Below are 133,118 nucleotides of genomic sequence, written 5' to 3' on the forward strand. Positions count from 1 at the left end.
TTTCCCCAACAATTTCTTTGAATACTCTTTCTAGATCTTTAGCCTTTTCTTCCCCTTCTGGGGCACCAATGAGTCTTAAATTTGGATGCTTTATTTTATCTATCATGTCCCTGAGATCCATTTCAATTTTTTCAATTTTTCTCCCCATTCTTTCTTTTGTTCTTTCATTCTCTGTTCTGTGGTCCTCGAGGGGGCTGAGTTGTTGTTCAACTTCCTCTAATCTTGTATTATGAGTATCCAGAGTCTTTTTAATTTGGCCTACAGTTTCTTTAATTTCCACAAGATCTTTTATTTTTTTATTTACTCTTGCAATTTCTTCTTTATGCTCTTCTAGGGTCTTCTTTATGTCTTTTATATCCTGTGCCATGCTCTTCTTCATGTCCTTTATATCCTGAGCCATGCTTTTGTTGCCTTTCTGTAATTCTTTGATTAATTGTGCCAAGTACTGTGTGTTTTCTGATCTTTTGATTTGGGTGTTTTGGTTTGGGTTCTCTGTATCATCTGGTTTTATCATATGCTTTAAGATTTTCTGTTGTTTTGGCCTCTTGGCATTTGCTTTACTTGATCCCTAATATGACAGAATTGCAGCTTTGTGGTGTACACTTTCTCTAACTAACCAGCAGATGGTGTCCATGAGTCACTTATTCCCCTCAAGTCAGTTCTTCCCCACTTTGTCTTTGTGGTGTGTGGGAGTCTGATTTTTGTGGGATCCAATTGGTGCACCAAGTTTGAGTGTGTTGCTGGTGCTGTCTGCCCTGAATGTGGGGCATGTGTCTGGGTGGTTAGGCAGGCCAGGCAGCTTTAATAATCCAACCTCCTAGGTGTTCCCAGAGATTTAAGGCTGTTGCAGGAGCCTAAGCCTTCATTTCAGTCTTTTCACCAATTGTCTCTGCCACCGACCCACAAGTCTTTGGTATTTGTGTAGGGTCCCTGGGATTTCCAAGCAGCTCCCCCTTCCCAGCTGTGCTCTTCCAGGACCTCTGCTGAGGGAGGGCCATTCCACATCACTAGTGCACACCAGCCCACCAGGGAAGCCCTGGGTCACTGGGCCATGCAGGGGTGCTCCCAGTCCACTTCAAAGATGGTTGAATGGGACACATTAACTTCCCCCTTTTCGCACAGCTCCACCCTACCAGCTCCAGGAGAATCAGCTGTGGGTGTATGAAAGGCACTGTCCATGGCTGATATTGTGGCTTGTGTGTAGTGCTGCAGGAAAGATTCCCCATCACACTGGATTTCTTGTCATGGCTCTGGGCTGTGGGTCTGGCCCCAGGCAGGAGTGTCCCCTACCCGCTGGGGAGATGGCTGCAAGGAATGTGGGTTTTTTTCTCCTTTTGGCTCCCCTCTGGTCCTCTGGTCTCAAGATGATCAGCAGCAGGTGTGGGAAGGGATATCCTCCATGCCAGACACCAAGGCATTAGCCCAGCCTGCTCCCGCTGTGCTTCACTGTGCAGCTCTCCCTGTCATATCTGAAGCCACTCCTTGGCTTTTTTTTTTAAAGAACTAGTCCATCTCCAAATGCCAGCCCACCATTTCCCCACACCACAGTGCAGCCACAGGGCTTTCAGCTGACTCACTCACTCATTTCAGAATTCAGACTCCTGGTTTCACCAAATGCATGTTCTCTGTGGATTTAGCAGACCTTGTCTGGCTGGTGCATCACTGGCAGTGGTGTTTTGGGTCACTTTCTGGTTTTTATCTAGTATTTTTCATGGAGGTATTTTTTTGCCCTAGCCACCATCTTAGGTTCTCTACCTAACTCATTTTATGAAGCAAATATCACTCTAATACCAGAACCAGATAAAGACACAACAAAAAAAAAAAAAAAAAAAAAAAGGAAAACTATAGGCCAACCTCACTGAATAATACAGACGCAAAAATCTTTAGCAAAATAATTGCAAACTGTATCCAAAGGCACATTAAAAGAATTATACACCACAACAAATGAGGTTCATTCCTTGCATGCAAGGGTATCTCAACATAAGAATATTGATCAGTGTAATACAACACATTAACAAATCAAAAGGGAAAAATCAAATGATCACCTCTATAAACCCTTAAAAAGCATATGAAAAGTTCAGCATCCCTTTTTGATAAAAACACTTCAAAAGGTGGGAATTGAAGGAATAATAAGCAATAAGATAAAGAGCATGAATGAAAAACCCACAGCCAGCATAGTTCTCAATGGTGAGAGACTGAAAGAAGTCCCTAAAAGATCAGGAAAGAGACAAGGATGCCCACTGTCACCACTCTTATTCAACATTGTGCTCAAAGTTCTACCCAGAGCAATTCACCAAGACAGAAATAAAGTGTATCCAAATTGGAAAGGAAGAAGTAAAACTGTCATTATTTGCAGGTGATATGATCTTACATTTGGAAAATCCTAAGAAATCAATGTCAAAACCATTTGAGCTAATAAACAAATTCAGCATGTGAGATACAAGATTAATGTGCATAAATTGGTAATGTTCCTATACACTAGTAATGACCTAACTGAAGATACAATAAAGAAAAAATTTCCATTCACAACAGCAACTAAAAATGTTGAGTACCTAGGAATAGATATAACCAAGGAAGTGAAAGACCTCTAACCAAACAATTACAAAACATTACTAAAAGAAATCAGTGGGGACTTAATTAGGTGGAAATACATGTTCATGTATAGGAAGGTTAAACATCATTATGATGTCAACTCTACCGAAATTCATCCACAGATTCAATGCAATTCCAATCAAAGTTGCAACAACCTACTTTGTAGACTTGAAAAAGCTAGTTATCAAATTTATTTGGAAGTGAAGGCAGCCTTGAATTGTCAAAAACATGCTAAAAAAGAAGTACAAAGTGGGGGGCCTTACACTTACTGATATGTCTACTATAAAGCCACAGTGGTCAAAACAGCATGGTATTGGTACAAAGATAAACATATTGATCAATGGAAAAGAATCAAGAGTTTTGAAATAGACCCCCAGAGCTATGGTCTGCTGATTTTTGATAAGGCCCCCAAATCCACTGAGCTGGGATAGACTGGGATAGAATAGTCTTTTCAACAAATGGGGTTGGGAGAACTGGATCACCATAACCAAAAGAATGCAAGATGACCCCTACCACACACCCTATACAAATATTAACTCAAAGTGGATCACAGACCCCAATATAAGAGAAAGTACAATAAATCTCTCAGAAGATGATATAGGGAAATATCTTCAAGACATATTAATAGGAGGTAGCTTCTTAGACCTTACACCCAAAGCATAAGCAACAAAAGAAAAAATAGATAAATGGGAACTCCTCAGAACAAAAGCTTCTATGCCTCAAAGACTGTCAAAAGTGAAGAGGCAAACAATTCAATGGGAAAAAATATGTGGAAACCATATCTTTGATAACAGACTGATATCCTGCATACATAAAGAAATCCTACAACTCAGTGTCAATAGTACAAACAGCCAAATTATAAAATGGGCAAAAGTTATGAAAAGACATTTTTCTGAAGAGGAAATTCAAATGGATTAAAAAAACACATGAAAAACTATTCATCTTCACTGGCTATTAAGGAGATGCACATCAAAACCACAATAGGATATCATATCACACCAATAAGAATGGCTGCCATTGAACACAGAGGAAACAATAAATGCTGGAGAAGATATGGAAAAATTTGAACTCTTATTCATTGCTATCGGGAATGTATAATGGTACAGCTGCTGTCAAATCAGTTTGGTGTTTCCTCAGAAAACTAGATATCAAGTTACCCAACAAACTGGCAGTTCCACTTCTCAATACACACCAGAAGATCTGACAGTGGTGACACAAACAGATATTTGCACACCAATATTCACAGTGACATAGCTCACAAGTGCCAAGAGACAGAAATAATCCATGTGTCCTTCAACAGACGAGTGGATAAACAAAATGTGGTATATACATATGATGGAATACTATGCAGCCATAAGAAGGAACAAGGTCCTGAAACATAGGGCAACATGGAAGAACCTTGAAGATATAATGCTGAGTGAAATAAGTCACACTCAAAACATATTGTATGTTACTGCTACTATGAACTTCCTGGACAACGTAAAATCAGTGTCTTGTAATGTAGAATATAGGTGACCTGGAGATACAAGCTAGTGAAGGGAGAATGTTAACCTAATACATTCATATATGTAAATGAGATAGAAGTTAAAGATATGGGAATGGATAAGGTTAATGATTGTATATTAATGGGACTAAGTATCAGAGCTGCATTTAAGATGAACATAATTGAAACGGGTTGTTTAAAGGCATGCATCACACAGATTAGCACTGTAAATATAAATAAGTGCTTGCATGATATACGTTGAAGGTATGACACTGGTATAAAGAAGTAACAACAGTGTGGTATATGGAGAAGACTACTTTATGCACACTAGGGTCAGTTTTTAACAGGAATACCTTAGCAGTACCATACAAATACTAGGGATAAATAATTAAGGGCTCATAAGAGCTTTGGGGTCTTTTGGGTCATGAGAATTGTCTAAAATGGTGAGTGATGATTGTACAGCTAAAAGAAGATAATGTGAGACACTGATTGTTTATATTGGACAGAACAAATGTTATGTGAAATTAGGAACACTGTACTTAATAAGTAAAATCCTTAATATTGAGGCTTGTTCTTCTGCAACTTATGACTGTAAAGGGGAGTCTGTGCCCACCTATAGTTATGCCTAGGAGTCATCTCCAGAGAACCTCTTTTGTTGCTCAGTTGTGCCCTTTCTCTCTGTAAGCCCAACCCAGCAAAAAAAATCCATCACCCACCCCATGATGTGGGACAGGACTCCCAGGGGAGTGAGTCTCTGTGGCGATGTGGGACATGGATATCAGGAATGAGCCTGGCCCTGGCATCAAAGGATTGAGAATGATTTTTTGACCAAAAAGGGGAAAAGAAAGGCATCGAAATGAGGTTTCAGTGGCTAAGAGATTGCAAATAGATTTGAGAGGCTCTCCTGGAGTTTACTTCTATACAACCTTCAGCTAGATATGCCAAATGGTCTGAGTATGAAAAGCCCAAATCAATGGTCATTATGAAAACCGTGAAGAATAAACTGCACCCTGTATTAGACTAAAAGTTTCACTCACTAATTTTATTTTTTAGAAACTTCAGCATTCCAGAGTGCTTCTATGCCAGGTAAGTCCCCAAACCCAGAGGCAATTGCTTCTTCAAGTATATCAACCAGATACATTCCCCTTTCCCATAATGTTGACAGCCCTCTCCAACATGAACATGTTAGGTTGGTCACTGCCTAGACATCTTTGAAGGTCTGGAAAGTGATTGAACTAGAGGAAGGGGCAGCAATAGACAGGATAGAATTTCACAAATGATTATAAATACTGAATCATCATATAATTTTTTTCTTAGTTGCTAGGTTATTAGAATAGCTAGAAGGAAAGAACTGAAATGGTGGAAATGTATCATGCAACATTCTCTGAAATTTTCTCTATAGCTACTTGTTAAAGGGTACTTTGAAAGTTGTCACCTTTCTTTATATATGTTATATTTTACAGCAATGAAATAACTGAAACTATGGTACTGTAACTCATATAACAGTTTTGGAAATTTCCTATTAACTACTTGTTAAGTCATACTTGGAAAGTTATCACCTTTCTGTATATATGTTATATTTCATAAAATGAAATAACTGAAACTGCAGAACTGTAACCCATAACATTCTTTAAAGTTGCTCTAATTGTTAAATGCCACTTTGAAATTCATCACTTTTATGTATAGATGTTCTATTTCACAATAAAAAAATGAAAAACAATTTGAGGTTGATGAAGATTGTACAAATATGTGAAGATAATGTGAGACATTGTTCATCTTGGACAGAATATATGCTGGGGGAAATTAAGAACCCCCTACTTAATAAGTCCAGCCCTTGATCTTGAGGCTTGCTCTTTCAAAACTTATGGCTGTAAAGCGGAAGCTAAGCCTACCTAACATTATGCCTAAGGTCACTTCCAGAGAATCTCTTTTGATGCTCACTTGTGGCCTTTCTCTCTCTAATCCCAAGTCTTCAAATAAATACATTGCCCTCCCTTGTATGAGGGACATGACACTCAGGGAAGTGAAACTCCCTGGCAATGTGGGACACAACTCCCAGTATTGAGCCTGGCCCAGGCATTGAGGGATTTAGAGTGCCTTCTTGACCAAAAGGGGGAAAAGAAAGGTAACAAAATAAATTTTCAGTGGCAAAGAGATTTCAAATAGAGTTGAGAGGCTATCCTGGATGTTACTCTTATGCAAACTTCAGCTAGATATTCCAAATGGCCACAGTAGGCCAAGCCCAAACCAACAGTAGTCCTGAAAATCTTATAGAATACTCAGGTCCTATATGAGGCTCAGTAAAATTTCACTCACTAAGTTTATTTTTCAGAAACTCAAATCTTCCATGTTTCGATGCCAGATAAGTCCCAAACCCCAAAGACAACAACCTCTTCAAGAACATCAAACCAGCTGCACCCCCTTCCCCATAATGTTGACACCCCTTTTTAATATGAACAAGTTAGGGTGGTCACTGCCCAGATATCCTTCAAGATTGAGATGGTGATCAAATGAGAGCGCGGAGTAGCAACTGACTAGAAAGGATTTAACAAAGGATTAAGAACACTGAATCTTTATATAAATATTTTTTTTACTCTCAAGGATATTAGATCAGCTAAAAGGAAATAAACAAAATGGTAGAACTGTAACCCATAATATTCCTCAAAATTTGTTCTTTAACTACTCGTTAAATCATACTTTGAAAGTTATCATTTTTCTATACATATGTTATATTTCACAATAAAAATGTTTTAAAAAAGCAGGATTAAGACCCACTTTCAATGTGGTGGGTCACATCTCAATTGAAATAACCTAACCAAAAAGTCCCACCCACAATAGATCTGCACCCTCAGGATGGAATAAAAGAACACAGCCTTTTCTGGGGTATGTAAAGCTTCAAAGCATCACAGTCCCCATGACCCTCAAGCAGTCCCTGCACTGTGGCTTGCCTGTCAGCCCTCTGTAGCCCTTCCTGTCCTCCCCCTGTTCATGAGCCCCTTGGAGCTGAGCACCCACCACTTTTCTTGCCTCCAGCCCAGCATGCAGCACAGCTGGCAAACACCCATTGTGGGTGTGACAGAACCCAAGCTGGGACCAAGACAGGGTGCAGGGAAGGCAACCTGTGCTTTCTATCAATGGAACTGGCAGGATAAGGGGGATGTGGGAATTTGGAGACTTGTTTCCCCAAGTCAAGGACTGTTTACAAAATTTGAAAGTCAATAACCAAAGGACACACACCCTAGGCTCTTGTCTCTTAGTGTTAGTTGTGTTGAGGCTCTCTAAAGGGAGAGCACCAGGGGAAACATCTGGCCCATTACTGTTGGGGAATGGTGGTGGTGGGAGCTGTTCCAGGCCCTGTCTTAGTTGGGGTAGAGCACCTCCAAACCTGCAAGCTGCTAATTACTCAAGCTCTTTCTGGAACAGACTGCAAGCTTTCCTCACTGTGCCAGTTTGAATGTATTATGTCCCCCAGAAAAAGCCATATTCTTTGATGCAGTCTTGAGGGGCAGACGTTTTGGTGCTGATTAGATTTGCATGGAAATGTTTCCCACCCAACTGCAGGTGATAACTCTGATGAGACATTTCCATGGAGGTGTGGCCACACCCATTCAGGGTGGGCCTTGGTCAGTAGAGCCATATAAATGAGCTGATGGGCAGAGGGAACACAGCGCAGCTGAAAGTGATGTTTTGAAGAGGAGCTACAGCCAAGAGGGACACTTTGAAGAAAGCACAGGAGCTGCAGATGAGAGACAGTTTGAAGATGGCTGTTGAAAGCAGACTCTTGCTCCAGAGAAGCTAAAAGAGGACAAATATCCCAAGTGCAACTAAGAGTGACCTTTTTGAGGAACTTCAGCCTAGAGAGGAACGTCCTGGGAGAAAGCCATTTTGAAACCAGAACTTTGGAGCAGATGCCAGCCACGTCACGTGCCTTTCCAGCTAACAGAGGATTTCATCCTCCAGTGAAGATACCCAATTGCTGATGTGTTACCTTGGGCACTTTATGGCCTTAAGACTGTAATTGTGTAACCAAATAAACCCCCTTTTTATAAAAGCCAATCTGTTCTGGTGTTTTGCATTCTAGCAGCATTAGCAAGCTAGAACACTCACACACCCTTAGGCTTGGCAACAGGGTCTGTGGTGAAGCAGCCTTGCCAGGCCCTCCCTGCCCACCTGCTCTGGAAAATGCCTCTGCCCTGCTTCTTTGCTCCCCCACTTTCCCCTTTCACTGGGTCATAGCCTCTGGGTTTTAACCAGCTTAACTGAACTTAAAACTCAGCCCAAATCCCAGCCTGCCTGCTGTGGAAGAAGGAGGCCACAGCAGGGAGGTGACACTCAGAGCAAAGGGCAGAGAGGCCAGGACAGGTGGGGTCTGGGACTCCCCAAGTGCCCAGGCACCCACGCTGAGCAATGAAGGTATGAGTGGTAGATGTGTGGTGGGTTATTCGGTGGGTCAGTGACTGTACATGTTGAGTGTGCACATGTGAGGTGGGGGTCAGCTGGAGAGCCTCATTCTCCTCTGTCTCCCTGAAGTCCAGGGCCTTGATGCCTATCATGACCTCCATAAGGCCTCTAGTGTAAGTGACACACCTTCACAGTGCAGATCACTCCAGGAGGAGCAGGTAAGAGGGGAGAAAGTGTGAGGGTCAGGTTGTAAACACATCAGGGGGTTGGCAGGGTCAAATCATCTGCTATGGGTTTTGTGCTGGTTTGGATGTATTATGTCCCCCAAAATGCCATGTTCTTTGATGCAATCTTGTGGGGTGGACATATTAGTGTCAATTAGGTTGGAACCTGTTGATTGTTTCCATGGAGATGTGACTCAATCAACTGTGGGCAAGACCTTTGATTGGATAATTTACATGGTGGTGTTACCCCACCCATTCACAGTGGGTCTGAATTAAATCACTGGAGATGTATAAAAAGAGCCACACAGGCCCAGATATTTGCTGGCTGATGCTGATGCTTAGACATGCTTGGAGTTGTGGACCCCTGCTGTGAGCTGCAGCTTAGAGACATATTTTGATGATGGCCATTGGAAGCTGATGCAGACATTTTGGAGAATGCCATTTGAAATGCAACCTAGGAGCAAGCAGATACAAGCCACATGCCTTCCCACCTAACAGAGGTTTTCATATGCCATTGGTCATCCTTCAGTGAAAGTACCCCATTGTTGATGCCTTACCTTGGACACTTTATGGCCTTAAGACTGTAACTTTATAACCAAATAAACCCCTTTATAAAAGCCAATCCATTTCTGGTGTTTTCCAAAAGTGCAGCATTAGCAAACCAGCACAGGATTGCATTAACCCTGAGAGCTCCAAGCAGCCTTCACAGAGCTGGGGGAGGGGGCTGCTTCTCCTCCAGGTCTTCTGCTCCTATGCCACCTGGGCAGGTACCTGGAGAAGAATAGAAGGGGCAACAATCTTGATCTGCCCCACACTGACATGGATGCCTCCTCCCTGCTTATACAATCTTTGCTCCAAGCAGGCTGGGTAAAGGCAAAGGGTGGAGGTCAGGCCCTGGCTCCTCACTAAACAGCAGGGCACAGTCTGTGGAAACCCTCTGTGTCCTGCAAGTTCATGCTCTGATCCCAGGTGCCTGGTGTGATTGGGGTCCCAGGTATGGATGGCTCTCTGCATGCCCAACTCCTCCCCTGTCCAAGATACTGGTGGGCAGTGAGGCAGCCATGGGGCTGCTGACTGGGGAGGCACTGGTGCCCCTGGCCATGGCCATAGCCATTTTTTTACTCCTGGTGGACCTGATCCACCAGCATATATGCTGGGCTCACACGCTATCCTCCAGGCTCCTTGCCATTGCCTGGACTGGGCAACCTCCTGCAGGTGTACCTCCAGAACATGCCACACAGCTTCAACAAGGTGAGGGAAGTGGTGGGCCAGGGGACAGCAGGGGTTCTGGGCAGCCCTCCTAGCACCAGTCATGAGGTGGTAGGTGGAGACACAGGATGGAAAAGAAGCTAGACCAGAAGAAGCAGTTGGTCAGAGGCTTCCTGGGGAGAGACCTTTGCTGGGAAAACAAAGTGTGGAGAGGACAAAGCCTGGTGGTGGCTGGGACTCGGCAGTGGGTTTGGGACCCAGTTGGATGGCACATAGTTTATGGAAGACCCATCTGAGTCAGTCCCCTAGGATGAAAACCAAAGAAAAGGCCTTGGGAAGAGGGGGAAGGAGGTGTGGGGTAGGGGTTGTCCTACTGGAGAGCACCATCTAATTCAGGGAGGCAGGAGGTGGGAGGGATCCTGGCCTCTTTGTCTGAGCACTTCCTGAGCTGCATGGGAATGAATGAGGGAGAGGGAATAGAACTGGCAGGTCAGAGATGGAAGTTTCTGACCTGATATTTTTCTCTTTCTTCAATTCAGCATTTGTAGGATCCTTCCCCAGCCTTTACGTTCCTCCAGAGTTCTGAACAATTGAGAATTGTCCATTTTTTTGGCTGAATATCTGGGGAGAGGTTTTCAGTAGCTGTCTTATGTTGTCATGTTGATGTTATTACCCTCTGCAGATGTGCTTTTAAATAACACATTTTTAGCTGCACACACTCCATGTACAAACATCAGCTTTCCTAACTCCCACCAGGGTCATAGTCTATAAAATATCTCACAGCAGAGAGACAGATCCTCATCTATATCCTGACACAGGGAACCAAACCCACAGGGAACCATGGCAGGACTCAGGCCACTGGGGACTATGGAATACAAAATGGCAGCAAGGAAACAGAAATGGAAGACCAGGGAGGGAACCACAAAATTTTCCCTAAAAAGCATCAGGTAGCCAGGCAGAAACTACCCAAATGCATGTTGATAGGATTTCTGTAAACAGAAAGAGGAGAGAGATGCCTTGGTTTTACTGAGGTTTTTTGCAGGGATGTGGGCCACAAAGAGGCTTGAGGAAGAAGCATAGTAAGACTGCCTCCCATTTCCCACCCCTACTCCGAGCTGCAGGCAAGAGGTGAGACTGCCACAGCTCCTGGCTTCAGTTTAATTTTTCCCAACAGGATTCTTTGGAGACTGTTGAACAGCTGTTCCTCCTCTGAGACATTTTCACATGTAATGACCCTTGAAGCCTTCCAAGGAGGCCCTTGGTACAACCACACCTATCCAAACAGGGTGCTCAGACTCACCTCCTTAGCATGAGCTAGATGGGGATAGAAGCCCAGAGGTCACATAAGCCTGTGGGTCCTGAGGGCCTGGGCTCCTTAGGAGCCAGGAGGATCATGTTCCAACTCTGTGAGAGCCTCTCTTCACAGTAGAGACAGGTCTGAGGGCTGCCTGCCCCCTCAGTGGAGCTGAGGCCCTCTTTGTTAAGTGTCAGTGACCATACCAGCTGGAGGCTCCTCCATGGATTGGCTCAGTGTTCATGGTTTTGGGCACAGCTCTCCTGCCCTGGTTGATATCCACACTCTGGGTGCTTCTCAGGGCTCCAGCTGAGTGGGGCCCCAAATATTCTCTCTTTATCCACTTTTGGAGGACTGTGTTCTGCTGTCAAAATACTGAACACTGTCACATTCTGGAAAAGCTCCAGAGCTGCCCCAGTCCAGAGCAGCCCCCAGCACTGGAGGGTAAGGGAATTCTCTCCTAATCCCTGTTCCCTTTACCTGTGCTTTGGGGGAGGACCCACCATGGAAGGGCAGTTGGAGTCAGGCCCTGCACAGCTGATTGTGAAGTGCTCAGATGCAAAGGCCACATTCCAGACCACAGCCACCCAGCAGTGGTCCCAACATTGGTGGAACCAATGTCTCCCACATCAACTGCACATTTAAAGAGATGTCTGGGACTGCCATGCTGAGTGGGGACCCTGTAAGTAAGCCCTGTTCCTGCCCCACCATGGAGGAGGGGCCATGGCTGCAAAGCCTGTGGAACATCTCTGCACTTGGCTCTGTTCTCTTGTCTTCCAGTTGAGGTTGTGGGGATGAGAAGGTGATGACCACTTGTGATGGCATGGAAATTGTCCTACTGTGCAGCCACTACACCCACCCCACCTGATCCTGGTGTGCCTACCCTTGCCAGCACATCCTTCCTAAACTCTTACATCACACTCATCCAGAAATATCACAGGAAAGAAAGACTCAAGAATTTGGGATGTCTGTCTCCATGGACACAATCTTCATAGTGACAATGCAGTAGAAGGGAGAGGATCGATGGGTAAATGATTGGGGAAATTAAAGGGAGAGATAAAAATATATATGTAGGGGATGATATCAACATGGAGATGCAAGGCAGTTACTGAAAACCTCTCCCCAGAGATGCAGCTAAAAAGGACAATTCTCACCTGTTTAAAGCTCTGGAGGAAAGTATAGACTGGAGAAAGATCACAAATGCTGAATTGAAGAAACAGAAAACTATCAGGTAGGAAACTTCCATCCTGGACCTGCCAGACCTCTCTCCTCCACATCCTTTGTTCCCACACAGATTGTGAAGTGCTCAGACACAAAGGTCAGGATCTTTCCCAGCTCCCACTGAGGAAAAGGAGTATAAAATCTCCGGACACAGAGCCCCAAGTCCACAGGGAGCCATGGCAGGACTCAATCTACTGTGGGAGGGTGGAATAAAAAGGGCAGCAAGGAAGAGCTTCCAAAATGGAGGATCAGGAAGGGAACCACAAAATCTTCCCCCAAAGCAGCAGGTAGCCAGTTAGAAACAACCCAAATCAACTGTTTGAGGATGTAGGGGTCAAGAGAGGACATCTCAAGGTCCAGGTCAGTGAGGGACAAAGAGTCTGAGGAAACATGGGCATCCCACCCTTGAGGAAAACCACAGCAGGAGACTAATCCTTGTTGGAGGGATGCCTTAGACTGGGGGAGTCCTCTGCAGCAAGTCCAATGGGGGCACTGCCCCATGTTGAGTCAGTTTTGGCTAGCAAAGTGAGGGCTCAGGAACCCCACATTTCAGTTCCTCCCAGTCAGACCTGACTGGGCTCCAGGAGGTAATTCAGCCCCACCAGCTCAGAAGCTACTAGGGCTCAGCTGTTTACCTCTGAGAATGATTAAGTCACCAAAGATCACCATCTGCTGTGTTGACTGGAAAGTGCAGGGGAACTGCAGGGCTTTTCAGAGCCTCTCCAGACGCTGTCCCAGACCCTTTGGAGCTGGTCTACACTTCCTGCATGGGAACCTGGCCCTGTTTTGTCTGAAAAATATGGATGGTCCAACCGTCAATTCAGTGCCTTAATACAAACCCAACCAACAGTTAATCCTAGTCAAGAGAGAGAGAAACTGTTCTAGTTTGCTAATGCTGCGGAATGCAAAACACCAGAGATGGATTGGCTTTTATAAAAAGGGGGTTTATTTGGCTACACAGTTACAGTCTTAAGGCCATAAAGTGTCCAAGGTAACACATCAGTAATTGGGTACCTTCACTGGAGGATGGCCAATGGTGTCTGGAAAACCTCTGTTAGCTGGGAAGGCACGTGGCTGGCGTCTGCTCCAAAGTTCTGGTTCCAAAATGGCTTTGTCCCAGGACGTTCCTCTCTAGCAAGCTTGCTTCTCTTCAAAATGTCACTCACAGCTGCACTCCATTTCTTCTCTTTGAGTCACTTCATTTATATGGCTCCACTGATCAAGTCCCACCCTGAATGGGTGGGGTCACACCTCCATGGGAGTATCCCACCAGAGTCACCACCCACAGCTGGGTGGGGCACATCTCCATGCAAACAACCTAATCCAAAGTTCCAACTTAATCCCCACTATTATGTCTGCCCCACAAGACTGCATCAAAGAATATGGCTTTTTCTGGGGGACAGAATACATTCAAACCAGCACATTCCACCCCCTGGACCCCAGAAAAACATATTCTTTCCAAATACAAAATACATTCATCCCACAATACCACAGAAACTTAAATCATTTCAGTAACAATGCTTAAGTACAAGATCCCATCAAAATCAAATATAGGCGTGGTCAGTCCTAAGACATACTTTTCCTTTAGCTTTGGATCTGTGGACTTAGAACAAGTTATATGCTTCCAATATACAAAGGAGGGACATTCATAGGATAAACATTTCTATTGCCATAAGGAGAAAGCATAACAGGACCAAAACAGTTCCTAAAACCTGCAGGACAAACTCCATTAGATTTCAAAGTCTGAGAGTCATTTACAGAATAATGTTGCATCCTTGGGGCTTGAGAGAGCGGGAGCCTATCCCTTCCCAAGGGCCTTTTTGGCAGCCCTTTTCTCTCCAAATGCTTGGGTGAGTGCTCCAACATTTCCACACAATGGGGAGACCACCTTCTCGGCCCCACCCTCCTCAAACATCGGGGCAGCTCCCGGATTCCCTTCCATCTCCGGGGCACACGCTCAACCCCTTCAGAACAGTGTGGTGGCAGCCAGGCTCTCCCCAATTCCCTGGAAATGTGCTCCACCCTCTTTAGGACCTGAGGTGGCAAAACTCTTCCAGAGCATCGAGGCGGAAAGCCCGCCCTCGACCTCCAGGGCAAACTCACCCTTTCCATGCATGTGGGCTGCTCTGCTCTCCCAGCCCAAGACCTCCTGACTCCAGACCTCAACCTCCACGGCTCCGTCTTTGAAGAGATTTTTCCTTTAATTTTTTCCTTGTCTGTCTCCTCCAGTCCAGACTAGCAATGGCTCTGTCTATAAAGATCTCACAAAAATTCTGTTGGCTTTGCATGAAGCATGCAGGGGTCAAAGCCATCAGACAATAGGACTTTCCACAAATCCTTTCTGGATAATTCCATCTCCAATCCTGGCTTGTACTGAAATGATGGCTGGGTTCCATGTTTGGTTACATCCTCACGTTGGGCTGTAGCTTCTGGGATTCCACCCACTGGAAGCTCGTAATTTTCCAAGCCATCAGCTTCTGGTTTCTTGGAACCCAAGAGTTCAGTTCTAAGTTTATCTCTCTCTGCTCGCATTTTACTATAGGCTGCAAGGAGAAGCCAGGGTATCTCCTCCACATGTAGTCTGGAGATCTCCTCAGCTAAGTATTCCAGGTTGTCACTTTTAAATTCTTCCTTCAATCTGACACCAGGACTCAATTTTGCCAAATTCTCTGCCACTTTAAAACAAGGATCGCCTTTCTTCCAGTTTACAACACGTTCATCATTTCTGTTCAAGTGCTCATCAGAAGTATCTTTAGAGTCCATATTTCCACAAACAGTCTCTTTAAAGCAGTTTTGGCCTTTTCTATCAAGCTCCTCACAATTCTTCCAGAGTCTTCCCCTTATCCATTTGAAAAGCCGTTCCAACATGTTTGGTATTTGCAAACTCAGCAGCAAAAGCACCCCACTTCTCTGGTACCAAAATCTGTTCTAGTTTGCTAATGCTGCAGAATGCAAAACACCAGAGATGGATTGGCTTTTTTAAAAAGGGGGTTTATTTGGCTACACAGTTACAGTCTTAAGGCCATAAAGTGTCCAAGGTAACACATCAGTAATTGGGTACCTTCACTGGAGGATGGCCAATGGCGTCCGGAAAACCTCTGTTAGCTGGGAAGGCACGTGGCTGGCGTCTGCTCCCAAGTTCTGGTTCCAAAATGGCTTTGTCCCAGGACGTTCCTCTCTAGCAAGCTTGCTTCTCTTCAAAATGTCACTCACAGCTGCACTCCATTTCTTCTCTTTGAGTCACTTCATTTATATGGCTCCACTGATCAAGTCCCACCCTGAATGGGTGGGGCCACACCTCCATGGGAGTATCCCACCAGAGTCACCACCCACAGCTGGGTGGGGCACATCTCCATGCAAACAACCTAATCCAAAGTTCCAACTTAATCCCCACTATTATGTCTGCCCCACAAGACTGCATCAAAGAATATGGCTTTTTCTGGGGGACATAATACATTCAAACCAGTACAGAAACCAACGTTCAAAATAGACCCATCAAGATAATCAGGCCCCTTGCCTCTCACCTTTCTTTGTTTCCAAAAGTGCCCACATATTCCATCTCTTCGTGTGAATTTAATAAATTTTCCGCCTGCTTACTCTGTGCTATGCCCTTGGATTCTTTCTCATGGCATGGCCAAGAACCTAGAAACCTGTATCCAGCAACATATTTTGGCAGGCCAGCCAGGAGGCACTTCTCTTCTCTGACAGTGTGGACTTGTAAGTCATGGCTATTGACCAGGATGTTTGGATGTGTGCTTTTGCCTTTTGTTTTTGCTTGGCTCATTGTTATCTGCCCTAATGTCCTCATGCAACTCTGTCTCTAGGAATCTTGGGACTCTGATCTAGTTCCCCCCAGGACATAATCTCAGTCTACTCTGAGTTCTCTGGCACCCTCCTCAGAGGTGGCAGGAGACCACCTCCATGCTGTGCAAATCCAAGGAGACTCAGAGTGGCAGGCAGTGCTGCCCTTGAAGCCTGACTGGGGACTTTTCCTCACATCATGCAGGAGTCCAGTGCAAACCAAATCAAGTCCCCCAATATCACTCTCTCTTTGGCTGTCCAAGACTTCCCTACACGCTATCCTTTCCTCCACTTTGGATGCCACCTAATGATCCTCATTCAAATAATAGCATTTCCTTACCCTTCAGATGCTTCTACCCCATGAAGAGGTCCTCTCCCCTGCCTCAATGAGTGTCTCCTTCATTCTCCTCTGTCTGCCCTTTGATGCCTTCTGAAACATTCCACCTTTTGTAACACAGGTTTCTGGGCTAAGGATTCTTGTACCAAACAAGGTGTTTTGTTTAACATTCTAGGTAGTCACCTCTGGTTTTGGCTTATAGGAATTGGATACTCTCCAACAGAGTGTCTTCCACCCCAGTCTTGATTATTTAGTCTCTATTGAGACCCATTTTGACCAAATATACAGCTCCCCTTCTTCAGGAACATCCTCACATTTTAGCCCTCAGGAAACAGGAAACTAGAGGACAAAGGTATTCCCAGGGGCATTGTCCTGGACTTCTCTCAGGTGGGGCAGTTCCCCACCTCAGGAGCATAGGTCTAGACATCTCCCATGGAGGAATATCCTGAGGACACCCAGCAACATGTCCCTGGGATGCTAAGTGACATTACTCCCTGTATTAGTTAGGGTTCTCTAGGGAAACAGAATCAATGAGAGGTATCTCTGATTATCAAATTGTAAAAGTGACGCATGCAACTGTGCATATGCACTAGTCCAAATTCTGTAGAGCCATCAACAAACTGTCAACTCCAAGGAAGATGTCTGATGAACTCCTCAGGAAATGAACCAGCAACTTCGATGAACTCCTCAGGAAATGAACTGGGACCTTCGACGAACGTGCTCGATGAACTCCTCAGGAAACGAACTGGCAACTTCGACAAACTCCTCAGGAAATGCTTCACTGGGCAGCCAAAGAAAAAGTGAAAGTCCTCTATCTGTCTTGCTTATAAGTCTTCAACTGATTAATTGGATTAAATTCAGCCAATTGCATTCTCTCATTGTGGAAGGCATGCCCCTTGGTGAGTTATCAGTCACAGCTGCAGTCAATTGACTGATGATTTAATAAACCAGCCTGTTGGTTTATTAACCAGCCTCAAACATCCTCACAGCAATTGTTAGGCCAGTGTTTGCTTTACCAGACAGCTGGATCACCTGGCCAAGTTGACACATGAACCTAACCACCACACTCCCCATGTTCCCAAGACATTGAGCTGGTGGAGAGGAAGGACTCCATGAGGACATTGTTCTGGAATTCTTCCAGGCAAGGCCAAGAAACCCCACAGAAACATAATCCAGACATCTCTCAGGAAGGATGTCCTGAGGTTGCCTGGTGAATTTTACTCCCCATGTTCCCAAGAGATTCAGCTGTCAGAGAGGGAAATACCCAGCTCTGATGCATGCTGGGATGCCAAGAAGTCACACTGTTAAATAACAGAGGCTCCTCTATTTCCTTTTCTATAGAAAATGGGAAATGCCAACAGTCATTATAAGCTAAAAGATGGGTAAACATAGCTCTCCAATGGGACTCTCAATTACAATTTGATCCTCCAGTCTGTAAAAGATAGGAAAGTGGTTAGAGATTCTCTACACCCATATTTTTATAGCTCTCTATCAAGACAAGAACCTAAGAAGGACTTGTCACTTGTGTAATACCCGTGTCTCAATTTCCATTAAAGGAAGAGATCTTCTTAATGATCCCCTTTTAAAACTTGTTGGCAAAAAGGCATGAGAAAGGTTCAGAAGAAAATGGAAGCATAAAGAGGAGTTGAAGCTAGTTAGTCCCCCTGGAACAACTAATAAACAATGAGGAACAACTAGTAAATAATCTGGAATAACTGCTGGGAAACAAATGTGACTGTCCATACATCATACACCAACCTGCAATTGGAGGAATGCCTGAGATCACAGCATGCCTGTAAGTAAAGACTGCAGACCTGAGCTGAGAGCCCATTCCCCAAAGCAGCCCAAACTGCAAAGCCTCACTGTTCTAGAGAGCAAAATTCTCTGAACAAGTGAATATACCTCAGCCCAGCTCTAACTGAGGTTTTAATTAACAAATGTTGACTGCTCAATACAAGCTGTGAATCCCCAAAAAGCAGACAGAGGCTTTTGGTGATGACTGACCTTGGAGAATCAAAGGACCTCTCTGGGAGGCCAGGGGATCCCAGAGAACCAGGTTATCCCTGCAGACTGGCCCTGAAAGTGGGCTTTCTGTCCCATTTTGGCTAAGTGGAGAAAGCCTCAGCCATTTTCAGTTTCCAGTATCTGACCCAGACAAGGGTGAAGATAGCCAAGTCACAGAAACTATTTGAATGCAAATGATATCCTCCCAGGGGGTGTATCTTCCCTAAAAGGAAAGAGGTGGTGCCAAGCTTTAATACCCACTTTCTGTTCAGAAACAAACCCTAGATCCTGGGGGGAAACAACCACAGGCCACACCTCCTTACACCAGTCTGGAGTGACAGGCTGACAGGTGCCACTTGCTGGTTAGAAAATCTCAGTGGACTGAGGCCTCAAAGGGTATATCAATATTCTAAGACACACCCTCAGGGAGATGTGATACTATTGCCCCCTTCTGAAATATGACCCTGTTCTGGTCTGGGAAAACTTGATTGGGTTAACCAAGGAAACCAGATGCCAAGACAACAGAAAACTACAACATACACTAAGATGAACAAAGTTATGGCCCAGTCAAAGGAACAAACTTACACTTCAACTGAGATACAGGAATTGAAACAACTAATGCTAAATCAATTTAAAAAGTTTAGGGAAGATATGGCAAAAGAGATGAAGCATATGATGAAAACACTGGGCAAACATGAGGTAGAAACTGAAATTTCAAAAAAATAACTGACAGAATCTATGGAAATGAAAGGCACAACCAAGAGATGGAAGACACAATGGAGACATACTACAGCAGATCTTAAGAGGCAGAATAAAACACCCAGGAAGTGGAGAACAAGACATCTGAAAGCCAACACACAAAAGAACAGATAGAGAAAAGAATGGAAAAATATGAGCAATGTCTCTGGGAGTTGAATGACAACATGAAATGCAGGAATGTACATGCCATGGGTGTCCCAGGAGGAGAACAGAAGGGAAAGGGGGCAGAAGCAATAACAGAGGAAATAATCAATGAAAATTTCCCATCTCTTATGAAAGACATAAAATTACAGATCCAAGAAGTGCAGCATACCCCAAACAGAATAAATCTGATTAGACTTATGCCAAGACACTTAATAATCAGATTATCAAATGTCAAAGATAAAGAGAGAATCCTGAAAGCAGCAAGAAAAAAGTGATCCATCACATACAGAGGAAGCTTGATAAGAATATGTGCTGATTTCTCAATAGAAACCATGGAGGAAAGAAGGAAGTTTTGTGATGTATTTAAGATACTGAAAGAGAAAAACCACCAACCAGGAATCCTGTATCCAGCAAAACTGTCCTTCAAATATGAGGGAGAGCTTAAAATATTCCCTGACAAACAGACAATGAGGGAGTTTGTGAACAAGATACCTGCTCTACAGGAAACACTAAAGGGAGCACTACAGACAGAAAGGAAAAGACAGGAGTCACAGGTTTGGAACACAATTTTGGGAGAGAGTAGCACAGCAATGTAAGTACACTGAACAAAGTTGACTGTGAGTATGGTTGAAAGAGGAAAGTTAGGAGCATGTGGGACAACAGAAGGAAAGAGGAAAGATAAAGACTGGGAATATACAACTCAGTGAAACCTAGGGTGCTCAGCAATTGTGACAAAAGGTACAAATATATGTTTACATGAGGGAGAACAAATGAATGTCAACACTGCAAGGTGTTAAAAATAGGGTGGGATTGGGGAAAAATACAATCAATGCAAACTAGAGACTATAATTAACAGAAACATTGTATTATGTTTCCTTTAATGTAACAAAGGCAATATACCAAAGCTAAATGCATATTGGGGAGACATAGAAGAGGGGTGTGGGATTCTTGGCATTGGTTATATTGTCTGACTCTTTATTCTACTTTGGCTTAATGCTATCTTCCCTTTTGTCACTTCCTGGCTCTCATGTTTTTTTCTCTTTCTTTTTTTTCTGTTGTCTCTCTACCTTCTTTGACTCTTCCTACTTCTTTGTGGAATAAATGGAGATGTCCTTATATAGATAGTGGTGATGGTGGTGAATACATAAATACATGACCAGACAGGAAACCATTGATTGTTTACTTAGGATGGAATGTATGGTGTGTGAACAAAGCCATCTTAAAAAATGGGCTGATGAAGAAATCTTGAGGGCACTATATTGAGTGAAATAAGACAGACACATAAGAGCAAATATTGTAGGATCTCACTGATATAAACTAGTTATAATATGTAAACCCACAGACATGAAATACAAGTTACCAGGATATAGAATGGGGCTAAAGAAGGGGAACAATTGCTTATTATGAGCAGAATGTTCAACTGGGGTGAACTTAAACATTTGGAATGGACAGAGGTGATGGTAGCACTTTGTGAGAATAACTAACAGTGCTGAATGGTGTGTGAATGTGGTAGAAAGGGTAAGCACAGAGTCACATGTCACCAGAAGGAAAGTTGGAGGTAAAAAGATGGGAATGTATAAAACAGTGAATCTTGTGGTGGACAACATCCAAGATTAACTATACAAATATTAGAAATCTCTCTCATGAACTGGAAAAAAATGTATGACACTATAACTAGATGTTACTAATAGAGTATCACATAGGAAAAAATATATACCTATTGCAAACTATATACTACAGTTAGTAGTAGTTTAACATTCTTTCATCAACAGTAACAAATGTACTATACTAATATTATGAATCAATAATGGAGGGGGTGGTTAGGGATAGGGGAGGATTTGAGTTTCCTTTTTTGTCTTTATTTCTTTTCTGGAGTAATGAAAATGTTCTAAAAATTGAAAAAAATTAATTGTGGTAATGGATGCACAGCTGTATGATGGTACCATGGGCAATTGATTGTACACTTAGGATCTTTGGATAATTGTATGGTTTGTGAACAATCTCAATAATAAAGAATGACCAGAAGGGAAAAAAAAATCATGTAATCATGCATTCAAATAATGAGCAACACATTTTTAAAAAAAGGCATGAGAAAATGTGCCACCAAGCCAGTTAATTGTATTGCTGGATGTCTTAGTTTGCTAATGCTGCGGAATGCAAAACACCAGAGATGGATAGGCTTTTATAAAAAGGGGGTTTATTTGGCTATACAGTTACAGTCTTAAGGCCATAAAGTGTCCAAGGTAAAACATCAGTAATCAAGTACCTTCACTGGAGGATGGCCGATGGCGTCCGGAAAACCTCTGTTAGCTGGGAAGGCACGTGGCTGGCGTCTGCTCCAAAGTTCTGGTTTCAAAATGGCTTTCTCCCAGGACATTCCTCTCTAGCAAGCTTGCTCTTCTTCAAAACATCACTCACAGCTGCACTCCGTTCAGTCTCTTTGAGTCAGCATGTTTTATATGGCTCCACTGATCAAGGCCCACCCTGAATGGGTGGGGTCACGCCTCCATGGGACTATCCCACCAAAGTCACCACCCACAGCTGGGTGGGGCACATTCCAAGCAAATCTAACCAGCACCAAAACGTCTGTCCCACAAGACCACAAAGATAATGGCATTTGGGGGACACAATACATTCAAACCGGCACACTGGATAATATCTCTACTGAGGAATCTGATAATGAGAAAGCTGATCCTTCTCTCTATGCTGCTGTCATATACCAACTGATGTTTTCTGTTCTGATAGTGAAGAACCAGTATTCTTTCTGATATAGAAGCATATTTAACAGAACTTTTGCCTAAAAGCACTCAAGTACAATTTCCAAATCATAAAAATTGGAAAGGCCTTATTATAATAACTGGGACAGATGATTCATATCCTACAAGTCCCATATTAAAAGATTATACTGAAGGAGGAGCTAAACAGTTAAAAAGAAAGCTGAGTATTTTCAAGACAGCAGAAAAGTCCTCTCAACCTTCTTAGATATAGATAACTTATAATCATCTATTCCTCTGTGAAAACCGAGTGGGGCTACAGGTGTTACTTTAATCATAAATAAGTCATACATAATGTAGCATGGTTGAATACAGTCTTAATCAAATGTATTTTTATCAATATGATGTAATGGCTAAACTAATCATATTAAAAATGAGTAGTCTATTAACAAGTTAAAGACAAGTAACAGTAATCTCTTTTCTAATTTTTATACTTTAAACAAATAAAAGCATGTTATATTGTTCCTACAGAAGTTATTACTTAATTAGTAAAAATATTTTTAGTAAAGTTTTAGAGGCATTCAAGGCTAAGTCTCTGATAACATGGATACCCTCCTTTGATCTTGAACCTGTCATGTATCAAGACGCTTTTCTCAGGAGTCATTCACGTTCATGATGCATCATTTAAAGTAAAAATAGAATATGACTTAATTAAAGGTACTTTAAATGAACATGCTATAAATTTTCTGTAACTCAAACAAGAGGGAGTTCTCCGATCTCATGTTCAGCTGCATCTGGAGGAGTGGGGGCTCCCAGGCTTGGTAATGTATCAATTAATTTTTACATTGTAAACTTGTTCCTTTTACCTGAAGTGCTTCTTTGGTAAAAATGTGTTAAAGGTGAATTCTTGACTTGAGTGCTCTTTACATTTAAACTATTGTCTGTCTCTGTAGTCTTAACAGAGTGGGAGTTAACTGATGAAGCCCAAACCCATTGAATCATGACCTGGTCAGGCTTAGGCCTTTTCTAATGGAAATCAAAGTTTCAAGCTGTAAAGAGATGAACCCATGACAATTGTAATATGCCAAGGGAGATCACCCAGGAGAAAAGGAAAACCTGGCCCTATTCAAGGGATGGTAAGAGGAAGCCCTAAAGAAATAGACTAATATGAACTGAGATTCCTGCAAAGGTCAGATTTTGCTGGGCACTCATTTCATCAGCCAATCTGCCCCTGACATTTGGAGAAAGCTGCAAAAGCTTACAATGGGCCCACAAACTCCCCCCTAATGGCCTGTTAAAAACTGTCCTTTCTGTCTTTAACAATCAAGGAGAAGGGAATGAGAGGTCAGCAGAAAACCACAGAATAGGCTCCCCTACTGCAGTCATTTTAAAAGTGCCCTGCCCCTCGAGGCCACCTGAATCATGGATCCAAGCCTCAAGGGCCTTGCTTCAACTGTGGGTCAGAGGGCCACTGGCAGAGAGAATGCTGGAAACCTTGAGACAATCCTTAAACTTGAGACCCACCAGGTCCTTGCCCCAAGTGCCACCAACATGGGCATTGGGTTAAGGATTTCACTGAAGAAGACTGAAGGTGCCTGAAGCCACTTATGGCTCCACTGACTTCACATCTTACCATCAACCAAAAGGAGCCTCGGGACAGTCACCATTACAGGTAAGATTAATTTCTTAATTAACACTGGAGCCCTTCTGTCCTGAACTGCCATTCTGGGACTAACTCCATTCAGACTTGCCTAGCTATGGGAGTTAATGGCAAAAGCCAAAACCAGGACCTTCACTACCCCTCTCCTTGTATGCTTGGAGGAATTCAGGTGTCCCATCAATTTCTCATTGTCTCTGAATGCCCCACCCAACTTCTATGGAGGGATCTCCTTTATTCCCTGGGAGGCCATGTTAAGACTAATAGACCCAGCTGGTGTTTACCCCCTTGTTTGTCCCAAGGTCCCTACTTGGATCAAAGCCTCAGCAACCCAAAGGAGATCCTTTAGCAAATAGACCTGTCTGTATGGGATGAAGGCATCCCAGAGAGAGCCCACTGAGTAGCTCCTGTCTACATTCAGGTTCTCAGCCCTGTATCTTAAGAATGAATAGTTTTTTTTTGTTGTTGTTGTTTTTTTTTTTTTTTTTTAATCATCATTTTATTGAGATATATTCACATACCACGCAGTCATACAAAACAAATTGTACTTTCGATTGTTTACAGTACCATTACATAGTTGTACATTCATCACCTAAATCAATCCCTGACACCTTCCTTAGCACACCCACAAAAATAACAAGAATAATAATTAGAGTGAAAAAGAGCAATTGAAGTAAAAAAGAACACTGGGTACCTTTGTCTGTTTGTTTGCTTCCCCTACTTTTCTACACATCCATCCATAAACTAGACAAAGTGGAGTTTGGTCCTTATGGCATTCCCAATCCCACTGTCACCCCTCATAAGCTACATTTTTATACAACTGTCTTCGAGATTCATGGGTTCTGGGTTGTAGTTTGATAGTTTCAGGTATCCACCACCAGCTACCCCAATTCTTTAGAACCTAAAAAAGGTTGTCTAAAGTGTGCGTAAGAGTGCCCACCAGAGTGATCTCTCGGCTCGTTTGGAATCTCTCTGCCACTGAAGCTTATTTCATTTCCTTTCACATCCCCCTTTTGGTCAAGAAGATGTTCTCCATCCCACGATGCCGGGTCTACATTCCTCCCCGGGAGTCATATTCCACGTTGCCAGGGAGATTCACTTCCCTGGGTGTCTGATCCCACGTAGGGGGGAGGGCAGTGATTTCACCTTTCAAGTTGGCTTAGCCAGAGAGAGAGGGCCACATCTGAGCAACAAAGAGGCATTCAGGAGGAGACTCTTAGGCACAAATACAGGGAGGCCTAGCCTCTCCTTTGCAGCAACCGTCTTCCCAAGGGTAAAACTTATGGTAGAGGGCTCAACCCATCAAACCACCAGTCCCCTATGTCTGTGGTCATGTTAGCAACCATGAAGGTGGGGTAGGCAAATACCCCTGCATTCTCCACAGGCTCCTCAAGGGGGCACTACATCTTTTTTTTTTTTTTTTTTCCTTGTTTGTCTTTTTTCTTTTTTTTTTTTTTTTTAACTTTCCCTTCTTTTTTAAATCAACTGTATGAAAAAAAAAGTTAAAAAGAAAACAAACATACAATAAAAGAACATTTCAAAGAGACCATAACAAGGGAGTAAGAAAAAGACAACTAACCTAAGATAACTGCTTAACTTCCAACATGTTCCTACTTTACCCCAAGAAAGTTACATAATATAGCAACATTTCAGTGAACTTGTTCCTACTACATCCATCAGAAATTAACAGACCATAGTCATTTCTGGGCATCCCCAGAACGTTAAATAGCTTATCTGTTCTTCTTGGATTATTGTTCCCCCTTCCTTAATTGCTCTCTACTGCTAGTTCCCCTACATTCTACATTATAAACCATTTGTTTTACATTTTTCAAAGTTCACATTAGTGGTAGCATATAATATTTCTCTTTTTGTGCCTGGCTTATTTCGCTCAGCATTATGTCTTCAAGGTTCATCCATGTTGTCATATGTTTCACCAGATCGTTCCTTCTTACTGCCGCGTAGTATTCCATCGTGTGTATATACCACATTTTATTTATCCACTCATCTGTTGAAGGACATTTGGGTTGTTTCCATCTCTTGGCAATTGTGAATAATGCTGCTATGAACATTGGCGTGCAGATATCCGTTCGTGTCACTGCTTTCCGATCTTCCGGGTATATACCGAGAAGTGCAATCGCTGGATCGAATGGTAGCTCTATATCTAGTTTTCTAAGGAACTGCCAGACTGACTTCCAGAGTGGCTGAACCATTCTACAGTCCCACCAACAATGAATAAGAGTTCCAATTTCTCCACATCCCCTCCAGCATTTGTAGTTTCCTGTTTGTTTAATGGCAGCCATTCTAACCGGTGTTAGATGGTATCTCATTGTGGTCTTAATTTGCATCTCTCTAATAGCTAGTGAAGCTGAACATTTTTTCATGTGTTTCTTGGCCATTTGTATTTCCTCTTCAGAGAACTGTCTTTTCATATCTTTTGCCCATTTTATAATTGGGCTGTCTGTACTATTGTCATTGAGTTGTAGGATTTCTTTGTATATGCAAGATATCAGTCTTTTGTCAGATACATGGTTTCCAAAAATTTTTTCCCATTGAGTTGGCTGCCTCTTTACCTTTTTGAGAAATTCCTTTGAGGTGCAGAAACTTCTAAGCTTGAGGAGTTCCCATTTATCTATTTTCTCTTTTGTTGCTTGTGCTTTGGGTGTAAAGTCTAGGAAGTGGCCTCCTAATACAAGGTCTTGAAGATGTTTTCCTACATTATCTTCTAGGAGTTTTATGGTACTTTCTTTTATATTGAGATCTTTGGTCCATTTTGAGTTAATTTTTGTGTAGGGGGTGAGGTAGGGGTCCTCTTTCATTCTTTTGGATATGGATATCCAACTCTCCCAGCCCCATTTGTTGAAAAGACCATTATGGCTCAGTTCGGTGACTTTGGGGGCCTTATCAAAAATCAGTCGGCCATAGATCTGAGGGTCTATCTCTGAATTCTCAATTCGATTCCATTGATCTATATGTCTATCTTTGTGCCAGTACCATGCTGTTTTGGCAACTGTGGCTTTATAATAAGCTTCAAAGTCAGGGAGTGTAAGTCCTCCCACTTCGTTTTTCTTTTTTAGAGTGTCTTTAGCAATTTGAGGCATCTTCCCTTTCCAAATAAATTTGATAACTAGCTTTTCCAAGTCTGCAAAGTAGGTTGTTGGAATTTTGATTGGGATTGCATTGAATCTGTAGATGATTTTGGGTAGAATTGACATCTTAATGACATTTAGCCTTCCTATCCATGAACATGGAATATTTTTCCATCTTTTAAGGTCCCCTTCTATTTCTTTTAGTAGAGTTATGTAGTTTTCTTTGTATAAGTCTTTTACATCTTTGGTTAAGTTTATTCCTAGGTACTTGATTTTTTTAGTTGCTATTGAAAATGGTATCTTTTTCTTGAGTGTCTCTTCAGTTTGTTCATTTCTAGCATATAGAAACATTACTGACTTATGTGCATTAATCTTGTATCCTGCTACTTTGCTAAATTTGTTTATTAGCTCTAGTAGCTGTATCGTCAATTTCTCAGGGTTTTCTAGATATAAGATCATATCATCTGCAAACAATGACAGTTTTACTTCTTCTTTTCCAATTTGGATGCCTTTTATTTCTTTGTCTTGCCGGATTGCCCTGGCTAGCACTTCCAGCACAATGTTGAATAACAGTGGTGACAGCGGGCATCCTTGTCTTGTTCCTGATCTTAGAGGGAAGGCTTTCAGTCTCTCACCATTGAGTACTATGCTGGCTGTGGGTTTTTCATATATGCTCTTTATCATGTTGAGGAAGTTTCCTTCAATTCCTACCTTTTGAAGTGTTTTTATCAAAAACGGATGTTGGATTTTGTCAAATGCTTTTTCAGCATCTATTGAGATGATCAATTGATTTTTCCCTTTCGAGTTTTTAATGTGTTGTAATACATTGATTGTTTTTCTTATGTTGAACCATCCTTGCATGCCAGGAATGAACCCCACTTGGTCATGGTGTATGATTTTTTTAATGTGTCTTTGGATTCGATTTGCAAGTATTTTGTTGAGGATTTTTGCATCTATATTCATTAGGGAGATTGGCCGGTAGTTTTCCTTTTTTGTAGCATCTTTGCCTGGTTTTGGTATTAGATTGATGTTAGCTTCATAAAATGAGTTAGGTAGTGTTCCATTTTTTTCAATGTTTTGAAAGAGTTTGAGTAAGATTGGTGTCAGTTCTTTCTGGAAAGTTTGGTAGAATTCCCCTGTGAAGCCATCTGGCCCTGGGCATTTATTTGTGGGAAGATTTTTGATGACTGATTGGATCTCTTTGCTTGTGATGGGTTGGTTGAGGTCTTCTATTTCTTCTCTGGTCAGTCTAGGTTGTTCATATGTTTCCAGGAAATTGTCCATTTCTTCTACATTATCCAGTTTGTTGCCATACAGTTGTTCATAATATCCTCTTATAATTTTTTTAATTTCTTCAGGATCTGCAGTTATGTTACCTTTTTCATTCATTATTTTGTTTATATGGGTCTTCTCTCTTTTTGATTTTGTCAGTCTAGCTAGGGGCTTGTCAATCTTGTTGATCTTCTCAAAGAACCAACTTTTGGTGATATTTATCCTTTCTATTGTTTTTTTGTTCTCTATGTCATTTATTTCTGCTTTAATCCTTGTTATTTCTTTTCTTGTACTTGGTTTAGGATTGGTTTGCTGTTCATTTTCTAGCTTCTTCAGTTGATCCATTAGTTCTTTGATTTTGGCTCTTTCTTCCTTTTTAATATATGCGTTTAGTGCTATAAATTTCCCCCTTAGCACTGCTTTTGCTGCATCCCATCGGTTTTGGTATGTTGTGTTCTCATTTTCATTCGTCTCTATATATTTAGCAATTTCTCTTGCTATTTCTTCTTTAACCCACTGATTGTTTAGGAGTGTGTTGTTTAACCTCCAGGTATTTGTGAATTTTCTAAGTCTCTGATGGTTATTGACTTCTAATTGTATTCCATTGTGGTCAGAGAATGTGCTTTGAATAATTTCAATCTTTTTAAATTTATTGAGGCTTGTTTTATGTCCCAGCATATGATCTATTCTGGAGAAAGTTCCGTGAGCACTAGAAAAGTATGTGTATCCTGGTGATTTGGGATGTAATGTCCTGTAGATGTCTGTTAAATCTAATTCATTTATCAGATTGTTTAGGTTTTCAATTTCCTTATTGGTCTTCTGTCTGGTTGATCTATCTATAGGAGAGAGTGATGTGTTGAAGTCTCCCACAATTATTGTGGAAACATCAATTGCTTCCTTTAGTTTTGCCAATGTTTCTCTCATGTATTTTGTGGCACCTTGATTGGGTGCATAGACATTTACGATTGTTATTTCTTCTTGCTGAATTGCCCCTTTTATTAGTATGTAGTGGCCTTCTTTGTCTCTCAAAACATCCCTGCATTTGAAGTCTATTTTATCTGAGATTAATATTGCTACACCTGCTTTCTTTTGGCTGTAGCTTGCATGAAATATTTTTTTCCATCCTTTCACTTTCAGTTTCTTTGTGTCCCTGTGTCTAAGATGAGTCTCTTGTATGCAACATATTGATGGTTCATTTTTTTTGATCCATTCTGCGAATCTATATCTTTTAATTGGGGAGTTTAATCCATTTACATTCAACGTTAAAACCGTGAAGGCATTTCTTGAATCGGCCATCTTATCCTTTGGATTATGTTTGCCATATTTTTCCCTCTCTCTATTAATATCCTTTATTGTACCCATACCGAATCTCTTTAGTACTGAACCTTTCTCCAGGTCTCTCTGTCCTGTCTTTGTTTCTCTGTCTGTAGGGCTCCCTTTAGTATCTCCAGTAGGGCAGGTCTCTTGTTAGCAAATTCTCTCAGCATTTCTTTGTCTGTGAAAAATTTAAGCTCTCCCTCAAATTTGAAGGAGAGCTTTGCTGGATAAAGTATTCTTGGCTGGAAATTCCTCTCACTCAGTATTTTAAATATATCGTGCCACTGCCTTCTTGCCTCCATGGTGGCTGCTGAGTAGTCACTACTTAGTCTTATGCTGTTTCCTTTGTATGTGGTGAATTGCTTTTCTCTTGCTGCTTTCAGAACTTGCTCCTTCTCTTCTATGTTTGACAGTGTGATCAGTATATGTCTCGGAGTGGGTTTTTTTGGATTTATTCTATTTGGAGTTCGCTGAGCATTTATGATTTGTGTATTTATGTTGTTTAGAAGATTTGGGAAGTTTTCCCCAACAATTTCTTTGAATACTCTTCCTAGACCTTTACCCTTTTCTTCCCCTTCTGGGACACCAATGAGTCTTATATTCGGACGTTTCATATTATCTATCATATCCCTGAGGTCCATTTCGAGTTTTTCAATTTTTTTCCCCATTCTTTCTTTTATGCTTTCATTTTCCATTCTGTCATCTTCCAGGTCACTGATTCGTTGTTCAACTTCCTCTAGTCTTGTACTATGAGTGTCCAGAATCTTTTTAATTTGGTCAACAGTTTCTTTAATTTCCATAAGATCATCCATTTTTTTATTTAGTCTTGCAATGTCTTCTTTATGCTCTTCTAGGGTCTTCTTGATTTCCTTCATATCCCGTACTAGGGTCTCATTGTTCATCTTTAGTTCTTTGAGTAGCTGCTCTAGGTGGTGTGTCTCTTCTGGTCTTTTGATTTGGGTGTTTGGGCTTGGGTTATCCATATCGTCTGGTTTTTTCATATGCTTTATAATTTTCTGTTGTTTTTGGCCTCGTGGCATTTGCTGAACTTGATAGGGTTCTTTTAAGGTTTGTAGACCAGTTGAAGTCCTTATCTCTAATTTATCAGATCTACAGCTTCGTGGAGTACACTTTCTCTAACTAACCAGCAGGTGGCGTCCATGAGCCACCTGTTCTCCACAAGCCAGATCTCCCCTGCTTAGCCTTTTTGGTGAGTGGGGGAGTGAGTCTTGTGGGGCCCAATTGGTGTACCAAGCTTGCGTGTGTAGTTGGTGTTGCCTGCCCTGTATGTGGGGCGTGTTTCTGGGCAGTCGGGGAGGGGGGGTGGCCCTAACAATCAAATCTCCCTGATGATCCTAGAGTTTTAAAGCTGCTGCAATAGTCTAATCCTTCAGTTCAGTCCTGCCACAGTTTGTCTCTGCCACTGACCCACAAGTCTTTGGTATTGGCGTATGGCTCCTGAGACTTGCAAGTGGGCCCCTCTTCCAGGCTGTGCACCCCGGGTCCTCTGTTGAGGGATGACTGTGCTATGTCACAGGTGAGTGCCGTCCCCCCAGGGCAGTTCTGGGCTGCTGGGCTGTGTTGGGAGGCTCCCAGTCTGCTCAAATGATGGCTGAATGGGGCTCTGTTAATTCACACTGCTCCCCCTTCCCAGCTCTGGGACATTCAGCTGAGGTTGCAGGGAAGGCTAATGTCCACGCCCAGTTTTGTGGTGTGTGCCTGTTATTTGAAGCACTTCCGTCACACTGGGTTGTCTGGGGCAGCTCTGGGCTATGGGGCTGGCGATGGGCAGGAGTGTTTCCTGTCCACCAGGATGGTGGCTGTGAGCGGGCACCCCCCTTTTCTTGGGAAGTTGTGTTGTTTAGTGAATTTTCTCAGCCACTGGAATATTGCCTTTTGTCTCAGAGCTCTCTTAGTTCTGCTCTTGACTTGACGTGCCCAAATTTCAATTCTTTGAAGCTTTCTGTATTGAGCTTCTTAGAGTAATTGTTTTAGAAAAAGCAAAAGGATTTAAAAAAAAAAAAAAAAAAAAAAAACGGCCCTCCTCAGAGATCTAATGGGTTATTGAAATGCTAATAGACAAAGCAACCAGGGCCCTTAAGGAAAGGTGCACAGGGCAGAGAGATCAGCTTTGCTTCGGGATTTGCATATGCGCCTCAAGGCCTGATCTCCGCCCTTCCCCTTTCTGTGTTCACCAGAACTCGAAAAATCCTCTGCTTTTATTTTGGAGTTTTTCGTGTTGTTTTTTTTCTATGTCTGTCTCCTCTCTGCTGGGCTGGCTGCTCTCAGAGTCTCTGGTGTATGGTCTCAGTCTATCTATGGTTGGAGTTTGAATCAGTAGAATGAGTTTCCGATAAGAGCAGCCACTGCAATTCTCCCTTCTCCTTCCCGGAGCTGACAGCCCCTCCTCCCCCGGGACTGAGCCTGGCAGGGAGGGGCGCGGGTCCCCTGGCCGCAAAAACTTACAGATTTCGCTGATCTCAGCAGTTCCACGTTTTCATAAGTGTTGTATGAAGTATGCCCAAAGACAGATTGCTCTGTGGTGTCCAGTCCACGCAGTTCCTGGCTTTTTACCTACTTTCCTGGAGGAGTAACTAAAACATACAGCTCACCAGTCTGCCATCTTGCCCCGCCCTCCTCATGCTTTTTTAATCAAGAATGAATAGTTTTATCCCACTTTACTGTGACTCTCAATACATATTTGCTTTTAAATGATGGAGACTTGAAGATAGGATTCTCACTAAGCTCACTTAGACTGTGCTGCCCCTAAGGTTTCAAGATCCTCCCCATATCTTTGAGACTGCCTTAGCAGCAGACCTAACTGACCTCCAACCGTCTCAGAGCACAGTCTTGCAATATGTTAATTTTGTGAACTAACATTCCTGGTATGCAAGTAAGTTTTGTTTCTTGTAGGCATTGCTGACCACCTGCCTTAAATGGATACAGAAAGTTATAGATGGTTTGTAAAAGAGAATTTTGTTCATTGTAATCAATGCTGACTAAAATTTGATAAGCTTATATACAAAGGATTTTTTCCTTTACCTTGCACAAGTGAAGTGCTAAAATAGTTTAATATATTAAATAATTTAAAAAGATTTTCTATCCTTCTGTTAATCTAAATTTTTTAAGTGAAATGTTTTTCATGTATTTGAGATTACGTAAAATTCCTAAAAACTTGGCAATGTTTCAACTGCCCATGTTATATCCTCATACTGATCTGTATATTAAACAACAGTATGATATTGTTAGTCATGGTGCTTGTTGTTCTTAAAAAATTACAGATCATTAAAACAACCAAATTTATTTGTCAGTTATACTACCATGCTCTAAGACTCAAACATTTAAATTTTCTGTGGCAGTTTATTTAAACAACATAATTCAGCTTTATTTGACATGGAACCTAGAATAAAGAATAAAATCTTAATCAGCAAATCAAAAGTTTTTTTAAAAGTCCCTTAAAATAGTAGAGAAAAATATGAAACTATTAAACTTTCCCCCCCTGGAGAATTCTTGCTATTCTCTTAAGTAATAGGGGCTCTAAATTTAATAAGCCAAGCCCTTGGGCTTGAGGCATTCCCTTATCAAACTTATCTTTCTAATGACAAAGTTAAGCCCACTTATAATTACTGCCTAAGAGTCACCACCAGAGAACCTCTTTTGTTGCTCAGAAGGGGTGTCCTAGTTTGTTAATGCTGCAGAATGCAAAACACCAGAGATGGATAGGCTTTTATAAAACGGGGGTTTATTTCGCTACACAGTTACAGTCTTAAGGCCACAAAACATCCAAGGTAACACCTCCGCAATCGGGTACCTTCACCGGAGGATGGCCAATGGTGTCTGGAAAACCTCTGCTAGCTAGGAAGGCAGCTGCCATCTGCTCCAAAACTCTGGCCTCAAAATGGCTTTCTCCTAGGACGTTCCTCTCTAACAAGCTTGCTCCTCTTCAAAACATCACTCCCAGCTGCACTCCATTCCCTCTCTTTAAGTCAGCTCATTTATATAGCTCCACTGATCAAGGCCCACCCCAAATGGGTGGGGCCACACCTCCATGGGAACATCTCATCAGAATCATCTCCCACAGCTGGGTGGGGCACATTCCAAGCAAATCTAACCAGCACCAAACGTCTGCCCCGACAAGCCTACAAAGATAATGGCATTCTGGGGACACAACACATTCAAACCAGCACAAGGGGTCTCTCTCTAAGCCAAACTCTACAAATACACTCACTGCCCTCCTCCTTATGTGGAACATGACTTCCAGGGGTGTATATATATATTCCTAGCAATGTGAAATATGAGTCCCAAAGATGAACCTTGCCCTTGCAGCATAGGATCAGTTGATCAAAAAGGGAAATAAAATTTCAGTGGCTCAAATAGAGCTGAGAAGTTCATTCTAGAAGTTATTCTTATGCAAATTTCAGCTACATATTGCAGACTGTCACAGTATGCCAAGCCCCAACCGTGTTCCTAAAACTCAAAAGAATACGTTTAGCTCCATCTTCTTCATTCTTCTGTTCAGACCATGTATACTAAAATTCTCACCCAGTTTGTTTCTTTCAAATTAGAAGCCTTTCACAAAATCCTCCTTGCCAGATACTACATTCATGTTCCCTACCCTCAACCAGCCACCCTCAATACCATAGCCAAAAGTGGGAACTGCTACCCACTGATGGCTTGAATCCACTACAGAGGATGGAATATTGGCCCAAATTCCCTTAAGATGAAGGGAGCTACAGATGTGGCCTCTCTCTTTCTAAGCCCACTTCACAGGTAAACTAAACACCCTCCCCCTACATGGGATATGACTCCCAGAGGTGTAATTCTCCCTGGCAACCTGAGACATGACTCCTGAGCATGAGCCTGGACCCAGCATCATGGGATTGAGAAAATCTTCTTAACCAAAAGGGAGAAGCCTAATGAAACAAAATAACATTTCAGTGGCTGAGATTTCAAAGGGAGTCGAGAGGTCACTCTGGAATATATTCTTATGTGCTCTACAGATATCCCATTTTAGTTTTTAGCGTATTGGAGTAGCTAGAAGGAAATACCTGAAACTTTTTGAACTGCAACCCAGTATCCTTGATTCTTGAAGACAATTATATAATTATGTAGCTTACATGGTGTGAACGTGTGGTTGTGAAAACTTTGTGGCTCACACTCCCTTTATACAGTGTGTGGAGAGAAGAGTAGAAAAATGGGAACAAAAATTAAATAATAAATAAGCTAGAGTGGGGGATGGAATGCTTTTGGGGTTCTTTTTCACTTTTATTTTTATTTTTATTTTTATGCCTGAGTCACTTCTGATCCACCTTTGCCAATCATGCTGGTGAGTGCAGGGCCCAGGGTGTGGGGGCATATGGGGCAACCCTCCCTGACCTGCACCCTCCCTGTCCAGGATGCCCTTTAGACCCAACTGTCTCCTGAACCAAGTGATGTGCAACATGATCACCCCCCCTCACTGATGGGCACCACTTTGAGTACAGCAACCCATCCTTTCTCAAGCTCCTGGGGCTGGTAGAGACCACAGGGATAGATTTGGCCTTCCTCTGAGGGGTGTACAGAGGGCAGGCATCAAGGTCTGGGATGGCCCTGCACCTGGCACTCTGAGGAGGGGAATTTGTGTCTGGGGGTGAGGGGAGGAAGGGCATGAATGGGAGCCCCAGGGCAAGAGTAGAGACCCAGAGCTCAGGGCTGGAGACAGCACCCCTTGTGCCTGGAACAGAGCCTGGCCAAGGAGTGGGCAGTGTACAGGGAGGACCCAATGCCCTGCTCTGTGGCCCACACAGTTGGTGATCACAATCCTGGTGCTCTTGCACATCCCACAGCTGGCTGGCAAGGCCTTCCCATTGCAGATGGCCTTCATGGACTTGGTGGATGAGTTGGTCATGGAGCACAGGGAGCTTGGGACCTGCCCAAACCCCCACCCCATGACCTGACCCATTCCTTCCCAGGTGAAGTGGAGGTGAGACAGGTTGCCTGGGAACATGAGAGATGGGTGTGAGGGCCAAGAGGGGCCAGGATGGGGGACTGGGGCATTCAGTCAGTGACCAGGCACACAGGCTAAGTGGCACAGGTTCAGGGCTTGTCTGAGAGAGCCCTCCCTCCGTCCCTGAGCCAGCCCTCTCTGCCCTGCCCATGTCAAGGGGAACCCTGAGAGCAGCTTCAATGATGCCAACCTGTGCCTGGTGGTGGCCGACCTGTTCATGGCGGGGATGGTAAACACCTTAATAACACTGGCCTGGGCCCTCCTGTTCATGATCCTGCACCTGGATGTGCAGTGTGAGCCCCTTCTGGGACATGGGGGGGTGGGGGCAGGGAGTGCACAGGTGGACAGTGTCAAGCTGGGGTGCCTGAACTTTGTCTGTCTGGACACCAGAGACACTGTGCAGAGCTGGGCCCTGGCTCCTGTAGCAGTGGTGCCTCCTCCACACAGACACTGCCCCCAACAGAGTTGTGACATGCAATGGTCAGGGCAGGGTCGGCTCCCAGCCTCCTGGGTTCTGACTCACCTTGGCCACTTGTCTGCCCAGGCCACATCCACAGGGAGATTGATGAGGTGATATGGCAGGGGAGGAGGCCCAAGTTTACAGACCAGGGGTGCATGCCCTTCACCACAGACATGATCCATGAGGTGCAGTGCTTCAGGGACATCATGCCTCTGGGCATGTCTCACATGACCTACCGTGACACCGAGATCCAGGGTTTCCATATCCCCAAGGCAGAGCCTGGCCACCCTCCCCCTGCCCAGCCAGTGTACAGAGTTCAGGGAAACTGACCGGGTGGAGCATGTCTTGAATGAGTCCAGTGTGTCCCAGACGGATGGTGCATGTGCCCATGCAACTGCAGTGGCAGTGGGCAAAATATCTCCCAAACCTGTAGTCTTTCCCTGGCCTGGCATCTCCTGCACAGGGGACACAGGATGAGTTGATCCTCAACCTGTCATTGGTGCTGAAGGATGAGATGGCCTGGGAGAAGCCCTTGCACTTCCACTCAAACATGGCCTTGATTACAATGGCCATTTTTTGAAGCCAGAAGACTTGATGCCTTTCTCAGCAGATGCCTGTGGGATTCCAGGTCCTGTGCCTGAGGGGTCTCAGATAGGAAAGTCCTTGGCCACCCCTCCTCACCAAGATCCCATGCCCACACACAGGCTGCTGCAATTGCTTTGGGAAGTCCCTGGCCTTCATGGGGCTCTTCCTTGTTTTCACCTGCCTCCTGCAGCACTTCAGCTTCTTGGTTCCTGCCAGGCAGCCCCAGCCCAGCAACCATGGCCTCTCTTCCACCTTGGTGTCCCTGTCCCCCTACTAACTCTGTGCCTTGCCCCATTAGAGATAATCACCAGGACCAAAACCTCCAGCCCCACCCAGAGACCCTGTGCTACAGTAAACCAGTCTGGTGGTTCCCACCTCACTCTTAAATCCAGGTCCTGCTGATCTAGGGTCTCAGCTGCCTGCCTAGGATCAGCCCCTGATCCCTGCCCAACAATTTGTTCCAATTCCCTTTCAAAATGTTTCCATTTTCCAGATGGGTATACTGAGGCTCAGAGGGTGCCTGGCTTTCCATCCCTTCCTCACAACATCACCCATTGAGTCCCAATATTAGTGACCTGGTTTGGTGACAATGTCAATACGGAAGTCTCAGCTCTTGGAATGTAAGTTTGGATAGGGACAAGAATGGGCAGCTGAGAAGACAGACATAATCACTGGCTGGGGCAGGGGAGGGGCTGCACTACTGGTTCCCAAGAACACATGAGACTCAACAATATGCTAGAAGGATGTACAGAACTAGGAAAGCTGCTATAACTCATGTCTTATAGCCAACATAGTTCCATGGCACACTGGGAACATTTTGTCCTCAGGGCCTGAGCAAGTTAGCACACATGTTTTGCATCTGAGATCCTTTGTTTTCCTTTACTGGAGTAGATATATCCTAGTCAAACTTGGATGTGATTTTGTTGGTGTGGGGGGCAGGGCCTCCCATGGCCTCAAGTCTCAGTGTGGGCCTGGCTTCAGGGGAGTTCATACCACCTTCCTGCTCTCATCACATCAGATAGCCAGTCCTGTTCAGTAGCTATCCATCCATCAAGTGGGTGCTCTGTATTTGTGCACAGGGCACTGCAACATGCTGGGCATGCTGCTGCTATAGCCTGTTCTGATTAACCAGGGCTATTTGCAAGCAATCAGTCACCAGGGTCACCAGAGTTTATAGTTACACAGTAATCAGCTGCTGTGACCAAAGGTTCTCACAGACTCCTGTGAAATAACAACTTCGTAAAGTCTGTAACCCTAATGATAACAGTCAATAAATGGGCACATTAGTGGAGTTCCAAACAGCCTTCACAGTTAGTCTAGCACAGAGTCATATTGTGTGCCCAGAATGATGACACACAGGTCATCAGGCTTTCATCTGACCTTGTCAGGGTCAAAAAGAAGGAGCTAGCTTGGTAAACATGATTCATCCTTTCGTGCATCCTGTGTAATTGTGCTGAGAGCCAGCATTTTTCTCCTCCTCTGCACCTCTCTAGAGACACTGATATAACACTGGATTTCCTTCTTGCCTGACCCATTTATTCATTCTTTCCCCCTTGGCTACTATTTCTCCTTCTCTCCATTGGTCAGTGAGATTTATCCATACATTTCCACTTTTGGAAGGAATGTTGGGTTGCCCACTCTGCTGGTCCAGGTTGGTGGCAGCAGGCCCTGAGCCTCCCCACATTCCCCTCCCTTCATATAGAATAGGATCACTCAGGTGATCAAGTGAGCCCTCTACTGTAAGGCAGGACAGCAGCTCTCCCTGTAAGCTCTGAATTTGCTAGATGGGGCCAAGGAACAGTCCACACTGACAGTCCATTATGGATTCCTCTGTGCAGGTGCAATGTTACAGTTCACAGTTTTTGGCTCAGGGCCTGCTACATCTGGTAGGAAAAAGGATGTTGAGGTGATATCGGAAGAACTGGATAGTCAGTCATTCTGGCACCCCAACCCAGATCCTCCAGAAAGGCAGAGGAATCTATCAAGGAACTTCCTGTGACTCCCTCATGTTGAATGTGAGCACACACTCATGATTTTGTGTAAGCCAGCCCTTCCTGCATTTATGGCCCCCAGTTTTAGGCAACAAAGATATCTGTTGTCTGTTTCATTCCTCTTTCAAACCACTTCCACCCAGAGGATGAAACAGAACCTGCTGTGTCCATCTGAAGAGGTAGCTCATGTAGGCTTGTGAATGCTAAGGGCTGAAAAATGGTTTCCTTGGTATGAAGAAATACAACTGTGTGATCAAATTGGGAGAGTAATATATTACTGTCTTGAGACTGCTGTAGCAAAATACCACACACTGAGTGGCTTCAAACAAAACATGTCTCTTCTCATAACTCTGGAAACCAGTGGTTCAGGCCTGTCTGATCCAGGAAGGCCTCGTCTGAACTTGATCACATCTGCATAGTCCCTGTTTCCTAGAGGTTACCTCCACAGGTCCTGGGTTAGGACTTGGACATGTCATTATGGGACACCCTCCAATTTAGGCCAAATATCTTCTCTCCCAGCCATTTTATAGTATTTTGAGCATTTGCATCTACCACCAGGTATGCAACATCCAGTTCAGAGCAAGTGGTTATTCCTGCCAGTTGCATGTGATGTCATCCACCTGCCAGCTATGTGCAGGGCCTTTCCTCCAGGGAATTTGCCCATGGCCATCTGCACTCTCTTTCTCTCTTGCTGTCAGACAGGACAGTTCTTGTTGGCATCTTGTGCCTCAAAGGGTTCAAGAGGGATGAGTCAACCATCAGTTCATCCCTGCATTGTTGCAGCTCCCCCTTGTCCACTTGTCCCCCAGGCCAAGTTGGCCACCTCATGTGGACACACCAGGATGGCCACTTGCAGGTTCCAGTCCCCTTCCAGTCCTGGAAAGTGGTTCTGATGAGCATCAACTTTTCCTATTTTAATATACATTTAAATTCCTGTAGTAATTTCCATTGATCTGTTCTCCATCCAGGCCTCCCTTGTATAGGCCAGTTGTCCTTTTCCTAGCTGACCATAAGGCCAGGCCAGTGGTTCTGCCCATGAGTCAGTAAGAACCCAAACATACAGACTCATGTTACATTCTTACATCACAACAAGGAAAACAGCATGCAGCTCAGCCCATTTGGCTGATTTTTTCTCACTTGTTGAATCAGAGTTTTCTATCAGTCAGTCCCAGGGCAGTGGCCTTCCAAACAGGATGCTGTCTGTTCATCTCAGAACTGCCACCCCTAGGCCAAGCAGCTGTTTGTTGGTCAGTAGAGATCTGTTCATAGAGCATGACTCAGGTGGCAACAGGATGCAGCAGGTCCCCTGGAGTTCCAAACACAGGCCTTGGTGAAATTCCAGACTATACTACTTGAGAATATCATGAGTGCATCTTTTCTTTTCCCCAGTAGCATTTTCTTCTATAAACCATTTTCATTTTATTATGCAACCCTTCAGGAAACTTCCTTCCTTATTGGAGTGTTTCTTTTGTCATCATCCAAGACATTATGGGTATTACAGTGGTCCAGGCCCCACTGCCAGGTGTCTTTGTTCCACAATGCCAGGATCCACTTCGAAAAATCCTTTCAGGAAATTCTGCTCCTCCCTAGGGCAAAGAACCTGCTTTGGTTTAGGAAAGCTGCTGGAATGCAAAATAGCAGAAAGCTGTTGACTTTGACAAAGGGTGTCTATGAATTTACAATTTATAGTTATTAGGCCATGAAAATGTCCAAATCAAGGCATCAACAGGACTGACATCTTCTCTGAAGGGAAGCTGCTGGCATTCAGGGCTCCTCTGTCATCTAGGAAGACACATGGCTGGTGTCTCCTGGCCCTTATTTATTGGGTTTCATTGTTTCCAGCTTCTGGTTCTGCTGGCTTCCTCTCTGAGCTTTTGTGGGTCTTCTCTTAGTTTCTGAGGTTTCTCTCTGTAAGCTTCTCTTAACTTCATCTCTCCTAAAGGACTCTAGTAAAAGGATTAAGACCAAGCAGGATTACCTAATAGGTACACTCTTGTTAATGAGGTTGAACTTAAAGTTATGGGAATGGAGAGATCTGATGGAAGTTCATTAATGGGATTGTAAGTATCAGTGCAATGTTGAAGGTGAACATGATTGAAATGGGTTGGTTAAAGTCATGTAGACTAGCACTACAAATATAAATAAGTGCTTGCATGATCTACTTCTAAGTTATGGCCCTGGTACAAAGAGTTCAGAGAGTGATATATGGGAAAACTACTTATTACATACTATGGCCTATATTTAATTGTGAAGCCTTACTAGTACCACATTAATACTAGATATAAATAATTAGGGGTTATAAGAGCTTTGGGGTGATTTGGGTTATGATAATTGCTTAAAATTGAGAGTTGACTAGTCCCCCAAAGTTCCTAAAAATCATGTTCTGTGTGCAAGATGGCCAAGTTTGAGGATCAGTTGTTGGATGTGGAGAACACATCCCTTACTGATAATGATAAATCAAAGTAAAGCAAACTGATATTGACATGAAAGTCTCAGCAACTTCAGCAAGAACCACACCTGGAACTAGAGTGGTGGCAATGGCACCACCTAGTCACCCAGCAATAGTAGCAGCTTCCCTTCCTCACCCAAATATCAGGGACCTCTAGTCCCAGGTGCTTCAAAATATTCCCAGAGGACCTGTGCAGCAGCCTCTTGAGGATTGAATCTTCACTCTTAGTGTCTCAGCTGTATACAACATGGGATTAGAGAGGGGGCAGAATGCACTTAGGATAGGGGTTCCAGGTGCAACAATCTTGAGAGGTGTTCTAGTTTGCTAATGCTGCAGAATGCAAAACACCAGAGATGGATAGGCTTTTATAAAATGGGGGTTTATTTTGCTACACAGTTACAGTCTTAAGGCCACAAAGCATCCAAGAAAACACATCAGCAACCGGGCACCTTCACTGGAGGATGGCCAATGGCGTCTGGAAAACCTCTGCTAGCTGGGAAGGCAGCCGGCATCTGCTTCAAAGCTCCGGCCTCAAAACGTCTTTCTGCCAGGACGCTCCTCTCTAGCAAGCTTGCTCCTCTTCAAACCATCACTCCCAGCTGCACTCAGTTTCCTCTCTTTGAGTCAGCTCATTTATATAGCTCCACCAATCAAGGCCCACCCTGAATGGGCGGGGCCATACCTCCATGGGAACATCTCATCAGAATCATCTCCCACAGCTAGGTGGGGCACATTCCAAGCAAATCCAACCAACACCAAAAGGTCTGTCCCACAAGACCAGAAAGATAATGGCATTTGGGGGACACAATATACTCAAACCAGCACAAGAGGGAAATCTACAGTGTATAGTGGGGACTTGCAAAGAGAGGCAGAGTGACTGCATATGAAAGGATGGGGTGAGTGTGTTCAAACAGGATAGGTGTTGGGATATGCTGGCTGAAGCCAGCAGACAAATGTGGGAGGCAATACTTTTCCACACTGCATGCATGCACTTCAACAGTTGGCTGGGGAGATAACCCTTCACATACCTGTGGACAGGTGTTCCCATGAGGGAACTCAGGATTCAGCAGACTTGTGGAGGCTGCCTTCACTCTTCTTCCATGGAAGCCCATGGTTTGCAAGGGCATGACATGTGTATAGGCAATGGTGACACACAGAATTACCAGGAGCCCATTCCCAACAACAGTCTCCCAGGGGTGTGGCAGACAGGGTCCAGCATGAATTTGAGCTGGGAATGAGACTTGCAGGCCAGCAACTCGAGACTGGTCCACTTGGAGGCCTGAAAATTAACAGACTCCCTGTGCCCTTAAGCAGACTCCATGCTGAGCTGCACAGGGCCCATCCTCAAACCCAGGCTGGCAGTTCCCAGTTCACATGGAGAGCTGGTGCACTGATTGGATTTCCACCTCATTTGGACCACACCCAGCACACAGGCAAAGTAGGGGAAAGCAGACTTGACAGTAAGCAGTGGCTCAAAAGAACCATTTGCTGAGAGGACAGGAAAGTGCACTCCAGCAAGCTGTGACTCTGTCAAATTATACATAAATGCTCAAGTAATCCTCTATGTCTGAAAATAACTTTATCAAGATAAGCAAGTGCCCCAAAGTTAACAGAAAATCACAAAGCATATGAATATTCAAGGGGTTATGGACAGGCCAAATAAGAAAATTAAGAACTGGAGGAGACACAGAATCTGAAACAATTAATCAAACAAGTACATAGAAATCTCCAAAACAACTTCAATGCATTGTCAAAATCATAAAGGACATCAAGAAGACTCTAGTAGTACATAAAGAAGAATTTGAAAAAGTAATGAAAAAATAGCAGATCTTATGGAGATAAAGGTACTGTAGATCAAATTAAAAATATACTAGAAAAGCAGAACAGCAGATTTGAAGAGGCAGAAGAAAGAATAAGTGAACTAGAGGACAGAAAATCGAATGCAAACCCACAAAACAGCCAAGGGTGAAAAAAATTGAAAAATTTGAAATGGATCTCAATGAAATGAAGGACAACATGAAGTGTTCAAATATCAGAATAATTGAGGACTCTCAGGAAGATGACAGAGTAGGTGATGTGGAACAGGCTTCTTTTTCTTAAGAGTAAATAGAAAGGGATGAGAGCACACCAGGGACAGCAGTTCTGGGGTGTGACCAGCCATAGAGCATCCCCCAGAGTATGTGGAGGGAACATCCAACAAAAATGGAGAAGAGAGCAGCTGGAGGGATGCAGTGAGTGTGTTCCTCATTCAGACAGCCTACCCACAGTACAGCAGCAGCAAAACTATCACCAGGCAAGTGAGTCAGTAGCAGCCCCCAACTCCCATTCACCTACATTGAGAGTTTGCTGGGGGGATGAACCTCCACAGCCAGACAGCAGGGAGCTCCCATGAGGGAACTTTGCAGGCCGTGATTGCTCTACTCCCATGGTAGTCTGGGGGTGGGGATGCAACAATGAGAAGCAGGAAAGGAAGGGGCACCATATTGGCAATTTGCAGCCCCTGTCACATCCCAGAGACTTGTTGGCAAAGTGTGGGCAGAGAGAAAGCAGGCAGGGCCCATGTCCTATCTCCAGGGTGCCCTTGATCAGGCTCTTTGCCTACCTGCTCATGGCCCATGTTGCAGCCCCAGGATGATGATTCCCCTTCCCCACCCAGTTTGAGCTCCACCCACTGCACAGACATTTGGGGAAGATGGATTGAAAGTGCCACTTCCTGGTAGGTTAGGTAAAATGCTCTCCAGCAAACTGTACCTCACAAATGCCAGCTGCTGATATGTTAGGTAAACTGCACGCCAGCAAGCTGTGCCTCAAGTGCACCACCAGCTGTTAGGATATTGAACCTGCACTCAAGCAAACTGAATTATATATAAATGTTCAATTAATTCTGCACTACCCAAACTAATCCAACAAGACAACCAAATGCCCCAAAGCCAGGAGAAAATAACAAACCACTTGAAGGATAGAGAAGATATGGACAAGAGAACTTGAAGATTGGGTAATGGAAATGGAAAGCACAAAAGAATGAATGGTGCTTTATACTAGGCTTCAAAGACTGGAAGTGTAAGTCCTCCCAATTTGTTCTTCTTTCTTAAGGATGTTTTTGGGAATTTGAGGCCCCTTTAACTTCCAAATACATTTGATAATGAGCTTATCCAAGTTGCAAAGTTCATTGTTGGAATTTGTATTGGGATTGCATAGAATCTGTTGATGGGTTTTTGTAGAATTGATATATTAACAATATATAGTCTACCTATCCATGAGCATGGAATAGTTTTCTACCTATTTAGGTCACTTTTTATTTCTCATGGTAAAATTTTGTAATTTTCTGTGTAGAGGTCTTTTACATCCTTGGTTAAGTTTATTCCTAAGTACTTAATTTTTTTTAATTTCTATTGTGAATGGAATTTTTTATTGCCTCTTTGTTTAGGTCATTACTAGTGTATAAGAACATTACTAACTTATTTGCATTAATCTTATTTCCTACCACTTTTCTAAATTTGTTTATTTGGCCAAGTCAATTTATGGTTGAATTCTCTGGATTTTTCAAATATAAGATAATATCATCTGCAAATAATGACAGTTTTACTTCTTCTTTCCAATTTGGTTACTTTTTATGTCTTTATCTAGGTGAATTGTTCTGGCTAGAACTTCTAGCATAATGTTGAATAATAGAGGTTACAGTAGGCATCCTTGGATCATTCCTGGTCCTAGGGGAAGGCTTTCATCCTCTCAACATTGAGTACTATGTTGGCTGTGGGTTTTTCATATATGCCCTTTATCATATTAAGGAAGTTTCCTTTAATTCCTACTTTTGAAGTGTTTTTATCAAAAGGGGATGTTGAATTTTGTAGAATGCTTCTTCAGCATCTATTGAGCTGAACATTTGAGTTTCCCATTTTGATTTGTTAATGTTTTGAGTTACATTAATTGATTTTCTTATGTTGAACCACCCTTGCATGCCAGGAATGAACCCCACTGTTTGTGGTGTTTAATTATTTTAAAGTGCCTTGGACTCAATTTGCAAGTATTTTGTTTAGGATTTTTGCATCTATATCCATTAGGGAGCTTGGCCTGTAGTTTTCCTTTCTTGTAGTGTCTTTATCTGGTTTTGGTATCAGACTCATGTTAGCATCATAAAATGAGTTAGGTAGTGTTCCTTTCTCTTCAATTGTTTGAAAGATTTGAGCAAGAATGGGGTCAATTCTTTTTTGCAAATTTGGTAAAATGCCCCTGTGAAGCCATCTGGCCCTGGGCTTTAATTTGTAGTAGATTTTTGATAACTGATTGGATTTCTTTGTGATTGGTTTATTGAGGTCTTCTATTTCTTCTTGAGTCAGTCTATGTTGTTCATGTGTTTCCAGGAAATTGTCCCACATCCTCTTAGGATTTTTTTTCAGATCTGTAGTAATAATCACCTTCTCATTTCTTATTCTGTTTCTTTGGGTCTTCTCTCTTTTGACTTTGTCAGTCTAGCTAAGGGTCTGTCAGTCTTGTCAATCTTCTCAAAAAACCAAATTTGATTTTATTTTTTCTATTTTTTTTTTTGTTCTCCAGCTCATTATTTCTGCTTTAATGTTTGTTATTTCTTTTTGTTTACTTGCTTTTGGGTTAATTTGTTGTTCATTGTGTAGCCTCTTCAGTTTTTCACTTAGGCCTTTAGTTTTAGCTCTTTCTTGATTTTTGATATATGCATTTAGAGCTACAGATCTCCCTCTCAGCACTGCTGTCACTGCATCCCACAGGTTTTGATATGCTGTGTTCTTATTTTCATTCACCTGTAGATATTTACCAATTTCCCTTGCAATTTCTTGACTCACTGGTTGTTTAAGAGTGTGTTGTTTAACTTCCAAATATTTGTGAAAAATCTGGTTCTTTGTTGGTTATTGATTTCTAGTTGCATTCTTTGTAGTCAGAGAATGTGCTTGGAGTAATCTTAATCTTTTTAAATTTATTAAGACTTGTTTTTTTACCCCAGATTGTGATTTATCCTGGAAAATGTTCCTTGGGCACTAGAGAAGAATGAATAAGCTGGTACTTTGGGATGTAATGATCTATATATGTCTATTAAGCATAATTCATTTATTATATTGTTTACATTCTGAATTTCCATATTCATCCTCTGTCTAGATGTTCTATCTATAGAAGAAAGTGGTGTATTGATGGCTCCCACTATTTTTGTAGACATTTCTGTTGCTCCTTTCAGTTTAGCCAATGTTTGTCTCATGTATTTTGGACTTCCATGTTTAGGTGCATAAACATCTATAATTGTTATTTCTTCTTGGTGAATTATCACTTTTATTAATTTATAGTGTCTTTCTTTATCTCTTATGACATCTTTGTATTTAAAATCTTTTGTCCAATATTAGTATAGTTACCTCTGTTTTCTTTTGATTGCAGTTTTTGTGGAATTTTTTCCATCCTTATACATTCAGGCTCTTTGTGTCACAGGGTCTAAGATGAGCCTCTTCTAAACAGCATATTGCTAGGTCATATTTTTTTAATCCATTTTACCAGTCTGTGTCCTACAATGGTCAAAACATCATGGTGTTAGCATAAAGATAGACATATTGGTCAATGGACTCGAATTGAGAGTTCAGAAATAGACCCTGAGATATATGATCGACTGATTTTGATAAAACCCTCAAATCCACTGAACTGGGAAAGAACAGTCTCTTCAAAGAATGGGGCTGGGAGAACTGGATAGCCACAACAAAAAGAATGAAAGAGGACCCCTACCTCACACCCTATACAAAAATTAACTCCTAGATGATTATGTAGGGAAACATCTTCAGATCTAGTATTTGGAGGTTGCTTCTTAGACCTTATATCCAAAGCACAAAGATGGAAGAAAAAATCAATAAATGAGAACCCTGCAAAATCAAATTTTCTGTAACTCATAGAAATTTGTCAAAAAGTGAAGAGGCTGCCAATGTAATGGGAGAAAACATTTGGAAAGCATGTATCTGATAAGAGATTAATATCTTGCATTTATAAAGAAATCCTACATTTCAACAATAGTACAAATAGCCCAATTATAAAATGGGCAAAACTAAGAAAATATTTATCTCTGAAGAGGAAATACAAAAGGCTAAAAATCATATGAAAAAAAATGTTCATCTTTGCTAGCTATTCTGGAAATCCAAATCAAGACCACAGTGAAGTATCATCTCACACCAATAAGAATGGCTGCCATCAAACAAAGGAAACAACAAATGCTGGAGAGGATGCAGAGAAATTGGAACTCTTATTCATTGTTGGTGGGACTGTATAACAGTAAAGCCATTCTGGAAGATGGTTTGGCATTTTCTCAGAAAACTAGATATTGAATTACCCCATGATCTAGCAATTCCACTTCTCAGTATATACCCAGAAAATTTGAAAGCAGTGACACGAACAGACATGTGTACACTGATGTTCATAGCAGCATTGTTCACAATTGTCAAGAGATGGAAATAACCCATCAAGAGATGAGTGGATAAACAAAATGTGGTATATACATATGATGCAATGCTATGCAGCAGTAAGAAGGAATGAGGTCATGAAACATATGACAACATGGATAAACCTTGAAGACATAATGCTCAGTGCAATAAGCCAGACACAAAAGGATGGATATTGTATGCTACCACTAATGTGAACTCCATGAACAAATGTAAGATATGTGTCTTATAATGTAGAATATAGGGGCCAAGAGATAGAAGAAAGTGAAGGAGGTATGATAAGAATGGTCAGATGTGACTGTGCCTCATTAATGGGATTATAATTATCAGGGATGCATTGAAGGTGAACATGTTTGTAAATGACTAAATTCTTGTAACACACAGAGTAGCACTACAATGCTAAATAAGTGTTTGTGTGAGATATATATAGATATATAGATATATATATATATGGCATGACATGGGTCAGAAAGTTAACAACAGAGTGGTATATTGGAAAGCTACCCATTACATAATAAAAACTGTGTTTAACAGGAATATCTTACCAAGACTACACTAATACTAGGGGAGAATAATTAGCAGCTGATATGAGCTCTTGGATGTATTATGTTATGATAATGTTTAAAGTTGAGGGTGATGATGATTGTACAACTAAGTGAAGATAATGTAAGAAACTGACCATTTATCTTGGGAAAGAATATATATTAAATGAAATTAGGAACTCCCTGCTTCATAAATCAAGCCTTTGACTTGAGCTGTGCTCTTGTGAAACTTAGGGTTGTAAATGGGAGGGTGAGGTCTCCTATAATTATGGCTGAGAGGAACCACTGAGGAGGCTCTTTTGTTGCTTATATGTGTCCTTTCTCCCTAGACCCAGCTCAGGGGATGGATTCATTGCTCTCCCCCACATAAGGAATATGATTCCAGGGGAATGAGTCTTCTTTGCCACATGGGACCTGGGTCCCAGGAGTGAGAATGGGCCTATAAGTGAGGGATTGGGGGTGCCTTCCTGACCCAAAGGAGGATGAAATGAAGGCAACAAACTGAGAACTCAGTGGCTGAGAGATCCTGGGTGGAGTTGAGGGGCTATCCTGAAGGTTTCTCTTATGCAAGCTCCAACTAGACATCCCAAATGGCCACAGTATGCCATGCCCTTACCAAACATTGGCCCCAAATACCAAGGTCCCTACCTGATATTCTATAAAAGATTCACTCCCTAAGTTTCATCTCTTAGAACTTAAATCTGCCATAGATTTCCTATACCAGTCAAGTCCTAACACCCAGAGGCAACAGCCTCTTTAACAACAACCAGATGCAGCCCCCTTCCCCATACTGTCATCAACCCATTTCAATATGAACAACTTAGGGTGCTCACTGCCTAGATACCCTGAAGGTGGAGAAAGAGATTAAGTGAGTGGAAGGGGAAGCAACAAACAAGATTTAACAAAGTCCTAGGAATAATGAACCTCTATATATGTATGTATAAGTTTTTTTAATTCTGGGATTTTGGAATATCTGGAAGGAGGTAAATGACATGGTGGAATGCTAACTATAACATCCTTTAAAATTTGCTCTATAGCTACTTGTTGAATTATGATTTGAATATCTTCACCTTTCTATATTTACCATATATTGAATAATAAGGAAAGAACTGAAACTGTGGAACTGTAACCCACAAAAACTTTTGAAATTACCCATATAACTACTTGTTGAGCTGAACATCAAAAGTTAACACCTCTCTGTATGTACATTATATTTTACAACTGTCAAAATAGCTGAAATTGTGGAACTGTGATCTATGACATTCTTTGAAATTTACTAACTACTTGTTAAATCATATATGGAAAGTTATTACTGCTATGTTTATATGTTAAAGTTCACATTAAGAATGCATTAAAAATGAGAGGGGTGAAATAGATCTGACAATTAAAAACCAAAGATAAGTGTATTGGTTTGCATACATTTTGTCCCCCAGAAAAATCCATGTTCTTTGATGTAGTCCTGTGTGGGCAGATGTATCAGTGTTAATTAGATTGTAATTCTTTGAGTGTTTCCATGGAGATTCACCACACCCTTCTGTGGGTGATGACTCTGATTGGAAAATTTCCATAGAGGTGTTAGCCCTCCCATTCAGGGTGGGTCTAAATTAAATCACTGGAGCCATATAAATGAGCTGAAAAACAGAAGGAACTCAGTGGAGCTGAGAGTGACATTTTGAAGAGGAGCTACAGCCAAGAGGGACACTTTAAAGAATGCACAGAAGCTGAGAGAGTAGCTGCAGATGAGAGACAGTTTCAAGATGGCCATTGAAAGCAGACTTTTGCTCTGGAGAAGCTAAGAGAAGACAAATGCCCCAAAAGTAGCTAAGAGTGATGCTTTTGAGGAGCTACAGCCTAGAGAGGAACATCCTGGGAGAAAGCCATTTTGAAACCAAAACTTTGGAGCAGATTGCAGCCATGTGCCTTCCCAGCTAACAGAGGTTTCCTGGACACTATTGGCCATCCTCCAGTGAAGGTACCTGATAGCTGTTGTGTTACCTTGGACACTTTATGGCCTTAAGACTGTAACTGTGTAACCAGATAAACCCCCCCTTATAAAAGCAAATCCATCTCTGGTGTTTTGCATTCCAGCGGCATTAGCAAACTAGAACAATAAGATACCTGGTTTGAGAACTCCCTTCACAGTAATCAGTTTGAATATCAATGGGTTAAACTTCTCAATTAAAAGATAGAAACTAGAGAATGGATAAACGAATATAATCCATAGATATTCTGTTTACAAGAGATTCATCTTAGACCCTGCAACACAAAGAGATTGAAAGTGAAAATATGGGAAAAGTATTCTACAGAAATTGTCACCAAAAAAAGAAATGGAAGCTATATAATATAAGTGAAAATACACCTTAAATGAAAAGATGTCATAAAATACAAAGAAGGACAGTATACAGTAATAAAAGTGACAGTTCACTAAGAAGAAATAAAAATCACAAATATTTTGCACCGAATCAAGGAGCTCTGAAGTACATGAGACACAAATTGGCTAAACTGAAGGGAGCAATAGACATTTCTACAATAATTTTGGGAGACTTCAATACACCACTGTCTTCTATAGAAAGAACTAGAAAGAGGACCAATAAAGAAATTGAGAACCTAAAGACGTGATGAATGGATTAGAATTTACAGACATATATAGATCCTTACAACACAAGTACCAGGATATACATTCTTCTCTAGCACCCATAGAATGTTCTCCAGGATAGATCATATGCTCAGGCACAAAGCAAGTTTTAATAAGCTTAAAAATACTGAAATTATTCAAAGCATATTCTCTGACAATAATGGAATGCAACTAGAAATCAATAACCACCAAAGAACAAGAACTTTCACAAATACATGGAGGTTAAACAGTACACTTCCAAACAACCAGTGAGTCAAAGAATAAATTGCCAGAGAAACCAGTGAATATCAAGAGACAAATGAATATTAGAAAACAACATATCAAAATCTATGGGATGCAGTGAAGGCAGTGTTTAGAGGGAAATTTATAGCTCTAAATGCATGCATCGAAAAGGAAGAAAGACCTAAAACCAATGAACTAATGGAAGAAGAGAAGACGCTAGAGAATGATCAGCAAACTAACTCTAAAGCAAATTGAAGAAAAGAAGTAACAAAGATTAAAGAAGAAATAAATGACCCAGAGAACAAAAAAACAATAGAATAAATTTTTTTAAAAGTTCATACTTTAAGAAGATCAAAGATTGACAAATCCTTACCTAGACTGATGAAGTCAACAAGAGAGAAGACCCAAATAAACAAAATCAGAAATGAGAGTAGGGACATTACTATGGATGCAAAAGAAATTTTAAAAATCATAAGAGGATACTATGACAAGTGTAAGCCAACAAACTAGACAACCTAGAAGAAATGGACAATTTCCTGGAAACACATGAACAACCTAGGCTGACCCAAGAAGAAATAGAAGACCTCAACAAACCAATCACAAGCATAAGAGAGCCAATGAGTCATCAAAAACTTCCTACAAATAAAAGCCCATGACCAGATGGCATCACAGGGGAATTTTATCAAACTTTCCAAAAAGAAATGACACCATTCCTGCTCAAGTTTTCAAAAAATTGAAGGAAAAAGAACACAACCTAACTCATTTTGTGAAGCTAATATCAGTCTAATAATAAAACAGGTAAAGATACTACAAAAAAGGAAAACTATAGGCCAATCTCCCTAATGAATATAGATGCAAAAATTCTCAAGAAGATACTTGCAAATTGACTCCAAAGGCACATTGAAAGAATTATGCACCATGACCAAGTGGGGTTCATTCCTTGCACACAAGTGTGACTCAACATAAGAAAATCAATCAATATAATACGACACCATAACAGATCAAAAGGGAAAAATCAAATCATCACTTCAATGGACCCTGAAAAACCAACTGACAAAGTTCCATATCCCTTTTTGATAAAAACACTTCAAAAGGTAGGAATTGAAGGAACTTGTTCGGTATGATAAAGGGCATATATATGAAAACCCCTCAGCCACCATGGTACACAATTCTGAGAGACTGAAAGCCTTCCCTCAAAGATTGGGAAAGAGACAAGGATGCTCACTGTCACCACTCTTATTCAACATTGTTCTAGAAGTCCTAGCCAGAGCAATTCACCAAGACAAAGAAATAAAATGTATCCAAATTGGAAAGGAAGACATAAAACTGTAATTATTTGCAGGTGATATGATCTTATATTTGGGAAATCCTGAGAAATCAATGACAAAACTATTTAAGCAAATAAACAAATTCAGCAGATATGATACATGATTAATGCACATAAGTCAGTAATGTCCCTATACATAAGTAATAACCTAACTGAAGTTGCAATGAAGAAAAAAATTCAATTCACAATATCAACTAAAGAAACAAGTACGTAGGAAAAAACTTAACTAAGTATGTAAAAGACCTCTACCCCCAAAATTACAAAATGTTACTAAAAGAAATCAGTGGGGACCTAACTGGTTGGAAATACATGTTCATAGTTAGGAAGGCTAAACATCATTAAGATGTCAATTATATCCAAACTCCTCTACAGATTCATGAAACTCCAATCAAAATTCCAATGACCTACTTTGTAGACATGGAAAAGCTAGTTAAATTAATTTGGAAGTGAAAGGGGCTTCAAATTGCCACCAACATTCTAAATAAAAAATACAAAGTGGTGGGGCTTACACTTCCTGATATAAAAGCTACTATAAAGCCACAGTGGTCAAAACAGCATAACATCGGCACAAAGATAGACATATTGATCAATGGAAAAGAAAAAAGAATTCAGAAATTGACCCCCAGATCCATGGTCTGCTGATTTTTTATAAGGCCTGCAAATCCACTGAATTTGCATAGAAAAGTCTCTTCAACAAATGAGGCTTGGAGAATGGAATAGTCATACCCAAAAGAATAAAAGAGTACCCCTACCTCACATCCTATACAAAATTAACTCAAAGTGGATCAAAGACCACAATATAACAGAAAACGCAATAAAACTCTTAGAAGTTAATAGAGGGAAACATCTTCAAGATGTATTAATAGAAGGTATCTTCTTAGACCTTATACTTAAAGCACAAGAAACAAAAGAAAAAATAGATAAATGGGAACTCCTCACAACAATATGTTCTGTGCCTCAAAGATTTTCTCAGGAATGTGAAGAGGCAGCCAATTCAATGTAAGAAAATATGTGGAAGGCATATGTTTGGTAAGAGACTATATCCTGCATATGTAAAGAAATCCTACAACTCAATGACAGTAGTACAAGCAGCCAATTATAAAATGGACAAAAGTTATGGAAAGACATTTTTCTGAAAAGGAAATACAAATGGTTAAAAAACACATGAAAGACTATTCTTTGTCACCAGCTATTAGGGAGATGCAGATTGAAACCACAGTGGGATATGATACCACACCAATAAGAATTGTTGCCACTGAACAAACTGGAAACAACAAATACTAGAGAAGATATGAAGAAATCTGAACTCTTATTCATTGCTATTGGGAATGTTTAATAGTACAGCCACTATGGAAGTCAGTTTGGTGTTTCTTTGGAAAACTAGATATCAAGTTACTCTACAAACCAGCAATTCCACTTCTCCATATATACAGAAGATCCAAAAGTGGTGACACAGATATTTGCACACCAATAATCATAGTGAAGTTCACATTTCCAAGAGATGGAAACAATCTATGTGTCCTTCAACAGATGAGTGGATAAACAAAATGTGGTATATACCCTTGATGCAATACTATGCAGCAGTAAGGAATGAGGTCCTGAAACATAGGGGCAACATGGAATAACCTTGAAGATATAATGCTGAGTGAAATAAGTCAGACACAACAGGAGGGATATTGTGTATTACTGATACTATGAAACTCCTGAAAAATGTAAAATCAGTGTCTTATAATGTAGAATATAGGTGACCTAGAGATAGACAGAAGCTAGTGAAGGGGTATGATAACCTAACATGCTCAGATATGTTAATGAGGGTGAAATTAAATATATGGGAATGGATATGGGTGATAATTGTACATTAATGGGTTTATGAGTATCAGAGCTGCATTTAAGGTGAACATATTTGAAAGGGGTTGTTTAAAGGCATGTATCACACAGATTAGCACTACAAATATACATAAGTTCTTGCATGATATACTTTGAAGGTATTAAACTGATATAAAGAGTTAACAACAGAGTGCTATATGAGGAAAACTACTTTGTGCACACTACAGACTCTTTTTAATAGGAATACCTTAGAAGTACCACACAAATACTACAGATAAATAATTAAGGGCTGATAAGTGCTTCTGGGGTGTTTTGGGTCATGAGAATTGTTTAAAATGACTGATGATGATTGTACAGCTAAGTGAAGATAATGTGAGACACTGATTGTTTATATTGGATAGAACAAATTTTATGTGAAGTTAGGAACACCCTACTTAATAAGTAAAGTCCTTGATATTGAGACTTGTTCTTGTGCAACCTATGACTGTAAGTGTGAGGCTAAGCCCACTTTTAATTATGCCAAGGAGTCACCTCCAGAGAACCTCTTTTGTTGCTCAGTTGTGGGCTTTCTTACTCTAAGCCCAACTCTGCAAATAAATTCATCACCCTCCCCCTGATCTGAGACAGGACTCCCAGGGGAGTGAATCTCTGTGGCAATGTGGGACACGGATCTCAGGAATGAGCCTGGCTCTGGCATCAAGGGACTGAGAATGATTTTTTGACAATAAGGGGGAAAGAAAGGCAACAAAATAAGGTTTCAGTGGATAAGAGATTTCAAATAGAGTTGAGAGGCTTTCCTGGAATTTACTCCTATACAAGCTTCAGCCAGATATGCCAAACAGCCAGATTATGACAAGCCCAAATCAACAGTAGTCATGAAAACCCTAAAGAATAACCTGGACCCTCTCTTAGACTCCATAAAAGTTTCACTCCCTATGTTTATTTTTCAGAAACTTAAATCCTCCAGAGTGGTCCTATGCCAGATAAGTCCCAAAACCCAGATTAATGGCCTCTTCAAGTATATCAACCAGATACATTCCCATTTCCCATAATGTTGATAGTCCTTTCCAACATGAACATACTAGGGTGGACAATGCCTATACACATCTGAAGTTTGGGAGAGTGATTGAACTTGAGGAAGATGAAGCAACAGATATGGTAGAATTTCACAAAGGATTGCATATACTGAATCTTTATATATTTTTTTTCTTAGTTGCTAGGTTGTTAGAATCGCTAGAAGGATGGAACTGAAGTAGAAATGTAACCCATAACATTCTTTGAAATTCTCGCTATAGCTACTTGTTAAATTGTACTTTGAACATTATCACCTTTCTATATGTATGTTATATTTCACAATAAGGAATAACTGAAACTGTGGAACTCTAACCCATAACTTTTTTTTTTCATTTTTATTGAGATTGTTCAGATACCATACAATTATCCAAAGATCCAAAGTGTACAATCACTTGCCCCTGGGTACCCTCATACAGCTGTGCATCCATCATACTTAATTTTTGTTCAATTTTTGGAAACTTTTCATTACTCCAGACAAGAAATAAAGTGAAAGGTGAAAAAAGAAAAAAAGAAAAGGAATCTCTAATCCTCCCCTATCCCTAACCAACCCCCCTCAATTGTTGACTCATAGTATTGATATAGTACATTTGTTACTGTTTATGAAAAAATGTTGAAATACTACTAACTGTAGTATATAGTTTGTAATAGGTATATAGTTCTTCCCTATATGCCCCTCTATTATTAACTTCTAATTGTATTGTCATACATTTGTTCTGGTCCATGGAAGCGATTTCTAGTATTTGTACAGTTGATCATGGACATTGCCCACCATAGGATTCAGTTTTATACATTCCCATATTTTGATCTCCAACTTTCCTTCTGGAGACATATATGACTCTGAGCTTCCCCTTTCCACCTCATTCACACACCATTCGGCACTGTTAGTTATTCTCACATCTTGCTACCAACATCCCTGTTCATTTCCAAACATTTAAGTTCATCCTAATTGAACATTCTGCTCATACTAAGCAACCACTCCCCATTCTTAAGCCTTGTCCTATATCTTGGTACCTTATATTTCATGTCTATGAGTTTACATATTATAATTAATTCCTATCAGTGAGACTCTGCAATAATTGTCCTTATGTGTCTGGCTTATTTCACTCAGTATATTGCCCTCAAGGTTTTGTCATCAGCCCATTTTTTTTTTAATATGGTTTTGTTCACTCACCATACATTCCATCCCAAGTAAATAATCGATGGTTCTCTGCATGGTCATACATTTATGTGTTCACCACCTTCACCACTATCTATATAAGGGCATCTACATTTCTTCCACAAGGCAGGAGGGAGAGTCAAAGAAGGTAAAGAGGCAAAAGAAAGAGGAAAAAAAATGACAGCTAGGAAGCAGCAAAAGGAAAAATAACCTTAAATCAAAGTAGAATAAAGAATCAGACAATACCACCAATGTCAAGTGTCTAACATGCCTCCCCTATCCCCCTCTCTTATCTGCATTCACCTTAGTATATCACCTTTGTTACATTAAAGGAAGCATAATACAATGATTCTATTAGTTACAGTCTCTAGTTTATGCTGATTGCATCCCTCCCCCAATGCCTCCCCATTTTTAACACCTTGCAAGGTTGACATTTGCTTGTTCTCCCTCGTAAAAGAACATATTTGTACATTTTATCACAATTGTTGAATACTCTAGATTTCACCAAGTTACACAGTCCCAGTCTTTATCTTTCCTCCTTTCTTGTGGTGTCTCACATGCTCCCCACCTTCCTCTCTCAACAGTATTCATAGTTACCTTTGTTCAGTGTACTTATATTGTTGTGCTACCATCTCCCAAAATTGTGTTCCAAACCACGCACTCCTGTCTTCTATCACCCTGTAGTGCTCCCTTTAGTATTTCCTGTAGGGCAGGTGTCTTGTTCACAAAGTCTCTCATTGTTTGCCAGAAAATATTTTGAGCTCTCCCTCATATTTGAAGGACAGCTTTGCTGGATACAGGATTCCTGGTTGGCGGTTTTTCTCTTTCAGTATCTTAAATATATCACACCACTTCCTTCTTGCCTCCATGGTTTCTGCTGAGAGATCCGCACATAATCTTATTAAGCTTCCTTTGTAAGTAATAGATCGCTTTTCTCTTGCTGCTTTCAGGATTCTCTTTGTCTTTGACATTTGATAATCTGATTATTAAGTGTCTTGGCGTAGGCCTATTCATATCTCTTCTGTTTGGAGTATGCTGCGCTTCTTGGATCTGTAATTTTATGTCTTTCATAAGAGATGGGAAATTTTCATTAATTATTTCCTCTATTATTGCTTCTACACCCTTTCCCTTCTCTTCTCCTTCTGGGACACCAATGATACATACATTATTGTACTTTGTTTCATCCTGGAGTTCCTGGAGACGTTGCTCATATTTTTTCATTCTTTTCTCCACCTGCTCCTTTGTGTGTAGGCTTTCAGGTGTTTTGTTCTCCAGTTCCTGAGTGTTTTCTCCTGCCTCTTGAGATCTGCTGTTGTATGTTTCCATTGTGTCTTTCATCTCTTGTGTTGTACCTTTCATTTCCATAGATTCTACTAGTTGCTTTTTGAACTTTTGATTTCTGCCGTATAAATGCCCAGTGTTTCCTTTACAGCCTCTATCTCTTTTGCAATATCTTCTCTAAACTTTTTGATTTGATTTAGAATTAGTTGTTTAAATTCCTGTATCTCAGTTGAAGTGTACATTTGTTCCTTTGACTGGGCCATAACTTTGTTTTTCTTAGTGTAGGTTGTAATTTTCTGTTGTCTAGGCATGGTTTCCTTGGTTATCCAAATCAGGTTTTCCCAGACCAGAACAGGCTCAGGTCCCAGAGGGAAGAAATATTCAGTATCTGGTTTCCCTGTGGGTGTGTCTTAGAAAATTGCTCCACCCTTTGATGCTCAGGTCACTGTGCTGTTCTGCCCAGCAGGTGATGCCTGTTAGCCTATAATTCTTGACTAGTGTGAAGAGGTATGGCCATGTTCCCCCAGGCTCTGGGGTCTGGTTCTGAAAGGAAAGGGCCCCACCCCTTCCTTCCTAGAGAAGACAGACCCCCCAGGTGGAGGTCATTAGCATTTCAATGGTCTCACTCTCTGCTTGTGCTGTCTCTGCCCTTCCCCAAGTCACAGCCCTGGAAACTGAAACTGACTGGGGCTTTCTCCACTGAGCCAAAAAAGAAACAGATAGTCCCCTTCAGACCCAGTCCAAGGTGACCCTCCGGCTCTCCAAGGTCAGTCATCACCCAAAGCCTCTGTCTGTTTTTTGGGGATGTGTACCTGTAGTGAGCAGTTCACACTTGCTACTTAAAACCCCAGTTGGAGCTCAGCTGAGCTATTTTTGCTTGCTGGGAGAGAGCTTCTCTCTGGCAACATGAGGCTTTGCGGCTCGGGCTATGGGGGAGGGGGTCTCATGACTTGGATCCACAGGTTTTACTTACAGATTTTATGCTGTGTTCTTGGGCATTCCTCCCAGTTCAGGTTGGTGTATGATGAGTGGATGGTCTCGTTTGTCCCCCCGCAGTTATTCTGGATTATTTACTAGTTGTTTCTGGTTTTTTTGTAGTTGTTCCAGGGGGACTACTTAGCTTCCACCCTTCTCTATGCCACCATCTTGCCCCACCTCCTTTAACCCATAACATTTTGAAATTGCTCTGTAGTTAAATAGCACTTGGAAAGATATCACTTTCATGGATAGATATTATATTCCACAACAAAAAAATGAAAAAAAATTGAGAGTGATGAAGGTTGTGCAAATAAGTGAAGACAATGTGAGACACTGATTGTTTATCTTGGACAGATATATTCTGTGTGAAATTAAGAACCCCATACTTAATAAGTCAAACCCTTGATCTTGAGGCTTGCCCTTGTGAAACTTGTGGCTGTAAAGGGGAAACTAAGCTTACCTATAATTATATGTTAGATTCACTTCTGCCCCACCTTCACTGACCATGCCAGTGAGTGCAGGGCCCAGGGCACCAGGGAATTTGGGGTGAGCCTCCCTGCCCCACTCCCTCCCTCTCCAGGATGCTGCTTTAGTCCCAGCTGCCTCCTGAACAAAGTGGTGTGCAATGTGATCACCTCCCTCACCCATGGGCACCACTTGGAGTATAGCCACCTGTCCATCCTCAAGGTCCTGAGGCTGGTGGAGGCCACAGGGATGGATTTGAGCTTCCTCAGATACAGGCACAGAGGGCAGGCATAGGGGTCTGGCATGGTCCTTGAGAAGGCCATCATCCTTCACCTGGCATTCTGATGAGGGGGATTTGTGTATGGGGGTGAGGAGAGGGAGGGCGTTCCCGGGAGCAGCACTGCAAGAGTAGAGACCCAGAGCACAGGGCCAGAGACAGGGCCCCTCAAGTCTGGGACAGGGCCTGGCCAAAGAGTGGGCTGAGCACAGGGAGGATCCAAGGCCTCACTTTGTGGCCTGCACAGTTGGCAAACTCATTCCTGGTGCTCCTGCACAGCACTGGGCTGGCTGACAAGGCCTTCTGGAGGCAGATGGCTCTCATGGACCTACAGGATCTTTTGGTCACTGAGCACAGGCAGGGCTAGGGCCCAGCCCAACCACTCCCTGCCATCTCTTCCCAGACCCCACCCCTGTGACCTGACTGATGCCTTCCTTTGTGAAGTGGAGAAGGGGAGATGTGGGCTGCTTGGGAGCACTTGGGGTGGGTGTGAGGGCCCAGAAGTGTGAGGATGTGAGACTGGGGCATTCACCCAGTGGCCAGGCACCCAGGCCAAGTGGCACAGGGTGTCAGCCTGTCTGGGAGAGCCCTCACTCTGGCCCTGAGCTGGACCTCACTGCCCCACCCAGGCCAAGGGGAACCCTAAGGCAGCTTCAATGATGCCAACCTGTGCATGGTAGTGGCTGACCTGTTCATGGCAGGGATGGTGACACCCTCAATCATGCTGGCCTGGGTCATCTTCTCTGTGCACACTGGGCAGTCCCAGCCCAGTGACCATGGCCTCTCTTCCTTCTTATTGACCCCATCCTTCTACAAGCTCTGTGCCTTGCCCTGCTAGAGTGGGTCACCAGGACCAAACCCTGAACCCCATCCAGAGACCTAGAGCTACAATAAATCAGTTTGGTGGCTCACACCTCACTTTGTCCAGGTGTTTCTGGGCTGGGGCCTCAGCTGCCTGCCCAAGTATTTGTTCCATTTCCCTTTATAAATTACTCCATTTGACAGATAGGTATACTGAGGCTCAGAGGTTGCCTGGCTTTCCTTCCCTTCCTCCCCAAATCAACCATTCAGTACCGATAATGGATGCATGGGTTTGTGAAAATAGGGATACAGAAGTCTCAGCTCCTGGAATGTCAGACTGGATAGGGACAGGAATGGGCTGCTGAGAAGACAGGCATAATTGCTGGCAGGGGCTGGGGAGGGGCTGCACAGTGATCACCAAGAACACATGAGACTCAATAACATGCTAGAAGGATGTACAGAACTAGGAAAGCTGCTATAACTCATGTCTTATAGCCACCATGGTTCCATGGCACATGGGCCATTTTGTCCTCAGGGCCAGAGCAAGTTAGCACATATGCTTTGCACATGGGATCATTTGGTCACCTATACTGGAGTAGATATATGCTAGTAACAATTGGAAGTGATTTCATTAGAGTGGGCTGCAGGGTCTCCCATGGCCATCAAGACTCAGGGTGAGCCTGGCCACAGGGGAGTTCAGACCACCTTCCTGCTCTCATCACATCAGATAGCTAGTCCTGCTCAGTTGCTTTCCATTCACCCAGCAGGACATCTGTATTTGTGCACAGGGCACTGTGGCATGCTGGGTGTGCTGCTGCTATGGCCTGTCCTGAGTAACCAGGGCCCTTTGCAAGCAATCAGTCACCAGGGTCACCAGAGTTTATAGTTACACAGTGACTGGCCTGCTCTGACCAAAGGTCCTCATGGATTCCTGTCAAATGATACCTTTGCAATATCTGGAACCTGAACAATAACAGTCAATAAATGGGCACATTAGTGGAGTTCCAAATAGCCTTCACAATTGGTCCAGCTCAGTGTCATATTGTGTGTCCAGAATGATGCCACGCATGTTAGAAGTCTTCCATCTGACCTTGTCAGGGTTCAAAGGAGGGAGCAAGCTTGGAAAACATGACTTCATCCTTCTGTGTATCTTGTGTAACTGTGCCAAGAGTCAGCATTATTCTCCTTCCCTGCACACATTTAGAGACAGAGATATAACACTAGATTTCCAACATTGCTTGACCCATTTATTTGTTCTTTCCCCCTTGGCAGTATTACTCCTTCTCTACATTGGTCACTGACTTTTTATCTACATGTGTCCACCTTTAGAAGGAATGTTCAGTTTTCCACTGTGCTGGTCCAATTTGGCAGCAGCAAGGGACTGAACCTCCCCTAAGTCCCCTTCCTTCCTATTGAACAGGGTCACTCAGGTACACAACCAGTGAGCCCTTTGCCACAAGGCAGGACAGCAACCCTCCCTGTTAACCCCAACATTGCTAGATGGGCCAAGGCACAGTCCACCTCAACAGGCCATTAGGTATTGCTCCATGAAGATGCAGTTTTACAATTCACAGTTTCTGGCTCAGGGTCTGCTACATCTGGTAGGAAAAAGGGCATTGTGGTGACATAGGAAGAATTTGATAGTCAGTCATTCTGGCACCCCACCCCAGATCCTCCAGAAAAGCAGAGGAATCTATCAAGGAACCTTCCCATGGACCCCTCATGGTGATTGTGAGTACACATTCATGAATCTGTATGCCAGCCCTTGCTGCCCTTATTGCCCCTGGTTTTAGGCAATAAAGATCTCAGTTGCCTGTTTCACTCCACTTTCAAACCACTTCCACCCTGAGGATGAAAAGGAACCTGCTGTGTCCATCTGAGGAAGTAGACCTTTATGGCTGGTGAACCCTAGAGACTGAAAACTGTTTTCCTTGGTCTGAAGAAATGCAGCCAGGTAGTTGAGTTGGTAGAGTAATATATTAGTGTCCTGAGACTGCTGTAACAAAATACCACACACTGCATGGCTTTGTACAACACATCTCTCTTCTCATATCCCTGGAGACTAGAGGTTCTGGACTCTCTGATCCAGGAAAGCCTCATCTTAACTTGATCACATCTTCATAGTCCTTGTTTCCTGGAGGTCACCTCCACAAGTCCTGGGTTAAGACTTGGACATGTCATTTGGGGGATGCCCTCCAATTTAGGACAAGTGTCTTCTGTTCCAGGCATTTTATAGTATTTTGAGCATTTGCATCTACCACCAGGTATGCAACACCCAGGTCAGAGTAGGTAATTTTTCCTGTCAGATCCATCTGATGTCATCCACCTGCCAGCTATGCACAGGGATTTTCCTCCAGGGAATTTGCCCATGGCCATCTGCACTCTCTTTCTCTCCTGCTGGCAGACAGGACAGTTTTTGTTGACATCTTGTGCCTCAGATGGTGCAAGAGGGATGAGTCAACCATCAGCTCATCTCTGCATTGCTGCAGCTCCCCCTTGTCCACTTGTCCCCCAGGCCCAGTTGGTCACCTCATGTGAACACACCAGGATCACCACTTTCAGGTTCCAGTCTCCTTCCAGTCCTGGAAAGTGGTTCTGATGGGCATCAACTTTTCCTATTTTAATGTACCTTTAAATTCCTGTAGTAATTTCCATTGATCTGTTCTCCATCCAGGCCTCCCTTGTATAGGCCAGTTGTCCTTTTCCTGCCTGACCATATGGCCAGGAGAGTGGCTTCTGCTCATGAGTCAGTAAGAACCCAAACATACAGACTCATGTTCAGTTCTTCCATCACTGCAGGTAAAAAAGCATGCAGCTCCACCCATTTGGCTGATTTGGTCTTACCTTCTTTAGTCAGAGTTTTCTATCAGTCAGTCCCAGGGCAGCAGCCTCCCAAACAGCATGCTGTCTGTCCATCTTGGAAATACAATCCTTAAGCCAAGCACACATGGCTGTTATCTCCTGGCCCTTCTCCCCTGGATTTTGTTATTTCCAGCTTCTGATTTTGGTGGCTTCCTCTCTGAGATTTTGTGGGTCTTCTCTGAAGATCTGGGGATTTTCTCTTTGAGTTTTTATTAATTTCATCTCTCCTAAAGGACTCCAGTAAAAGGATTATGACCAGGCATGATTACCTAATAGGTAGACTCCTGTTAACAATGTTGAACTTAAAGATATGGGAATGGATAGAAGTGATGGAAGTTCATTCATGGGATTATGAGTATCAGTGCAATATTGAAGGTGAACATGATTGAAATGGCTTGGTTAAAGACATGTAGATTAGCACTACAAATATAAATAAGTGCTTGCATGATCTGCTTCTAAGTTATGACCCAGGTACAAAGAGTTCACAGAGTGGTAAATGGGAAAAACTACCTATTGCATACTATGGACTATAATTAATTGGGATACTTTACTAGTACCACACTAACACTAGGGATAAATAATTAGGAGGTATAAGAGCTTTGGGTGTTTTGGGTCATGATATTGAGCAAGATGGCCAACTTTGAGGATCAGTTGTCAGGTGAGAACCCTTATCCCTTACTGATAATGATGAATCAAAGTAAAGTAGACTGATACTGCTGTCAAAGTCTCACCAGCTGCAGCAAGAACCAGACCTGGAACTAGAGTGGTGGAAATGGCTCAACCTAGTCACCTAGCAGAAGCAGCAGCCCCCTTCCTCACCCATACATCAGGGACCTCAAGACACCAGCACTAAAACAAATTCCTAGAGGTCCAGTGCAGCAGCCTCTCAAGGATTGAATATTCACTCCTAGTGTCTCAGCAGAATATAGCATGGGACTAGAGAAGGGGCAGGGTGCAACTGGCTGGAGAGGGAACTCTATAGTGCATAGTGGGGACTTGGATAGAGAGGTAGAGAGACTACACATGAAAGGATGGGGTGAGTGTGTTTGAACAGGACAGCTGCTGGGAAATGCTGGCTGGAACAGGAAGACAAGTGTGGGAAGGGGCACCCTGCGTCACCCTATGCCCCCATTTCAGCAGATGGCTGGGAATATAACTGTTCACAGCCCCATGACTGGGAGATCCCATGAGGAAACTCAGAATTCACTGGACTTGTGGAGGCCACATTCAGTCTTCCTCCATGGAAGGCCACGGTATGCATGGGTGAGAGGTGTAGAGAGGCAATGGTGACACATGCAATTGGCAGGAGCCCATCCCAAACACCCAAAGCTCCCAGAGAGGTGGCAGAGAGTGTCCAGTACACATTTGAGCTGGGGAATAAATGCACAGGACAGCAACTTGACACTGGTTGATATGGAGGCCCAGAATTTAACAGACTCACTGCACCCTTAAGAAGACTCTCTGCTGAGTTGCACAGGGCTCACCCACCAACACCAGGCTGGCAGTTCCCAGTTCACATGGAGAGCTGGTGCACTGATTGTATTCCCACCTCATTTGGACCCCATCCAGCATACAGGCAAAGTTGTGGAGAGCAGACTTGAGAGTAAGAGCTGGCTCAAAAGCACCATCTGCTGGGATGACAGGGAAAGTGCACTCCAGCAAGATGTGGCTCTGCCAAATGATATATAAATGCTCAAATAATCTTTCATGTCTGAAAATAAATTTATCAAAATAAGGAAATGCCCCCAAATCAACAGAAAATCACAAGCATATGAAGATTCAAGTGGATGTGGACAGGCCAAATGACCAAACAAAAAATTGGATGTGACACAGCATCTGGAACAATTAATCAAACAAGTATATACAGATCTCCAAAGTAACTTCAATGCATTGCCAAAAGTCATAAAGAACATCAGGAAGACTCTTGAAGAGCATAAAGAAGAATTTGGAAAAGTAATGAAAAAACAGCAGATCTTATGGAGATAAAGGTACTGCAGATCAAATGAAAAATATACTAGAAAAAGAGAACAGCAGACTTGAAGAGGCAAAAGAGAGAATAAGTGAACTTGAGGACAAGAAATTGAATGCAAACATGCAAAAGAACTAACGGTGAACAAATTAAAAAAATTTGTAATGAATCTCAAGGAAATGAAGAACAAAATTAAATGTGCAAATATAATAATCACTGGGGACTCTCAGGAAGATGATGGAGTAGGTGAGGTGGGACAGGCTTCTCTTCCTTCAGAGTAATTAGAAAGGAACAAGAGGACACCAGGGACCATGGATCCAGGGCATGATGACCATAGCAACTCCCTCAGAATATGTGGAGGGAACACCTGACAAAAATGGAAGAAAGACAGTAGCTGGAGGGATGCAGCGTGTTCCCCATCTGAATCACACCCACCCCAGGCCAGCAGCAGAAAAACTGCTGCCTGGCAAGGGAGTGAGCAGCAGCTCTCCACTCCTGCCCACCTACCTTGACAGTATGTTAGGGGTGAACCTCCACAGCCACACAGCAGGGACCTCCCATGAGGGAACCTGTCAGGCAGTGATTGCTCTTTCCCCACACTAGTATGGGGGTGCAACAGTGAGAAGCAGGGAAGGAAGAGGTGCCATAGCTGCAAATAGGAGTCCCTCCCACACCCCAGAGACATGCTGTTGCAGGATGGGCAGAGAGCAAGCAGACAGAGCCCATGTCCCACCTGTGGGGTGCCCTTAATCAGGCTCCCTGACTACCTGCTCAAGTCCCACGTTGCAGCCCCATGACCAGGATTCCCCAGAGCACCTGGAGATCCAGTGCACTGATTGCTTCCCCACCCACTTTGGACTCCATCCACTGCACATGAGAAGTTTGGGGAATACAGACTTGAGAAAGCCACTTGCAGGTAGGTTAGGGGAAATGCACTCCAGTAAGCTGTACCTCAAGAATGCCACCTGCTGGTAGGTTAGGGAAACTGCACTCAAGCAAACCAAATTATATATAAATGCTTAATTAATTCTGCATTTCCCAAAATAACCCAATCAAGACAAGTTAATACCCAAAGCCAGCAGAAATTTATAAAGCACTTGAAGGATATAGAAGGTAAGGAAAAGTAACTTTGAAGTTTGGGTGATGGAAAGTGAAAGCACATAAGAATAAAAGAAGAAAAAAATTGAAAAATTTGAAATGGATATCAATGAAATGATGGAGAACATGAAGTGAACAAATATAAGAATCATTGGTGTTCTGGAAGTGGAAGAGAAGAGGAAAGGGATAGGAAAAGTAATTGAAGAAATTGTTGGGATAAACTTCCCAACTCTTCTAAACAACATAAGCATGCAAATTAAAGATGCAAAACAAACTACAAAAAGAATAAATGAGAATAAACCTCCTCTGAGATATATAATGATTAGATTGGCAAATGCTGAAGAGAAAGAGAAACTTCTAAAACAACAAGAAACAATACACCATTTACAAAGGAAAGAATATAAGACTAAGTACTGACTCCTGAGAAGGTACCATGGAATCAAGAAGGCAGTGGTATGGCACATTTCAAATCTGAAAGAGAAAAGTTGCCAGCCAGGAATTCTTTTTCCATGAAGTTCTCCTTCAACATTGAGGGAGAGTTTAAATTTTTTACAGACAAACAAATGCTGAGAGAATTTGTTAACAAGACACCTGCCCTGCAAGAAATACTAAAGGGAGCTATATCAGCTGAGAAAAAGGAAGAGAGAGAGAGAGCTCTGAAGAAGCACACAGAACTGAAGTGTTATTAGTGAGGGTAACATAAAAGAAAAAAATAGAAATGGGAAAAATAGATCTAACAATTAAAAACCAAAGCATAAGATGATTGGTTCAAGATCTCCCTTCACAGTAATAAATTTGAATGTGAGAGGATTAAACTGTCCAATTAAAAGATACAGACTGGTAGAATGGATTAAAAAATATGACCCAGCAAAATGCTGTTTAGAAGAGAGTCATCTTAGACCCTGTGACACAAAGAGACTGAAAGTAAAAGGAGGGAAAAATTTCCATGCAAACTGCAATCAAAAGAAAGCTGGAGTAGCTATACTAATGTTGGACAAAATAGACTTTGAATACAAAGATGTCATAAGAGATAAAGAAGGACACATATATTAATGAAAGGGATAATTCACCAAGAGTAAATAACAATTATAAATGTTCATCCACCCAATCGAGGAGTTCCAAAATACATGAGACAAACATTAACTAAACTGAAGGGAGCAATAGATAGATCTACAATAATAGTGGGAGCCTTCAATGCACCACTATCTTCTATGGATAGCACAACAAGACAGGACAAATAAGGAAATTGAGAACTTAAACTATGTAATAAATGAATTAGGCTTAATAGACATATATAGATCATTACATTCCCAAGTACCAGGTTACACATTCTTCTCTAGTACCTATGGAATGTATTCCAGAACAGATCATATGCTGGGGCAGAAAAAAAGTCTTAAATTTAGAAAGATTGAAATTACCCCAAAACCACATACAAGAAACCAAGATGGCAGCTAGGTGAGACAGGACTAAGGAACACCTCTGTGAAAAACACTAGATAAGGACCAGAGAGTGACCCAGAATACCAGTTACAATGATGTGCCAGCTGGATAAGATCTGCTAGTTCCCAGGGACTGTAAACTTGGTGAAACTGGGAGTCTGCATTCTGAAATGAGTGAGTAAGCTGGCTGGAAGTTCCGCAGCTGCGCGGCGATCTGGGGAAGCCAGGGTTTGGCATCTGGAGACCAACAGGCTCTTTAAATTAAAAAAAAAAAAAAAGGAGAAAAACCCAGGAGCGGATGCAGGTGCGAGCATAGGAACCATGCAGTAAAACACTGCAAGAGGGGGCTGGGCCAGCCTCTTGGTGACTGGCCTGGACGATAGCCCACTGCAGATATCCCTGGGGCTGAGGGAATGGAGGGAAGAGCCAGAAGCCGAATGAAACCCCGTGGCTAGCAGCTTGCTCCCAGGAGGGCTGGATAAACTCCTGCCCAGGGCCATGCCCACAGCCCAGAGCCCCACCAGTTGTCCTGGAGCTGGAAAGGAGGAACTGTGTGAGGAGGAGGGTGTGGAGATGCCCCATTTCGCCATTTTTGCATCAGGCTGAAAGCAAGCCAGCTCAGCCTGGGGCTTCCCTTGAGGGACGGTGCATACTGGTGATGTAGCACAGCATTCCCTCTGCAGAGGTCCTGGAGGATCGTGGCTGGGTGGGGGGACCCACTCAGAGAACCCAGGGACACTATGCCAAGTCAGGTGGTTTGTGGGACAGTGAGAGAGAGGGGCTGGGGCTGAAATGAAATGAAGGCTTGGACTCTTGCGGTGGCCTTGAATCTCCGGGAACCGGAGGAATTTGAATATTGAAGCTGTCCTTCCTCCCTGGCCACCCGTACAAGCACCCCACATTCAGGGTGGATGGCTCCAGCAACACAACCAGGCTGAGTTCTCTGGCTGAACCCCACAAAAATCATTTCCCCACACACTGCAGGGACAAGGTGGAGAACTGACCTGAGAGGTATAGGTGAGTCACAGACGCCATCTGCTGGTTAGTTAGAGAAAGTGTACATCACCAAACAGTGTTTCTGAAAAATTAGGTCGTTTTTTTTTTACAGATTGAAAGAACCCTGTCAAGCAGAGCAAATGCCAAGAGGCCAAAAACAACAGAAAATCTTAATGCATATGATAAAACCAGAAGATATGGAGAATCCAACTCCAAACACACAAATCAAGTTATCAGAAGAAACAAAGTTCCTTGCAGAATTAATAAAAAAAAATACAATCAAGGAACAAAAACATGGCAAAGGATTTAAAGGACATCAAGAAGACCATGGACCAGAATATAAGCAACATAAAGAAGATCCTAGAAGAGCATAAAGAAGACATTGCAAGAGTAAATAAAAAAATAGGAGATCTTATGGAAATAAAAGAAACTGTTGGCCAAATTAAAAAGACTGGATATTCACAATACAAGACTAGAGGAAGCTGAACAACGTCTCAGTGTCCGAGAAGTCCACAGAACAGAAAATGAAAGAACAAAAGAAAGAATGGAGAAAAAAATCGAAAAAATCAAAATGGATCTCAGGGAAATGATAGATAAAATAAAACATCCAAACTTAAGACTCATTGGTGTCCCAGAAGGGGAAGAGAAGGGTAAAGGTCTAGGAAGGGTATTCAAAGAAATTGTTGGGGAAAACTTCCCCAACCGTCTACACAATATAAATACACAAAGCATAAATGCCCAGTGAACTCCAAATAGAATAAATCCAAATAAACCCACTGCAAGACATATTCTGATCAGACTGTCAAATACTGAAGAGAAGTAGCAAGTTCTGAAAGCAGCAAGAGAAAAGTAATTCACCACATACAAAGGAAACAACATAAGCCTAAGTTGTGACTACCCAGCAGCCACCGTGGAGGCAAGAAGGCAGTGGCATGACATATTTAAAATTCTGAGAGAGAAAAATTTCCAACCAAGAATATTTATCCAGCAAAACTCTCCTTCAAATTTGAGGGAGAGCTTAAATTTGTCACTGACAAACAAATCCTGAGAGATTTTGCCAATAAAAGACCTGCCCTACTTCAGATTCTAAAGGGAGCCCTACCAACAGAGAAAAAACAGAAAGGAGAAAGAGATACAGAGAATTTTAACAGAAATATATAGTACTTTACATCCCAAAGCACCAGGACACTCATTTTTCTCTAGTTATCACAGATCTTTCTCCAGAAGGGACCATAAGCTGGGACATAAAACAAGCCTCAAGAAATTTAAAAAAAAAAAATTGAATACACTCAAAGCACATTCTCCAACCACAATGAAATACAAATAGAAGTCAATAATTTTTGAACTGCAACTCCACTATTTACTTCCTACATGATATAAATTACACAAACTCTAATGACAAATCAGTGGTTTTGAACAAAATGTAAAATATGTAATTTTAGACAACTGTATAAAGGTGGGGGAATGAAGGAGTATAGGAACATAGTTTATGTGTCCTATTGAAGTGAAGGAGGTATCAAAGAAAAACAAGATTGATATGTATTTAAGAGGTTAATTTTAACCCCCACAGCAAACACAAAGAAATTATCAGAGAATATAACCATAGAGATGAAATGTAAAGTTTGGGTTAAGAGAAATAGGGAAAGGGGAAATGGGGAGTTAAGAAATGAGGGTGGAAAACTTCCCAAATCTTCTAAACAACATAAATACACAAATCATAAATGCTCAGCGAACTCCAAATAGAATAAATCCAAATAAACCCACTCCAAGACATATTCTGATCACACTGTCAAACACGGAAGAGAAGGAGCAAGTTCTGAAAGCAGCAAGAGAAAAGCAATTCACCACATACAAAAGAAACAGCATAAGACTAAGTAGTGACTACTCAGCAGCCACCATGGAGGCGAGAAGGCAATGGCACGATATATTTAAAATTCTGAGTGAGAAAAATTTCCAACCAAGAATACTTTATCCAGCAAAGCTCTCCTTCAAATTTGAGGGAGAGCTTAAATTTTTCACAGACAAACAAATGCTGAGAGAATTTGCTAACAAGAGATCTGCCCTACTGGAGATACTAAAAGGAGCCCTACAGACAGAGAAACAAAGAAAGGACAGAGAGGCTTGGAGAAAGGTTCGGTACTAAAGAGATTCGGTATGGGTACAATAAAGGATATTAATAGAGAGAGGGGAAAAATATATATGACAAACATAAACCAAAGGATAAGATGGCTGATTCAAGAAATGCCTTCACGGTTATAACATTGAATGTAAATGAATTAAACTCCCCAATTAAAAGATATAGATTCGCAGAATGGATCAAAAAAAAATGAACCATCAATATGTTGCATACAAGAGACTCATCTTAGACACAGGGACACAAAGAAACTGAAAGTGAAAGGATGGAAAAAAATATTTCATGCAAGCTACAGCCAAAAGAAAGCAGGTGTAGCAATATTAATCTCAGATAAAATAGACTTTAAATGCAGGGATGTTTTGAGAGACAAAGAAGGCCACTACATACTAATAAAAGGGGCAATTCAACAAGAAGAAATAACAATCATAAATGTCTATGCACCCAATCAAGGTGCCACAAAATACATGAGAGAAACACTGGCAAAACTAAAGGAAGCAATTGATGTTTCCACAGTAATTGTGGGAGACTTCAACACATCACTCTCTCCTATAGATAGATCAACCAGACAGAGGACCAATAAGGAAATTGAAAACCTAAACAATCTGATAAATGAATTAGATTTAACAGACATATACAGAACATTACATCCCAAATCACCAGGATACACATACTTTTCTAGTGCTCACGGAACTTTCTCCAGAATAGATCATATGCTGGGACATAAAACAAGCCTCAATAAATTTAAAAAGATTGAAAGTATTCAAAGCACATTCTCTGACCACAATGGAATACAATTAGAAGTCAATAACCCTAAGAGACTTAGAAAATTCACAAATACCTGGAGGTTAAACAACACACTCCTAAACAATCAATGGGTTAAAGAAGAAATAGCAAGAGAAATAGCTAAATATATAGAGACGAATGAAAATGAGAACACAACATACCAAAACCCATGGGATGCAGCAAAAGCAGTGCTGAGGGGGAAATTTATAGCACTAAACGCATATATTAAAAAGGAAGAAAGAGCCAAAATCAAAGAACTAATGGATCAACTGAAGAAGCTAGAAAATGAACAGTAAACCAATCCTAAACCAAGTAGAAGAAAAGAAATAACAAGGATTAAAGCAGAAATAAATGACAGAGAGAACAAAAAAACAATAGAGAGGATAAATATCACCAAAAGTTGGTTCTTTGAGAAGATCAACAAGATTGACAAGCCCCTAGCTAGACTGACAAAATCAAAAAGAGAGAAGACCCATAGAAACAGAATAATGAATGAAAAAGGTGACATAACTGCAGATCCTGAAGAAATTAAAAAAATTATAAGAGGATATTATGAACAACTGTATGGCAACAAACTGGAGAATGTAGAGGAAATGGACAATTTCCTGGAAACATATGAACAACCTAGACTGACCAGAGAAGAAATAGAAGACCTCAACCAACCCATCACAAGCAAGAGATCCAATCAGTCATCAAAAATCTTCCCACAAATAAATGCCCAGGGCCAGATGGCTTCACAGGGGAATTCTACCAAACTTTCCAGAAAGAACTGACACCAATCTTACTCAAACTCTTTCAAAACATTGAAGAAAATGGAACACTACCTAACTCATTTTATGAAGCTAACATCAATCTAATACCAAAACCAGGCAAAGATGCTACAAAAAAGGAAAACTACCGGCCAATCTCCCTAATGAATATAGATGCAAAAATCCTCAACAAAATACTTGCAAATCGAATCCAAAGACACATTAAAAAAATCATACACCATGACCAAGTGGGGTTCATTCCAGGCATGCAAGGATGGTTCAACATCAGAAAATCAATCAATGTATTACAACACATTAACAAGTCAAAAGGGAAAAATCAATTGATCATCTCAATAGATGCTGAAAAAGCATTTGACAAAATCCAACATCCGTTTTTGATAAACACACTTCAAAAGGTAGGAATTGAAGGAAACTTCCTCAACATGATAAAGAGCATATATGAAAAACCCACAGCCAGCATAGTACTCAATGGTGAGAGACTGAAAGCCTTCCCTCTAAGATCAGGAACAAGACAAGGATGCCCGCTGTCACCACTGTTATTCAACATTGTGCTGGAAGTGCTAGCCAGGGCAATCCGGCAAGACAAAGAAATAAAAGGCATCCAAATTGGAAAAGAACAAGTAAAACTGTCATTGTTTGCAGATGATGTGATCTTTTATCTGGAAAGCCCTGAGAAATCGACGATACAGCTACTAGAGCTAATAAACAAATTTAGCAAAGTAGCAGGATACAAGGTTAATGCACATAAGTCAGTAATGTTTCTATATGCTAGAAATGAACAAACTGAAGAGACACTCAAGAAAAAGATACCATTTTCAATAGCAACTAAAAAAATCAAGTACCTAGGAATAAACTTAACGAAAGATGTAAAAGACCTATACAAAGAAAACTACATAACTCTACTAAAAGAAATAGAAGTGGACCTTAAAAGATGGAAAAATATTCCATGTTCATGGATAGGAAGACTAAATGTCATTAAGATGTCAATTCTACCCAAACTCATCTACAGATTCAATGCAATCCCAATCAAAATTCCAACAACCTACTTTGCAGACTTGGAAAAGCTAGTTATCAAATTTATTTGGAAAGGGAAGATGCCTCGAATTGCTAAAGACACTCTAAAAAAGAAAAACGAAGTGGGAGGACTTACACTCCCTGACTTTGAAGCTTATTATAAAGCCACAGTTGACAAAACAGCATGGTACTGGCACAAAGATAGACATATAGATCAATGGAATCGAATTGAGAATTCAGAGATAGACCCTCAGATCTATGGCCGACTGATCTTTGATAAGGCCCCCAAAGTCACTGAACTAAGTCATAATGGTCTTTTCAACAAATGGGGCTGGGAGAGTTCGATATCCATATCCAAAAGAATGAAAGAGGACCCCTACCTCACCCCCTACACAAAAATTAACTCAAAATGGACCAAAGATCTCAATATAAAAGAAAGTACCATAAAACTCCTAGAAGATAATGTAGGAAAACATCTTCAAGACCTTGTATTAGGCGGCCACTTCCTGGACTTTACACCCAAAGTACAAGCAACAAAAGAGAAAATAGATAAATGGGAACTCCTCAAGCTTAGAAGTTTCTGCACCTCAAAGGAATTTCTCAAAAAGGTAAAGAGGCAGCCAACTCAATGGGAAAAAATTTTTGGAAACCATGTATCTGACAAAAGACTGATATCTTGCATATATAAAGAAATCCTACAACTCAATGACAATAGTACAGACAGCCCAATTATAAAATGGGCAAAAGATATGAAAAGACAGTTCTCTGAAGAGGAAATACAAATGGCCAAGAAACACATGAAAAAATGTTCAGCTTCACTAGCTATTAGAGAGATGCAAATTAAGACCACAACGAGATACCATCTCACACCAATTAGAATGGCCGCCATTAAACAAACAGGAAACTACAAATGCTGGAGGGGATGTGGAGAAATTGGAACTCTTATTCATTGTTGGTGGGACTGTATAATGGTTCAGCCACTCTGGAAGTCAGTCTGGCAGTTCCTTAGAAAACTAGATACAGAGTTACCATTCGATCCAGCGATTGCACTTCTCGTTATATACCCGGAAGATCGGAAAGCAGTGACACGAACAGATATCTGCACGCCAATGTTCATAGCAGCATTATTCACAATTGCCAAGAGATGGAAACAACCCAAATGTCCTTCAACAGATGAGTGGATAAATAAAATGTGGTACATACACACGATGGAATACTACACGGCAGTAAGAAGGAACGACCTCACGAAACATATGACAACATGGATGAACCTTGAAGACATAATGCTGAGTGAAGTAAGCCAGGCACAAAAAGAGAAATATTATATGCTACCACTAATGTGAACTTTGAAAAATGTAAAACGAATGGTTTATAATGTAGAATGTAGGGGAACTAGTAATAGAGAGCAATTAAGGAAGGGGGAATGGTAATCCAAGAACAGATATGCTATTTAATGTTCTTGGGATGCCCAGGAATGACTATGGTCTTGTTAATTTCTGATGGATATAGTAGGAGCAAGTTCACAGAAATGTTGCTATATCATGTAACTTTCTTGGGGTAAAGTTGGAACAGGTTGGAAGTAAAGCAGTTATCTTAGGTTAGTTGTCTTTTTCTTACTCCCTTGTTATGGTCTCTTTGAAATGTTCTTTTATTGTCTGTTTTTCTTTTTTGTTTTTTTTGTTTTTATTTTTTTTCCATACAGTTGGTTTAAAAAGGAAAAAAAGGTTAAAAAAAAAAATAAACAGGAAAAAAATATGTAGTGCCCCCTTGAGGAGCCTGTGGAGAATGCAGGGGTATTGGCCTACCCCACTTCAATGGTTGCTAACATGACCACAGACATAGAGAACTGGTGGTTTGATGGGTTGAGCCCTCTACCATAGGTTTTACCCTTGGGAAGATGGTTGCTGCAAAGGAGAGGCTAGGCCTCCCTATAATTGTGCCTAAGAGCCTCCTCCCGAATGCCTCTTTGTTGCTCAGATGTGGCCCTCTCTTTCTAGCTAAGCCAACTTGAAAGGTGAAATCACTGCCCTCCCCACTATGTGGGATCAGACACCCAGGGGAGTGAATCTCCCTGGCAACGTGGAATATGACTCCCGGGGAGGAATGTAGACCTGGCATCATGGGACAGAGAACATCTTCTTGACCAAAAGGGGGATGTGAAAGGAAATGAAATAAGCTTCAGTAGCAGAGAGATTCCAAAAGGAGCCGAGAGGTCACTCTGGTGGGCACTCTTACACACAATTTAGACAACCCTTTTTAGGTTCTAAAGAATTGGGGTAGCTGATGGTGGATACCTGAAACTATCAAACTACAACCCAGAACCCATGAATCTCGAAGACAATTGTATAAAAATGTAGCTTATGAGGGGTGACAATGGGATTGGGAAAGCCATAAGGACCACACTCCACTTTGTCTAGTTTATGGATGAATGAGTAGAAACATAGGGGAAGGAAACAAACAAACAAACAGACAAAGGTACCCAGTGTTCTTTTTTACTTCAATTGCTCTTTTTCACTTTAATTATTATTCTTATTATTTTTGTGTGTGTGCTAATGAAGGTGTCAGGGATTGATTTAGGTGATGAATGTACAACTATGTAATGGTACTGTGAACAATCGAATGTACGATTTGTTTTGTATGACTGCGTGGTATGTGAATATATCTCAATAAAATGAAGATAAAAAAAAAAAGAATGACTGCCATTGAACAAACAGGAAATAACAAATGCTGGAGAGCATATGGAGAAATTTGAATTCTTATTCATTGCTATTGGGAATGTATAATGGTACAATCACTGTGGATGTCAGTTTGGTGTTTCCTTATTAAACTAGATATTGATATACCCTAGAAACCAGGAGTTCCACTTCTCAGTATACACTGGAAGATCTGAAAGTGGTGACACAAACAGATATTTGCACACCGGTATTCATAGCATCATTGTTCACAATTGCCAAGAGATGGAAACAATCCACACGTCCTTCAACAAATGAGTGGAGAAACAAAATGTGGCATATACACTCAATGCAATACAATGCAGCAGTAAGAAGGAATCAGGTCCTGAAACATAGGGCAACATGGAAGACTTGAAGATATAATGCTGAGTGAAATAAGTCAGACACAAAAGTAGGGATATTGTATGTTACTGCTACTATGACTTTCCTGAACAATGTAAACTCAGTGTCTTATAATGTAGAATATTGGTGACCTAGAGTTAGACAGAAGCTAGTGAAGGGGGAATGATAACATAATATGTTCAGATATGTAAATAGGGTGAAGTTGAAGATATGGGAATGGATAGGGGTAAAATAGTTGTACATTAATGGGATTATGAGTATCAGAGCTGCATTTAAGATGAACATAATTGAAAGGGACTGTTTAAAGGTATGTATCACACAGATTACCACTACAAATATAAATAAGTGCTTGCTTGATATAGTTGGAAGGTTACACTGGTATAACGAGTTAACAACAGAGTGGTATATGAGGAAAACTACTTTGTGCACACTACGGACTCTTTTTAATAGGAATACCTTAGCAGTATCACACAAATGCTAGGGATAAGTAATTAAGGGCTGATATGACCTTTGGGGTGTTTTGGGTCATGAGAATTGTTTAAAATGGTGAGTGAGGATGATTGTACAGCTAAATGAAGATAATGTGAGACACTATTTTTACTGAACAGAATGAATGTTATGTGAAATTAGGAACACTGTATTTAATAAGTAAAGTTCTTGGTATTGAGGTTTGTTCTTGTGCAACTTATGACTGTAAATGGGAGGCTAAGCTCACCTATAATTATGCCTAGGAGTCACCTCCAGAGAACATCTTTTGTTGCTCAACTGTGACCTTTCTCTCTCTAAGCCCAACTCTGAAAATAAATTCATCACCCTCCCCCTGATGTGGGACAGGACTCCCAGGTGAGTTGGTGTCTGTGGTGATATTGGACACAGATCTCAGGAATGAACCTGGCCCTGGCATCAAGAGATTGAGAATGATTTTTTGATCAAAAGGGGGGAAATAAGTCAACAAAATAAGGTTTCTGTGTGGCTAAGAGATTTAAAATAGAGTAGAGAGACTCTCCTGAGTTTACTCCTATACAAGCTTCAGCTAGATTTACCAAATGGCCAGAGTATGACAAGCCCAAATCAATAGTAATCCTAAAGAATAACATGGACCTCTCTTAGATTCTATGGAAGTTTCACTCCCTATGTTTATTTTTCAGAAACTTAAATCCTCCAGAGTGCTCCTATTCCAGAGGCAATAGCCTCTTCTAGTATATCAACCAGATATGTTCCCCTTTCCCATAATGTCAATGGCCATTTCCAACATGAACATATTAGGGTGGTCACTGCCTATACACCTCTGAAGTTTAGGAAAGTAATTGAGCTAGAGGAAGGGACAGCAACAGACAGGGTAGAATTTCACAAATAATTATGAATATGGATGTTTTTATAAATTTTTCTAAGTTGTTAGGTTATTAGAAGAATAGCTAGAAGGAAAGAACTGAAATGGTGGCAATATAACCCATAACATTCTTTGAAATTTGTTCCAGAGTTACTTGTTAAATTGTACTTCGAATGTTATCATCTTTCTGCAAATAGGTCATATTTCACAATAAGGAAATAACTGAAACTATGGTACTGTAATTCATAACAGTTTTGGAAATTTCCTTTATAACTACTTGTTAAATTGTACTTTGAAAGTTATCACCTTTCTGTATAGATGTTATATTTCTCAATAAAGAATAATTGAAACTGTGGAACTCTAACCCATAATATTTTTGAAATTGCTCTCTAGTTAAATAGCACTTTGAAAGATATCACTTTTATGTATAGATGTTATATTTCACAACAAAAAAAATGAAAAAAAATTGAGAGTGATGAAGATTGTACAAATAAGTGAAGATAATGTGAGGCATTGATTGTTTATCTTGGACAGAATATATGCTGTTTGAAATTAAGAACCCTATATTTAATAAGTCAAACCCTTGATCTTGAGGCTTGTTCTTGTGAAACTTATGGCTGTAAAGGGGAAGCTAATCCTACCTATAATTATGCCTAAGAGTCACTTCTGCACCACCTGCACTGACCATGCCAATGAGTGTGGGGCAGAGGGTGCAGGGGCATGTGGGTGACCCTGCCTGACCCACACCCTTCCTCTCCAGGATGCCACTTTTGTCCCAACCAACTCCTGAACCAAGCAGTGTGCAACTTGATTGCCTCCCTCACCCATGGTTGCCACTTTGAATACAAAGACCCATCGTTCTTCAATCTCCTGGGGCTAGTGGAGACCACAGTGAAAGAGGATTCCAGCATCCTCCCAGAGTTGCAAAGAGGGTAGACATTGGGTTCTGGCACAGTCTTGGAGGAGGCTTCTGCACTGCCCCTGACACTCCAAGGAGGGGGATTTGTGTCTGGGGGTGAGGAGAAGGGCATGTCTGGGAGCAGTAGGATGAGAAGAGACCCAGAGCTCAGGGCAGGAGACAGTGCTCTTCATGCCTGGGACAGGGCCTGGCAAAGGGATGAGCTGAGCACAAGGAGGACCCACAGTCCTGCTCTGTGGCCTGCACAATTGGTGAATGCATTTCCAGTGGTCCTGCACATCCTTCTCAATGCAGATGGCCCTCATGGACCTGCTGGATGAGCTGGTTACAAGCACAGGCAGGGCTAGGACCTGGCCCAACACCCCCATGACCTGACTGATGCCTTCCCCAGTGAAGTGGAGGTGAGAAGCGGGATGCCTGAGAGCAGGTGGGGTTGGGTGTGAGGGCTGGGAGGGGCCAGGATGGGGTACTGGAGCATCACCCAGTAGCCAGGCACTGAGACTGAGCCACACAGGGTTAGGGCCTGTCTGGGATAGGCCTCCCTCTGCACCTGAGCTGGTCCTTTCTGCCCTGTCCAGGCCAAGGGGAATCCCAAGAGTAGCTTCAATGATACCAACCTGTGCCTCATGTTGGCCAACCTGTTCACAGCAGGGCCAGTGACCACATTGATCACACTGGCCTGGGCCTTCCTCCTCATGATTCTGTACCTGGATGTGCAGCATGAGCCCTGCCTCCATGTGGGGTGTGGGGGCTTGGAGTACACAGGTGGACAGAGTCAAGCTGGGATACCTGAGTTTAGTTGGGACACCAGACACTGCCCAGAGCTGGGCCCAGGCTCCTGTAGCAGGGATGCCTCCTCCATGTGGACACTACCCACAACAGAGGTGGGACATGTGATGGGCAGGGCAGGATAAGCTCCCAGCCTCTTGGGTTTTGACTCACTTTGCACACTAGTCTGCCCAGGCCACATCCACAGGGAGATTAATGAGGTGATAGGATGGAGGTGAAGGCCTGAGATGGTGGACCAGGGATGTATGCCCATCACCACAGCCATGATCCATGAGGTGCAGTGCTTTGGGGACATCATCACCATGGTTGTGCCACATATGACCTCCCACAAAACCAAGATCCAGGGCTTCTTCATCCATAAGGTAGAGCCTGGCCACTCTCTCCCTGCCCAGCCAGGGTAGAGTTCAGGGAAACTTCCTGGGTGGAGCATTTCTTAAATGAGTCCAGATGTGTGCCAGCCAGTTGGTGAATGTACCCATGCACCTGCAGTGACAGAGGGTGCAAGATCCCCCAGACATGGATTCTCCTGCCCAGCCTGGCATATCTTCCCCAGGGAATGCAACTCATCCTCAACCTGTCATCAGTGCTGAAGGAGGGGACTGTCTGGGAGAAGCATTTCTGCTTCTACTTGGAACATTTCCTAGATATCTGTGGCTGCTTCATGAATCCAAAAGCCTTCATGACTTTCTCAGCAGGTGCCTGTGGGTTGCTGGGTCCTCTCCTGTTCCAATGGGTCTCAGATGGGAAAGTCCCTGGCCATCCCTCCTCATTGAGCCCCCGTGCCCACCCACAGGCAACCATGCATGCCTTAGAAGGCCCCTGTCCCACATGGAGCATTTCCTTGTCTTTATCTGCCTTTTGCAGCACTTCAGCTTCTTGGTGCCCATGGGGCAGCCCTGGCCAGTGACCACAGCCTCTCTGGTTTCTTGGTGTCCCCAATCCCCTATCAGATCTGTGCCTTGACCAACTAGAGAAGGTCACTAGGACCCCAACCCCAGCCCTACCCAGAAACCCTGAGCTGTAATAAACCAGTTTTGCAATACCCAACTCACACTTTATCCATGTCCTGCTGTGCTGGGTCCCCAGATTCCTGCCTAGGGCCAGACCTGGCACCCTGCTCAGCAATTTGTTCCATTTCCCTTTTGAAAGAACTCCATTTTCCTGATGGTATACTGAGTTTAAGAGGGTGCCTGGCTTTCCTTCCCTTCCTTCCCACATCACCCATTGAGTCTCAATATTGGATGCCTAGGTAGGTGACAATGTAGATACAAAAGTGTCAGCTCCTGGAATGTCAGTCTGGATAGGGACAGGAATGGGATGCTGAGAAGACAGGCATAGTCACTTGCAGGGGCTGAGGAGGGGCTGCATCAGGGATTGACAAGAACACCCAAGACTTAATAATATGCTAGAAGGATGTACAGAACTAGGAAAGCTGCTATAACTCATGTCTCATAGCTGATGTGGTTCCATGGCACACTGGGGCCATTTTGTCCACAGGGCCTGGGCAGGTTAGCACACATGCTTTGCACTTGGGATTGGTTGGTCACCTGTACTGGAGTAGATATGTGCTAGGCACATTGTGAACTGATTTAATTGGTGTGGACTGCAGGGCCTCCCACAGCCATCAAGACTCAGGATGAGCCTGGCCACATGGGAGTTCAGACCACCTTCCTGCTCTCATTACATCAGGTAGCTAGTCCTGTTCAGTTGTTTTCCATCCACCCAGCGGGTACTCTGTATTTGTGCACAGGACACTGTGGCATTCTGGGCATGCTGCTGATGTGGTCTGCCCTGAGTAACCCTGGCTCTTTGTAAGCAATCAGTCATCAGGGTCACCAGGGTTTATAGTTACACAGTGATAGGCCTGCAGTGACCAAAGTTCCTCATGGACTCCTGCCAAATGACTCCTATGTAGTGTCCATAACCTGAACAATAACAGTCAATAAATGGGCACATTAGTGCACTACTAAACAGCCTTCACAGCTGGTCAAGCTCAGTGTCATATTGTGTGCCCAGAATGATGCCACGCATGTATGAAGTCTTCCATCTGAGCTTATCAGGGTCCAAAGGAAGGAGGTAAGCTTGGCATGTGGAACCATCCTTTTGTGCATCCTGCATAATTGTGCTGAGAGTCAGTGTTATTCTCCTTCTCTGCATTCCTTTAGAGACACATACATAATACTGGATTTCCCTCATTGCCTGACCCATTTATTCAGTCTACTATTTCTCCTTCTCTCCATGATCACTGAGTTTTATCTACATGTGTCCACCTTTGGAAGGATCATGTGATTGCCCACTGCTGGTCCAGTTTGGCTGGTCCAGTCCCCTCCCTTCATATAGAATAGGGTCACTCAGGCACAGAACCAATGGGCCCTCTACCATGAGTTAGGACAGCAGCTCTCCCTGTCAGCCCAAACTTTGCCAGATGGAGCCAAGGCACAGTCTAACCTGAGAGTCCATTAGGGGCTCCTCTGTGAAAGTGTTATATTACAGTTCACAATTTCTGGCTCAGGGCCTGCTACATCTGGTAGGCCAAAGGGCACTTTGGTGACATGAGAAGAAATGAATAGTCAGTCATTCTGGCATCCACCCTGGGTCATCCAGAAAAGCAGAGGAATCTATCAAGGAAGCTTCCCATGGCCCCAACATAGTGGGTGTGAGCACACACTAATGCTTTGTGTAAGTCAGCCCTTCCTGCATTTATGGTCCCCAGTTTTAGGCAACAAAGATCTCAGTTGTCTGTTTCACTCCTCCTTCAAATCACTTCCATCCTGAGGATGAAAAGGAACTTGCTGTGTCCATCTGAGGAGGTAGCTCCTCAGGGCTACCTAGGGACTGAAAACTGTTTTCCTTGGTCTGAAGAAACGCAACTGGGTGGTTGAATTTGCAGAGTAATATATTAGTGTCCTGAGACTGCTGTAACAAAATACCACACACTGCATGGCTTCAAACAACACATCGCTCTTTTCATATCTTGGGAATCTAGAGGTTCAGGACTCTCTGATCCAGGAAGGCCTCATCTTAACTTGGCCACCAAGACTTGTCACCTCCACAAGTCTTGGGGTAGACTTGGACATGTCATTTGTGGGATGCCCTCCAATTTAGGATAAACATCTTCTCTTCCAGGCATTTTATAGTATTTTGAGCATTTGCTTCTACCACCAGGTAGGCAACACTATGTCATAGTAAGTGATTATTCCTGTCAGATCCATGTGATGTATTCCACCTGCCAGCTATGTGCAGGGACTTTCCTCCAGGGAATTTGCTCATGGCCATCTATACCCTCTGTCTCTCCTGCTGGCAAACAGGACAGTTCTTGTGGGCATTTTTTGCCTCAGAGGGTGCAAGAGGGATTAGTTGACCATCACTTCATCTCTGCATTGCTGCAGCTCCCCCTTGTCTGCTCATCCCCTGGGCCCAGGTGGCCACCTCATGTAAGCACACTAGGACAGCCACTTGCAGGTTCCAATACCCTTCCAGTCTTGGAAGATTGTTCTGATGGACTTTGACCTTTCCTATTTTAATGCACCTTTACATTCCTGTAGTAATTTGCATAGAGCTCTGCTCCATTGAGGCATCACTTGGATTTGCCATTTGTCCTCTTCCTGCCTGGCTATATGCTCAGGCCAGTGGCCTCTGCCCATAAGTGAGTAAGAACCCAAACATACAGACTCATGTTCTGTTCTTCCATCACTGCAAGAAAAACAGCATGCAGCTCAGCATATTTGGCTGATTTGATCTTACCTTCTTCAATCAGAATTTTCCATCAGCCAGTCTCAGGGCAGTGGCCTCCAAAACAGGATGCTGTCTGTTGATCTTGGAACTGTAATCCTTATGCCAAGCACACATGGCTGTCATCTCCTGGTCCTTCTCTCCTTGGTTTTGTTGTTTCCAGCTTCTGATTCTAGTGGCTTCCTCTCTGAGCTTTTGTGGATCTTCTCTGATGTTCTGGGGATTTTCTCTGTGAACTTCTCTTAATCTCATCTCTCCTAAAGATCTCTGGCAAAAGGATAAAGATCAGGAATGATTACCTAATAGATACAGTCCTGTTAATGAAGTTGAACTTAAAGGTATGTGAATGGATAGAGGTGATGGAAGTTCATTCATGGGATTATAAGTATCAGTGCAATATTGAAGGTGAACATGATTGATAGGTGTTGTAGATTAGCACTACAAATTGAATAAGTGCTTGCATGATCTACTTCTAAATTATGACCCTAGTACAAAGAGTGCACAGAGTAGTATATGGGAAAAACTACCTATTGCCTACAATGGACTATATTTAATTGGAATGCACACTAATACTAGGGATAAATAATTAGGGGTATAAAACTTTGGGGTGTTTTGGGTTATGATAATTGATCAAGATGGCCAACTTTGAGGGTCAGTTGGATGAAGAGAACCCTTATCCCTTACTGATAATGATAAATCAAAGTAAAGTAAACTGATATTGCCATGAAAGCCTCAGCAGCTACAGCAAGAACTGGACCTGGAACTAGAGTGGTGGCAATGGCTCAGTCTAGTCACCCAGCAGGAGCAGCTGCCCCTTCCTCACCCAAACATCAGGGACCTCAAGACCCAGGCACTACAACAAATTCCTAGAGGCCCAGTGCAGCAGCCTCTCAAGGATTGAATCTTCACTCCTAGTGTCTCAGTGGTATACACCATGGGACTAGAGAAGGGGAAGAATGCTCCCAGGACAGTGGTTTCAGGGTGCAACTGCCTAGAGAGGGAATTCTACAATGCATAGTTGGGACTTGGATAAAGAGGTGGAGAGACTGCACATGAAAGGATGGGGTGAGTGTGTTCAAACAGGGCAGCTGCTGGGAAATGCTGGCAGGTGCTAAGAGACAAGCATGGGAAGGGGCACCTTTCCTCACCCCATGCCCCCACTTCAGCAGATGGCTGGGAATATAACTGTTTACAGCCCCATGACTGGGAGCTCCCATGAGGGAACTTGGAATTCATAGGACTTGTGCAGGCCACATCCAGTCTTCCTCCATGGAAGCCCATGATGTGCATGGGTGAGAGGAGTGGAGAAACAACAGCAACACATGGAATTGGCATGAGCCCATTCCCAACCCCAGAGGCTCCCAGGGGTGCAGCAGACAGTGTCCAGTGCACATCTGAGCTAGGGATGAGATGCACAGGCCTGCAACTTGAGACTGGCTGACATGGAGGCCCAGAATTTGACAGACTCAATGCATCCTTATGCAGACTCTCTGCTGAGCTGCACAGGGCTTGCCCACAAACTTAAGGCTGGCAGTTCCCAGTTCACATGGAGAGCTGGTGCACTGTTGTATTCCCACCTCATTTAGACCCTACCCAGCACACAGGCAAAGTTGGGGAAAGCAGACTTGAGAGTAAGAGGTGGCTGAAAAGTGCCATCTGCTGGGAGGACAGGGAAAGTGCAGTCCAGCAAGCTGTGGCCCTGCCAAATGACATATAAATGCTCAATTAACCCTTCCTGTCCCAAAATAACTTTATCAAGATAAACAAATGCCCCAAAATGAACAGAAAATCACAAGCATATGAAGACTCAAGTGGATATGGACAGGCCAAATGACCAAATTAAAAAATTGGATGTGCCACAGCATCTGGAACAATCAAACAAGTACATACAAATCTCCAAAACAATTTCAATGCATTGTCAAAAGTCATAAAGGACATCATAAGGCTCTTGAAGAGCATAAAGAAGAATTTGAAAAAGCAATGAAAAAATAGCAGATCTTATGAAGATAAAGGTATTGTAGTTCAAATTAAAAATATACTAGTGAAAGAGAACAGCAGATTTGAAGAGGAAGAAGAAAGAAAAACTGAACTAGAGGACAGGAAATTGAATGCAAACATGCAAAAGAACTAATGGTGAAAAAGTTAAAAAAATTTGAAATGAATCTCAAGGAAATGAAGAACAAGATGAAATGTGCAGATACAAGAACCACTGGGGACTCTAGGGAAAACTATGGAGTAGGTGAGGTGGAATGGACTTCTCTTCCATCAGAGAAATTAGAAAGGGGTGGGAGGACACCAAGGGCCATGGTTCTGGGATGTGTCCAGTCATAGGGTGTCCCCCAGAGTATGTGGAAGGAACACCTGACAAAAATGGAAGAGAGAAGGCAGCAGGAGGAAGGCAGTGATTGTGTTCCCATCTGGGCCACCAAACCACCATGCACCCCCCACAGGCCAGCAGTGGGAAAACCACCACTGAGCAAGGGAGTGAGCACCAGCTCACCACTCCTGTCCACCTACCTTGACAGTTTGCTGGGGGTTGAATCTCCACAGCCAGACAGCAGAGAGCTCCCATGAGGGAACCTGGCAGGCAGCGATTGCTCTCCCCCCACACTAGGCTGGGAGGTGCAACAGTGAGAAGCAGGGAAGGAAGAGGCACCATAGCAGCAATTGGGAATCCTTCCCACACCCCAGTGACTTGCTGTCCCAGGGCAGGCAGAGAGCAAGCAGGCAGAGCCCAAGTCCCACCTGTGGGGTGCTCTTGATCAGGCTCCCCACCTACTTGCTCAGGGCCCACATTGCAGCCCCAGGACAAGAACTCCTCAGAGCACAAGGAGATCCAGTGCACTGATTGCTGCCCAACCCAGTTTGGAGTCCACTCAGCACACAGGAGAAGTTTGGAGTATATGGACTTGAGAGAGCCACTTGCTGGTAGGTTAGGGGAAATGCACTCCAGTAGGCTGTACCTCAAGAGTGCCACCTGCTGGTAGGATTAGGAAACTGTACTCAAGCTAACAAAATTATATATAAATGCTCAATTAATTCTGCATTTTCCAAAGTAACTCAATCAAGACAAGCTAATGTCCCAAAGCCAGCAGTAAATTACAAAGCAGTTGAAGGATATAGAAGATATTGACAAGAGACTTTGAAGCTTGGGTGATGGAAAGTGAAAGCACAAAAGAATGAAAGGAGAAAAGAATTGAAAAATATGAAATGGATCTCAGGGAAATGATGGACAACATGAAGTGAACAAATATAAGAATCATTGGTGTTCTGGAAGCAGAAGAGAAGAGGAAAGGGCTAGGAAGAATATTTGATAAAATTGTTGGGGTAAACTTCCCAACTCTTCTAAACAACACTAATATGCAAATTAAAGAGGCAAAATAAACTCCAAAAAGAACAAATCTGAAAAACCTATTCTGAATCATATACTGATTAGTTTGTTAAATGCTGAAAGAACAGATTTCTAATAGCAGCAGGAGTGAAACAATTCACCATATACAAAGGAAAGAATATAAGACTACTGACTACTGAGCAGGCACCATGGAGTCAAAAAGCAGTGGCTATGACACATTTCAGACCTAAAAGAGAAAAATTGTCAGCCACAAATTCTTTATCCAAAAAGCTCTCCTTCAACATGGAGGGGGAGTTTAAAATGTTCACAGAAAAACAAATGCTGAGAGAATTTTTTAACAGGACACCTGCCCTGCAAGAAATACCAAAGGGAACTCTGTCAGCTGAGAAAAAAAGGAGAGAAAGTGAGCTCTAAAGAAGCACACAGAACTGAAGAGTTCTTAGTAAGAGTAATATATAGGAAAAAAAGAGGGGGGAAAATAGGTCTAATAACGAAAAACCAAAAGATAAGAAGATTGTTTCAAGAACTCCCTTCACAGTAACAAATTTGAATGTGAGAGGATTAAACTGTCCAATTAAAAGATACAGACTGGTAGAATGGATTAAAAAATATGACCCAGCAATATGCTGTTTAGACCCTGTGACACAAAGAGACTGAAAGTAAAATGATGGGAAAAAATCCATGCAAGCTGCAAGCAAAAGAAAGCTGGGGTAGCTATACCAAAATTGGACAAAATAGACTTTAAACACAAAGATGTTATAAGAGATAAAGAAAGATACTACATATTAATAAAAGGGATAATTCACCGAGAAGAAATAACAATTATAAATGTTCATCCACCCAATCAAGGAGTTCCAAAATACATGAGACAAACATTGGCTAAACTGAAAGGAGCAATAGACACATCTACAATAATAGTGGGAGCCTTCAAAGCACCACTTTCTTTTATGGATAGAACAACTAGATGGATGAATAAGGAAATTGGGAACCTAAACAATATAATAAATGAATTAGACTTAATAGATATAGATAGATCATTACATTCCAAAGTACCAGCTTACACATTCTTCTCTGCCTATAGAATGTATTCCGGGATAAATCATATGCTGGGGTACAAAACAAGTCTTAACAAATTTAAAAAGTTTGAAATTACTCCAAGCACATTCTCTGACCACAAGGGAATGCAACTAGAAATTAGTAACCACCAAAGAACCATATCTTTCACAAATATCTGGAGTTTAGACAACACACTCCTGAACAACCAGTGGGTTAAAGAAGAAATTGCAAGAAAATTGGTAATTAACTACAGATGAATGAAAATGAGAACACAACATATCAAAACCTTTGGGGTTCAGTGAAGGAAGTGCTGAGAGGGAAATCTATAGCTTTAAATGCATATATCAAAAATCAAGAAAGAGCTAAAACTAAAGGCCCAACTGAACAACTGAAGAGGCTAGACAATGATCAACAAAGTAACCTTAAGCAATGAGACAAAAAGAAATAGCAATGATTAAAGCAGAAATAAATGAACTGGAGTACAAAAAACAAAACAAACAAACAAACAAACAAAAAAAAACAGAGAGAGAGAGAATAAAGAAAACCAAAAGTTCCTTCTTTGAGAACAATAAGATTGACAGACCCTTAGCTAGACTGACAAAGTCAAAAGAGAGAAGACCCAAAAAACAGAATTAGAAATGAGAAGGTGATTCTTACTACAGATCTGAAGAATAAAAAAATTCATAAGTGGATACTATGAACAAATGTATGCCAACAGTTAGACAATTTAGAGAAAATGGACAATTTCCTAGAAACACATGAACACCTAGACTGACCCAAGAAGAAACAAGATCTCAACAAATAATCCAATCAACCAGCAAAAATCTATGTACAAATTAAAGCCCATGGCCAGGTGGCTTCACAGGGAAATTTTACCAAACTTTCCAAAAACAATTGATACCATTTCTGCTCAACCTCTCAAAAATTGAAGAAAAAGGAACACTACCTAACTCACTTTATGAAGCTAATAATAGTCTGATACCAAAAGCAGATAAAGACACTACAAGAAAGGAAACCTATAGGCCAATCTCTGTAAAGAATATAGATGGGAAAATCCTAAACAAAATACTTGCAAATTGAATCCAAATGCACAGTAAAAACTTTATACACAACTGCCAAGTGGGGTGCATTCCTGGCATGCAAGTGTGGTTCAACACAAGAAAATCAATTAAAGTAATTCAAAACATTAATAAGTCAAAAGGGAAAAAATAAAATGATCATCTGGATAGGTGCTGAAAAAGTATTCTGCAAAATTCAACATCCCTTTTTGATAAAAAAAAGAAAAACACTTCAAAAGGTAAGAATTGAAGGAAACTTCCTCAATATGGTAAAGGGAATATATGAAAACCCACAACCAGCATAGTACTCAATGTTAAGTGGCTGAAAGCCTTCTTCCTAAGATTGGGACTGATACAAGGATGCTCACTGTCACCTCTATTGTTCAACATTATGTGAGAATTTCTAACCAGAGCAATTGGCCAAGATGAAGATATACAAGGTATTCAAATTGGAAAGGAAGAAGTAAAAGTATAATTATTTGCAGATGATATGATCTTATATTTGGAAAATCCTGAGACTTCAACCATAAAACTACTTGAACCAATAAACAGATTCAGAAAAGTGGTGGGAAATAAGATTAATGCACATAAGCTGGTAATATTCCTGTACATTAGTAACGACCTAACTGAAGAGGCAATAAAAAATTTCCATTCAGAATAGCAACTAAACATCAAGTACCTAGGAATAAATTTAACCAAAGATGTAAAAGATCTCTACACAAAAAATTACAAAATTTTACTACAAGAAATAAAAAAGGACTAAAATATTTGGAAAAATATTCCATGCTCATGGGTAGGAAGACTAAATATTGTTGTGATTTCATTTCTACACAAACTCATCTACAGACTCAATGCAATCCCAATCCAAATTCCAACAACCACATTTACAGACTTGGATAAGCTTGTTATCAAATTTATTTGGAAGGGAAAGGGGTCTAAGTTGCAAAAAAAAATCCTAAAATAGAAGAAAAAAGTGGGAGGGCTTACACTTCCAGACTTTGAAGACTACTGTAAAGCCACAGTGGTCAAAACAACATGATTTTGACACAAAGATAGACATATTGATCAATGGATCAAATGGAGAATTTGGAAATACACCTCCAGATCTACAGTTGACTGATTTTTGATAAGGTCCCCAAATCCACTGAACTGAGAAAGAACAGTCTCTTCAAAAAATGGGGCTCACAGAACTGGATAGCCATATCCAAAACAATGAAAGAGGACCCCTACCTCACACCCTATACAAAAATTAACTCAAAGTGGATCAAAGACCTCAATATAAGAAACAGTGCCATAAAACTCCTGGAAAGTTATGTAGAGAAACATCCTCAGCACCAAGTATTAGGAGGTTGCTTCCTAGACTTTACACCCAAAGGAAAGGAATGAAAGAAAAAAATAGATAAATGGGAATTCTTCAAAATCAAAAGCTTCTCTAACTCAACATAATTTGTCAGAAACATGAAGAGGCTGCCAATGCAAAGGGAGAAAATATTTGGAAAGCATGTATCTGATAAGAGATTGAAATTTTGCATTTATAAAGAAATCCTACAACTCAACAACAATAGTACAAACAGCCCAATTATAAAGTGGGCAAAACATACAAAAAGATTTTTCTCTGAAGAGGAGATGCAAATGGCTAAAAATCACATGAAAAAATGTTCATCTTCACTAGCTATTATGGGATGCAGATCAAGACCAAAATGAAATATCATCTCACACCAATAAGAATGGCTGCCATGAAACAAACAGGAAACTACAGAGGCTGGGGAGGATGCAGAGAAATTGGAACTCTTAATTCATTCTTGGTGGAACTGTGTAATGGTAGGGCCCCTCTGGAACATGATTTGGCAATTTCTCAGAAAACTGGATATTGAATTACCCTTTGATCCAGCAATTCCAGAAGATTTGAAAGCCATAACACGAACAGACATTTGCACACTAATGTTCATAGCAGCATTGTTCACAATTGTCAAGATATGGAAACAATACAAGTGTCTTTCAACAGATGAGTGGATAAACAAAATGTGGCATATAGATATGATGAAATACTATGCAGCAGTAAGAAGGAATGAGGTTGTGAAACATATGACAATATGGATAAACCTTGAAGATATAATGCTCAGTGAAATAAGCCAGACACAAAAAGAGGAATATTGTATGCTACCACTAATGTGAACTCCATGAAATAAAATGTGTCTTTTAATGTAGAATAGATGGGGCCAAGACATAGACAGAAGCTAGTGAAAGGGGAATGATAAGAATTGTCAGGTGTGACTATGGCTCATTAATGGGATTATACTTATCAGTGATGCACTGAAGGCAAACATGTTGGTAAATGGCCATTTCAAGGGCTGTAACCCACAGAGTAGCACCACAACCCTAAATAAGTGTTAGCATGATATACTTATAAGGTATGACATGGGTGCAGAAGGTTAACAACAAAGTGGTATATTGAAAAACTTCCCATTACATAAAAAAGACAGTATTAAACAGGAATTTCTTACCAACACTACATTAATACTAGGGATGAATAATTAGCAGCTGATACGAGCTCTGGGATGTATTATGGTATGATAATATTTAAAGTTGAGGGTGATGATGATTGTACAACTAAATGAAAATAATGTAAGAAACTGACCATTTACCTTGGGATAGAATATACATTATGTGAAATTAGGAACCCTTACTTAATAAATCAAGCCCTTGACTAGAGGTGTGCTCCTTGAAACTTAGGGAAGGTGAGGTCTCATATAATTGTGCCTGAGAGGCACCTCTGTTAGCCTCTTGTGTTGCTTGTATGTGGCCTTTCTTTCTAGACCCAGCTCAGAAGATGGATTCATTGACCTCCCCCCACATGAGGGACATGACTCCCAGGGAATGAATTTCCCTGGTGATGTGGAACCTGGTTCCCAGAAGTGAGCCTGGGCCTGTAAGCAAGGGATTGGGGGTGCCTGCTTGACCAAAATGGGGGGAAAAGGAAGGCAACAAACTGAGGTCTCAGTGGCTGTGAGATCCTGGCTGGACTTGAGTGGCTATCCTGGAAGTTTCTCTTATACAAGCTCAAGCTAGATATCCCAAATGGCCACAGTATGCCATACCCTTACAAAACAATAGCCCCAAATACAAAGGTCCCTACCTGAGATTCTATAAAAGATTCACTCCCTAAGTTTTATCTCACAGAAATTTAATCCACCCAAGTGTTCCTATACAAGTCCTAAAACGCAGAGGCAACAGCATCTTTTAAAATGATCAGATGCAGCCCCCTTCCCAACACTGTCAACACCCCCACTTCAATATGAACAAGTTGGGGTGCTCACTGACTAGATACTGTGAAGGTGGAGAAAGGGATTAAGTGGGTGGAAGGGGTAGCAACAAAGAACATTTAACAAAGGTCTAAGAATACTGAACCTTTATATACATATATATAATTATTTTAATGCTGGGGTGTTGGAATAGCTGGAAGGAGGTAAATGACCTAGTGGAAATGTAACCTATAAGATCCTTTAAAATTTGCTCTTTATCTTCTCATTGAATTGTGATTTGAATATCTTCACCTTTCTATATTTACCATATATTGCATAATAAGGAAAGAACTGGAACTGTGGAACTATAACCCATAACAATTTTTGAAATTACCTATATAACTGCTTGTTGAGCTGTGCATTGAAAGTTAACACCTCTCTATCAGTATGTTATATTTTACAATTGTGGAAATAGCTGAAGTTGTGAAACTCTGATCCATGACATTCTTTGAAATTTGCTCTCTAACTACTTGTTAAATCATATATGGAAAGTTATTACTATTATGTATATATGTTAAAGTTCACAATAAAAAATGCATTAAAAATGACAGGGGGAAAATAGATGTGACAATTAAAAACCAAAGATATGATGGCTGGTTGAAGAACTGCCTCACAGTAACAAGTATGAATGCAAATGGATTCATCTTCCCAATTAAAAGATACAGACATGAGAATGGATGAAAGAGTATGATCCATAGATGTGCTGTTTACAGCAGATTCATCTTAGACCCTGCAACACAAAAAGACTGAAAGTGAAAAGATGGAAAAGAATATTCCATGCAAGCTGCCACCAAAAAAGAAGGAATAGCAATACTATTATCAGGGAAAACAGACCTTAAATGCAAAGAAATCATTAAGAGACAAAGAAGGACACTATATATTAATAAAAGGGATAATCCACCAAGAAGAAATAAAAATCATAAATGTTTGTGCACCCAATCAAGCAGCTTTGAAGAACGAGACATACATTGGCAAAACTGAGGGGAGCAATAGACATTTCTACAATAATGGTGAAAGATTTCAATACAGCACTCTCTTCTATAGAAAGAACAACTAGAATGATGACCAATAAGGAAATTGAGAACTTAAATGATGTGAGAAACGCATTAGAATTTACAGACATATATAGATCCTTACTTACCAAAGTACCAGGATATACATTCTTCTCTAGCACTCATGGAATGTTCTCCAGGATAGCTCATATGCTGGGGCATAACACAAGCCTTAATAAGTTTAAAAATATTGAAATTATACAAAGCACATTCTCTGACCACAATGGAATGCAACTAGAAATCAATAACCACCAAAGAACCAGACCTTTCACAAATATATGGAGGTTAAATAACACACTCCAAAACAACCAGTGGGTCAAAGAAGAAATTGCAGGAGAAATTGGTAAATATCTAGAGATGAATGAATGTTAGAACACAACATATCAAAATCTATGAGATGCAATGAAGGCAGTGTTTAGATGGAAATTTATAGCTCTAAATGCATGCATAATAAAGGAAGAAAGAGTGAAAAACAAAGAACTAATGGAAAACAGAAGAGGCTAGAGAATGATCAGCAAAGTAACTCTAAAGCAAATTGAAGAAAAGAAGTAACAAGGATTAAAGTAGAAATAAATGAGCTGGAAAAAAATAGAATAAATTTTTAAAAAGTTGATTCCTTGAGAATATCAAAAAGATTCACAAATCCTTAGCTAGACTGACAAAGTCAACAAGAGAGAAGACGCAAATAATCAAAACCAGAAATGAGAGTAGGGACATTACTGTGGATCCTGAAAAAAACTTAAGAATCATAAGAGGATACTATGAGAAAAGTGTATGCCAACAAACTAGACAACCTACAAGAAATGGAAAATTTCCTGGAAACACATGAACAACCTAGGCTGACCCAAGAAGAAATAGAAGACTTCAGCAAACCAATCCCAAGCAAAAGAGATCCAAACAGTCATCAAAAACCTTCCTACAAATAAAAGACCAGGGACAGATGGCTTCACAGGGGAATTTTACCAAACTTTCCAAATGAGTTGACATCATTCCTGTTCAAATTTTTTCAAAAAATTGAAGAAAAAAGAACACTACCTAACTCATGTTATGAAGCTAATATCACTCTGATAAAAAAAAAAAAAAAAACAAGGCAAAGATACTACAGAAAAGGAAAACTATAGGTCAACCTCCCTAATGAATAAAGATGCAAAAATTCTCAGTAAGATACTTGCAAATCAAATCAAAAGTCATATTAAAAGAATTATACACCACAACCAAGTGGGGTTCATTTCTTGCACACAAGGGTGGCTCAACGTAAGAAAATCAATCATTGTAGTACAACTCATTAACAAATTGAAAGGGAAAAATCAAATGATCACCTCTATAGACCCAGCATTTGACAAAATTCAGTATCCCTTTTTTATATAAAAAAAAAACACTTCAAAAAGTAGAAATTAAAGGAAACTTACTCAATATGACATAAGGCATAAATGAAAAAACCATGGCCAGCATAGTATTCAATGGTGAAAGACTGAAAGCCTTCTCCCTAAGACCAGGAAAGAGACAAGAAAGTCCACTGTCACCACTCTTATTCAACATTGTGCTAGACGTTCTAGCCAAAGCAATTCACCAAGACAAAGAAATAAAAGGTATCCAAATTGGATGGGAAAAGGATAAACTGTCATTATTTGCAGGTGATCGATTTTATATTCATAAAATCTTGAGAAATCAATGGCAAAACTATTTGAGCATATAAACAATTTCATCAGGTGGGATACAGGATTAATACACATAAGTAATGTTTCTATACACTAGTAATGACCTAACAGAAGAGGCAATGAAAAAAAAAATTCCATTCACAATATCAACTAAAAAAATTAATTACCTAGGAAAAAACTTAACCAATGATGTAAAAGACCTCTACCCAAAAAATTGCAAAATGTTACTAAATAAATCAGTGGGGACCTAATTAGGTGGAAATACATGTTCATTGGCAGGAAGGCTAAACGTCATTAAGATGTCAATTCTACCCAAACTCCTCTACAGGTTCATGAAATTCCAATCAAATTTCCAAGAACCTACTTTGTAGACATGGAAGAGCTAGTTAACAAATTTATTTGGAAGTGAAAGGGACCTCAAATTGCCAAAACCTTCTAAAAATTTTAAAAAGTGGGGGGACTTACACTTCCTCATATAAAGCCTACTATAAAGTCACAGTGGTCAAAACTGCATGGTATTGGCACAAAGATAAATATAGTAATCAATGAAAATTATCAAGAGTTCAGAAATGCACCACCAGATCTATAGTCTGATGATTTTTAATAAGGCCCCCAAATCCACTGAACTGGCATAGAAATCTCTTCAACAAATGGGGCTGGGAGAACTGGATAGCCATATCCAAAGAATAAAAGAGGACCTCTACCTCATATGCTGTACAAAAATTAACTCAAAGTGGATTAAAGACCTCAATATAAGAGAAAACATTAAAAAAAACTCTTAGAAAATAATGTAGGGAAACATCTTTAAGACCTATTAATAAGAGGTAGCTCCTTAGACCTTATACCCAAAGCAAAAGCAATGAAAGAAATAATTGATAAATGGGAACTCCTCAAAACAAAAGCTTCTGTATCCTGTATATGTAAAGAAATCCTACAACTCAATGACAATAGTACAAACGGCCCAATTATAAAATGGGCAAAAGTTATGAAAATACATTTTTCTGAAGAGGAAATACAAATGGCTAAAAAACACATGAAAAACTGTTCATGTTCACCAGCTATTAGGAAGATGCACATCAGAACCACAATGGGATATCATGTCACACCAACAAGAATGGCTGCCATTGAACAAACAGGAAACAACAAATGCTGGAGAAGATATGAAGAAATCTGAACTCTTATTTATTGCTATTGGGAATGTATAATAGTACAGCCACTGTGGAAGTCAGTTTGGTGTTTCTTCATAAAAATAGATATTGAGTTTCCCTACCAACTGGCAGTTCCACTTCTCAGTATATATAAGAAGATCTGAAAGTGGTGATACAAAGATATTTGCACATCAATATTCATAGCAACATTGTTCACAATTGCCAAGAGATGGAAAAATCCATGTGTCCTTGGACAGATGAGTGGATAAACAAAATGTGTTATATACACTCGATGCAATACTATGCAGCAGTAAGAAGGAACAAAGTCCTGAAGCATAGGGAGACATGGAAGAACCTTGAACATACAATGCTGAGTGAAATAAGTCATACACAAAAGGAGGGATATTGTGTGTTACTGCTATTATGAACTTCCTGAACAATATAAAACCAGTGTCTTATAATGTAGAATAAAGATGACCTAGAAATGACAGAAGCTAATGAAGAGAGAATGATAACTTAATATGTGCATGCATGTAAAAGAATGAAGTTAAAGATATGGGGATGGATAGCAATAATGACTGTACATTAATGGGATTATGACTGTCAGAGCTGCATTGAAGGTGACCATAATTGAAAGGGTTGTTTAAAGGCATGTATCACACAGTTTAGCACTACAAATATAAATAAGTGCTTGTGTGGTATACTTCAAAGGTATGACAGTGGTATAGAGTTGACAACAGAGTGGTATATGGGAAAACTACTTTGTGCACACTAAGGACTCTTTAATAGGAATACCTTAGTGGTACCACACAAATACTAGGGATAAATAATTAAGGGCTGATAAGAGCTTTGGGGTGTTTTGGGTCATGAGAATTGTTTAAAATGGTGAGTGATGATGATTGTATAGCTAAGTGAAGATAATGTGAGACAATGATTGTTTATATTGGACAGAACAAATGTTATGTGAAATTAGGAACACTGTACTTAATAAGTGAAGTCCTTGATATTGAGGCTTGTTCTTGTGCAACTTATGACTGTAAAGGGGACTCTAAGCCCACCTATTATTATGCCTTGGAGTCACCTCCTGAGATCCTCTTGTTGCTCAGTTGTGGCCTTTCTCTCTCAAAGCCCAATTCTGCAAATAAATTCAGCACCCTCCACCTAAAGTTGGATAGGACTCTCAGGTAAGTGAGTCTCTTTGGTGATGTCAGACACTGATCTCTGGAATGAGCCTGGCCCTGGCATCAAGGGGTAGAGAATTATTTTTTGATCAAAAAGGGGAAAAGAAAGTCAACAAAATAAGGTTTCAGTGGCTAAGAGATTTCAAAAAGAGTAGAGAGGCTCTCCTGGAATTTACTCCTATGCAAGCTTCAACTAGATATGCCAAACGGCCAGATTATGACAAGCCCAAATCAACAGCAGTTCTGAAAACCCTAAAGAATAACCTGGACCCTCTTTTGCACTCTACAAAAGTTTCACTCCCTATGTTTATTTTTCAGAAACTTAAATCCTCCAGAATGCTCCTATGCCAGATAAGTCCCAAAACCCAGATTAATGGCCTTTTCAAGTACATCAACCAGATACATTCCCCTTTCCCATAATGCTGACAGCCCTTTCCAACATGAACATGTGGGGTGGTCACTGCCTAGAGATTTCTGAAAATCAGGAAAGTGGTTGAACTTGAAGAAGGGGTAGAAACAGACATGGTAGAATTTCACAATGGATTACAAACACTGAATCTTTATAATTTTTTTTCTTAGTTGCTAGGTTATTAGAATAGCTAGAAGGATAGAACTGAAGTGGTGGAAATGTAACCCATAACATTCTTTGAAATTTTGTCTGTAGCTTCTTGTTACATTGTACTTTGAAAATTATCAACTTTCTGTATATGTTATATCTCACAAGTAGGAAAAAACTGTAACTACCATATTGTAACTCATAACAGTTGTGGAAATTTCCTATATATGTACTTGTTCTATTTACCAAAGGATTTAACAAAGGATTATAAATACTGAATCTTTATATAAATAATTTTATTTTTTAGAGTCTAGGGTACTAGATTAGCTAGAAGGAAATAATTGTCATTGTGGAACTGTAACATATAACATGCTTCAAAATTTGCTCTAAACTACTTGTTAAATTGTACTTTGAAAGTTGTCACCTTTCTGTATAGATGTTATATTTCACAAGATGGAATAACTGAAACTGTGGAACTCTAACCCATAACATTGTTTAAAATATCTCTCTACCTGTTAAGTAGCACTTTCAAAGTTACCACTTTTATGTATAGAAGTTATATTCCACAATAAAAACTGAAAAAAAATTGCAAGTGATGAAGATTGTACAAATAAGTGAAAATAATATGAGACATTGATTTTTTATCTTGGACAGAATATATGCTGTGTGAAATTAAGACCCCCCTACTTGAGGAGATCTAAGATGGTGGCATAGAATAGAGTGGAAGCTAGGTAGATCCCCTGGAACAACTAAAAAACAACTAGGAGCAACTAGTAAATAATCTGGAATAACTGTGTGGTGACAAATATGACCATCCACTCATCATACACCAACCTGAATTGGGAGAATTGCCCAAGATCATGGCATAAAATCTGTAAGTAAAAAACTGCAGATCCAAGCCAGAAGCCCCCTCCCCCCACAGACTGAGCTGCAAAGCTTCATGGAGCTAGAGAGCAGATCTCTCCAAGCAAGCCAGTGCAGCTTAGCTGAGCTCCAGCTGGGGTTTTAATTAACAAGCATGGGCTACTCAATACAAATCCCCAACAAGCAGACTTTGGGTGAAGACTGACCTTGGAGAGCCAGAGGGTGGCTGCAGACTGGCCCTTCAGGGGGCTTTTTGTCCCTGTTTCAGCTCAGTGGAGAAAGCCTGAGTTGTTTTTGGTTCCCAGTGCTCTGACCCAGACAATGGTGGAGATAGCAAAGGCAGACAGAGGCCATTGAAATGTTAATGACCCTTCCCTAGGGGTCTATCTTCCCTAAGAGGAAAGGGGTGGGGCCTAGCTCTATTAACTGCCTTCCATTCAGAACCAGTCCCCAGAGCCTGGGGGAAAACAGCCAGGGGCCACACCTCCTTACACAAGTCTGGAGCTACAGGCTGACAGGTGCCACATACTGGGTAGAAAAGCACAGTGACCTGAGGCCTCACAGGGTATACCAATTTTCTAACACACACCCTCAGGGAAACTGGATACTGAATAGCTCTTCCTTCTCGGACCAGAGCCCATTTTGGTCTGGGGAAACCTGATTTGTGTAACCAAGGAAACTATGCCTATACAACAGAAGAATACAACTTACACTAAGAAAAATGAAGTTATGACCCAAAGGAACAAACTTACACTTCAACTGAGATACAGGAATTTAAACAACTAAGGTTAAGTCAATTCAAAAAGTTTAGGAAAGATATGGCAAAAGAGATGAATCATATAATGAAAACACTGGGGACACACAAGGTAGAAATTGAAAGTTTGAAAAACAACTGGAAGAATCTATGGAAATGAAAGGCACAACACAAGAGATGAAAGACATAATGGAGACATACAATAGCAGATCTCAAGAGGCAGAAGAAAACACTCAGGAATGGGAGAACAAGGCACCTGAAAGCCTACACACAAAAGAACATGTAGAGAAAAGAATGGAAAAATATGAGCAATGTCTCCAGGAACTTAAGGATAAAATGAAAATCAGGAATGTACATATCATTGGTGTCCTAGAAGGAGAAGAGAAGAGAAAAGGGGCAGAAGCAAGAATAGAGGAAATAATGAAAATTTCCCATCTCTTATGAAAGACATAAAATTATGGATCCAAAAAGTGCAGCATACCCCAAACAGAATAAATCTGAATAGGCCTACTCCAGGACACTTAATAATCAGATTATCTAACATCAAAGATAAAGAGAGAATCCTAAAAGCAAGAGAAAAGCAATCCATCACATACAAAGGAAGCTTGATAAGACTATGTGCAGACTTCTCAATAGAAATGATGGAGGCAAGAAGGAAGTGGGGCGATATATTTAAGATAATGAAAGAGAAAAACCACCAACCAAGAATCCTATATCCAGCAAAACTGTCCTTCAAATATGAGGGAGAGCTTAAAATATTCCCTGACAAACAGACTATGAGAGAGTTTGTGTACAAGATACCTGCTCTACAGGAAACACTAAAGGAAGCACTGCAGACAGAAAGGAAAAGACAGGAGTGAGAGGTTTCGAAAGCAATTGTGGGAGATAGTAGCACAGCAATGTAAGTACACTGAACAAAGATGACTGTGAGTATGATTGAAAGAGGAAGGTTAGGACCATGTGGGACACCAGAACAAAAGATGAAGGATAAAGACTGGGACTGTGTAACTCAGGGAAACCTAGGTTACTGAACAATTGTAATAAAAGGTACAAATAATTTTTTACATGAGGTAGAACAAATGAATGTCAACATTGCAAGATGTTAAAAATAGGTTGGCTTTGGGGGGGAATGCAATCAAAGAAAAGTAGAGACTATAATTAATGGAAACATTGTATTATGCTTCCTTTACTATAACAAAGGCAATATACCAAAGCTAAATGCATGGGGGGTGGATAGGGGAAGGATATGGGACTCCTGCAAAGGTGATATTGTCTGACTCATTATTATACTTTAGATTAATGCTATCCTTACTTTTGTTGCTTTCTAGCTGTCATGTTTTTGTTGTTGATTTTCTTCTCTCTTTCTTTCTCTTTTCTTTTTCTTTTGTCTCTCTGCCTTCTTTGACTCCTCCCCCTTCTTTGTGGAAGAAATGGAGATATCCTTACACAGATAGTGACAATGGTGCTGAATACATAAGTACATGACTATACAGGGAACTAATGATTGTTTACTTAGGACAGAATGTATGGTGTGTGAACAAAACCATCTTGAAAGAAAGGGGTTGATGAAGAAACCTTGAGGGCACTGTATTGAGTGAAATAAGACAGACACATAAAGGCAAATATTGTAGGGTCTCACTGATATGAACTAATTATATATGTAAACTCATAGACATGAAATATAACTTACCATAGAATGAGGCTAAAGAATGGGGAGCGCTTGCTTATTATGAGCAGAATGTTTGACTAGGGTGAACTTAAGCATTTGGAAATGGACAAGGGTGATGGTAGCATGTTGTGAGAATAAGTAACAGTGCTGAAAGGTGTGTGAAGGTGGTGGAAAGGGTAAGCTCAGAGTCATGTATGTCACCAGAAGGAAAGTTGAAGGTTAAAAGATGGGAATGTACAAAACAGTGAATCTTGTGGTGGACAATGTCCATTATTAACTATGCAAGCATAAGAAATCTCATGAACTAGAACAAATGTGTGACACTATAATGAGAGGTTAATAATGGAGAGGCATATGGGAAAAATATATTCCTATTGCAAACTATCTATTACAGTTAGCAGTATTTTAACATTCTTTCATCAATAGTAACAAATGTACTATACCCAAACTATGAATCAATAATGGAGAGGGGTGGTTAGGGGTATGGGAGGATTTGAGTTTCCTTTTTTTGTCTTTATTTCTTTTCTGGAGTAATGAAAATGTTCTAAAAATTGAAAAAAATTTTGTTGATGGATGCACAGCTGTATGATGGTATCATGGGCAATTGATTGCACACTTTAGATATTTGGATAGTTGTATGGTATGTGAACAATCCCAATAAAGAAATAAATATGTATATAAAGAACCCCCTACTTAATAAGTCAAGCTGTAAAGGGGAAGATAAGCCTACCTATAATTATGCTTAAGAGTCACTCCCAGACAACCTCTTTTGTTGCTCTGTTGAGCCTTTCTCTAAGCCCAAGTGTGCAAATGAATGCATTACCCTTCCCCCTACATTGAACATGACTCTCAGGGGAGTGTATTTCCCTGGTGATGTGGGACACAATTCCCAATATTGAGCCTGGCCCAGGCATCAAGGGATTGAGAGTGCGTTCTTGACCAAAATGGGGAAATGATAGGTAACAAAATAAAGTTTCAGTGGCCAAGAGATTTCAAATAGAGTTGAGAGGTTACCCTGGAGGCTGCTCTTCTGCAACATTCAGGTAGATATTCCAAATGGCCACAGTATGCCAAGCCCAAATCAACAGTTGTCTGGAAAATCTTCAAGAATACCAAGTTCCCTATCTGAGGCTCTGTAAAAGTTTCAATCACTAACTTTATTTTTTCAGAAACTTAAATCTTCCATGTTCCTATTCCAGATAAGTCCAAAAACCCAGAGACAACAATCTCTTCAAGAACATCAACCAGCTGCATCTCCCTTCCCCATAATGTCAAAACCCCTTTTCAATGTGGAAAAGTTAGGGTGGTCACTGCTCAGATATCCTTGAAGATTGAGACAGTGATCAAATAAGAGAGAGGAGTAGCAACTGACCAAATTGGATTTAACAAAGGATTATGAATACTGACTCTTTATATAAATACTTTCTTTCTTTTAGTCTCTCAGGTATTAGATCATCTAAAAGGAAATAGCTGGAATGATAGAACTGTTACCATAATATTCCCTGAAAGTTTGTCTTTAACTACTTGTTAAATTGTACTTAGAAAGTTATCATTTTTCTCAACATATGTCATCTTTCACAATAAAAAATGCCATAAAAGACTGTGCTCTTTAATCCAATCTTTTTGGGGCAGATTTATTGTGGGTGGGAGCTTTTGATTAGTTTGTTTCCATGGAGATGTGGATCACCCAATTGTGAGTGGGAATTTTTGATTAGATTATTTCTGTGGAGATGAGACCCTGCACATTTTAGATAGGAATCTCTATCATAATTCATTTACTGGCATCCTCTACGAGAGCATAATAGGCAGACTCATTTTGAAGAGAGCTCAGAGACTCTTAGAGACAATATGCCCAGAGGCATTTTGAAGGCAGCCATTGAAACCAGAACCAGGAGAGAAGCTAAGAGATGAAATGCAGGGTTTTCTCTGGAGAAGCTAAGAAAGGATCCCCAGATGCTTAGAGAGAAATGCCCTGGGAAAAACAAGCAAGGATTCATGGGTGCTGAGAGACAGAAGTTAACACAAAAGCTGAGAGACATTTTTGAGACAGCAACAGAAACCAGAAGTTAATACCAGGAGAGGCCCAGAAGACTCCAGCCATGTGCCTTCCCACATAACAGAGGAATCCCAGATGCCATTGGCCTTTCTTCAAAGAAGGTAGCATCCTATTGATGCCTTAATTGGGACATTTCCATGGCCTTAGAACTGTAAATTTGTGAACTAATAAATCCCCATTGTATACACTGGTCCATTTCTGGTATTTTGCATTCCAGCAGTTTTAGCAAACCAGAACAGCATCCAAATTGGAAAAGAAGGAATAAAACTGTCACTATTTGCATAAGACATGATCCTATATTTAGAAAATCCAGGAAAAATGACAGTATAGTTACTGGAGCTAATAAATGATCCCAGCAAAGTGGCAGGATGCAAGATCAACATGCAAAAATCAATAGTGATTCTATACTCTAGCAATGAGCTACCTGACCAGATATGAAGAAAAAAATTACATTTAAAATATGTAATTGTAGAAATGAAGAAACAAATTATATTCACAATAGCACCTGATAGAATAAAATATCTAGGAATAAGCTTAACCAAGGATGTTGTGCTGGTTTGAATCTATTATGCCCCCCACAAAAGCCATGTTTTTTAATGCCATCTTGTAGGGGCAAACTTATTAATCTTTTGATTAGGGTGGGACCTTTTGATTGGGTTGTTTCCATGGATAGTGACCCTCCCAACTGTAGGTGAGACATTTTGATTAGATCATTTCCATGGAAGTGTGGCCCACCCATCCAGTGATTAGTACACTGGAGTCCTTTAAGAGAGATAATGGAGAGAAAGAGCTCAGAGAAGCTGAGAGAGACACTTAGGAGAGAAGCTAAGGTATGTAATCCAGAGTTTGCCCCCAGTAGAAGCTAAGAACCAGCAGAGACCCAGACCTTGGAGATGCAGATGGCGAGATGTTGGGAGATGCTAACCTAAGAGATGAAGCCAGAGTTTGCCCCAGAGAAGCTAAGGGAGGACCCTAGATGCTTAGAGACAAATGCCCCAGGAGAACAAAGCAGAGAGCTGGGAGAAGCTAAGAGAGACAGAAGCCCAGAGATGTTTTGGAGGAAGCCTTTTTGAAGTGCAACCCAAGAGCAAAGGACCAGCAGATGCCAGCCATGTGACTTCTCTGCTGTTGAAGGTGTCCCAGACACCTTCAGCCTTCCTCCAATGAAGCTATTCTATTGTTGATGCCTTAGTTTGCACACATTTATGGCCTTAGAACTGCAAATTTGTAACCTACTAAATCCCCTTTAAAAAGCCAATCCATTTCTGGTATTTTGCATGATAGCACTTTAGCAAACCAGAACAGATGTAATGGACTTGTACACAGAAAATTACAAAAAATTGATAAAATAAATCAAAGAAGACCTAAATAAATGGAAAGACATTCTGTGTTCATGGATTGGAAGAGTAAATGTAATTAGGCTGTCAATTCTACTGAAATTGATCAACAGATTCAATGCAATAGCAAGCAAAATTCCAACAGCCTACTTTGCAGAAACAGAAAAAGTAATTATGTATTTTATTTGTAAAGTAAGGACCTCAAATAGCCAAGACAACCTTGAAAAAGAAACATGAAATGAGAGGCATCACACTTCCTGACTTTAAAGATAAAGTCAAAATAGCATGAAAATGCAATAAAGATAGGTATATTGATCAATGGAATCAAATTGGGAGTTCAGAAATTGATGCTCAGTTCTATGGTCAATTGATCTTTGATAGGGCTCCCCAATCCACTCAACTGGGAAAGAACAGCCTGTTCAATAAATGGTGTCGGGAGAACTGGATATCCATAATCAAAAGAATGAAAGAGGACTCCTATTTCACATCTTATTTAAAAATTAAGTCACAATGGATCAAACAACTAAATATAAGAACCAACACCATAGTACTCCTAGAAGAAAATGTAGGGAAACATCTTCAAGATCTAGTGCTAGGTGACAATTCCTTAGACTTTAAACCCAAAGCACAAGCAATGAAAGAAAAAAAGATAAATGGAAACTCCTCAAAATCAAATATTTCAGTGCTTCAAAGGACTTTGTCAAAAGGGTGAAAAGGCAACTGACTCAATGGAAGAACATATTTGAAAACCAGTTATCTGATAACTGTTTGATATCCTGTATATATAAAGAAATCCTACAACTCAACTATGAAAAGACAAACAACCCAATTTAAAAAAATAGGGAAAAGACATGAACAGGCATTTTTCCAAAGAGGAAAAACAGATGGCTAAAAGTACATGAAAAGATGCTCAGCTTCACTAGCTATTAGGGAAATTCAAATGAAAACCACAGTGAGATATCATTTCACTTACTAGAAGGGCCACTGTTAAACAAATGGGAAATTACAAGAATTGGAGAGGAAGTAAAGAAATTGGAACACTTACATGTAAAATGATACAGCCACTGTGGAGGATGGTTTTGTTTTTCCTCAGGAAGCTAAGTATAGAGTTGCTTTCTGATCTGACAATCCCATTACTTGGGATATACCCAGAAGGTCTGAAAGCAGATACATGACATTTGCATACTGATGTTCTAGTGGCATTATTCACAATTGCAAAAAGATGGAAATAATACAACATATCCATCAACAGATGAATGGATAAAATAATTGTGGTATACACATACAATGGAATATTATTCAGCAGTAAGAATGAATGAAGTCCTGAAGCAAATGTCAACATGGATGAGCTTTGAGGACATTATGTGAAGTAAAATAATTCATATATGAAAGGACAAAAATTATATGATCTCACTGATATGAACTAATTAATAATGTGAACTCAAAGAAATAAAATATAGAATATAGGTTACCAGGATGCAGAATGAAGCTCAAAATTGGAGAGCAGTTGCTTAGCATGCTCAGAATGTTCAACTAGGTTGAATTTAAATGTTTGGAAATGGACTGAAGTGACCTTAGCATGTTATCATGAGAATAATTAACAGTGCTGAATGTTGTGTGAATGTGGTGGCAAGGGGAAGTTTAGAGACATGTATATCACCAGAAGGAAAGTTATAGAGGTTAAAACATGGGAATGTATGACACAGTGAATCTTATTGTTGACAAAGTCTGTGATTAACTGTACAAATATAAGAAAGTTCTTTCATGAACTAGAGCAGATATATGACACTATTACAAGGAGTTAATAATAGAGGAATGTGCTGGTTTGAATCTATTATGTCCTCCACAAAGGCCTTGTTCATTTGATCCATTCTGGTGGGCAGATGTGCTGTGGGTGTGATCTTTTGATTAGGTTGGTTCCATGGAGACAGGACCCACTTAATTGTTGGTGAAACATTTGATTATATTATTTCCATGGATGTGTGACCCTGACCATTCAGGTGGGTTTTAATTAGTTTGCTGGGGTACTTAAGAGAGTTCAGGGGCTGAGACAGACTCAGATGCTTGGATATGCAGACAGAAAGACCTTTAGAGATGCTTAATTAAGAGTCAATGCCCAGAGTTTGCCCTGGAGAAGCTTAGGGAGGTCCCCCAGACACTGAGAGAGAAATACCCTGGGAGAATAAGCAAAGATGCACAGGAGATGACAGAAAAAAGCTAAGAGAGACAGAAGCCCAGAGACATTTTGGAGAAAGCCATTTTGAAACCAGAACCTGGGAGCAAAGGACCAGAAGATGCCAGCTATGTGTCTTCCCAGGTGTCAGAGGTACTCCAGATGTCAATTGGCCTTTCTTCAGTGAAGATATCCTCTTGTTGAAGCCTTAATTTGGACACCTGTAAGGCCTTAGAACTGTAAATTTGTAACCTAATAAATCCCCTTTATAAAACTGATCTGTTTCTGGTACATTGTGTAATGGCAGCTTTAGAAAACTGGAACAAGGGGTATATGGGGGAAAATGTACCTACTACAAACTATGGACTATAGTTAACTATATATATATATTTAATTCAATTTTATTCGATATATTCATATACCATACAATCATCCCCAGTGTACAATCAGTTGTTCACAGCACCATTATATAGTTGTGCTTTCATCATCAAATTCAATTTTTGAACATTTTCATTACCATGTACAAAAAAGAATAAGAATAAATGTTAAAATGGAAAAGAGTACCCAAAACATCCCATCCCCCATTCCTCTCTATTATTCATTTACTCTTTGCCCTCATCTTTCTACTTATCTGTCTATACACTTTATAAAGAGAGTGGGAGCCATAAAGTTTTCATAATCACACAGTCACACAGTGTAAGCTATATAGTTATACAATCATCTTCAAGAATCAAGGCTACTGGGTTGCAGTTCAACAACTCCAGGTATTTTCTTCTAGCTCTCAAATACACTAAAAACTAAAAAGGGATATTTATATAATGCATAAGAATAGCCTCCAGAATGACCTCTTGACTCCATTTCAGATATCTCAGCCACTGAAACTTTATTTTGTTTCATTTCACTTCCCCATTTTGGTCCAAGAAGGTCTTCTCAATCCCCCAGTGCCAGGGACAAGTTCATCACTGTAGGTCATTTCCCACATTGCCTGGGAGGTCCACACCCCTGGGAGTTATGTCCCATATAGGGGAGGGCAATGAGTTGACCTGCAGTGTTGGCTTGGAGAGAGAGGCCACATCTGAGCAACAAAAGAGGTTCCCTGGGGGTGTCTCTTAGGCATCATTTTAAGTAGGCTTAGCCTCTCCCTTGTAGCAACAAGCTTCATAAGAGCAAGCCCCAAGATTGAGGGCTCCGCCTTCCAGTTTGGTAGCCCCCAATGCTTGTGAGAATATCATTAATTCCCCAGGTGGGGAAATACAATGTTTCCACATTTGCCCACAGTCCCTCAAGGGGACCTTGCAAGCACAACATTCTCTGCCAGAATTGTTCTGGGATGTATTGGGGCTTCACAGTAACTACACAAGCCAACCAGACCTCACTATCCAATCAATGCTCCATGTAATTATGTTGAATAAATTGACCATATAAGCTTCAAACTATATATTGTGGTACAAAAAATATAGATCTTGCCCTAATAAACATCTCTTCCTTCAGTCTCACACAGAAGCTGAAGCTTCAACAATGCCATCAATATCATCCTTTACCCTTCAGTCTGATCCACTTTAGTCCTAACCAAGTCCATTTCATTCATATATCCAATCAAAGTGTGATTTCCTTTTTCAGACTCTTTAACATTTGCTGTATGGAGTAATGCTGACATTCATATCTGCAGACTCTGGCTCTGAGTCTCAAGTATCACACAGACACCCAAGGCTCCAGGGATCAACCAGGTTACACACGAAGAGCTTAGCATCTCAGAGTTAAGAAATAACCTTTACAGCTCAGGAATAGATGTAACTGCTGTTAGAGCTTACAATCTAGGAAGCTTTACAATAAGCCTTCCCCTGATCACCCATGCTCCCAGACTCAACTCCCAAGTGTTTGCTCATAATATTTAGTACGTATTAGTGAGGCATTAAAATATTTTTTCTTTCATTTCTGGTTTATTTCACTCAACATGCTCTCCTCGATGTCAATTCACCTCACAACCTCACTCCTTCTTGTGGCAGTTCAATATTCCATTCACAGATCACAATTCCATTCATCAGCCAATGTACCCTTAGGTCACCTCCATCCACTGTGAATCATGAATACTGACACCATAAACCCCACTGTGCAAATATCCCTTCATATCCCTCTTTTCAGTTCTTCCATGCATATATTCAATAACCAAGTTGAAGGACCATATGGTAACCCCATGCTTAGCTTCCTATGGAACCACCACACTGCCCTCCAGATGGGCTGCACCATTCTACTTCTCTACCAGCGGTGATTAGGTACATCTCTTTCTCCACATTTTCTCTAGCACTTGTATGCCTCCATCTATTTTTGATAGTTTTATTCACATACCATACATTCCATTTTAAGTAACAATCAATGGTTCCCTGTACAATCACAGTTATGCATTCATCAACACTATCTATATAAGGATATTTCCATTTCTTCCACAAAGAAAGAGGAAGAGGTGAAAAAAGTAAAAAGATAAAAGAAAAAGAAAGAAAAGTGACCACTAAAAAGCAACAAAAAATAAAATTAAGATAAAACATGATAAAAGAAAGTATGACAACACCACCAACATCAAGAATCCCCATAACCTTCTGTTCTAGTTTGCTAATGCTGCTGGAATGCAAAACAACAGAAATGGATCCACTTTTATAAAGGGGATTTATTTGGTTACAAAGTTACAGTCTTAAGGCCATAAAGTGTTCAAGGTAGGTCATCAACAATCAGGTACGTTCACCGGAGGATGGTCAGTGGTGTCCGAAAAACCTCTGCTAGTTGGGAAGGCACATGGATGGTATCTGCTCCAAAGTTCTGGTTTCAGAATGGCTTTCTCCCAGGACATTCCTCTCTAGGCTGCAGTTCCACAAAAATCTCACTCTTAGTTGCTCTTGGGGTGTTTGTCCTCTCTTAGCTTCTCTGGAGCAAGTCTGCTTTCAACAGCTGTTTTCAAAATGTCTCTCATCTGCAGCTACTCTCTCAGCTTCTGTGCCTTCTTCAAAGTGTTCATCTTGGCTGTAGCAAGCTTGCTCCTGTCTGAGCTCATACAGTGCTCCAGTAAACTAATCAAGGCCCATGCTGAGTGGGTGGGGCCACACCTCCATGGAAATTATCCAATGAAAGATCTCACCGACAGTTCAGTGATCACATCTCAATGGAAACATCCAATCAAAAGTCCGCAATCCAATCAACACTAATACATTTCCTGCCCACACAAGACTGCATCCAAGATAATGATGTCTGGGGGGACAAAATACATCCAAACCAGCACACCCTCTTTTATATCCCCCTCTTATAGACATTTAGCTTTGGTATATTGCCTTTGTTACAATTAGTGGAAGCATATTACAATGTTACCTAATGCCACAAAATGTTACAAAAATGTCACTCTTAGTTGCTCTTGGGGTGTTTGTCCTCTCTTAGCTTCTCTGGAGCAAGTCTGCTTTCAATAGCTGTCTTCAAACTGTCTCTCATCTGCAGTACTCTCTCAGCTTCTGTGCCTTCTTCAAAGTTTGCACTGATTGTATTTTTTTTTTGCCAATGCCTCCCCATTTTTAACACCTTGCAAAGTTGACATTCATTTGTTCTCCCTCATGTAAAAACATACTTGTACATTTCATCACATTCATTGACTACCCTCGGTTTCACCAAGCCATATAGTCCCAGTTCCTATCCTCTATTCTTCCCCCTGTCATCCTATGTGTCCCTACCCTTCCTCCCTCAACCTTACTCAGTCATCTTTTTTCAGTGTACTTAGATTATTATGCAACCATCCCTCAATATTGTGCTCCAAACCTCTCTTTCCTGTGTTTTCATATCTGTAGTTCTCCCTTTAGTGTTTCCTGTAGAACAGGTATCTTGTTCACAAACTCTCTCAGTGTCTGTCTGAGAATATTTTAAACTCTCCCTCATTTTTGAAGGACAGCTTCACTGGCTATAGAATTCATGGTTGGTAGTTCCTCTCCTTCAGTGTCTTAAATATCTCATACCACTGCCTTCTTTCCTACATAGTTCCTACTGAGAAATCCACACATGGTCTTATGGTGTTTCCCTTGTATGTGATGGATTGCTTTTCTCTTGCTGCTTTCAGAATTCTCTTTGTCATTGACATTTCATAATCTGATTAAGTGTCTTGGTGTACATCTATTTGGATCTAATCTGTTTGGGGCATGCTGTACTTCTTGGACCTATAATTTTTGTCTTTCATAAGAGATGGGAAATTTTCAGTGATTATTTCCTCCATTACTGTTTCTGCCCCTTTTCCCTTCTCTTCTACTTCTGGGACACCTATAACATGTACATTAATGTGCTTCATGTTGTCATTCAGTTACCTAAGGCACTGCTCATATTTTTCCATTCTTTTCCCTAACTGTTCTTTTGTGTGTAGGATTTTGGATGTCCTGGCCTCCAATTCATGAATCTTTTTTCTGCCTCTTTAAATGTGCTGTTGTATGTCTCCATTGTTTTTATCTGTTGTATTGTGACTTTCATTCCCATAAGTTCTGCCAATTGTTTTTTTACACTTTCAATTTCTTCCTTATGTTCACCCAATGCCTTCTTTATATCCTTCATCTCTTTTATCATATCTTCCCTCAATTCATCGATTTGGTTTTTTAATTGATTTAAGAGTTCTGTTTGATTATTAATTAGTTGTTTCAGTTCCTGTATCTCAGTTGAGGTGTAGGTTGTTTCCTTTGCCTGGGCCATATCTTTGTTTTTCTGAAGGTAACTCAAAATATTTTGCTGTTGAGACATCTGGTTTCTTTGATTACCCCAATCAGATTTTCCCAGACCAGAGAGCTCAGGTCTCAGGAGGAAATGTAATCAGTATCAAGTTTCCTTGAGGAACAAGGTGTCTGACTTTCCCACAAGGCCTCTAGACTTGGTGCTTTTCCTATCCTGCCCAGCAGGTGGTGCTTGTCAGCCTGCAGCTCCTCATCAGTGTAAAGATGTGCAGGCCCTTTAATTCACAGTGTACCCTGTCCAGGCCAGGGGGTGAGGGTGTTAGAAGCCAAGCTTAAGTTGTTTCTGGTTTGTTTGTTTGTTTTACCCCAGGCCCTGGGGATTTGAGTTCTCTGAGGAAGGGCTGTCACTTGTGCTGGGCCCCACCCTCCTTTTCTTAGGGAAAATACATCCCCCAGGGAGTTCTATTCTATACTTGAATTCATCCTTTTTCTCTGTGACTCTGGGCTGAAATTGAAAATGCCTGAGGCTTTCTCTAATGAGCTGCTCAGAATGAGAGAGAGAGGAAAAAAAAAAAAGGAAAAAGAGCAAAAGCCCCTTTTCAGAGCCAGTCCCCAGCCCCTCAGTTTCACCGGTCAACTGGAGTTTGTACCCAGTTCTCTGTGTCCCTTTTCTTGGGACACAGCTGTTTTCCAGTATTCTGAGCTCATGTCTCCAAAAGCCTCTGCTTTTGTGTGTGTGTATATATATATATATATATACATATATATATATTTTATTCAGCCCTGCCTCCTCTCTGCTGGGAGGAACCACAGATTCCTGTTTGCTCAGGGCTTATCTGTGCTTGTAGTTTGTATTCAATAATCCAAATTTGTTAAATTAAGGAGCTTGTTCCTGGCAGGGACTGCTTCTTTCTCCCACAGTGAATTTTCCAGCTCAGCCTGCTGTTGTTGTGGGTGGAGGGGTGCCAGCTCCATAGTATTTTACTTACAGTTTTTATGCTGCAATCTCAGCTCTTCCACCCATTTGTGACTGGTGTACAATGTGTGAACAGTCACGGATGTCCCCCAACAGTTGTTCCAGAGTATTTACTAGTAGTTCCTGGCTATTTTACTGGTTGGTCTAGAGGACTAACTAAATTCCATACCTCTCAACACCACCATCTTACCCTGTCCCCAACAGTAATATTTTAAAACTCTCTCATCAACAGTAACACATGTACCACAGCAATACTATGGGTCAAAAATCTGGGGGATAAGGAGTATGAGAGGATAAGGGTTTTATTTTTTATTTCTTTTCTGGAGTAACAAAAATGTTCTAAAATTGACCATGGAGATTTATGCACAACTATGTAATGATACTGTGAGCCAGTGATTATATACTTCAGAGTGTTTGTATGGTATGTGAATATGTATCAATAAAATTGCATTAAATATATATATAAATCAATTTTTAGCCTGGAAAGATCTTGTTTAAATGAAAGGTACACCATCCCCATGCTGGTTCAGATGTATTATGTCCCCCCAGATGTCATGTTCTTTAATGCAATCTTGTGGAAGCAGGTGTATTAGTGTTGATTAGGTTGGAATCTTTGGATTAGGTTGTTTCCATGGAGATGTAACCCACCCAACCAGTGGGTAATACCTTTGATTAGATTATTTCTATGTAGGTGTGGCCCCACCCATTCAGCATGGGTCTTAATTAAATCACTGGAGCCCTATAAGAGCTCAGACAGAAGGAGCTTGCTGCTGCAGCCAAGAGAGACATTTGGGAGACAGCTGTTGAAAGCAGACTTTTGCTGACTGTGCCAGTTTGAATGTATTATGACCCTCTAAACACGGTTATCTTTGATGTAATCTTGTGTGGGCAGATGTATTAGAGTTGATTAGATTGTAATTCTTTGAGTGGTTACATGGAGATGCAACCCAACCAACTGTGGGTGATGACTGTGATTGGATGGTTTCCTTGGAGGTGTGGCCCGGCCCATTCAGCATGGGCTTTGATTCATTTACTAGAGCACTATATAAGCTTATTGTGTTGAGGTTCTTTCATCCCCTTTCAACCTACAAGTGCCCAAGCTGGGCAATTGTGATCATTTTAGGTGTTTCCTTAACTGGCTTCTGAAATGACCTTTAACCAGGCAGTGGCTCACGTCCCATATTTCCCTCCCAACTCCAGCTTCTGCAGTAAACATCTTCTGTGCATTTCAGCACCTGAAGCTTTTGAGCTTGATGTGCTTTTAAATGCTGTGCCCACTCAGCAGTGAGCAGAGGCCCCCTCACTGCATGGGGCAGTTTACCCTGACATGGGTCCTCCCTGGGCTGCCAGAAGATCCTGCTCACCCCTGTATCCTCAGCAGCTTTGCCAAAGCAGAAGCCCCACAGAGGGTAGGCTGGGATGTGATGATTTTCTAAAATGACAAATCCCTGTAATCTGCCTACTAGCTGTTTGGGCACCTTGGGAAAGGTCTGGTCCACTACTGTTGGGGAATGGGTGGTGGGGTAGGGGGCTGCTCCAGGCCCTGCCACGGCTGGGGGAGAGCAACACCAAACTCCCAAGATGTTGAATACTTGTGCTCTTTCCAGATCAGAAAGTAAGCTTTCCTCACACATCCCAAGGCTGGGTGAGGGGGCCCCTGGTGGAGCAGCCATGCCAGGCCCTCCCTGCCCCCCTGCTCTGAAAAATGCCTCTGCCCTGCCTCTGGGCTCCCTGACATTTCCCTTTTACTGGGTCTCAGCTTCTGGGTTTTAACAAGCTTAAGTGATTTTAAAACTCTGTCCAAATCCCAGCCCTTTTGCTGTGGAAGAAGGCCCTTGGTCAAGCCCTTCTCCCCCCATCAGGGAGGAGAAACTCAGAGCAGGAGGCAGAAGCCAGGACAGGTGGGGCTGGGCATCCTCCAGTGCCCAGGCACCCAGGCTGAGCGGTGAAGGTATGGGGGCAGTGTGGTGGATGGTTCTGTGTGTTGGTGTCTGTGCACATCGAGTGTGCACGTGTGAGGTGGGGGGCCACCTGAAGAACTTCATTCTCCTCTGTCCCTCTGCCACCCAAGGCCCTGCTGCCCAACTTGACCTCCCTAGGCCCCAAGTGTGGGTGACACAACTTGGTAGCAAAGGTCACTCCAGGAGGACCAGGTGAGGGGGCGGGAAGAGAAAGGGCCTGTTCTGAGGGCCAGGTAGTAAATACATCAGGGTGTGACAGGGTCAAATCAGTCTCTACAAGGTTGTATTAGGCCAGAGATTTCCAAGCAGCTTGCACAGAGCAAGGGTAAGGTGTGGTGGGGGAGGCCAGGTTCCCCGCTCCTACTATACCTGGGCAGGTACCTGGAGAAGAAAAGAAAGTGTAAAGACCTTGAGCGCCACCACACTGATGTGTACTCCTCCTCCCTGCTTATGCAATCATCTACCCAAACAGTTTGGGTAACTGCAGAGGACAAAGGGCAGACCTGCCTCCTCATTAAAAGCTGGGCAGTCTGTGGAAATCCTCTGTGTGCTGCGAGTTCCTGTTCTAATCCCAGGTGCCTGGTGTGATCGGGGTCCCAGGTGTGGACGGCTGTCTGTGTGCCCACTTCCTACCCTGCCCAGTATCCCAGTGGCCAGTGAGGCAGCCATGGGACTGCTGACCGGAGAGGCACTGGCGCCCATGGTGGTGGCTGTGGCCATCTTCCTGCTCCTAGTGGACCTGATGCACCGGCGCATACGCTGGGCCCCACGCTACCCTCCAGGTCCCCTGCCACTGCCCGGACTGGGCAACCTCCTACAGGTGGACCTCCAGAACATGCCACACAGCTTCAACAAGGTGAGGGAGGTGGCAGTCTGGGGGACAGCAGGGGCTCTGAGCAGTCCTCCTCGCACCAGATGGGAGGTGGGAGGTGGAGCCACAGGCTGGACAAGAAGCGGGACCAGAAGAAGCAGTTGGTCAGAGGCTTCCTGGGGAGGGACCTATGCTGGGAAAGCAAAGTGTGGAGAGGACAAATCCTGGAGGTGCAGGGTTCGGCAGCAGGTTTGGGATCCATTTGGATGGCACATGATTTACGGAAGACTCAACTAAGTCAGTCCCCTCTGATGACAACCAAGAAAAGGCTTTGGGAAGAGGAAGGAAGGCAGTGGGAGGGGGGTGCTACTGGAGAGCACCATTTATTTCAGGAAATCATGGTGCGGAAGGGGTACAGTGACCAGCCCAAATAAGTCCCTGCTGAGGGACCTGTGGCATCCCTGGGTCCCCTCGCTGAGCCTGTTTCCTCCTCAGTAAACTGAGAGGCTGACTCAGGCCTACTGACAATTTTGGTGAGGCTTGCCAAGTCAGCTCTGGACAGTGGGTTCCAAGACGAGGTCCTAGTGACCTCGAGGCAGGAGGCCAGGTATCCTTAGGGTCCCCTAGGCTGGCTCAGTGACACTGGGGCCAGCAGCCTGCCAAGTGCTGGGCTTGACAGCTCCCTCGGCCCTGGGCCTGCAGCTGCGGCACCGCTTCGGGAACGTGTTCGGCGTTCAGCTGGGTTGGAAGCCGGTCGTCGTGGTCAACGGGCTGGCGGCCGTGCGCGAGGCAGCGCTGCAACGCGGAGAGGACACCTCAGACCGGCCTCCTATACCCGCCAGGGAGGATCTGGGCTTCGCACCCCAAGCACAAGGTAGGGGGTGGCAGAGGCAGAGACTGCGTCCCAGCGGGAGCTAGGAGGGCAGTGACCCAAGGGCAAGCAGAGCAAAGCAGGCACGGCTGGCCAGACATGGGGGGCAGGAAAATGCACACCCATGTGGGGAGAGGCAGCTGGAGAGCTCAGCGGGTCCAGAGGTGGGGACTTTGGCGAGGGCGGGGCACTGGGCTGGGCCTGACAGTTGTGGGTGGGGTTGTCCAGGCAGGATGCGCAGGGTGGAGGCTAAGTTGGGCCCCCTTGAACAGGAAGGAGAAGCGTCAGGTTGGGTGGGCGTGAAGGGCAGAGCCACGGTCTGCACTGGCCATGCCCATACGCTCACCTTGCCCCACCGCAGGTGTGGTCTTCGCGCACTACGGGCCCGCATGGCGCGAGCAGAGGCGCTTCTCAGTGTCCACCATGAGGGACTTCGGCCTGGGCAAGAAGTCGCTGGAGCAGTGGGTGACCGAGGAGGCCGCCTGCCTCTGCGCCGCCTTCACTGACTATGACGGTGAGTGCAGGACCGAGGTCTCGGGGGCACACGGGGCGACCCTCCCTGACCCGCACCCTCCCTGTCCAGGACGACCCTTTAGTCCCAACCGCCTCCTGAACCAAGCGGTGTGCAACGTGATCGCCTCCCTCACCCACGGGCGCCGCTTCGAGTACAGCGACCCGTTCTTATGCAAGCTCCTGGGTTTCGTGGAGGCCGCAGGGATGGATTCCCCCTTCCTCCGAGAGGTGCGCAGAGCAGGCGTCGGGGTCAGGCGGGGTCCTGGAGGAGGCCGCTGTCCTGCACCTGGCACTACGGGAACACAGATTTGTGCCTGGGGGCGAGGGGAGGAAGGGCACGCCTGGCAGCAGCAGGGCGAAAGTAGAAACCCAGAGTTCAGGGCGGGAGACAGGGCCCCTTGTGCCTGGGACCCGGCCTGGCCAAGGAGCAGGCTGAGCGCATGGAAGACTCAAGTCCCTGCTCTGTGGCCCACACAGTTGGTGAATGCTCTCCCAGTGCTCCTGCGTATCCCGGGGATGGCCAACAAGGTCTTGGAGAGGCAGAAGGACCTCAGGGTCCTGCTGGACGAGCTGCTTGCCGAGCACAGGCAGGGCTGGGACCCAACCCAACCACCCCGTGACCTGACGGATGCCTTCCTGGGTGAAGTGGAGAAGGTGAGAGGCGGACTGCCTGGGAGCGCATGGGAGTGGGCATGAAGGCCCAGAGGGGCCATGATGAGGGACCGGGGCATCACCCAGTGGCCAGGAACCCAGGTTGAGTGACACAGGTTGGGGGCCTATCTGGGAGAGCCCTCCATCTGCCTCTGAGTCGGCACTCTCTACTCTGCCCAGGCCAAGGGGAACCCCGAGAGCAGCTTCAATGATGCCAACCTACGCATGGTGGTGGCGGACCTGTTCCTGGCAGGGATGGTGACCACCTCGATCACACTGGCCTGGGCCCTCCTGCTCATGATCCTGCACCCGGACGTGCAGCGTGAGCCCCATCTGGGACATGGGGGGTGGGGACCGGGAGTGCAAGGGAGGAGGAGGAAGTGGGGGCATGGAGTGCACAGGTGGACAATGTCAAGCTGGGGTGCCAGAGCTTGGTCGAGTCACCAGGAACACTGCCAAGAGCTGGGCCTGAGCTTCTGTAGCAGTGGTCCCTCCTCCACCTGGATACTTCCCCCAACCGAGGGAGGATATGTCACAGGCAGGGCAAGGTTGGTGCCCAGCCTCCTGGGCTTTGACCCACTTTGGGGTGCTTGTTTGCCCAGGCCGTGTCCACAATGAGATCGACGAGGTGATAGGGCAGGGGCGGAGGCCTGAGATGGCGGACCAGGGGCGCATGCCCTTCACCACAGCCGTCATCCACGAGGTGCAGCGCTTCGGGGACATCATCCCCCTGGGTGTGCCACACATGACCTCTCGCGACACCGAGATCCAGGGTTTCCTCATCCCCAAGGTAGGGCCTGGCCACCCTCCTGATGCCCAGCCTAGGGACAGAGTTCAGGGAAGCTTCTTGGGTTGAGCGTTTTTTGAATGAGTCCATGTGTGTGCCAGGCAGATGGTGTGTGTGCCCGTGCACGTGCAGTGGCAGAGGGTGCAATGTCCCCCAAACCTGTACTCTCACCCTTGGCTTGACATCTCCTGCACAGGGGACACAACTGATCCTCAACCTGTCATCAGTGCTGAAGGATGAGACCGCCTGGGAGAAGCCCTTCCGTTTCCACCCGGAACATTTCCTGGACACCCAGGGCCACTTCATGAAGCCAGAAGCTTTCATGCCTTTCTCAGCAGGTGCTTGTGGGGTGCTGGGTCCTGTTCTGTTCCCAAGGGGGTCACAGATGGGTAAGCCCCTGGCCACCCTCCTCACCGAGACAACTGTGCCCACCCACAGGCCGCCGGGCATGCCTCGGGGAGCCCCTGGCCCGCATGGAGCTCTTCCTTGTCTTCACCTGCCTCCTGCAGCGCTTCAGCTTCTCAGTGCCTGCTGGGCAGCCCCGGCCCAGTGACCATGGGGTCTCTTCCTTCTTGGTGTCCCCATCCCCCTACCAGCTCTGTGCCTTGCCCCGCTAAAGATGGTCACCAGGACCAAACCCCCAACCCCACCAAGAGACCCTGAGCTACAATAAACCAGTCTGGCAGATCCCACCGCACTCTGTCCAGGTCTTGCTGAGCTGGGGCTTCAGCTGCCTGCCTAGGGCCAGCCCCTGCTCTCTGCCCAAATATTTGTTCCATTTCCCTTTTGAAATGACTCCATTTTCCAGATAGGTATACTGAGGCTCAGAGGGTGCCTGGCTTTCCCTCCCTCCCTCCCCATATAAACCATTGAGTCCCAATATTGGCTGCCCAAGTTGATGACAACGTTGACACAGAGGTCTCTGTGCCTGGAATGTCAGGCTGGGGATGGAGAGGAATGGGCTGCTGAGAAAACAGTTGCAACAGCTGTCTGGGGCTGCGGAGGGGCTGCACCGGTGATCCCCAAGAACACAATAGACTCAACAATATGTTAGAAGGACATATAGAACTAGGAAAGCTGCTATAACTCACATGTCATAGCCGATGTGGTTCCATGGCACATGGGGGCCATTTTTGTCCTCGGGGCCTGAGCCAGTTAGCACACATGCTTTAAACTCGAAATTGTTGGGTCCCAAATACTGGAGTGGATGAGTGCTAGTCACACGTGGATGTGATTTCGTTGGTGTGGGCCACAGGACCTGCCATGGCCATGGAGACTCAGGGTGGGCCTGTGCCCCAAGGGAGTTCAGACCACCTTCCTGCTCTCATCCATCAGAAAGCTTGTCCTAGTCAGTAGCTTTGCATCCTCCCAGCAGGGGCTCTGTATTTGTGTGCAGGGCACTGGGGCATCCTGAGTGTGTGCTGATATGGCCTGTCCCAAGTAACCAGGGCCTTTTCTAAGCAATCAGTCACCAGGGTTTATAGTCACACAGTGATCAACCTGCTGTGGAACCAAAGGTCCTCGCAGTCTCCTGCCAAATGATACCCTTGTAGAGTCCGTAACCTGAACAGTAACAGTCAAAAGATTGGGCACATTAGTGGAGTTCCCAACAGGCTTCACAGTCAGTCCAGCTCAGCATCATATAGTGTGCCCAGAACAATGCCACACAGATCTGCAGGCTTCCATCTGACCTTGTCGGGGTCCACAAGAAGGAGCGAGCTTGGCAAATGTGACTTCACCCTTTTGTGCATCCTGCGTAATTGTGCCGAGAGTCAGTGTTATTCTCGTCTGTACCTCTCTGAAGACACCAATGTAACACTGGACATCCCTCATTGCCTGACCCATTTATTCATTCCTTCCCCCTTGGCTACTATGTCTCCTCTCCATTGGTCACTGAACTTTATCTACGTGTGTCCACCTTTGGAAGGAACATTGGGTTGCCCACTGTGCTGGTCCAGGTTCATGGCTGTGAGGCCCTGAGCTTCCCCTCAGTCCCCTCACTTTGTATAGAATAGGGTCACTCAGCTGCGGAACCAGTGGACCGTATACCATGAGGCAGGTCAGCAGCTCTCACTGTCAACCCCAACTTTGCCAGATGGGGCCAAGGCAGAGTCCACCCTGACAGGCCGTTAGGGGTTTCTCCATGCAGGTGCAATGTTACAGTTCACAGTTTCTTGCTCAGGGACTGCCCTGTCCTGTAGGAGAAAAGGATGTTGAGGTGAGATGGAAAGAATTGGATAGTCGATCATATAGGCTTCTCCCCAACTCCTTCCTCCCCGGATCCTGCAAGGAAGGGGGGGAATCTATCAAGGAACTTTCCTGTGGCCTCCTCGAGTTTGAGTGCACACTCATGAACATGTGTTTGCCATCCCTTCCTGCCTTTGTCACTCCCTGTTTCAGGCAACAATGATCTCAGTTGTCTGTTTCACTCCTCTTTCAAACCACTTCCACCCTGAGTATGAAATGGAACCTGCTGTGTCCATCTGAGGAGACAGTGCTTGCTGGCTGATGAACACTATTGGATAAAAGGTGTTTTTCTTGTTCTGAAGAAATGTAACTGGGTCATCTGAATCTGTAGAGTGTTAGATTAGTGTCCTGGGACTGTGGTAACAAAATCCTACACACTGCATGGCCTCAAATAACAAATATCTTTTCTCATGACTCTGGAGACTAGAGGTTCAGGCCTCTGTGATCCAGGAGGGCCTCATTGAAACTTGACCATCTGCAAAGTCCCCCTTTCCATAGAGGTGACCTCCACAGGTTTTGAGTTAGGACTTGGACATGTCATCTAGGGGACACCCTCCAATTTAGGACAAGTATCTTCAGTTTTAGCCATTTTGTACTACTTTGAGCATTTTCATCTACCACCAGGTATGCAACAACTAGTTAGGAGTAAGTGATTATTCCATCAGGGCCCCTCTAGGCGTCTTCAGGCCACCAGATCCATCTGATGTCATCTACTTGTGAGTGGTGTGCAGGTCTATCCTTCAGGGAATTTGTCTATGGCCATCTGCATCCTCTGTCTCTCCTGCTGGCAGACAGGACTGTTCTTGTTAGCATTTTGTGCCTCAGAGTGTGCAAGAGGGATGACTCGACCATCAGTTTATCTCTGCATTCTGCAGCTCCCCCATGCCCACTCATTTCCCTGATCCAGATGGCCACATCAAGTGAGCACACAAGGATAGCCACTTGTTGGTTCCATTCCCCTTCCAGTTCTGGAACATGGTTCTGATGGGCATTGAACTTTCCTATTTAATGTGCCTTTAAATTCCCACAGTAATTTCCAGAGAGTTGTGCTCTGTCCGGGCATCCCTTTAATAGGCTAGTTGTCCTTTTCCTTCCTGACCATATGGCCAGGCCAGTGGCCTCTTCCCATGAGTCTGTAAGAACCCAAACATACAGACTTGTGTTCAGTTCTTCCATCACTGCAAGGAAAACAGCATGCAGCTCAGCCCATTCATCTGATTTGGTCTTACCTTCTTCAATCAGAGTTTTCTATCAGTCAGTCCCAGTGCAGTGGCCTTCCAAACAGGATGCTGTCTGTCCATCTTGTTACTGCCACCCCTAAGCCAAGCAGCTGTTTTTTGATCGGTAGAGAGCTATTCACAAAGCATCACCCAGGTGGCAACAGGATGCAGCACCCCTGGGTTCCAAAAGGTCTAGGGGAAATCCCAGGGCACCTGCTTGAGAATATCATGAGCGCATCTCTGCTTCCCCTTAATAGCATGTTCTTGCATAAACCATTTCCATCTTATTATGGAACTCTGCTGGAAACTGCCTTCCTTATTGGAGTGTTTCTTTTCTCATCATCCAACAAATTATGAGTATTGCAGGGGACAAGGCCCCACTGCCAGGTGTCCTTGGTCCACAATGCCAGGATCCACCTTGTTCTAGTTTGCTAATGCTGCTGGGATGCAAAACTCCAGAAATGGATCAGGTTTTATAAAGGGGGTTTATTTGGTTACACAGTTACAGTCTTAAGGCCATAACATGTCCAAGGTAACACACCAGCAATTGGGTACCTTCACTTGAGGGTGGCCGATGGTGTCTGGAAAACCTCTGTTAGCTGGGAAGGCACGTGGCAGGTGTTTGCTCCAAAGTTCTCTTTTCAAAATGGCTTTCTCCCAGGATGTTCCTCTCTAGGCTGCAGTTCCTCAAAAATGTCTCTTAGTTGCTCTTGGGGCATTTGTCCTCTCTTAGCTTCTCTGGAGCAAGAGTCTGCTTTCAATGGCCATCTTAAAACTGTCTCTCATCTGCAGCTCCTGTGCTTTCTTCAAAGTGTCCCTCTTGGCTGCAGCTCCTCTTCAAAACATCACTCACAGCTGCACTGAGTCCCCTCTGCCTGTCAGCTCATTTATATGGCTCCACTGATCAAGGCCCACCAAATGGGCGGGCCAACACTCCATGGAAATTATCCAATTAGAGTCATCACCCACAGTTGGGTGGGGCACATCTCCACAGAAACACTCAAAGAATTACAATCTAATCAATACTGATAATGTCTGCCCACACAAGATTACATCAAAGATAATGGCATTTGGGGGGCACAATATATTCAAACTGGCACAGGCGGGGTGGGGTCAGCTTCCAGTTTCCCTGCTGCTACCCCACTTGGGCAGGTACCTGAAGAAGAACAGAAGGGGCAACAATCTTGAGCTCCCCCACACTGATGTGGACGGCCCCTCCCTGCTTATATAGTCATTGACCCAAACAGGCTGGGTAAGGGCACAGGGTATAGGTCAGGCCCTAGCTCCTCATTAAAGGCAGAACAGTCTGTGGAAACCTGCCTTGTGCTGGGAGTTCCTGCTCTGATCTCCAGGTGTTTGGTGTAATCGGAGTCCCAGATGTGGATGACTCTCTGTATGCCTACCTCCTCCCCTGCCCAGGATCCTGATGGGCAGTGAGGCAGCCATGGGGCTCCTGGACAGGGAGGCATTGACTCCACTGGCCATGGCCATCTTTCTACTCCTGGTGGACCTGATACACCAGCATATACACTGAGCCCCACGCTACCCACCAGGCCCCCTGCCACTGCCCAGACTGGGCAACCTCCTGCAGGTGGACCTCCAGGACATGCCACACAGCCTCAGTAAGGTGACAGAGGTGGTGGGCTGGGGAACAACAGGGGTCCTGGGCAGCCCTCTGAGCACCAGTCATGAGATGGTAGGTGGAACCGCAGGCTGGACAAGAAACTGGTCCAGGAGAGGAAGCTGGTCAAAGGCTTCCTGGGGAGAGACCTTTGCTGGGAAAGCAAAGTGTGGAGGTGGTTGGGACTCAGCAGTGGGTTTGGGAAGACCCAACTAAGTCAGTCCCCTCTGATGACAACCAAAGAAAAGGCCTTGGGAAAAGGGGGAGGGAGGCGGTGTGAGTTGGGGGAGGTGTGTCCTACCAGACAGCACCATTTACTTTGGGTAATCATGGTGGAGAGGGGTACAGTGACAGGGCTCAAATCCATCCCTGCTGAGGGACCTGTGGCCTCCCTGAGTCTCCAGCTGAGCCTGTTTCTTCATCAGTAAAATTAGATGCTGACTCAAGCCTACTGACAATTTTGGTGACTCTTGTGATTGGCTGTGGACAGTGGGCTCCAAGGTGAGGTCCTAGGGCTGGGGAGGATACGATGTCGAGGCAGGAGGCCAGGTGTCCTCAGGGTCACATCGGCTGGCTCCGTGACACTGGGGCAAGCAGCTGCCAGGTCCCGGGCTTGACAGCGCCCCCTGCCCTGGGCCTGCCGCTGCAGCACCGCTTCGGGGACGTGTTCGGCATTCAGCTGGGCTGGAAGCCCGTGGTAGTGCTCAACGGGCTGGCGGCCGTGCGAGAGGCGGTGCAACAACGCAGCTGGGCTTCGGGCCCCAGGCACAAGGTATGGGGTGGCAGAGGCGGAGACTGCGTCCCAGCGGGAGCTAAGAGGGCAGTGACGCAGGGGCTGCCAGGCCCAGCTGGCGCGGCTGGCAGAGCATAGCGGGCAGGAAAGGCCCATCCATGCGAAGAGAGGCAGCTGGAGGGCTCAGCGGGTCCGGGGGCGGGGTGGCTTTGGTGAAGGCGGGACACTGACGCGGGCGGCTGTGGAGTTCCAGGCAGGATGCTTGGGGTGCAGTGGCAAAGTTGGGTCTCCCTGAGCAAGAAGGAGAAGCTGCCGGTTGGGTGGGGGTGAAGGGCGGAGCCCTACACCGGCCACGCCCACACGCTCGCCCCGCCCCGCCCCAGGCGTGCTCCTTGCTCACCACAGACCCGCGCGGCGCGAGCAGCGGCGCTTCTCCGTGTCCACCGTGAGCTACTTCGGCCTAGGCAAGAAGTCGCTGGAGCAGTGGGTGACCGAGGAGGCCAACTGCCTCTGCGCCGCCTTCGCGGACTATGACCTTGAGTATGGCCGAGGGCGCGGGGGCACACGGGGCGACCCTCCCTGACCCGCACCCTCCCTCTCCAGGACGCCCCTTTAGTCCCAGCCTCCTCCTGAACCAAGCGGTGTGCAACGTGATCGCCTCCCTCACCCACGGGCGCCGCTTGGAGTACAAGGACCCGTCCTTCTGCAAGATCCTGGGACTGGTGGAGGGCGCAGGGAAGGATTCAGGTTTCCCCGGAGAGGTGCGGAGAGGTGGGCATCAGGGTCCCGCGCGGTCCTGGAGGAGGCCGCCGCCCTACACCTGCTACTCCGAGGAGAGGGATTTGTGCCCAGGGGCGAGGGGAGGAAGGGCACGCCTGGGAGAAGCAGAGGGAGAGTACAGGTCGAGAGTTCAGGGCAGGAGACTGGGCATCTTGTGCCTGGGACGGGGCCTGGCCAAGGAGGGGGCTGAGCGCAGGGAGGACCCAACGCCCTTCTCTGCGGCTCGCTCAGGTGGTGAACGTGTTCTCAGTGCTCCCGCGCATCCCAGGGTTGGCCAGTAAAGCCTTCCTGACGCAGATGGCGCTCATGGACCTGCTGAACGAGTTGGTCACCGAGCACCAGGAGACGTGGGACCCGGCCCAAACCCTGTGCGACCTGAGTGATGCCTTTCCTGGTGAAGTGGAGAAGGTGAGAGGCAGGAGCACATGTAGGGTGAGCACCAGGGCCCAGAAGGGCTAGGATGGGGGGACCAGGGCATCACCCAGTGGCCAGGCAGCTTGGCTGAGTGGCACAGGGTGTGGCTTTGTTGGGAGCTCCCTCCCTCTGCCCCTGGGCGGGCCCTCTCTGCCCTGCCCAGGCCAAGGGGAACCCGAAAGCAGCTTCAATGACACAAACCTGTGTGTGGTGGTGGCTGACTTGTTTGTGGCAGGGATGGTAACCACCTCAATCACACTAGCCTGGGCCCTCCTGTTCATGATCCTGCACCTGGATGTGCAGCGTGAGCCCTGTCTTGGACATGGAGGGTGGGGACTGGGAGTACTCGGGTGGACAGTGTCAAGCTTGGGTTCCTGAGCTTCATCTGGACACCAGGGACACTGCAGAGAACTGGGCCCAGCCTCCTGTAGCAGTGGTGCCTCCTCCACGTGGACACTGGCCCCAACAGAGGGGGGATCTGCAGTGGTCAGGGCAAGGTCAGCACCCAGCCTCTTGGGCTCTGACCCACTTTGGGAGCTTGTCTGCCCAGGTCGCGTCCACAGTGAGATCGATGAGGTGATAGGGTGGGGTAGGAGGCCTGAGACGGCAGACCAGGGGTGCATGCCCTTCACCACAGCCATGATCCATGAGGCGCAGCTCTTCAGGGATATCGTCCCCCTGGGCATCCCGCACTTGACCTCTCATGCAACTGAGATCCAGGGCTTCCTCATCCCCAAGGTACAAGCAGGTCACCCTCTCCTGCCCAGCCTGGGGACAGAATTCAAGGAAGCTTCCTGGGTGGAGCATGTTGTGAATGAGTCCAGATGTGTGCCAGGCTGATGGTGCATGTGCCCGTACACCTGCAGTGGCTGGAAATGTGGCATCCCCCAGCCCATGACTCCCCCTCCCCACTTGGCATCTCCTGCACAGGGTACAGCATGCATCCTCAACCTGTCATCAGTGCTGAGGGACTAGACCTCCTGGAAGAAGCCCTTCCACTTCCACCCGGAACACTTCCTGGACACCCAGGGCCGCTTCATGAAGCCGGAGGCCTTTATACCTTTCTCAGCAGGTGCTTGTGGTGTGCTGGGTCCTGCCCTGTTCCTGAGGGGTCCCAGATGGGCAAGTCCCTGGCTGTCCTCCTCACCAAGCCCCCATGCCCACCCACAGGCCGCCGCGCATGCCTCAGGGAGCCCCTGGCCTGCATGGAGCTCTTCCTTGTCTTCACCTGCGTTCTGCAGCGCTTCAGCTTCTCAGTGCCCTCTGGGCAGCCCCGGCCCAGTGACCACAGCCTTTCTTCCTCCTTGGTGTCCCCATCCCTCTACCTGCTCTGTGCCTCGCCCCACTGGAGAGGGTCACCTGGACCCCAAGCCCCAACCCCACTCAGAGACTCTGAGCTACAATAAACCAATCTGGCAGCTCCCATTTCACTCTTCATCCAGGTTCTGCTGGGCTGGGGCCTCAGCTACCTTCCTGGGCCAGCCCCTGCCCCCTGCCCAAATATTTGCTCCATTTCCCTTTCCAAATGACTCCATTTTCCAGATGGGTGTACTGAAGCTCAGAGAGTGCCTGGCTTTCCTTCCCTTCCTTCCCATATCACCCATTCCGTCCCAATATTGCCTTCCTAGGTTGGTGACAATGTCGATACAGAGATCTTTGTTCCTGGAATGTCAGGCTGGGTAGGGACAGGAATGGGCTTCTGCAATCTGTGCCTTGGCCTGGGGAGGGGCTGACAAGTGGTTCCCAAGAACACATGAGGCTCATCAATTTGCTAGAAGTTCGTACAGAGCTAGGAAAGCTGCTCTACTCACTTCCTGTAGCCGGTGTTTTCCATGGCACACTGGGGCCATTTTGTCCTCAGGGCCTGAGCCAGTTAGCACACATACTTTTCACCCAGAATCGTTGGGTCCCCCATACTAGAGTGGATGAGTGCTAGTCACAAACAGATGTGATTTCATTGGAGTGGGCTGCAGGGCCTCCCATGGCCGCCAGGTCTCAAGGTGAGCCTGTGCTCCATGGGAGTTTAGACCACTTTCCTATTCTCATCCCATCAGAAAGCTTGTCCTGTTTAGTAGATTTCCATCCACCCAATGGTGCTCTGTATTTGTGTGCAGGGCACTGTGGCATGCTGGGCGTGCTGCTGCTATCACCTGCCCCAAATAACCAGTGCCCTTTCTCAGCAATCAGTCACCAGGGTTTATAGTCACCAAGTGATCATCCTGCTGTGACCCAAAGGTCCTAATAGATTCCTGCCAAATGATACCCTTCTAGTGTCTGCAACCTGAACAATGGGAGTCAAGAGAATGTGCATATTAGTGGAGTTCCAAACAGCCTCCAACAGTCGGTCCAGCTCAGTGTCATATCGTGTGGCCAGAATGATGCCATGCAGGTCTGCAGGCTTGCATCCAACCTTGTCAGGGTCCAAAAGAAGTGAGCTTGACTTCATTCTTTTTTGCATCCTGCATAATTGTGCTGAGAGTCAACATTATTCTCCTCTGTACCCCTCTCAAGACACTGATGTGACACTGGACTTCCCTTGTTGCTTGACCCATTTATTCATTCCTTCCCCCTTGGCTACTATTTCTCCTCTCCGTTGGTCACTGAGTATTATCTACATGTGTCCACCTTTGGAAGGAACATTGGGTTGCCCACTGTACTGGTCCAGGTTGGCAGCAGCAAGGCCCTGAGCCTCCCATCAGTCCCTTCCCTTCGTATAGAATAGGGTCACTCAGGCATGAAGTCAGTGGACTCTCTACTGTGAGGCAGGACAGCAGCTCTCACTGTCAACCCTGACTTTGCCAGATGGGGCCAAGGCACAGTCCACCCCAACAGGCCATTAGGGGTTCCTCCATGAAGGTGCAATGTTACAGTTCACAGTTTCTTGCTCAGTGACTGCTACATCTTGTAGGAAAATGGGCATTGAAGTGATGTGGGGAAGAATTGCAGTCAGTCATTCTGGCACCCCACCCCAAGTCCTCCAGCAAAGCAGAGGAATTTATCAAGGAGCCTTTCCGAGGCCCCCTTATGTTGCATGTGAGCACACATTCATGAATGTATGTAAGGCAGCCCTTCCTGCCGTCATCATCCCCTGTTTTAGGCAACAATGATCTCAGTTGTCTGTTTCACTCCTCTTTCAAACCACTTCCACCGTGAAGATAAAATAGAACTGGCTGCATCCATCTGAGGAGGTAACTCTTGCCCACTGATGAATACTGTGGGCTAAAAGTGTGTTCCTTGGTCTGAAGAAATGCAACTGGGTTTTTGAATTGGTAGATATTAGATTACTGTCCTGGAAGGGCCATAACATAATATCACAAACTGCATGGCTTCAAACAACAAATCTCTCCTCTCATAACTCCAGAGACTAGAGATTCAGGCCTTTCTGGTCCAGGAGATCTTAACATGATCACATCTGCAAATGCCCCAATTACATAGAGATCACCTTCACAGTTCCTGGGATTAGGCCTTGGACAAGGAATTGCGTCTACTAACAGGTATTCAACACTCATTTCAGAGTAAACGATTATTCCATCAGGACCCCTCTAGGCTTTCTTGGGCCACCAGATCCATCTGATGTCATCCACCTGCCAGCTATGTGCAGGGCTTTTCCTCCAGGGAACTTGCCCATGGCCATCTGCACTCTCTCTGTCTCCTGCTGGCAGACAGGACAGTTCTTGTTGGCATTTTGTGCCTAAGAGGGTGCAAGAGGGATGAGTCAACCATCCGTTCATCTCTGTATTGCTGCACCTCCCCCATGTCCACTCATCCACTGGGCCCTAGTGGTCATGTCAAGTGAGCACACTGGGATAGCCACTTGCTGGTTCCAGTTCCCTTCCAGTCCTGGAAGGTGGTTCTGATGGGCAGCAACCTGTCCTAATTTAATGCACCTTCATATTCCTACAGTAATTTCCTCAGAGTTGATTTGGATTTACATTCTTCACTCAGAATTCTCTATCAGTCAGTCACAGTGCAGTGGCCTTCCAAACAAGTTGTTGTCTGTCTGTCTTGTAACTGCCACCCATAAGCCAAGCAGCTCTTTGTTGGTCAGTTAGGAGCTGTTCATAGAGCATCACCCAGGTGGCAACAGGATGCAGCAGCTCCCGCGCAGGTTCCAAATACAGCCCTAGGGGAAATTCCAGGCCACTTGCTTGGGAATATGACCAGTGTCTATTTGCTTTCCCCCAGTAACATGTTCTTTTATAAACCATTTCCATTTTATCATGGAACTCTTCTGGGCACTGCCTTCCTTGTTAGAGTGTTTCTTTTGTCATCATCCAAGACATTATGGGTATTGCAAGTTTCAAGATAATTTTATGTCCTTCAGTCATAGGGGCCATTTCAATTAATGCCCAACAGCAAGCTAGTATTTGTCTTTTCAATGGCCTATTTCATACTACCACATCTGGAAATGTTCTGGTGCAAAATTCCAGCAGTTTCCATTGGGTGGTACTCATAGGCTTTAGTCATAAGCTCCAGTCTGTGTAAACACATGTCACAGACACTTCCAAAATTATACCTGAGGTTGGATCAAAAGGTTCCAAAACTTTTGAGAGAGCTAGTGCTTTCTGCCATTCAGACATGGCCTGCTTTTTTGTTCAGCCCCATGTGTTAGTGTGAGGCTGGTGATTCCTCGGGAAGCTAAGTTTAGAGTTGCCTTACAACCCAGCAATCCTGCTACTCAGGATATACCCAGAAGATCTAAAAGCAGATACACAAACAGACATTTGCACACTGATGATCATAGCAGCATTACTCACAATTGCCAAAAGATGGCAGCAACTGAAGTGTCCATCAACAAATGAATTGATAAACAAAATGTGGTGTATACATATGATGGAATGTTATGCAGCAGTAAGAAGGAATGAAATCTTGAATCATGTGACAACATGGATGAAACTTGAGGAAATTATGTTAAGTGAAATAAGTCAGGTACAAAAGGACAAATATTGTATGATCTCATTGATATAAACTAATTATAATATGTAAACTTATAGACATAAAATATAGAATACAGGTTACCAAGATGTAGAATGATGCTAAAGAATGGGAAGTGGTTGCTTAATATGTGAAGAATATTTAACTATGGTGATACTATGAGCAACTATATGCTAATAAACTAGACAACTTAGATGAAATGGACAACTTCCTAGAAAAACATAAACAACCAACAATGACTCAAGAAGAAATAGACCACCTCAACAAATGAATCACAAGTAAAGAGACTGAGTCTATCGTCAAAAACTCCCCAAAAAAGAAAAGCCCAGGACCACATGGCTTCACATGTGAATTCTACCAAGCATTCAAGAAAGAATTACTACCAATCCTGCTCAAACTCTCCAAAAAAGTTGAAGAGGAGAGAAAGCTACCTAACTCATTCTATGATGCCAACACACCCTAATACCAAAATCAGACAAAAACACTACAAAGAAAGAAAATTATAGACTGAGCTCTTTAATGAATATAGATGCAAAAATACTCAACAAAATACTCACAAATCAAATCCAGCAGCATATTAAAAGAACTATACACCATGACCAGGTGGGGTTTATTCCAGGTGTGCAAGGCTGGTTTAACACAAGAAAATCAATTACTGTAATATATCATATCAATAAAACAAAGCAGAAAAAACAAATGATCATCTTGATTGATGCACAAAAGGCATTTGACAAAATTCAACATCCTTTCTTGATGAAAACACTTCAAAGGATAGGAATAGAAGGGAATTTTCTCAATATGATAAAGGCAATACATGAAAAAAACCCACAGCTAATATCATACTCAGTGGAGAGAGACTGAAGGCTTTCCCTCTAAGATCAGAAAAAAAGATAGGGATGCCCACTGTCACCATTGTTATTCAACATTGTGCTGGAAGTTCTAGCTAGAGCAATTAGGAAAGAAAAAGAAATAAAAGGCATCCAAATTGGAGAGGAAGAAGTAAAACTTTCACCATTTTCAGATAACATGATTCTGCATGTGGAAAATCCAGAAAAATCTATAGCAAAGCTATTAGAACTAATCAATGAATACAGCAAAGTGGCAGGCTACAAGATCAACATGCAAAAATCTGTAGTGTTCTTATACACAAGTAATGTGCAAAAAGAGAAGGAAATCAAGAAAAAATTCCATTTACAATAGCAACCAAAAGAATCAAGTATTTAGAAATAAATTTAATGAAGGCCACAAAAGGCCTATACAAAGACAACTACAAGAAACTGCTAAAAGAATTAAACAGGAGCTAAAAAAAATGGAAGAACATACCATGTCATGGATTGGAAGACTAAATATAATTAAGATGTCAATTCTACCTAAACTGATTCATAGATTCAATGCAATACCAATTAAAATCCTGACAACTTACTTTACAGAAATAGAAAAACAAATAACCAAATTCATTTAGAAAGGGAAGGTGCCCTGAATATCCAAAAATATCTTGAGAAAGAGAAAGGAAGTGGGAGATCTCACACTACCCGACTTTGAAACATATTACTAAGCATGGTACTGGCATAAGGATGGATATACCAACTATACTGGTTTGTATATATTATGTCCCCCAGAAAAAGCCATATTCTTTGATGAAATCTTGTGGGGCAGACATATTAGTGGGGATTAAGTTGGAACATTTGGATTAAGTTGTTTGCATGGAAATGCGCCCCACCCAACTATGGGTGATGACTCTAATTGGATAATTTCCATAGAGGTGCTACCCCACCCATTAAGGGTGGGTCTAAATTAAATCACTGGAGCCATATAAATGAGCTGACAAACAGAAGGAACTCAGTGCACCTGAAAGCGACATTTTGAAAAGGAGCTACAGCAAAGTAGGACACTTTGCAGAATGCACAGAATCTGAGAGAATAGCTGCAGATGAGAGACAGTTTGAAGATGGCCACTGAAGGCAGACTCTTGCTCCAGAGAAGCTAAGAGAAGAAAAACACCCCAAGAGCAACTAAGATTGACATTTTTGAGGAACTGCAGCCTAGAGAGGAACATCCTGGGAGAAAGCCATTTTGAAATCAGAACTTTGGAGTAGACACCAGCCATGTGCCTTCCCAGGTAACAGAGGTTTTCTGGACACCATTGGCCATCCTCCAGTGAAGGTACCTAATTGTTTGAACACTTTATGGCCTTAAGACTGTAACTATGTAACCAAATAACCCCCCTTTTATAAAAGCCAATCCATCTCTGGTGTTTTGCATTCTGGCAGCATTAGCAAGCTAGAACAGATTTTGGTACTAGGAGTGGGGTGCTGGTGTTGCTGAGTTTGCAAATACCAAACATGTTGTAACAGCTTTTTAAATGGATAAGGGGAATATTCTGGAAGAACTAAGAGTAACCTGATACTGCTTTGAGGCCTAAACTGCTTTGAAGAGACTGTTTGTGAAAATATGGACTCTAAAGATACTTCTGATGAGGCCTTGAGCAGAAATGATGAGTGTTTGTTGCAAACTGGAAAAAAGATGATCCTTGTTTTAAAGTGGCAGAGAATTTGGCAAAATTGAGTCCTGGTGTTGGATGGAAGGCAAAATTTGAAAGCAACGCCCTGGAATATTTAGCTGATGATATCTCCAAGCAAACTATAGAAGAAGTAGCCTGGCTTTTACTTGCAGCTTATAGTAAAATGTGAGAAGACAGAGATAAGCTGAGAAATGAGCTCTTGGTTTCAAAGAAACCAGAAATTGATGGCCTGAAAAACTGTGGACTTCCAGAGAGTGAAACCCCAGAAGCTACAGCCCAATGTGAGGATGCAACCAAATATGGAACCCAGCCAAGAGGGACACTTTGAAGAAAGCAAAGGAGCTGCAGATGAGAGATATTATGAAGATGGCCATTGAAAGCAGACTCTTGCTCCGGAGAAGCTAAGAGAGAACAAATCCCCCAATTGCAACTAAGAAACATTTTTGAGGAACTGCAGCCTAGAGATGAACGTCCTGGGAGAAAGCCATTTTGAAACCAGAACTTTGGAGCAGATGCCAGCCACATGCCTTTCCAGTTAACAGAGGTTTTCTGGACACCATTGGCCATCCTCCAGTGAAAGTACCCAATTGCCAATGTGTTACCTTGGACACTTTATGGCCTTAAGACTGTAACTGTAACCAAACAAACCCCCTTTTATAAAAGCCAATCCATCTCTGGTGTTTTGCATTCTGGGAGCATTAGCAAACCAGAACACCAACCAATGAATCAAATTGAGTGTTCAGAAATAGACTTTCACATCTATGGACAATTGATCTTTGATAAGTCAGTCAAGCCAAAGCAACTAGGACAGATCAGCCTCTTCAATAAATGGTGTTTGGAGAACTGGATATCCATTTCCAAAAAAATGAAAGAGGACCCCTCTCTTATACCTTATACAAAAATTAACTTGAAATGGACTCTTAGAAGAAAATGTAGGGCAATTTCTTAAAGCTCTTCTGATAGGAGGTGGTTTTCTAGACCTTACACCCAAAGCATGAGCAACCAAAGAACAAATAGACAATGGGATCTTCCCAAAATTAAACAACTTTGTACATCAAAGGACTTTGTCAGAAAGGTAAAAAGGCAGCCTATACAATGAGATACAATATTTTGAAACCACATGTCAGCTAAGGGTTTAATATCTTGAATGTAAAAAGCAACCCTACAACTCAGCAGCAGAAAGATGAACAACCCAATTAAAAAATGAGCAAAAGATATGGACAGATACTTTCCTGAAGAGAAAATACAAATGACTCAAAAA

The 133,118-nt window shown here is 42.9% G+C and overlaps 1 protein-coding gene and 2 pseudogenes across 2 annotated transcripts; all 3 read left to right on the forward strand.

The window, feature by feature from the left end:
* Positions 1-34,835: 34,835 nt before the first annotated feature.
* On the forward strand, positions 34,836-80,158 carry LOC119542532 (annotated as a pseudogene).
* A 34,116-nt stretch (positions 80,159-114,274) lies between these two features.
* LOC119542972 (cytochrome P450 2D17-like) lies at positions 114,275-118,079 on the forward strand. 2 transcript variants are annotated; one of them, XM_037847527.1, is made up of 9 exons: positions 114,278-114,610; positions 115,268-115,439; positions 115,798-115,950; positions 116,020-116,177; positions 116,427-116,603; positions 116,781-116,922; positions 117,203-117,390; positions 117,584-117,725; positions 117,826-118,079. In XM_037847527.1, exons 1-9 carry the CDS (start codon positions 114,422-114,424, stop codon positions 118,002-118,004), a joined length of 1,500 nt encoding a protein of 499 aa, XP_037703455.1. In that variant the 5' UTR covers positions 114,278-114,421; the 3' UTR covers positions 118,005-118,079. The 2 variants fall into 2 exon arrangements, with proteins under 2 accessions (XP_037703454.1, XP_037703455.1); XM_037847526.1 differs by having other exon boundaries at positions 114,275-114,610; positions 115,798-116,177.
* Positions 118,080-122,298: 4,219 nt separating this feature from the next.
* On the forward strand, positions 122,299-125,808 carry LOC119542534 (annotated as a pseudogene).
* The last annotated feature ends 7,310 nt before the right edge of the window (positions 125,809-133,118 follow it).

This window comes from Choloepus didactylus, chromosome 8 (genome assembly GCF_015220235.1).
Source record: "Choloepus didactylus isolate mChoDid1 chromosome 8, mChoDid1.pri, whole genome shotgun sequence".
Classification (NCBI taxonomy): Eukaryota; Metazoa; Chordata; class Mammalia; order Pilosa; family Megalonychidae; genus Choloepus; species Choloepus didactylus.

Coding starts and splice junctions, on each gene's coding strand:
- LOC119542972 (XM_037847526.1), top strand. CDS start 114,422: ATGGGACTGCTGACCGGAGAGGCACTGGCGCCCATGGTGGTGGCTGTG. Junction 114,611..115,267: donor TGCCACACAGCTTCAACAAG/GTGAGGGAGGTG, acceptor CTGGGCCTGCAG/CTGCGGCACCGCTTCGGGAA. Junction 115,440..115,797: donor CTTCGCACCCCAAGCACAAG/GTAGGGGGTGGC, acceptor GCCCCACCGCAG/GTGTGGTCTTCGCGCACTAC.